Source organism: Diadema antillarum, unplaced genomic scaffold, assembly GCF_040938485.1.
Source record: "Diadema antillarum isolate AM-2024a unplaced genomic scaffold, OU_Dant_1.0 scf00000001, whole genome shotgun sequence".
Taxonomy (NCBI): domain Eukaryota; kingdom Metazoa; phylum Echinodermata; class Echinoidea; order Diadematoida; family Diadematidae; genus Diadema; species Diadema antillarum.
In genome coordinates, this window is record NW_027270890.1 from 5,461,184 (window position 1) to 5,605,362 (window position 144,179).

Sequence of the window (144,179 nt, forward strand, 5' to 3'; positions counted from 1 at the left end):
TGATATAACAAAATATCTGATATAAAGAAATTGTTTTGGTCTCAAGGATCTCGTTATACTGAGTTTCCACTGTATTGCCTCTCCACGGAGACAGGAAATAACAACATTTGATACTGTGAAGAGAAAGTGTATTCACGTATTAAGTCGACTCCATCCTGCTCCAAAACACTCTTTCGTTGACTCCTACTAATTGTGAAATTCAGACACACAATTACATGCTCATGATATTATTTGGCTTAGATTATGACGGAATGGTAATGAATAAGATAACGACACAAGGGTTGTATTTCAATCACACCCACATTCCTTGCTTATGATTCATATTTTGTTTGATGCATTGACTTCATAAATTTGTTGGAGGGTGAGAAAAAGCGATATGTTGCAACCTCGCAAACTACCCGCTGCGTCTGCCATTCCCATGCGGCTTGCCTAAAAACTAAACGGTGCTGATTTGGATCTTTTCATGTTCATAACGTCCGCCTAACAATATTATTTCTAAAGTCTCTTTGCAGCAGGTGAAAATGAAGATTATTGAAAATGAGCTATTAATTGCACGTTTTACATAATCTGGGTATACCTTTACGACACACACACACACAAACAAACAACAACAGTCCAATGGTTTCATACGGACTGTCTTCTTTTGCTTTGACACACACACACACACACACATACAAACACACACGCACACATTTAAACGTTAAGAATCGAAGTAATACCCGGTGGCGTATCATGCTGGTAAAGTTTAACATTCATTCGGTAACATCGCGTAAGATACTGACGGGGCTTGAAAGCGAGAAATATTGATCATTCTTTCGGGTTCATCCCACGAGACCGACACCAACGAGTCATACAGCCCACGAGTTCGATATTGAAAAAGGTCCATGAGTTTGACACTAGGCAAATAGGGCCGATGAGTTCAACACTATAGGTGAAATCAGCCCACAAGTTCGACATTACAACATGAGACTTCATGTGTCGGTCCCGCGGGCCTTGTTTGCTTAGTGTCGAACTCGTGGGTAGCACGACTCGTGGGCTGTATGATTCGTGGGCTGCATGTCTCGTGGGTGTCGGACTCGCGATGTGCACCCATTCTTTCTCCCTCACTCCTCCCTTTCGCACTCTTTCACACAAACACACCCACGGGCAAACATACACACCATTACTGCTACATTGTATTATAAATCATCATCACGGGTCTGTGTCCCTATCCTTAAGTTACGATATTGTGTTTCCTTTTTCTTGTGGCAAGAGCACTTAACTATGGAACGAAACAATTATAATGACAAACCCAACCTTAAGCATTTGCTAGCAAGCTATAAAATAAAACACAAACACAACATTCATCGCCAAAAAAAAAAAAAATCATAGAAATAAAAGCACAAGCTGGCAAAGTATGGAGAGCCACAAAAAAAAAAAAAAAATCCACAAAAGTGATGGTACTCTGTATCGTCTCTCATACATCAACGCCTCGGTTGCTGCAATTTTACCTTCAATAAACAAAGGAAATACAGTGTAAATCGTAAAATTTGCACCATGTGCTTTCCAGTCCCTTAACAGGTTAGCCGCAATTTTGCTCTTATTCCAACTGAAAATGATATTGCAGCATAACATACAAAAAAACCCAACATAATACAAAAACGGTATTAGTATGACGCCGTTACCAAAACGGACAAAGAACATCAAAAAGCAGCAATTCGTTTCTTACTACATCACCAAAATCCCTGTCGGACCTATAGCGGATGTGTCCAAGTGAGTGCACGTCATGAAACCGACACCCACGAGTCATACATTCCACGAGTCATACAATTCACCAGTCATACAGCCCATGAGTTATACAGCTCACGAGTCATACAGCCATTAGTTCGACATTCAGCTAACAAGACCCACGAGACCGACACATTAAGCCCCGTGTTGTACCTGTCGAACTCGTGGGCTGTTTTTACCTGGTGTCGAACTCATGGGCTTTATATTGCCTAGTGTCGAACTCACGGGCTGTATGACTCGTGAGCTGTATAACTCATGGACCTGTTTTCAATGTCGAACTCGTAGGCTGAATGACTCATGGGTGTCGGCCTAGTGGGATGACCCTGTTCAAGTGACCTTGGCATCGAAGGTAAGGTCTTTGCATGGCCTACATGGACATTTTTTTCTTTATTTCTATTCCTATGGAATACGATTTGGATATGTATTTAAAAGCAAATCCGAAATACCATCGCAAGAGTACCTATGCCAAAGTCTTCAAGTACTATAAACGTACAGATCAAGCTGTCATTTTACACACACACACACACACACACACTCACACACATACACACATATAATGCAACAACTGAGAAAAAGGTTTTGATTTATATCTAGAGCGGTATTCTGGACAAACACCGTCTTATTCAATTGAAGAATATTGTTGCACTAGTTGCCTTCATGACACGTCCAAGGAAGAAAGAATGATCTATACTTTGACCGTATCAACCTTGATCCATTTACTGGTGTCGAATAACAACGAAGTGTGTTGGCATTTCCTGGTAAATACATTTCTTTCCGTACAAGTTTTAGGCTTACATTTCCCCAACATACACCAGCAGTGCAATTTTTTTGTCGACAAATAACATAAATTCCTTTACGGTATACCCTGATGGTGATTTTGTTCCCAATATCCCGTTACGTGCAAACAGGTACGAAAGCTCAAGAATGGATCCTCTACAGACAACTCCGATTCTGAAATCAGAAACTTTGTTGTAAAACACAATATACTGAGTAAACATGTTAAAACATGCCTCGGTTCGATTATCTTGCAAACAAAGATTACGATAGATAGACAGAAAGATATAGATAGATATATAGATAGATAGATAGATAGATAGGTAGGTAGGTAGGCAGACAGACAGGCAGATAGATAGACAGAGAGGTATAGATAGATAGATAGATAGATAGATAGATAGGTAGGTAGGTAGGCAGACAGACAGGTAGATAGATAGACAGAGAGGTAGATAGATATGTAGATAGACAGACATACATATAGACAGATAGATAGATACACTGTAGATAGACGGACAGACGGACAGAGCGAGAGAGAGAGGGGGGAGATTAATTTGAATACATGTAGTATCTACTTCAGCACACTAATTCGTCGTTTTGCGAGTATTCGGCGGCACTAGAAACTACATTCTCTTTTCACCGCAGCTTCTTAATGAGGCCTCCTAATCTTCATTGAATGCATTAGCTCCTTGAAAGTAACATCTAATTGAATGACAAAACGCTGGTGCTGTTATCGGACTCTTTCCCCCACAGGTTGAAGCTGCACATGCTTGTCTGCATAATTTGATACAGAACCACAATTTACACTGGCACATTGAAACTGGTATGATCGAACACTCAAAGACGACGTACTTAAAATGTTGTAGCCATTCATTTGACAGTTAAGCTTTATTTACGTGAGTTTCGTACACAAATGTATCATCTTGAATTTCTGTTCAACGCAAACTGTATGAAATAGTGCGATTATCTTGCTCAATCTAGCTTTTTCTCTTCACATGAAACACTGAACTCATGAGTAGTAACGATGTTAGTACTAAAGCTAACAAAACTTCTCAAAAAATAGCGCACACGTAAAGTTTGACATTAACAATCAGCTTTGTTCAAATCTGGCGATGGGTTTCAAGTCTATCTATACACCAAGGATAACATCCAAAATAAAAGCAATGCCGGAATATTTAGATAGTCCATCACTTTTTTTTTTTTGAAAACATCAGCTTGCAAATCCCATCACACGTTCTACCACTTGGAACAATTGGCAGAAAAGGTTTATTAGTAAGTTTGGTCCCTTTGTTACAGGCAGCTTGACTCGTATGCAAGCTTTTTTTACTGTCAAGATTGTATCAACACGAACAACGCTATCAAACAGTATTTACAACAGTGTTTAACTATAACGTTTTGTCGCGCTGACCCGTCACGCTTTCGATACACGTCTCCTTTCCGTCGCGAACATTGCAGATACAATATTCGTCTGAATGAGGACAAGGGACACAATCTAGATATTAGAGCTAGAAATAAGACAAGGGATGATGAGTCTAAGTTCAATTCACATGAGGAAAGCAACGCTAATAATCCTTGCCCGAGGTGCATTTCACATAAGAAACAACCATAGTCCAACCACATGCAAGTGCCGTTCTCGTATTTGGTTTAAATTCACTCGGTGCATTTCATTGCCGGCTACGACATAACTTAAACTGTAACCAGCGGTAGATGACTCAACGTACATGTAACAAATATCTTGTTCTCATGGATGTTCTTTTAAAGGTACTTAGGATTGGTCTTCACGAATGTTTATAGATAATCGTTATGAAAGTTCACCTCATCAGCTAACAAAATGTCGAGAATGTTTGTGTTGTTTACAAGAGAATTTCTCTTCGATAATAATAACGATAATAATAGTAATACTTTAATATTAAGTATTATTACGTTAATGATATCATTGTCAAGGCAATAATACTATCGACACAGTGTCAGTATAGTACCGTTTTCCAATCCCTGGCACACAACGGACGTAGAATGAGGTCCGACGTAATAAATCTAATCATCTAATAAATCTAGTCATCTGTGATTGAGGCATAACCAGCTAGAACTAGGCAGTCGTCAATGTTTAGTCAGTATTTCGCCTTATTGCCCGCACAGCACAAGCGCAAAAGTACGATCTCGAAGTCAAGCCGTTCGTATTCACGGCGACAATAATTCATCAATATTTTAATCTGCGACTGTCAGTAGTTTCACAGGGGATCTTTGGCCATCGAGCAATAACGAAAATCGCGATTTTGTTAGCCCCAAACCTGCATTCAGTATCTGCTAAATGTCTGAATACATATCATTTGATATTGCTGAATGAAAAGTTAAACCCGTCTAAATTCTTGACATTCGCTTTTCATCTCGAAATTCATCGGGTCTTTTTCTTGAGTTACTTCCCTTGCAGCCATTTACAGTATGCTGATTCTTTATTTTGAGAAGTAAAACACAAAGAAAATATATTCTTCTAGAACCTCTATAACTTTGTTTCTTTTGATATTTCAAGATTCAGAGAAGTATTGGATCGGTTTCGATTTTATTTTTTAATGTGTAAGCTTTAATTTTCGAAATTTGAATTTGGGCTGGAAAAAGGGTCCTTCCCTATATTCCTATTTACAGAGGAGAATCGCTTTCTAATCCTGATTTGAATATCCCGGAAATCAATAGTTTCACTTCAATAAAGAGATCTCCAGGTGAAAATAACTTACATAAAGACGTAGCCAGAAACTAAAAGAAGAGAAGCCGAGAAGTCTGAATTTCAGATTTTTCTAATTACTTATCAAAACTCAAACACTAATAAAGATATTGTAGTCGCCTCGAATTTGTATCATTGCTTGTCATATCAAAACTTAAACAAATTGTTAAACCATCGAATGAGGCTATCTATTAAAATTTACTCAACATGACTTTAGCTTATAATCGAAACACGCGAAATGAAATCGGGTAATCTCATTTCCTCGTCTATAGTACCGGAGATTCTCGATTAAAGTAGAAAATACAATAAACACTAGAACACAGGTTATACGGCTAGCACAGTGTGCCATTTTGGTGTCTTCAATTCAGTGCGTGAAGAACGTTCAGGCTTCGACCGTATAATCGGAACAAGAACCCTTTTGAAAAGTCTTAACCCTAACTAGGCCGGGGGGGGGGGGGGGGGGCGCCAAGCCCCCCCCCCCCTCGACGTTCCGCGCGATCGCCGCGACGTTTCATGACTTTTTTCTTTCAGTCTCCCGCATCTTTTGACACCAAAATTGCGATGCCCGGGCGCGCAGTTCCGAAGTTGCGCATAAATATGTACGTGCACGTCAGACCAAAAATTGCTCAAAAACGTGAATTCGTGTACAATTTCAATGCAAACTGTGCTTACAGGCAAATTTCATAAAAGCATAATTATTTTGGGGTTTTATTGATTAAAATCAATTAATAAGATATTTTCTTGTTCGGAACAATGTCGCGGACAAATTTCATCGAAAAAAACGATGAAAAACAAAGAAATACATAAGCAATTCAAAAAAACAATAAAATACTTAAGAATTTTTTTCTGATGGCAATTTTTTTTCTTTTGCATTTGCTGAGACAGTAAAAAGAATATCTACACAAAAAATGTGCCTGTTTTGAGCTTTATTTAGTAATTTATACCAAATTTCATGCATCATTATGAATAAATTAGCATAATTTAGCATAAATGCCAATTTAAAAAAAAAATAACTTGATGGTACTTTAGATTACGTCATAGGCAATGTGTGTGCCAATTTTCGTCGCGATCGCGCGGTTGACAGCCGAGATCTGGAGGGGGGGGGGCCTTTGAGCCCCCCCCCCCCCCCCAAAAAAAAAAAAAAAAAAAAAAAAAAAAAGCCGGCTCTATCATCTACCTAAATAGCCCGGCCTAGTTAGGGTTAAAAAGAAAGTTGTGAATAGAGACGAGTTACATTCACTATGACATCCCTGCAACCCTCATGAATTATTTCCGTCAGACCAATTCCATTATCTCACATGGGCCTTTGAATATCAACATGGAGTCGCTCTTTGTCACTCTACTCTATACCAGAAGACCACTTCTTCACGGCTTTCAGACTAAATTTGAGTTAATCTTCGTTTTGAACATATCTCACAAAACCATGGACAGAAATCTGTAACATAGAACAACATACCATTCCGGTTCATCTCAAGAAAAACTGCCAGACTTGCTTTCCGCATGGCTGACACTACATGTAGATGTGGGAATTTTTCGAAAGGCGAAAAGACAAATGCTGATCAAAATCATATATGTATGGGATGCATTGCTAATGAAAACTGTGGCACGGTATGGTACTAGAAAAGAACAGTATAGGGAGAAGCATTGATCCGCTTGTAGACGTCAGGTCTTACTTGATAGGTCCGTGTACTATTATCGGCAAAGAGACCTGGGAATATCTACTCGTGCGTGACTATTTAGAGGGATGACATTCATCTCTTGTAGTCGTAAAACGTTCACGGCTGATTGAGCAAATGGGGGGCATTTTTTCCGCCTTGGGCGGCACTGATATTTTCACAATATTTATGAAACTATTCATTGAACGCATACATCTTTACTGAGCTCGCGTAGTGAATTGGGTCAAAGATTTCCGTTCTTCTCTGTCGACTGGGTCTTAGACTTCGCAACGAAAAACCGTACGATCCTAATGTCGGTGTCCTTTTTATATAGTGTTACCTTTGTGATTTGTTTGCACAGGATTAATGGATATCATCTTTTCTTCTCCATCATTATGGGACTTAAACAATTCACTATGAGGATCCACAAATGAAATGTTAAAGCTTCAAGTATAGAGATAGTGAGCCTCTGTTTATCTTTTTTTTTTTTTCGAGTGTTACAAAGAAACATCATTTAACAAGCCTAATACATCACGTGAAAATCTACAAGGCCTGGGCTGTCTGAATCAACCTCTTGACATTTGTACTCTACCAAGACAACCTCTGCAGAATATCTCGTGGAATTCGGCTAAGAATGCAGGCACAAGGAATCGTGGTTTTCGTTTTGTACATCAGTTTGTGGCGTACAGTTGTTTTCTGAGAATAGGTATAAGTCTTTCGTGGTTCGATTTCTTTTCGATCCTTCACGGATAAGCAGATCCATCAATCTGTTTTACAAGACATCGCAGTGCCTCGGTCTTGCCATCCTTATCATTGTCACTTGCTTGACCCACCTGCCGTTCACTGAACTCATTCGTCGAAAGACTGTCCGGCTATTTCCAATCCATTTGGAGTGCACATATCAATTCATTACGCTCGATCACAATCATAAGTGAGCAAGAATTGAGCTCCGGTACTTCCAAAGGTTCACCGTCTGCTAAGCTCCTGCGTGTGTTTGCGCGCGAGTGCGACGATGAAATTTCTTCCACTCCCATGTTCACTGGTAGGTCTAATAAACCAGGTGAGCGTAAAATTCCGTCGTGAGGCCGATTTTGTTCTCAAAACAATCAATCAAGTAAAGCGTCACCATCTTGGCCTCCACGGCCAAGCGGCTAACTAACAAATCAATAAAGAAAGCACGTTCCATCCAAATTGTCACTGGTGGTTGCCGACAGGTAGTGCTCAAACGTGTGAAGGTCTCCGACGTGTTTCCGTATCTTTCAGCCCTGCGTCATGCGCGCTCCATCCAAAATTCGCGAACGAACGAGGGACGCTTTCTTCAGTGAAGCCAACATTCAATGGCTGACGAGGTCAGAATTGGAAAGAATGGTGAAGCACTCTATCATAAACAAAATAGTGGAAATGACACTTACATTCTAGAAGAAAGCTAAAGTGAACATGTGATATTACTTTGTCATGGTTTTCCTGGAAGAAGTACGCTTTTTTTTTGATAAGCTGTTCTTTCAACAGTCTATTAGCTGTTTCCTGTCTGTGTGTTGTTAGTGATCTCAAGGTCCATCACGCCTGTCTTTTTGTTTGGTTTACAAACGAGATATCAACAAAAGGACACTTGAAAACCCGATGCACAAAACGGATGGAATAGAATCAGACATCGACACGAGCGAGCTCTCCGTTTAAGAATGAGGACCAACCTACGAGAAGCACTCCTAGTGTCCACTCTGTGTCGGCGACCCAGCCGTACGCAGATCATATTCCGGTGTAGAAACATTGCGCGTGATTTGGTAACAAAATGGTTTCAAGTTACACTCACTGCACTTGTCGCAACGTGCGGGTTCTACTGGCAAACACGGTTTCCTGATGAAGACCGATCATGGGAGATGACTACTTCTCCGTCAAATCGGTCTTTGTGCTTTGTATTTCAAACGATGAATTCCACACACATTTTCCCCTTAAATTCACTCACTATAATCACATATCTATACAAACACTTATACTAACAAGAAAACAGTCACTCCTACCACGTGGCACACGCACACACGCACACACATGCATAAAAACGCACACACGCACACACACACACACACACACACACACACACACACAAGTATTCAAGCAATACGTTCAATACTTTCCATCACATATTATACACCCACGCTTACACTCAGACAAACACAAACTCAATCAATTTTCAACACCAACTTAGTAAACACGACGCACGCACATTCACAGGAAAACGCTGGTCACCATCTTACATCCAATCACGCGCATTCACCCAAACGCAATATTCCCGGCCCAAATAGTTTACAGTTGTTACACAGCTGATTCTATGATGACATGACGACAGTACACGTGATCCTGTGACGAGTGACGAGTCTGCGTACAAGGTACCTCCTTCACTATCTGTCCACGTGATTTAGCTGACGAACGCGACAAGAATGACACTGTCTCACACCTTAAAGTGCATCTGATTAGTGTTCATACTATTCGACTTGTTGGTGAAAAGAGTGACACGAAGTGACATGGGTGCTACCATATTCGCTAACGGCCGAGATCCATTCTGCACGACGCTCCGACACAGTGTGCTGGTTCATCCAGAACTCGGAGGGCGCACACAAAACATGACGCCCTCTCTCGCATGTATCGTCGACGTCATAGTCTGGCCTTCCAAATACAGGCGAATTCGCATTTATATAAATTACTGGCTTGAGTCAAACCCCGCGGTGGTCCAATTCTTCCTGGAAGAGAGTGCGCCACCAGCGAGCAGAGCCGAAATGAATAACTTTCGATGGTCAAGCGATATTAATGTCACATCGTTCCACATACAAAAGAAGAAAACAAGGAGGATAACATGTCTCTTCAGAAAAACAAAGTCATCTAGACAATCATACACAAAGTCATGACGGCATGTTACAAAAAGAGTTTTGCACAATTATGACGTTTTTTAGGAGTTATGTTCCATTCACAAAAATAAACAGAAGGGCAAACACGAGGGTAATCCCTAATGAATAAAGCGTGTTATCCGAGGTACATGTCGCCACTACCTAACGAAAGAGTCGCTTCCATGACGACAGCCAGGATTTCTAGTCAAGGCTCCTTTCGACTCGCGGTCTCCATGAGGTTGCGGAACATTTTGGAATTTAAAAAGCGCGGGAAGGAGTCTCGTAGCATGAGAATGTAGATCTGTTGTTGGGCCTCGTCAAACGCGTGTATGGTCGGGTCCACCATGTTATTATTCACGATCTCTCTAGTGCTCGAGTCCAGACTGACCTGGGAAATGAAGAAAAAAATAAGAAAGGCGATAGCAATTTCATTTCACTTCGATCAGGAATCTGAGAGATTACACGGATCAGGCAAATGTTTAATTATGGTGTGAGCAACAGTAGGAAGATGAACATTCTTTCTCTGTGGCCCAGTTTATCTTCACAAAAACCTGATAAAGTCGCCGAGCAACGATATCCCGACTTTGGCATACTAGCAGAATTGACTGCATTCCAGCCACCCACTATAGAAATGGCAAGGGAGCATTCCACCAGGAAAGGGTTCTAAGAAATTCGACTGTAGATTTTACACGCAGTTAAACTGACGGGATCTCGGTCATTAAACACGACAGGTAAGTGCATAGCGTCTTTGATATAACAAGATTTATGAAACCATGAAGTTCTGAATTCTTCAACATTCCTATGATATGAGGGTGCAACCAATTACAAATTGATGCATGGTGATGATGTCAAAGCCAGTGATGTGCCAGTGAAAATGTATCTTGCTTTTTTGTTTTCAAGAGCATGATTTAATCTGCACAAAATAATCATATAATTCAATAAATGTTATTCTCACTGGCAACATACTTCGATGCTGTCTATGACGTCACCCGTATACTTTGGGAGTGGCATCTCATCAGGGTCCTGGTAGACATATTTACCTCTTTCGGTGATAGTATGGATATATAGTCCTCGTAGATGAGGCGTGCTTTTTCTTCCACTGCCGCCGTGTTGGTCTCCTTGTGAAGCTCTTCACAGGCGAGCCAAAATAGCAAGTTTTCCTCGCTGTACTCGGAGCGCAAGAACTCTCGGAATTTTCGTCTGCCTTCTGTACTCAACGAGGACCACACACAAACACAAAGGAAAACGCAGAAATGAATCAATTTCAAACACTTTGTATCTGATGTACATGGGATAAAGGTTCTATGTATTATAATTATAACCTATCATCATTTATTCATACATCTGCTACAGGACTGCTCGAAATGTGTAAACCCCTTTTAATAGATGTCGATACAGATATACATACACATTTACATACAAACATCCATGGATTTAGATCTTTTTAAAACACATTAAACTGCATGAAATATCTAATGTGCCATCTAATGCGCCATCCCTACATTCATTATCATTTGAGACTTACACATAATCATTATCACTGAAAAATATACGTCTAAACAGTTTAGCTGATGTCCTTTCACGACGTGTATTTATGTCACAAACTGCCTTGCACTGAAACAGACAGCTGCCCAAATGTTGAATATCAAACAGAATGATACCAGATAATGACGTCTGAAGATGACGCACCTGCTTTATTTGTTTCCTGTGAACCTTACATCTACTCATTGTGACTTCACTTTGATAAAATGCCGGACTGCAAGTCATTGTTTAAAGAATTCCAGCAAAGGTTATGAATGGTTCTCCGTCATAGAATCCCCATTATTTCCCCCTTTAGGCCACATTCACATCCTCTCCCAACCCACAATATGTATACTCAATCCTTCTGTACTTACTTCCACTGCTCATCAACGTGTCAAAAGACTGATGCCAAAGTCGAATTTCTTCCAGAGTTGGCCTTTTTTGGGGGTAAATGAGAAAACCATCAAAACAATATTATTTAGCTCTGTTTGTGATTACTAAGGATTATGTTTGCCATTTTTTTTTCTCAAATATTGTCCCTAATCATTGTTTTTTTTTCCACGACTGGAGCTGTACACAGGTCACACTAGCAAGCATTATCTGATACATTTTCTTTTAATTTTCCTTGTTTAATTCAATTTCAGTTTCAGTTTCTGTAATATTTTCTTTCACGAGTATAATGTAAACAAAAATGTTTCGGTAAACTTATATTTACTACGAAAAATCAAGTTTTAGAAACAAATTCAATATATGAGTTAGATACAAAATACAGTGCATTGCTGCACTTTCTCTTCCATGAACATGTTTCACGTCCTGCATAATGATGCTTGATTAGATGACAGTCCTTTCCTCGAGACAAACTGACTATAAAAATAATGTTTTCGAGGACCTAAATACCAATATACAAGAGGGGGAAAATGTAGGAAGGATTCATGAATGACCTTCCTTGATTTTTTCTAAAAAAAGAAAAAAAATACATAAGAAATACATAATGATAATAATAGCAATAATAATAATAATAATTAATAAATTTACAAAGAAAAATGAACAATACAACCATGCATTTCTATTGTAGTTGTCAATACAACACTATATTCAATATTTCTATATGTTTAATCATTCATTTAAGAAAAAAAAATCATCTGTCTTTATTAACTTTAATATTCATTTTAAAAATTTCAACAAAGATGTGAAGCGCTTCAGATGGTAAAAGGGAGAGCATTCTATAATTATGTCAGGTCCCTAGTGTCTTAAGGATTGTGTGAACCGACAAGCAGACAAGATTCTTTGGTTATTTGACTGAATGTTTTTATCAGCAAACATAATGAAATTTAGAATCGATGAGTCTATAATACCATTTGCAACAATTTTTATAATAGTAGGGGACCAAGTATTAGGCTTTCGGGACTCCACACTGGGTATTACACAGATTAATCATGACCTTGTGTACTCTGTGTTAATGCGCTTAGAAACGTCAGTTAGAATATTAAGCGCTATATATATAAGACTAGTGTTATTTATCATCATCATTATAATAATCATCATCATAATTATTATTATTACTACTACTACTACTATTATTATCGTTGTCTGTCAGAGGACTAAGTTTAAAACCACGAATAAGCTGGGCCTCATTTACCGTCAACATTCAATCTATAGAGAAGAATTTTATGATCAATGGTATCAAAGGCCTTACTTAAATCCATAGATATGGGCCCAAGCATTCTCTTTTTGTGAAAGTTATTTTGTAACTACTAGTTTATCTTTTAACGTTATCTATTACGACGGGAATGCCAGTAGAAAAATTTTTCGTAAAGCCAAATTGGGCTTAAGGGTGTTCTCAACTGTCAAAAAGGGAAGCTTATGTTAAAAAAAAAAAAAAAAAAACTTCACCCTTTTTTTTTTAAATCAGAGATTGATAATGAGAAAGGGAATAATTTGTTACCTGCGGGTTTTTTTTTTTTTGTATTTAGATGTGGGTATCACTTTTGCAATATTTAGCAAGTTTGGGCATATATATCATACAATAAATACAACATTGAACATAAAAATGCAATTGCATAAACTACCTGTTTCAGTAATTTCATACTAAATCCACCATATATGCAGTTGGCATCTCGGACTGAAATTATTTAACAATATACATAATTTACCTCTGTGTTGTGGCATTGAGAAATATTGTTTGTTTGTTTTGTCAACTATTTATATGATAATGAATTTTATTGTGCGGTTGGAGGTCTACTTTATTCATAATTTTTCCACAGTGAACTCGTATCGCTTTTACAGTCCTTGTAAATCATGCAGTATTTTCAATTTACGGTAATTTGTAAGCTAATTTTGACATTGTTTATACTTTATGTTTTGATATTTTCACACTGTTTATAAGTTCAATATTTTCAATTCAAAACATTCAGTTAACATACAACGACTTAGATAATTCATTACTAGTTTTAATTGAATTTAATATTCCTTGTGTTATTTGAGGGTCTTTTTCGATGTTTTTAGACGGCTTAGTTCTTAGCAAATGTATTTTGTTATCATTTTGTTTTAATCTTAATAGTTATAAACTCGTCATGTGCTCTGTGTACATCTTTTTCTACATAAACATCCAACAGCTGTTAATTTTAAATCATCATTAAAGGCTGTTACATTGCCAATACATCCTTTCCTAAACATCACTTCTTTTGGTTTGGTATCATTGATACTTTGAATGTTAGCATACATCATAATACAAAATATTACTTAAGTTTATTGCTAATTCCTTCATAAAGAACTTTATAAAATGTTTCTTTTTTATTTCTCCTCCCACTCCTCCCATCTTCCTACATGTACGTATCCTCGTTCATATTCTATTTCTAGAAGCTTGGCCTTACACCATGAAAATGCGTAATGACTGTAATGAAGCCCTGACTATAGGGGGCTTACATGAGAAAAAGTTTATAAGCGTTTTACTGAACTGAAATGTGTTCTGTAATTATTTTTCCCTTTCCCGTTGAATGTATCGTTACCACTAAAAGCTCTCTTTCTTGTTGCTACTGAATAATGGGTCATTTCTTCGAAAACAAACGACAACTAACATATTGGGGCTCTGTAAACGAAAATAGGACCTTTGAAAAGAGTCCTCGTCGAGGATATAGGTCTGGTTCATTTTTTTAATAGCAATTGTTCTACTTACATCTCGTTGGAATCCCCGTTGACAATTTCAAGTGGAGTGGATTTCTTTTCGTTTTGCCTACTGGAGTTATTTCTCATTGTCAGGCTGTGGAATACATGGAAAACAAGAAAGTTCGATGGTAGATTTCAAGACAAACATAAAATGAAGATATATAACACAATGAAGATCCTGCACATTATAGCACAATAAACATCTTGTCGCAGTTATGATAGAGTACATGCATTACTGTTAGAATAGCCACAAAAATGAATGCTGTGGATGACAAATGTATATGATTATGACACGTCTTAATATAATATCCAACCAATCCATCTTCCCATGTTGGACAGCAGTGACAAATGGAAGGAGGGTGAGGTCAGGAGCGATGCATGTTTTCTTGACACTCCGTATTTCGAATCGTAAGATCAGGAAGATAAAATGAAAATATCAACCTTGCCGTAGTCATTTTAGTCCGTCGGGGATCGAAATATAATTAGTATGTACTTATGAAAGCGATTGTATAAAGAAAGCATGACAAAGAGAAGTATTCATCAATTTTATTTGGTCCGCAGATTACTCCTAAATGGGGGGTCTTCATGAACATTCAAATTCAACAGGTTCACGTTCAAGTTCAAGATTATTTTGTATCCATTTCAACACAATCGATATTACGTACGTGTAATGTGAATAATAGATAGATGGGCCTATAGATCATAGATAGTTGGGGGGGGGGGAGGGGAGAGAGGAGAGAGACGGGAAGAGAGAGAAAGAGAAGTGATGATAACCACACTACACAAGGTCACATAACGAGGAATCATTTTTCCACACCGAATGTGCCATTGTAATTTCCGTCGCGTGTTTTAGCTAAACCAAATATAACAGAGTGTGCTCAGTGTGTAGGACGAAGGCAACTTCGGATGCCTAGATTTCCCATCGTGAATGAATGACTGGACGTTGTTTGAAGAAGCATAATCTGTTCCTATGAGATACAGCTCGAGGCGAATGGGTGGGAGTCGCGGTCTGTCGGGGCGTAGGCGGTACCGGTTTCCCACGTTCATTTGCTCTCATGCGTGTAACTTGTGCTTGTCATGTGCTGTTTTTCCACCTCACTGCAAGCTGCTTTAGGCATTGATACCAGAGGGCATTTATATCGCAACAATCTGAAACAGAAGGAGGTATGTCAGCATCAGGCAAACGATGGGAATTACTTTCTGTCCACATTATTCCAGAACGCTTCGATAGCTTGCATATAGACAATTGGGACTGGGAATCCCGATTCAATGTGCGCTCATGGATTGCGACTACCATCCTTGTTTAGGGGGCTTTGTGTGTGGAAGAGAGTCCAGTGTGTGAGATAGAGAGAGAGAGAGTGTGTGTGTGTGTGTGTCTGTCTGTCTGTCTGTCTGTCCGTGTGTCTGTGTGTCTGTCTCGCTTATGGCAAGTTTTCAAGTTCATGAACATGATCAAGGCGCTGCTAAACCTTTCAGTACGTGAAAGGGCTTAAGATCCTCACAAGTTTCAATTCTTAATGGGAAATATTGTTGTTTGTCGACGATATATATGTACCAGATTGACGAGCGGCGTTCCCGTCAGCAGGACTGGGAATGGGCGGGGTAGGCTGTCGAGACCTCACCCCTGAGACCCGGACCTGCCTTGAACTTACCACGAACAGCTGCAGCAGCAGCACCAGCAGAAACAGCAGGCCTTGGAGCCCTTGCCCCGGTCACTCTGCGGCTGCGATCCCGGCGAAGGCTGAGGGCTTCTCTCTCGCCCTCTCCGCTGCTCTCTCATCTCCACTACCAGCAACTTATACCTGCGAGCTGTCAATAAAGAACACATGATAAAATGCAGAGTGTCAGCTATTAGAAGTTAGCAGTGATGACAATAAGAGCACCAGCAACACTATTATTACCGTTACTTCGGTTGGTCTATAACACTGCTATATACAGTCACTGCCTTTCGCGAAGAGAAAATTTGCACACAAAAAAATATATTATATGAATGATATAATATAACCACGTATACATCATTCCACCACAAAAAAAAACAACATTGTAAATAAAATTGTTTTTTTCTCGAGACACGTCATGAATTGTCACACAGAGAGTGCGTATTTTGTGTTCTTTAGTGCCTGTATTATACTATTGTGCTTATCTTGAATGAAAAGTATGACGGATTTTACAGTAGGCCTACATATCACTGTACTAGCCTCTGAACTTAAATCCGATCTTTACATTGAAATTCACGATAGGTTTAACCGTGAAACGATTTACCTGTATTCCAAGGATTACCATTGAGTTGAAAAGTAGAATTCACATTTGACGATTTATTGATGTCATTACTTAAAATGTACGCTAAAACTGTCTCAGTGGACATAATGAAAATGTGTAAAACTTATTTATTAATGCTTCTGTTTTTGTTTTGTTTTTACTCCTTTCGGTGTTTTAATGTTCGAATTCATTCGAGAATATCACATAAATGACACAAAGTTTTCTTAACGTCACGCTTTCGTCAAACGATTCTTGGCAATGTTCAAGATAGTGGCGCGTTAACCATGGAAATCGGGGTTCGTTGGCTACCCGTAACTTTCAACCGATGAATTGAGTCATAACATTTCAAATTTGCATGTTTTATGTGAATTTTACCTGGATTGGATTTTGAGGCAGTGAATGGTTGGTACTGGCTGGGATCGCATTGAAGCTATACATAACTACATTTTGCTCTTTGTAACAATTTTGTTTAAACAGCCTAGCATACTGTTAGCACACATAAAATAAAGGTATCATGGCCTTTTGTTACTTACTGATAATTCTAAACATCTTAATGCATATTAACCATCATGACCATACTGCTTTCTAGCCGAAACTGTTAGCCGATTTTGCAGATTTCTGCTAAGATATTCAATTTGAACGTCGTGCTACTTCACGAACTTAGCAACCTTTTCATTTATGTATCGACAGATCAGCAAAAGAAAAAAAAAATCAAGAAGATACACAGCAAACTCACAAACACATTTTAAAAGAATAACAAACATCCTCTCATCTTCGTAGATTCCATCCAGCCATATGATTGTGATACTGTTGCAAGGACAAAAAGACTTTCCAATAGTTTCTGCTTCCAATTTTTTTTCTATCAGAAATATCATTTCCAACGTGTGAACGATGATGATGACATTTTGATGATAATGATGAGGATCACATTTTGATGATAATGATGACGGTGACATTTTGATGATAATAATGATGATCACGTTTTGATGATAATGATGATGATCACATTTTGTTTCACCTTTCTTGTGTGGTGACTTGAGGAGCCCTTATATACAACAATGAATTCCAACCACTTCGGCACTTTTTTTTTCTCCCAGACGGCCACCCTGGAGGCTGTCCTGAAAACGCCAACCCAGTGATGTGAGACATGGAAGGTACAAAGACCTCTGGGCAGCCTACGCAGATGCATTACGGAGTGTAAGAGATGGTCGCGGCTTTTGTATACTATCCACTGAAGAACGTCCCGCTTTCAAGTTAACATTCGCCAACTAGCTTTGAAGTTTGTGTGCTGTAGCACAACAAATTTTGCAAATGAGTTTTTGTTTTTGTGTTGTTGTCGGGTTTTTTTTAAAGAGGAACATCTTAATTTGTAGAACTAGTAGCAACATCGTCAATGCTGTCAAGATTAACGCCCAAGCTGTCATAATGATAAGTTCAGTTCGGTTCAGTTGTTAATCATAAGAAAACGTACATCATCACAATTATTTACACAGGGGAGATGAATTGAACATACAGCAGGACAAAACATAGGAGTTGTTATAGAAACCTTTCACACATTTCATGTTTTAAGGATCACAGCAATAGTTGCGCCTGTGATATACATGTCGCGGGATGACGCATAAAAGGCTAACATAGAGATAAAATGAGAAAGAGACTTTGAGAATACGGAGGGTCACCATGGTCAAAGACAATGAAAAGAGGGCGAAGAAGCATTATTTTAAGAAAATATGAAATATGCAATTCCATTCTGACTTCACACGCTTACAATGAGAAGCAGATGAGAGTCAACATACGAATTGCGACCAAAAAGAAAATTATAATTCTCCACTTTCTGTACATTATACTGGCTATACAGAATTTATGAAGTCTGCGATAAGCCTCTTGGTATTCCAAGAAAATAATCATAGTAAAATCGTTCGCAGCAAACCCCGAAGCTATGTATGGATAGGTGCACTCCGCCCTAGGCTGTATCCTACTCACAAAACATCATGCCAGCAGCCGTAATTTGATGTTTCGTAGGCAGGTATGCATAGAGCTGCCTCACAGAGGCATCTATGGGGCAATTTAATAATCATTAAACGTTGGCGCGCCAGATCTCGTGATGTTACGTTCATTACGGGTACCGTAAATTAATTGGAATAGATTCCGTCGGACAGCTCGAACCCAAACTGGTCATGGACCCTCTCACAATGATTCCCCGCTCGATACACTGGATTTGCGAATGAAAAGAATATTCATTAGAGCTCATTCATCATGGGGGAGAAAATGGCATGAGGTGAACGGGAGGCCAGCTGCGCTGATTCAAACACGGACACGTTGATGTTTGTTCGATTGATCGTTCGTCTGTCTGTTTGTTTTCCGAGGTAAATTACGGTCCTGGGGATGTACAGCTTGGAAAAACCCGCCATTACGAAACGACACATAATATACATATTGTCAGCGCTATAAACACTATTTTCTCACTAATAATACAATCGAAAAAGACCCTTCTTTTTTTTATGTCAACATCAATATCGCACTTTTATTAAGGAGCTATGAAGAAGAAGAAAAAGTAGATGAATTTATGAATATAGTTTTTGGTGTATTCATAAATTGATAGTATTACGTAATCATAAAGGTGTTGATTATAGAGAACGTATGGTTTGAGACATATATTATGTTTCTATCAGAGTTACGGAAAAGAATTGCGGTGAACAAATTACGTTCTGGCAGACCTTTGTTTAATCTTCCAAATGATTTATTGGATTATGTTTTATGTTTTCGTATATTCTTCTTCTTCTTCTTCTTCTTCTTCTTCTTCTTCGTCTTCTTAAGATTGTTATTATCAATATCATTATTATTATTCTTATTCTTATTATTATTATTATTATTATTATCATTATTATCATTATTATTATTGTTATTATTATCATTATTATCATTATTATTATTGTTATTATCATCATTATCATAATCATTATCATTGTTATTATTATCACTATAATCATCATTATTATCAATATCATTATTATTATTATTATCATTATTGTTATCATTATTATTATAGAGAAAAGGGTGTGACATGCCCTCTGCTTGCAAGTGATAAAAACCGATACAGGAAAGGGCAACGTCCTTATTGTTTCCGTTGAAAGGTTTTACTTTAAGGTCCCCACATTCAACGCCTTATGATCTCTATCTCTGGATCTGAGGTTTAGTATAACATTTACATTCATTACGAAGTCTCCCGTATCAACCTGTTCTTAACAATGACATGATATTACTTGAATCTAGAATCTAGCTTGCATCTTGGTGGCTGCTTTGCATATCGGCCAGCCTAAAAGTGAATTTTCAGGGAATGCATAATGTGTAAGTATGAAATTGCTTAACCAACCTGTCATAATTATATTCACGCCGTTTGCAAAGAGGGGGTTTCAGGACACTCCGTGTCTTGTTATACGTTTTAAGTCGAAATTGAGTTCAACGACCATGTGATATACATAACGACTACTGACTTCAAAATTTTGCATTATGGTCCCTTCTTTACTAATGGTATCCGTTCGAGTGTTAAACACTGTTCTCCTATAAGATTGCGTTACATTTTTACCCAAGCGCTCCTAGCTGTAGCTACGTATGTACTCTCGAGTCAAGAGGGTGATGGTTGTAAAATGACCCAATAAAGGATGAACACGTCAGTCAGCAGGATTCGAACCCATGACCCCCTTATTCAAGAGTCCGGAGCATGATCCTCTGTACTATGACAGTGCTAGTTTCCAAAATGCCAACGTGTGAAGCAGATATTCTGGTGGTTATTCTAGTTGCCCTTTCTTAGACTGTAAAGGGCAGCAGTCATCTTGGGCCTGGCATTGCAACCACACTCTAAATGCCATTATTACCTCTCGGCATACAAAACACAGCACACTTCTTTTTCATCACTGTTCAACCTAGAGTAATACGGCAAGCATCACAACCCAGCAACGTCTACCTACTGCAGTTGACTATGCCTTACTAAGTGAGCTTCTTGCTTTAATCCAGCGAGTGTCGTCAGATGTTTTGATTGGTATTGCAGTAAAAAATATTTTAAATCTATTTCAAATTTGTTTTTGTACGGTAGAGGCTAATTTGTACTCGGAAAAGTTGATTTTAAGAATATACACCCGTGTTAAGATTCCTGGATTAAATCTGAGCCTTGTCGCAGCAAAAGATCCAGGTAGCATTTCGTAAGGCGGTTTCAACGATGCGGATCGGACTGGTGTTTTAAGTGAAGAAATATGTCCGACTCTGAGGATGGATGGTCGCACAGTGCACCCAGTATATTACGTGTGTACTCTGTTGCTTTATCTTTTAACAGAGTAATGTGACTTTATCAGTCCTTAAGCAAGATGCTTAATTCACAAAGCTGGACAACCTCAAATGGATGACATACAATATGATAAGTCAAAGTGGGGCAAGATGGCGGCGGGTTCATCCTCAGCATGGCGGCCGCGTCTCACGTTACAGCAACCGATGTGTACTTAGTGTTAGGTTCACATAGAACGGGCTATGGTGTGCACCTTACCAAGAAGCGCTGTAGATTTGCACAGTGCGCTCGCCGCGGCACTGTGTGTAGCTGTGTGTGATGCTCCTAATGTGGGGTGAATGAGACTAGTTGTGTGTGGGGGAATGCACGGCGCTATTGTGTTTATTGCCCGATCATGGTAGGACATGAAGCCAACTCGCGGCGCCACTTTCGTATGTATAGCCTTACGTGGCAGGTTGTAGCAGGAAAAATCTCATTTTCTGTCAACCAAGTGTGTAGAAATTTAGAAGTCATGCGCCCTGCCGTTTCACAATCAATATGATCCTTCGGTGATGGAATCCTACTATATTGTCAAAGAACAATGCAAAGATAAATAATAACACAGATATTATACCTGTACTGTTATTAATCTTAGCAATCATCACCCAGTTCTATTACGGCGAACAAACTATTAACGTTCGTCATGACCCAATTAATTCGCTTTTGTATTCAGGTCTTTGATTCATATAGCTGTATAAAATTATCCTAAGATGGTATTAACATCAAGTCCTTAACTTGCGAAGCAGAAGAATGCAAAGTTCTTCACTTTCTATCCTTCTATAGAGAACGAGTGTTACTAGTATTCTTTCATGCGTAGTAAAGTAATTACAAATCTAAACATTACGTTTATTTGTTTATTTGTTGCTGTGTTTAAGTATATGAGTAAAATGTCAAAAACACTTTTAGAGTTGTTTCTTCATTCTTTTCAGCTGCTTCTAGGGTTCATAATGTGGCAATATAAGTGACGATGAATTGTCACAAATTCATATTTTCGTCAAAGATTACTGATACCCTGCAATGATGAAGATTTCATTCTAGAAATCAACGCTATCATTCAATGAATTGAATAATGTCTATTACCACTCGAATTTTGTATGCTTCTGATTTTGTTTGGTTTGTATCTGGACAAAGAATGGTTTGTATTTCCAAATAATATAAGCTACAGTGCCTCTCCTCAACCTGTACTTTTCTTTAAAAAGGTTTGTTTGTTCGTTTGTTTATTTGAACGGAATAGTTAATGTTCATGGGAATTTTTAAAACAAGACGAAAGTATCGTAAAAATCAACAACTTACTTCACTATTAAAAGCAAAAGATCATTTTATGTATGAAACACACAATCCATCAGGCAACGTATACATAACCCTCTTTAACATTATCATTGTCACCATTTTATTTTAGGCAGTCATTCATTTTATTTTACAATCATTCATTCTATTTTACAGTCATTAAACCATGAATGCTGCATTATATTTAACACTGATAACTATAGTGATGATGATGGTACATAATTAATATACACACACGGAAGAGTGGGAAAACATGGGGGACCCTGTCAAATTTCGAGAGTCCATTGATGTTGCGCAATACATGAATATGACCTTATGACATATATACATATATATCTATACATATATATATATATATGATATATTCATAACTCCAGGTTTAGGGAGACATTGTGAAGAAAAGTAATGTCTCTCTGAAGCCGCATGATGTGTATATATATGAAGAGTTTGTTTGCAAAAACCGATAAGTCCAAAAATTTACCAAATGGAGATATTTGCGATAAAAGGTCAAGAAAAATAGAGAGAATAATAAGAAAATTTTTGCTTCTTTTAACCATAACTTCAAAAATGTACCTCTATATGTAGTGACCAACATATCATTTAAAAGGTGTTATTTAGTACTTTATGACAGACTCCGTACTGTAAAATCTTCAAAAATGGACTTATCGGTTTTTGCGAACAAACACTTCATATATTAATATATATATATACATATATATATATATATATATATATATATATATATATATAGAGAGAGAGAGAGAGAGAGAGAGAGAGAGAAAGAGAATGAGAGAGAGAGAGAGAGAGATATCTTATAGGCCTACCTATGCATTTTTTTTGAGCGTGCGCATAATAAAGCCTGTGATTCTGTCTGTGAATTTATGTGTAGGCCTTAATTCATTTATGCGCATACACATAATAATGTGCTTTTATAAGAATTGTTGTTAATGAGGCAAAAATAGTAGGCCTACATAACTGTATATCTCGTTACAACTAAAAATAGAAAACAAATGAAAGCATGAATCTTATTTTTGGCAATCACGCTGCCACCCCCACTACCCCTCCCGCCACTTCATAGATACTGTAAAATCAGGAAATCTTAAAACTTTTAAGAATGTGGGGATTCTCTACTGTGTCACGAGAAGGTAAGGATTCCCCCCCCCCCCCAAGAAAAAGGAGTACAAAGTCTTGCTTGATTTTAGTTCTGATTAGATCAAAACCTGACCATGCTCGTGCACCAAAATACACGGACATAAATATAGAATATATACGAATATACCTAAAGTGAGAGAAGAAAATGAAAAAAAAAAAAGATAGAGAGGGAGGTACCTACTTTCCAGGAATATCAATACGCTTCTACTTGCTCTCTTACAATTATGCTGCTCAGGGACTATTTGATGGCACTAATTGCATGGCAAAATCGGTCGCCAGCTCGCAATGCATGCGTCTACCCCATGCCTGATTTAGACTCATCCGGGGTCCTGGTTATTTCTGCCCGATAATGAACAATGGCCGGCCTTGTTCCCGTCCGCTTATATCCATGCCAGATGGGTGGAGTAGAGGAGTAATTGTGCTATCTCAGGCGAGGAGGTTTGGACGAGGAACCCACATGCTGCACACTCAACGGCTAACGACGAGTGCCTTCTCAGATATGCGCTCATGTTCTACAGTGTTTCACGCTCGACTTGCAATCTTGCATGCAGCAAGAAGTATTCTGCCTTCATTTTTCAGTGACTTTCTTGACTCGAACAAAGCAAACAATAGCAACAAATTCAGGAAAGAATAAGGCTACCTAAGGAAAAGTTACTTCAACGGCATTGACGTCATTCGCTGATATCTCCAAAACAAGAAGCTCATAATTCTTTTCATACAGCCTCATCCGGCAAACAGTGATGAAATCGGGCGTGAAAGAGTCAAGGTTTTAAATGCAGTTTACCGGTGAAGGAACCTTTCGCAATACCGCTAACAAATATCTGCAATAAATATCACTTCAATTGCTGCGCAGGGAAATGAAAAAAAAAATCGAAGTATGGAAAATTTCATTTTCAGCTATATTCCATAGTTTTCACAGCCTACAACAGCTACAATGCGAGATATAATCTATTCAGGTTTCTGCAGGAATGCCTTGCATCGATCGTCGCTGTGGACGTTCTTACCTTATTTTACCCGAGGAATATTTACTATTGTTGTATCATAGAGTGTTATTTTCCAGCAAATATTATGTAGGTAGCCCCCAAAATGTCTTCTGCGTTTAAATAGGCATGGAAGTTGATATCTTGGTACCAACTGGCTGATTTCCGTACGTATAGCAATCAATCAGGCATAATATTACAATGGCCAGATGTCAGACCGAGAGAGGTCACTATCACAAGGCCACGACAAGCGATTACTCAACTCAATTTCGATAAAAGTGTGCTTCCCAGGGTAAGGTGTGACTTGCAAAGGACGACATTGACATCTAATGAAGATAAGTCAAGTTGACAGATTTCTTGGGCATTTTCATCATTTCATTGTATTTTATTTCTGTGGGGGATACTTCGCAATGAAGACCATCCTATTGAAGACTATCATAGCGGATCTATGCACATTAAGATCATTTATCCATAGAGTTTACAAACTTGACAGGGGCCCTGAGCATCCTCTTTTGGGGGTAAGAGTGGGGGGGGGGGGTCAACAAGTCTCAGCATGAACAAAGACACTAAGAACAATATCCAGTAAGAACCTTTGTTACTCACTTTTAATAAACGCAGCCGATACTAACGGCCGAGGCGCACGTCATTTTAACTCTGGACACATCTGCACATAGTGCACCAAGAAGTAGGTATATGGTTTCAACATAATAAACACAATCGTCATAAGCACACACCGACACGCACATACATACACACATGGATATAATATGATATCTATATAATACGTTATAATTATTTGTGTACTTGTATACGATACGTATGTACAACATAACATTATATATCATGATTATCTATCATACACATATCTAATTATATACAATACGTTTATATCTTTCCCATATATCTCACGTGTGTGTGTGTGTGCGTGTGTGTGTGTGTGTGTGTGTGTGTGTGTGTGCTTGTGTGTGTGTTTAGAATGTATTTTCATCTTAACAGGACAATTAATCGGTATAGCTGTACATTCCAAGATTGTGGATATGAATAAATTTTGTGGTGAAGCAGACATCTTATGGATATCAATCTAGTCGCGGAGGTGTCGGAACACTTGTACGGTTTCATTGTAACTATATTCCAGCTGTGGAGTCCCGGCTTGGCGTTAGTGCGCCGTGTCGATACATTACCAGTCACTTCCCTTGCCTCCATTTGCAGGATGGGGACATTTTACTTCCTCTATCCTTGACAAATCAATCGTATTTCACCTCATTATCTCAGACAAGTTCATAGAGTTCTATTCAGCCATTTGATTCTGTCTACTATCAAATTTCATACAGCAACGTCTTATTACTGGAGCTCTGAAAATTGAAAGGTAAGGGTGCGACGCAGCAAATACACACTGTTGCGCATACTATTCAGTGCATGTGGTTATGTTTAGAACAATATGGTATTAGAAGAAGCATTCGAAGACAATGCAAAGCCACAGTAGATGTGCAGCTGTTAATGGGTGGAACCATCTAAAGAGTAATGCACTGTGTGAAGCCTAGACATTCAGATAAAGATTCCTCGGCAAAGCTGTCCAATGGTGACTTTCACTGATTGTCAAAGGGCATTCCTATCGTTTACACCAGTTTATGTACATCGTTATGTTGTTGGGTTTTTTTTATTCTGTGCAAATCGGCATTCAAAGTACACCAAAGGTTAAGTCGCATCCACTGCCTGCGATCAAGGACGCAGTTTCATTCATTCCTTAGCCTGTTAGCTGTCAAAAATAAAATTATACAATCATGATAATGTGCTGCGAGCTTTAAGAAAAAAAAAATCTTTGCACGATGAGAAATAACCAAGCTATCAATGGCATTGTAGATTGCAGACATTTATTGCTGCCAGGAAAGTGCCTTGAAGAATGCCAGCAAGCTCTCTCCCTCTCTCACTCATTTCAGTGTAACTCGCCTGAGCATCATTGTTTAGGGAGTATAGGCCTACTGGAGAAAAATCATGCAACTCTCATGAACACACACAAAAAAGCAGATAAGCGGTCTTCAGCTCCCTATCTCTGCTCTGTTTTAAATACGAGATGCAGCACATGGACGCAGTAAAACTAAAGTAGGCGATCGGCGAAAGATGCGCGCTCACACACACTGATGTGAATATCCTGTATTGCTATTACTGTATGTATATTATATAATATAGTATGATATGGGCAATTCCGTAAATGTGACAACCTCAGGGTGAAATTTCAAAACTCATAAGCTAAACCTAAATTGCATCTCATTTGAAAGCTGAGACAATGAATTGTCCAAATTTGTGACTTTCAATTAGGTTTGACCAAGGTCAAGGTCATCATGCCTCAGTTTATTGAGACATTTCAGACAATTGTATTTTTTTAAACACAAGGTATACCTGACATTTTGTCTGTATTTCCAGAACTGACTTCATGGAATTGTTTCTTTCTTTATGGTAAAAGTAGTTTATATCCAGCTCTTGTAAATGCAATATTTTATTTTTGATTTAATTTTTCTTTTAATGACTGATTGCCACTTAATTGCATTACACATATGGTCGTGTACGTCCGTCACAAAAAAACTAGTTTTTTTAAGATTTCAGAAAAACAAAGTATTCAACTGATGTTATAATGTCAATCCTAAATAAGCTTTAGGGTATCTACATACTCGTCACAAAATGTTGTTTTCACTCCTGCTAATTAAGTTATTAATGAGCGGTTGGACGTACACTTTTTTTTTGTACGTCCAACCGCACCTAATTTGTACGTCCATCACGGTGTCATATAGTTCTCATTTCCCCATTTCAATTTGCCTCAGCATCTTGTATAATTGTTCTCCTTTGTTGACAATGACTGGAGAGATGGTCAAAATTGTTACAGGACAGATTAATTAGTTCATTAGTCACTAATTACAATGGAACTGGAATTTAGCTGTCTAAACTTTCTTCATTCATAAAAGTTTGGGCTTTAGTGAAAAAAGGAAGAGTTTTTTTTTCAGGTAATAAATAAACACTGGAGACTGGGTGTTGGTAGATTACTAAGGCGAATCCTTCCCTTGAGAAGTCATGGAATTTGGGGCAAACAATGCTGATGTAAAGGTCAATGTCATGCACCCAGCAGGGGGATTCTGGAGATGGCCAGAGCCACCATATCAGATATTCTACCTCAAAAAAGATGTTGTCCAAAAAATAGCAGCACCTGTAGTTGCTGAAAATAGGAGTCAATTCAGTTTCACATTCTAGGCATATTTCCAATTACAGGAGGAAGTCAAATATATAATGTAACACTTTGCTTGATGATGGCTAATTCAACCACTTTATTTATTTTGATTTTGCAAGGGGAAAATAACATTTATATACATATGTAAGTAAAAGGCAAATTATCTCAACTCCTCAAATGTTCCAACATTGGACCATGTATGAATCCATTCAACTTCTTATAGTTTGGTGTTTCCTCCCCAGACTTTGCAAAGTTCTTCACAGACATTTCAATTGTTGGTAAATTAACAGACTGTTTTATGCATTCATTCAGTCGTGATTATCCATCAATTATTAGTAATCATACAAAGTCAATATACAGTTCCATTCATGTAAAAGAAAACTGCTCTTAAGGAAAGTACTACAATCATGCATGGCTGTAATTCCAAAATTTAAGAAACAAGGTACATGTATGTTTTGCTTAAACTGTGTTTATTTTTTCTGAAACATTGTTTTAATTGCTATCATATAAAATGCTCTTTTTGTTTGTCATACATGTGATAATGTGCATGAACTTTACTTCTGTATAATAACCCGCCACTGGATACTTACTGGTTCTAACTGTAGTTTAAGACTTTTTAGTAGTATTTCAACTTTCTGTAGTTTCCAGGTTTAAGCCTGATATCATACTCGTGTTACCTCGTATATTGTGCTTACTTACTGTATACATCAATCCTACTATAGTTTTTCATGTGTATGATTACATACATATACACATCATGACTTAGTTTTAATATCTTTGTTTAGAATTAAAACTATTTTATATGAAAGTACAGTGTATTAATCTTAAAGGGATCGCACAGTTTTGGTTGAGACCCAATTTCAGGTTTCTAACATTTTTTGGTGAGATAATGAGAAACCTCTTATGAAATATGAAAAAGCATGTAATTCTATGAGGAATTCAACGTTTATTTGATGAAAATTGGTTTTGAAATGACTGAGATATCACAAAAAGAGCCATTCTAATAAAGTGTGGGACCCACATTTTATCACAATCGCTTTGTTTTACTTTGTTTTTGGATGTTTCTGTCATTTCAAACCCGATTTTCATCAAATAAACTTTCAATTCCTCTTAAAATGGTGTGCTCTGTACTATATCATAAGTGTTTCTTGGTATCTCGAAAAAAGTTAAAAGCCCAATTCTCATCTCCACCAGTACTGTACTATCCCTTTAAGTCACACTGTCAGTCCTTTTTAGGTATAGATGTACATTTACCTATTCTTTTTAATTTTCTTTTGCAACCACTTGTTCAGTGTTTGATGTCAGGTCAACTCTCATGTAGTACGTACATGATGTGGTCAAAAATATATATATATCCATATATCATGATAACTTGTTTGTCTTAACCCCCCAACCCCCCCCCCCCCATATAGATATTGCCTTAAAATGAGTTACTATATGAGGAGTATTGTCAAAATTTTTACTCTGGCTTAGTTTACTTTGGTATGTTAAGGACATATTGAGCGATGGCTCCCAAAATCTATAGCAATACAAAAAAATGTATGATAAGATGGAAAAACAAGGAAATACAAAGAAAAAATAACCTTGGCTTGTATATTTCTTCTTGATAAATGCCAGCTCATATTAAAGAGAGTGATAGTTAATTGTGGTTACAAATATGATAAAAATGCTCAATTTCCATATGTATAATACATGTACGTCCATCACGGACAAATTGTACGTCCAATCGTGTACGTCCGTCACGATAATAAAACGTAGAATATCTCCATATGAATGAATAAACAAAGCTAGATTTTGGTACCTTACTATCATTTGACATCTCCTTCTTACAGTCATACTTGAGTTTGAAGAAAAAATCTGAATAAATCACAGAAATTTTCATTTGAAATCAAGAGATTGGAAAACAGCGTCCATTTTTGTACGTCCAACCAGAGGGTCTTTTTCCACTTTTTGAAGGTCACAGGAAGGGTGTTGCCCCAAAATTTTATGTGAATGTTTTCTTTTCATAGAGGTACATCTTTTGGTAGGAAAAAAACTTGTCTTAATAATATTTGTTTTTTTGTCAAATGCCATTAAAGGCTGTGAAATGTACGTCCGTATTTACGGAATTGCCCATATATTGTATATATACACCGTCACATTATATACAACAGTCCACTTGAATTGGCCAATTATCGAAAAAAAAAATATGCTGGTATTCTAACCTGCATAACTCTTCGAACACTGCGCTCTTTTGTAGCCCTACAAGTCTTTCCAATGTCCGTTGATATCTCATCTTCCTTCTTTGTTCTAGAGTTTGTCTGTTTTGGTATTTTTGTTTTTGTTCGAAATATCACCAGGTTGACATTTTTTTTTTTTTGAGGACATAATTCCTTCATCAGTCCACTCGATACAAAATTGTACACAGAGCGTTATCACCGTTTTCCTCGACGGACTGCGTGTGAACGATTTATATATGCAAATGAAAAAAAATGCTATTTCCAAGCTCGAAGGCCTCTTTGACCCATCGCTTATTGGAACGGTGTTATACACAAGATTTGTGCATTATTGTATCTCGGAAGCACAGTGTCAATCGTTCACATTTCCAGGAATGCAATGATTAGTGTGTAAGGCAATTTGTACAGTAATAACAAGAATCGGCCATCATATCATAAACGCTGCGATATTACGCACAATAATAAAGGTTGTTTTGTGAGCCAACATTGGGTGTTGACATGATGTTTACTCCAGTATACTCATCTCTCTATAATATAGCGATGTTTGGGTAATCTAAGGCGTGAGAAACAGAGTGTCTCCTACACAGCACTGGAATGGAAGAGTTTACATCCATTCCAGTACACCAACTCGGTTGTACGCCTGCATGGTTAATACCTCTAGCTAACAACTGGCGAACAAGGTATATCTTTCGAATGATTTCTGGGATGTTTGTATGACTATGCGCTTCACTGGACTTGCACTTTGCTCTTGTCGAGGAAGCGAAAGGCGTATCTTTAACTCGCATGGGTTGTGACTTTCTAGCATACGGGACCTCAATTTTATATCCTATCCTAAGGACAAAGTGTTTAGCCTCATACCAGAGGGGACGGCTCGATACCATAACATACATTTTAGTTACCTTTTGGTCGCAAGATAGACTAGTTATTGGCAGAGATTATGCCTCATCGTCCATTACCCGATGTTATTCAGATTATCATTTTCAACATCATTATTGCGGCTTATTGGCCGGCGTTTCCAATGAGAACATCGTCCAACGTTTCACCCGCCTGAAATCCAAATGACAAGGTCGATTTTTTGTTTGTTTCATGTTCATATTATTCGTTAGGGAATGTACAGATTCGATAGTCATTAACACTGCAGGTCTATAGCAGTATACTCCCTCTGCAATTCACATCTTCACGGACAATAACTTTCGTCTCTGGGAGCGGCATTGGTTAATCTCTTCCCAGAAACGTCTTAAAGAGGAAATTATGTGCCTGGTCGTATACATTTTCTTCGGGGCCAGCAATGAAGGATACTAGGAATACAGAGAGAGTGAGCGAAAAAGAGAGAGAAAGAGAGAGAGAGGGAGGGAGGGAGAAACACTCGGCAGTGGTTGATGGAGTCGGAAGCAGGTCAACAGAATCTGTATGTATTTTTTCTTGGATTTCTTCAAAGGATCTTTTAAATCAAGCGGGCATTTTTAGGCCAAGACTTACACAAGAACAGTGTTTGCGGATGCCCTATATACCACCGATGAAAAGTGACTCAACAAAAATCAAAAGATAGGCCTAGTTGTGTGTCTAGTAATTCATTTTTGTTTAACTTTAGTTTATATTGATGTTTCTGGTGAGAGCCAGAATCATAACCGACGTGTGGCATGCAACGTGCGTGCGTGTTGAATGGCCGCCTGTGTGAATGTCTTTAACACGAGGCGCACGCCGTGACGAAAAACTCTTTTCCTGCCTGCGTGAGGCTGCGAGTTTAATTAATAAAATCTGGTGGCGGACCGGTATTCACCAATCGCCGTGATATCACTGGGAGACGGCTTCGGTAAACCACCCTTCATTTACGTCTTATCTAGGTCATAAGGTCACATGGAAAGCACTCCGCGAGAAGCCTTAATTAATTTTGTGAGGTGCATACGTTTTACGGCCGAGGTAAATTAGGCCGTCTCTGCAGAACACTACCGACCTTCACTTGATGACCGCATTAATCTTGAAAAATTCTCAACATATCTCCATGAGCTCCGTCACATAATTTAAGTATGACAAACATGCTACCTATGAAAACAACGAATTATTCCGTAACGAGTTCTGAAGAGTGCGTAACTACACAAGATTCTTAATCCTATAATTGAAATCTATGTATTAGTTCATTGATAGTGATATTATAGTATCATTATGTTATACCGATTTAACTTCATGTGTATCCAATTCATTTCCATTCTTCCATTCTTTTACTTCATTCTGTACTTTGACATGATATTGAATTATAACAAAAGCAACAATGAAATGAAAAGCATAAGAAATTAGGCCTACATCTAATTGTGATAGCAATACATTAATATGCATGACTAGTATGACAATACCAGTAAGTGGTATCCATAACTCTCATCACATGGATTAATCTATTTCACGCTGTATTGACATGATCTCAGAAAGGGAAAAATCCACCTCTTAAAGTTTTCAAGACCACCTTCTGCTTTTGGCTTGGCATGGCTCTATGTTTGTTTGTTTGTTTGCTTGCTTCCTCCCCCCCCCCCCAAAAAAAAAAAATGTCAAAGGTGTCATGATATTGTTCTGCATCTGAATATGACAAGGATATAATTTGCTTCAAAAGCACACTAAGAGCAATTTGGTTATTGACTTGAATTTTTCTTTACTTTTCACTGCTCCCACCGATCGTTGTTGTTCCGCAAAATAAAAAAGTGTTAAAAATGCTAAAGAAATTACATAATCAATAAAATGAAAATATTAGGGAACATAGTCTATGAACATAGTCTATCATGATCATGTGTCAGCAGACATACTGGGTGCTGTTCGTTATTCCGAAGGTTCGCTATTCCAAAGGTTCGTTATTCCGCAGGTTCGTTAATCCGAAACACACAAATTCCCTATACCTAGAGGTTCGTTAATCCGAAAACGAAAAAGGGTTCGTTAATCCGAACATTTGTGGCGTTATTCCGAAGGTTCGTTATTCCGTAGATTTGTTAATCCGAAAATGAAATTCGGAATAGCGAACCTTCGGAATAACGAATCTTCGGACTGAAGAGCCTTCGGAATAACGAGCTGTAACCGACATACTAGGGAGCAGCAATGCAATGCGCATAATATCATGTGAAACACGCCGAACAGTACGTTTCTGATTTGCTATTCAAAGATCTCTGAAAACACAGTCGCACATAGCCACAAAAATAATATATAGGGCCTACAGAGCGCAATATATGCAACTATACACTGTAAAAACATGGGTGTTAGATTTAACACCACGGGTGTTAAATCTAACACCGATCAAACTTCAATAAAGGACCACACCCACAGGTGTTAAAAATGCACTGTGATGGTGTTGAAAAGTGTTCACCTGACACTTCGTGGTGTTAATTTGACACTGTACCTGGTGTTATTTTGACACTGTACTGGTGTTAATTCAAAAATGACACCACATGGTGTTGATTTGATATTTGCTGGTGTTAATATCAATGGTTTAACACCCGTCCAGCTTCAATAAGGGACCACACCAGCTGGTGTTACTTTGGTGTAAATTTATTTTCACATTTTTTCAAAAATCTAGTATTTTAATGTAAAATTCTTGATCGTCTCGTTTAAATTAAAAATCAACAAGAAGTGTAGTTACTAAGAAACTCTTCAAAAAACAGTTTAAAATTTGGAAATGACACCCGTTGGTGTTAATTTAACACCATAAATGAGCACCGAAAATTTAACACCAGCTCGGTGTTCACTATTTAACACCGGACTTTTTGCAGTATACCTTCCTGTATGAAATACTCTGAACACTTTATACAAATATTCCTTACCCTATTACACTATCGCACTATTCTGATTGTAGAAAGATGTATTGCTATAATAATATATTGACACTGGACTTCCTTGAGTTGCTGTTTGTGGGAATTTCAGATCATGGATTAATCAAGATTGGTACAAATATCAGGCCTAACACGTTCTTTGTGTCACAAGAATTGTCTTCATCTCCTCAAACCATGGTAAATAATCTCTTTCAGACGTAAACAAATCGTTGTTTTAAGCAAAGGGAATACAGTCTACTGAAAGCCGTGCTTCCCCACCGGAAGTGGCGGCATTGAACCTGGCGTTTCCGACGGAAACATCATTAAATCTCCTCCGGCAACAATTCTATGGATGCACCTGGGGAGAAAAGAAAAAAAAACTAAACAAACTAACGTCTCTTTTCTCAGTGACTGTATATCCTTATGAGCTCGTACGTGTCCTCCAAGTACAAGGAAATTGTAGAGGAGAAGAGTGCGAGATTGGAGCGCCTTTCCGAGAAACCAGCATCGTGAGATAAGTCTGCTATTCGATAGCTTCTGGCCACGTTCTGCGTGAATATCTTCTGACCGCAATGCGGCCAGAGCCACCGAGGTAACATTATCAAGTGCAAGTGCAGAGGTAAGAGGGGTTTCCTTTGATGAATATTCAACCACTATAGCAAAGTAGCCCGTGTCAGTAGTGTGATACGGAGTGAGCATTAGCGCGGTATTTCTTCACAAAGTCTCTGAGCTTGTCCTCAATTATTCATCAATTTCCACACCTGGTAAAATTCCCTACGGTAATGATTCCAATGTAAGGCAACTGGATCCAGTCTCAAAACGAGGTTTGTCAAACACTGCCAAAATATTCTTATGATATAAAGACATCCGGGTTCCAAGGACCACTGAGGTGAACCTCTTGAGTCTTAAGCATTAATGTTGTCCTTCAGATGTGTTCAGTTAACTCCACTTTTTCAAAACTGCAAACTGTAACAGTTGTGCTCTTGAAGATTTACACAAAGTATGGTAGGACTTCAAAGAGGGGGAAACAGATGTGTGATTTCCCCGAAAACGTATGTGAATTTCACAATATATAGATGTAAATTCGAATTCACTTCGGAGTATGCATGACCGTATAACAATCGGATGAGTCCACTTTATCAACACTCCCCCTTCCATCTTGACTATTACCCACTGTGGAATCGTCTTATGGCAAATTCTATTGGATCAGTGACATAACTTCGGTAAATCGATATTGTCTTATACTGATTATGTTAGAATAATACCTAAATGCCAAACTTTGATCTCTATATATAGGTTTAAAAAAAAAATCTGTGGTAACGAGAGTATGCAATATCAAAGTTCTTGGACTCCACTGTACAATAAAAAGTGAAAATTTACGCATGAGTGAACACAATCCGTTTTTCTCTTCCGAGGGACAAAAAGATTGCAACAATGAACAAGTTGTCAATCATGGCGAAGGCTATTGCATTTAACAATGAAGAACAAAAGACAAATTCAACACGATAAGAACACGAATTAGTTTGGAAGAATAAACCTGAGTTTTTTACAATGTCTTTGTTGTCCCCAAAGATTCAGAAAGGCAAACGATAATTGAGGAAACTGTCAAATCCGAATTCAAATTACATTAGAGAAGAAGCAACATAAACATAAAACTATAGAAATTCGAAACATTATTTCAAATCAGGGAAGCTAGATATTAAATGTGGTTCTCGAATTTGTCTCAAGAATTCTAAAATTCCGAAATTAAGAGAAATGAATAAAGAAATTCGAATCATTTTATCAACTTAGTGGTTTACTCCTCTTGTCATTTTAAGTCTGAGTTGACAGAAATTTCTTATTTTTCCGCTTCAGTTTCCAATTTTGTTTTCTTTGAGGATATATAGAGTTACAAGCGAACAACAAATATATATATATATATATATATATATATATATATATATATATATTTGCTACTTCATTCACGTCTCTCATTGTGTTAAATTGGTCTTTTGTTATCATTGCTATCTTGGAGGGCATTTGCAAATGAATGAAAAAATGCGAAATTCTGCAATTTTTACTTTTTTTTTTGCCCTGGACTCCTCTAGGACAAAAAAAAAAACAAACAAAAAAACGAACGTGTTCACTCATGCGTAAATTATCGCTTTCCATGAAAAAAAAAATACCAGGATGATAGCCAATCAAATTGCCTGTAATATGATACATAATTTCACATGGATTTTTATCAAAGTCTGCTATGAAAAATGTGAATTGGAAAAAGTTCGTCTTCTTTCTTTTTTCTTTGCTGAGCGTAGGCCTATCTATAGCTAATCAATTGTTTTCCGCGTATAAAAAGTATGTCCTAACCCAAGGTGCATGTACTGCATCCTTGGGACTGAGGAAACGACAAATCAACAAAAATTATGTCAAAGATTTGACAATGAGCAAACAATGACATAATCTGAGGAATCCCTACCTGCAAGACTGGAAACTAATAAGCCATTACATCAAACAGTCTTAAATCCGGACGTACTACCATTACCTGAGGAAAATATTTTGTTTTTAAACAAAAAAGGCATAATAAGGTGTGTGTTTTTTTTACACTTAAGTGCGTGTCGGTGAGGTTCCTATGAAAAAAAAAAATCGAGTCATTACGATGATTATTTTATGATAAATTTGACCTCAAATACGGAAAGTTACTGGAACCCAGTAAACTACTGCGTTGAGTAAATGGAACTCTCGTGAAGCTGAAAATGTACACGTAGCTTTGAGACTGAATTCAAGTGTTGTGATCAACCGTAAAATCAATGCAATCTTATTTTGTTGTTTTTATAGTTGTTTATATCTATGTCTCCTCACTCAAGTTCGAATCGACCCTCTCTGCTTTTTTTTTTCTTTTGAAACATGTTTCTTTTTTAAGTCCTTGCTGTAAGATGTAGAGGCTAATGAGTGCTATGGGTGGTTTCGCTTTGTGTTTTGTTTGTTTGTTTGTTTTTTAAGCTGATTTCTATGTGAAATTCTAATTGAGGACATATGAGACACGACTTCAGTACCAGGATTATCATACTTGATTCAGCCATGATAGAGCTTCTCTCAGTTCTTTCGCCTTCATAATTTTCTTAGAAATATCAGATTAATTGTCTTATATGTTCGGTATCAACACAGATAATCTTAACCAAAGCCATAAATGCTTTCTGAAGCTCTGTACATGGATACCATACACAAACTACGTAATCATCGCTTTTTCTGGGTTGGTCACTGTATTCATTTTGTTTTTCTTGTCTACTTTTTGTTTGTTTGTTTTTCCCTTCATTTATCATCAACAGCTCAGATTGAGTGTTTCTCCCATATGATGCTTTTCCTGATTTTGTCTGTACACTTCAACTCAGGCACGTGTAGTGAACTCGACTCCCTAAACTACAAAATTTGGGATCAGTTCCTTCCAGCTCTAATGGGCAAGAAAAACAAGATAAAAATATCCGTGTGGTACTTCGTTAATTTCAAAAGATGAAACACTGCTAAAAATGTGCAATTTTCTCCCTGTAAAATCATATCATCATTCCTTCAAGGTTCTTAATTATCAGTTTCTTTTATTTCTCAACAAATGAAATCATTATGATAGTCAACAACATTCTCGTCAAAATATTCAAAATTAATTTAACAAGGATTAATCCCGTCACAAACGGTTCAGTGAATCACCATTCACCTATTACGATTAAAGTTAAGAGATTGTTCCAGACCTTTTGAAACTGATTGTAAATACATATTCAGAGCATGCACATTGTAACTTCCATCTGTCTTTTTTTTTCCACGTCAATGCAAAAAGCCTTAAAAAATAAATTTCAAAAACCTGATCTGCTTCTAAGTCCGTTTGAGTGTTATCACAGTGTTTGAAACCATAACATGTATAACATCGCGATGATCATTGTTTTGTTTTATCAAATTATGTCAAAGATTTGACATTGACCAGACAATGACATTATTTGAGATTCCCTGCATGCCTGGAGAGACAGGAAACTAATCAGTCCTTACATCAAAAAGTCTCAAATCCGGACGTATTACCATCTTCTGATGATATTTTTTCCCTATAAACACAGGCATAATGCTTTTTAACCTTATTGAGTCATTAAGTTTCGTGTGAATCTCGGGTTTTGCGCTAATTATGTCATTTAATACGATGATTTAACTTCAGACCTTAAGACTAGTCATGTTTATTCAACACTAAACGGAGCTCGTTTGAAGCTAGAAATGTACATGCAGCCTTAAGATTGAATTTGAATGTTGTGATCAATCTTGAATACGTCCTTATATTGTAAGTATTCTGTATATGGCTTCTTACCTATGGCTTTTGGTATGTTCAGTTTTTTATACTCAAAGCAAATTCATAAAAAGATTTTCCTCTATGTGAAGAAATCAAAAATAGTTGGGTTTTTTTTACGTTTGCTTCGACTTTTATAAAGAAAAAAAAAAACAAGGATAACAAAGACAACAAAACCGAGTACTCGCTGAATGTTCTGTGTATGTATTGTGTTATGATTTTAATGTGAAATTCTCATTATGGACACGACTTGAATGCCAAGCATATTATTTACGATTCGGCCGTTGATTGGAAATAAACTATGATTGAATTGAATTGAATTGAATTGAATTGTCATAGAGTTTATCACAATTCTTTCCACTAAAGTGATTTCTGAGAAATTCCAGATTTGTGCATTCCGAACACCGTTTATGCTTGGTATCAACGCAGATGATTTTGAGCATTAAATATAGGAAGGCTTATTAAATCCGTGTACATGACTGTATGGTATACAAACTACTTACATTGCAAGGTGGGTCGGGTAATGCATTCATTATGTTTTTCTTGTCTATGAATTGTTTGTTTATTTTTCATCTGAGAAGATGGCTGGATAGCCCATATTCAGCTATATGCTAAGCTGGTCTTCAATGGGGTCCAGTTGGATGTGAGAAGGGACCACTTCGTCGGCTTAAATACCCTGCTCTTTGCGATGAATAAATGAAGCGGATCTTTTACGTGCATGCGTCGTGACTCTCCCACACACGAGACTTCCATTTTATGTCCTTTCCAGTGGCGGATCTAGATAGAGGCACACCGGGCGCGCGCCCCCTCTTTATTTATTGTTTTAAAAAAAAAAGAAAAAAAAAAAGAAAAAATGACATGAAACCCGGAAGTAGCACAACAGATATTGTTTGCGCCCCACCCCCCTGCCGCCATTATGGAATTCCTGGATCCGCCCCTACTATCCGAGTAATATTGTATGTCTTCCCATCATTTATCATCAACGTCTCAGATTGAGCGTTTCTCCGATTTGATTATTGTCCTGATTTTGTCTGTACACCTTACCTTACGCATGTATAGAGTCACCTCTCTCTATTATACCCTGCAAAATTTGAGATCAATTCCCTCCACTTCGGAAGGGCTAAAAAGAGATTATCTAATGTGATACTTCGTTAAAGGCATAATTTACCATTTGCAGATGAAACAAAACCCCAGCATTATTGCCTTAAAATAGTTCTAAAATGTGAGTTACGGAAAGAAACAACCACTGTAAAAATTTGAATCCGTATGATCGATGTTAAGTTTATAAATACACAAAATGTGAACGATAATTATAAATAAAAATGTTTCCAGACTAAACCGTCTACAGTTATGGTTTAATGAGAAAAATACTGATATCTCCTTATATTTTCGGCTTTATTGCAAAACTTTTTTTATGGTAGGATGTTTTGTGATACAACAGACCTACACATGTGCATCAAATGAAATACACTGTATCTTGAACATTTTTTAAAATCACCCACTCCCAAAGGTGAACAGGACCTTTAACTTAACATTAAAAAGAAACTCTGTTTAAATTCAAATCATTTCCCTGTAAAGTCCTACGTTAATTCTGTTTTGTTTTAACCAGTTTCTTTATTTCTCTATTCATACAAATTAAATGACTATGACAAGTCAACGAAAAAAAAATCGTCTAAACACTCAAAATAAGATCAATGAAGATTAATCCCTTCTCTATCAATTCAGTAAATCACCATTCACCTGACTATGATAAAAGAAAAACAAAAATGCGAAAGATCTTTTGAAAGTGATTACAAATAGCCCACACACTCAGCGAGTATTTCCGTGCCACACATGCACACTGTAATGTTTAAAATCTATTTTTTTTTATATCAGGTGCAAACAAAAGGTAAAACAACAACAACCATGTTCAATTTCAAAAACTTCTTGCTTCTCTAGAATTCAGTTTAAGTGTTATGGCAGTCTCTGCAACCTTGTTTTCTTCAAAAAGGAACCGCAACATGACATGTATAACATTGTTAAAAATGATTGTTTTGTTCACATTTGTAGATCTCCACATGAAGTTGTTGGCGTAGTTGTTTTGCAAGTATAAGATGAATACCAATATGGTTATACGAAATTATCTATCATGCATATGATGAATATGAAATGCCTTTATTACAGTTAATCAAAATTTTGATTCTTCTTCTGACTATACTTTAAGACTGAATATTAGATTCAGAAATATTGGAAGGGGAAATGGGCGATTTTCTCAATGATTTGTGGAAATACGGAAGTCCTGGGAAAATGAATAACTTTTGGATATGATTAATTCTTCTGATTTTTTTTTCCTTTGCTGTCGAAACCAACTCATATGTCACCAAACAGTGCTTCTTTTATCAATAACGTTTATATATATATATATATATATATATATATATAAACATCAATCACACTTAAATTTATATAATAACTTATGATGATCTCTCTTATCACTTTCCAATAATTGACATATCAAAAGGTAGACAATAATATTGTCTACCTTATCATAATTACAAATTCTTTAAAGAAATAATGCGAAAGGAAAAGAATTATTGATGAAGAAAATTGACATTGTTTAAAAATAAATTAACCTTTTTTGATTGGACAGATGTTAAAAATGTACAGGTATGACATTTACAGTAGGTGTTTTGAAAAACGTAATATTTCATATGTTTCTAATTAAGATTATTCATGATAAGAACAATGAATGTAAGAGAGATTTTGGATCTCTACAGGCAACTGCATGCTTAAAGCTAAAAAAAAAAAACGTATTAAAGAGCAAAGTGTATCACAAGAGTCGAAAACATCCTCATAAATGCAAAACACATATCTACTTATAATAATTACAAAAACAAAGTTACAAAATAATATTCGCTGCTCTAATAGTGAAATAAGTTCTTCAGAACACAAGGTGATTCAGGAAAAGACAAAAATTGAGGTATATCAACAACATTTTAAGGGGAAAAAAGGAAAACGCGCTAAGCGAAAACAAAAACACGCGTTATGAAATTACACACATGTTGATAAAAAAAGGGATATTGTAAACCAGTTTAACTCTGATTACATCAATGTTGGCAAAAAAAAAAAACTGTCAAATCAATTTCGACCCCATCTCACTCATTTCAAGAGTTTATTCAATGATAAACGCTGAATCTCCTACAGTGAAATGATAGAAATATCCAATATAGTATGCAATATAACGTATAAGATTATTGCATTTTGGTATATTTTTATTCTATACTTTAGTAATTTGTAAATGATAGATGGTATTCAATTGTTCCAAAATACTTAAATTCACCTATTTTGCTGATGGCACTGTTGTACTAAATTCACATGAAAATGTAAGTACACATATCCTTTTTTTTTTTTAATTTACTGACTTACAGTTGCTGAATGATTGGTTTAAATGTAACAATGTAACAATACATATCGAATCACGTTCCAAGAGAAAGAAAAATCTTGAAACTTTAATACGATCTGAAATAGAACATTCAAATATTGAAACCTCAAACTGTTAATTTTATCATGGCTTTGTGCCGATGTGGACTGTTCAATGACCCCCGTTTTTCTTGGCCAGTGAAAGCTTGAATGTAACTCTTTTTTTTTTACAAATATAAAAACAGACGCTGAGATAGAAGTATAATGTTTGGGAATTATAAAAATGTTTAACAATAACATTTCTTATGCCTTTGTGGATTACAAATGGAACCGGGTAACACCAGCAGTGTTACACTTCAGAGAGTGAGTGACCGCTGTCATCGGGTGCCGCCTTCCGGCAATCGTTTAGCCTCTTTACGATCCTTTCCTTATTCAAGATTTATCACGACTCGAAGGGATTTTCCCTCTGCTCGGGACTGGTGAGGTAGAAAAAAAAAGAGAAGAAGAAGAAGATGAAGATGAAGAAAAACAGCACCTAAGATTTATACGACACAGGAAATATCATCGGTTTGTGAAAATGACGCCTGCAATTACAGTGAATTAGTCCAACTTTCTCTTCCTTTCTGGTAGCATAATTGAAGTCAATGAATGTGAAACCTTCTCTGGAATTCCATTTTTTACTTGTCGAATCTGAAGCCAGATTTTTGACGTCTCGGCACGAAGAAGACCCATTTCGCGTAAATTCATAGTGGCAGGGATTTCCAGATCGTAATTTTGAAAGCAACCTAAGAACATACCATCTTGGCATATCCAAGAGGCCTCATAAACTAGCCTGTCATTTTTTTGTTGGCTGATTTTTTTTTCTTCGCGTTAACAGACTAGTGCCTGCACAAAGGAATTAACAGTTACCCTTGCGGTAGCAATGTAGACTTTCTGTTAAAGAACACCGCTGAGAAATAATGAATTTCAACTCGTATAATCATATCTAAAGGTAACAAGATACTCAACGCGGTCCATGTACGTTCAAAGGTGCAACTTTGCATCTTTTAAAGGCATCGTTTACCATTTGCAGAAGAAACAAAAACCCAGATTTAGTGCTTCAAAATAGTTCTAAAATGTGAGTAAGAGATGGAAACAACCAATATAAAAATTTTGAATCAGTATATTATTAATGTTAAAGGTATTGTTAAATATTCAAAATGTAAATAATAGCTATAAGAATGTTTCTAGACTAAACCGTCTACTGTTATGGTTTAGTGAGAAAAATAGTGATACCTCCTTATATTTTAGGCTTTATTGCGAAATTTTATATGGTAGGATGTTTTGTGATACAACTGACCTACACAATATATGCATCAAATGTGATATCTTGGACTTTTTTAAATCACTGCTCCCAATGGTAAACAGTACCTTTAAAGGGCTCACTGGTTTGAATGGTGCAAAATTGCACCCGTAAAGGTGCTAAATCATGTACCTTAAGGTGCAAGGTTGAACATATTTTTCTTTAAGTGTGTGATAAAGAGGGAAGTGGCTTCTAGGAGAGATATAGATGGTTCAACATTCACTCCCAATGCATTTCAAAAGGCACTACGTTCTGAAATACAGAGCAAACATGGTATTTAGAGAGATCACACCCAGTGAAAAGTGTCTCTGAATTCAATTAACTTAGTTACAAATCTAGAATCACCCGACATACTGCACAAAACTTTTTGGAGTCATTGAGATGTGTTCATCCTTACTCTCCTGACTATTCTCACTTCGATTAAGTGAAGTTTCATTGATTACAGCACGATGTTGCTAGTCTAACGCCCAGTGAAGAATATTGTGCTCAAAAGCGGTAATAAAATCCAGGAACGACGATCTAGACAGATTCCTATGAATTTCATTATACACTTGTCAATAGACCTCAAATCCTCATATTTACATATAATCATCCGCAAAGCATTGAACAACTGACTGAATTTCAATATAGTTTCCGGTCCTGTGTATCTGATTGAATTAGAAGGCTTTTCATAAATTTTCTTACTCAAAAGTTCCCTTTTCAGATGACATGTTATACTGTACCAAGGAGAAAGGGGAGCTAAAATCAAGAAAAATAAGATATGAAGACATTCCTTTCATTTTATTGAAGTTCAAAGCCATTGCACGTTTCTCCCCACTAAAAAGCAAAATAATCTTTAACAAACAGCTTTTATGTTCATTCATGTTCATTCATGTTATAGAACATATAATGATAAACTTAAAGAGTTCCATGAGTTTCACATCGTCTCATGAAGCAGTAAGATTGTCGTATATTGATGTAAATTAGACGAGGTTGTATGGTCATGAACTTTAATGGGAAGAAGTGAAATTCATTGTACAAAACGGAGTCACACAGTTGTATGTAATGATGACTGGTTAAGGGACTGTGGGGGTCAGAGACCTCAAAGGATTAGATTTTGAATCAAAACATGATTTTGCAATGGATAGGCTGCAAGGCACGTACTGACATTGTATATGACACAAATCTGCACGCATGTGCATGTACAACCTATCACTGCTTCGTTGAAACAAAACTTAACTAAATTTTCGATAATTATTGATTAAACCCTGATTCTAATGAAACTTTTATAGCGTTTTGACATTCAAACCGTTTTGCGAGAAAACCTTGCATTTATTCCATGCAATGGCTGTTTTGCAATCCAAAACATAACGTATAAAGCCTCACATCCAGTGTATCCTTATTAATGTAATCATAGCTTGAAGACCCGTCACTGTCGGAGAAACACTTCACGTCGATATTGCAGCATCTAGTCCCACGTGTGCGTAGCCGTGTACGCACAGTCCACCATATCACATGCTCGTTATGACTGTATGTTAATGTAGATTTGTGAATGAGAAAGGCAAGACTACTGATTGCTTGATATTTTTTTCAGTTTGTTCTTAAAAGTGAAGGTCAAGTTGTTCCGACATAATTTCCAGGAAATGAGTGCTGAATCACCTTTGCCATGAGAGCGCTTACGAACTGCGAACATACACGGACCCACCAAAGAGTGTTTCTTATGTACAATTTCTCTTCTTAAATGTATTCACAAACCGCATGGTCTTCTGTTCAATCTCCCACTTCACATTTCCTGCTGGTTTACCGTCATTTCCGACAACTCATACAGAAGCATTCATTCAAGAAGCGTCAGGAAGTTCAAACAAGCTCCTATAAACATGTATGCATGACAAGAACATGCAACGTCTATGGATACAGGAGCTATAGTGATACAATGTTCTCTTCTTTACGAGCTTAGAGATGCTCATTTACTTTTTTACCTTTTTCTCTTGGGGAGAAGGGGACCAAGTAACGCAAGGTGCCACATAAGCGCTTGCCCAATTGCCCGGGGCAAGTGAATATCAACGTCGAGCGAGTGTTTTAGAACAATGAGGAAAAAATACTTGCCCGAATTGAAGCCACCCCCTTCAAACCAACGAAGCCATGCATGCAGCCATACAGATGCCCAAAGATAATGGCTGTTCAGAGATGTAACGCACTTCAATTTTATTTCAACAATTTTCCAAGACTTACATGAAGAACATCAACACTCCATCCGCCAGCGTACGGGTTTAAGCGGGTGAATCAACGTTTGCTGTTTATTCAAATGATTGTGTTTTATCAAGCTCTAGACTTACAAGTTATTTTCTGTATCATTCTTTGTTATATATTTAGACTACTGGGGCAAGTGTTCTTCAACAATTTTGAAATCTGCTTTCCCAAACGAGCAAACCTGGTTTTAAAAAAGAAAGTTTAACGATAATCGTGGAAATGTGTCATAATTATATACCCCTTTTATAATAATTATCATAACGCAATCAATTCACCTACACTACAAATTTAGAAATATGGCGCTAAAAGAATATCTTATATAGCGAAGGTGATATGGCAAGATTAAGGGAAGATTCCGCAGGGATTTCGAGCTAAGATGGCCGTTTGGAAGTCAGTGACTGTCAGAAGGTTTCGAAAGCAAACCCCCTGCATACATGCAGAAAACTTGCAAATGTGACAGCAACCAATCTTGCAACACACGAAACTGCAACTCGTCTGAAAAGGCATACAGTATCATCGAAACTTGGAGTTGTTGACTGTCTAATTGCGAAGCTCCAATAAAGAGTATTGGTTGTTTTGACCTGTGATGCAGGTGCTTTAATTAATTCCAATATTGACTTCAAAAAGGCAGTACAATACATGTATTTATAAAGGCTTGTGCTTGGTGTGTAAAAGGTAAACCTGTTCAAATTTTAGATCGTGAAGTTTGATTTCCAAGATTGGAGTTCCAGTATCGGTAATATGTCTACATAGGCCCTACTTCAAATCTCGTTTTTGTATTTCAAATCCACTACAATGCACTCATCCCATGCTATGCTGCAGATATAATTTAATGGCAATATAGCTTCACATGAAACATTTTCGATTATTGAAAGGACGAAAATTCAAAGAATACTTTCAAGATCACGCTTTTAGAGTTTGCTTGTGGATATGGCAAAAAAAAAATATATAAATACACTATAACTAATTAATGGAAGTTCTAATTCATCCAGCTAACATTTGAAGTCAATTTCCCGTCATCAGAAACTGATGAAGCGTCCAGGATAGGTCAGGACATGGAACCGTTCCCAGAATTAAACAATAAACGCAGTGATTTATTTTTGTTTTTTGCTTTATACACACTAACGTCATCAAACTCTACATCAAACTAGAAATGTCGCTATTGCGACTGGTGTGCCTCCGCCATATAATGCATGGTTCTCCTAGTAGGTCTACAGTACAGTACAATGTCTTTTGACAATGTGTGATGACAGTTTCACATAACTGGCAAAGTATTGAAATGACAGGTTTGTCACAAATGTGTTGAATGTTCACTTTCCTTGAACTAGGTTTGCTATTATTGTCTTAGAGTGCAGGTACATGTATTTGGGGATTTGAGGATTTCTAATTGACTTTTGAGCTTAGTTTATGCATTGAATAATTTTCAAGGCATGAAGAAAAAGTGTATCTTCAGTATTAAATAGATTTTTTTTTTTTTCCATTTTAGCCTCCGGCAACCTTCGGACGGAAGCATAAAAAGCATAGACATTTTCATTTCTGGGACCACTTGAAAAGTGCACGGTCGTGGACTTCATTTTTATTTTGTTTACAGTTGGTGTAAATTTCAGTGTGTGGTGTAACTTGAGTGGATCTTAATAGTATTATGACATTTATCATTTTTGGGGGGAGGGGGAGTGGGTGTGGACCAAGTGTTGTTAACAGACAGAGTAGGCCTACTTGGGATAGCTTATGTCCATACCCAGGCATCCCATCCTGGTGCCTGATGTCTGTTTCAGCATGCATACTTTGTTTGTACGATGCATATATCCAGTGTGCGACGTAAATAAGACTTTGTTTCTTTGTCCTTCTTAGTCTTATCTTAAAGGGATGGTACAGTATTGGTGGAGATGAGAATCGGGCTTTCAACTTTTTGTGAGATACCAAGAAAACACTTATGAAATAGTATAGAGCATACCATTTTAAGAGGAATTCAAACTTTACTTGATGAAAATCGGGTTTAGAATGACTGTACGTCCAAAAACAAAGTAAAACAAAGCGATCATAATAAAATGTGGGTCCCACACTTTATTAGAATCGCTCTGTTTTGGATATCTCAGCCATATCAAAACCAATTTTCATCAAATAAACGTTAAATTCCTCATGGAATTACATGCTCTTTCATATTTCATAAGAGTTTTCTCATTATCTCACAAAGAAATGTTAGAAACCTGAAATTAGGTCTCAACCAAAACTATACAATCCCTTTAATTGTGAGGGGTTGTCCATTTCAAGCTTAATCGCTTACGATGGTGGCCTCCTGCATTCAATTATCTGTGTTATTTACTGAAAAATATTATACATCCTATTGCACGTTTCTGTATGCATACTGCTCAATACGATTGCTTTCGTTTATCTAATTGTGAAATGTTAAATTATCATTTTAAATCACTGTAGGCCCTACTTATTTGAATATTCTTTGTCTTGGTGCTTTTGAAATTTGTATTCAATTCGTATTTGAATTAATGCGGAAATAATTCAAAACAATATGCAAATCAAATCTTATCCTTAAAATGGAAGACACTAATGATGATTTTTAACGATAATTAATAATAACAATAATAATTATTATAATAACAATAACAATAATAATAATTTACAAATTTGATGATTGATTTGGTAATTGCAATTTGGTGATCGTAATGATAATGGTCTCTGCGTCAATTTAGATATGGACATTCCTATTAAATAGGAATTTGATTGATGTGTACGTGGCAAGACAGATGAGCTAAATAGCTTATTAAGGTCATGCAAATAATGTGCGTATTCCCCAGAGGAAAGCCGCGAATGATACATCAGTTTCGGGGGGGGGGGGGGGATCTCCAATGTAATAATACAACGATTTACTCTATAATCCACGTAATTATTACAGCACACTAATAGCTTCATAAAACACTTGTCAAGATAACTGTTTTGATATTGCTTGACGCAAAGATTATTGAAATAAATGAAGAACAGCGTGTAAAATATATTTTGTCTTTATAACTATATCATATGCAACGAATTATCAAGCTCTATTGTTCATATTGCTCAAATCACAGGGGGATGAAAGTACCTCATTTCAACGTATTAGGTTATGTGAACGCATATGTATGTATACATTATGCATATAACCTGAGGGAGTAAGTTGATTAAAGGGGGGCAGGTATACGTTGACAGTGAATATAATATACCAATAGCACGATGATGGAATTAAATCTCGATACGTATTGAAAATGGAAAAATCTGTGTTGTGAATATACTTACCTTTTCATAATTTGACGGGAGTGTTGCTCCAACAATAATGTACACTATGTATTTATTTGTATTGTTACTTTACAAAAATTCGACAGTTCCAAGTCAAAGTCGAAGATTGATGGTACACTTTAGGCCCCTTTAGTATAAGTAGATAAACAAATAAATCCATTATGAACTGATTTATCAATTAAAGCGCACAAATCCTCCTGAAAAAAAAAAAATGTAGCATTATACATATGCATGTTATATCACAAACACAAAGACACACATCGTCTCATATCGTTCACAATTCGTAATCACGGTACCATCACTGTACACAATCAGAAAATTTCAATTAAGCTGCAGGCGACGCATGTCATTATTTACTCAAATCATGTATCGCAGTATTTTGTCTCTCTTTAATTAAATTCATTTTCGGGCCCCCAAACCTGTTCTGCACTGCAATGGTCTTGGCAAACATTCTCTCTACAGCTGTGGTCCGTCAGTGAGTGCCCGACTACAAGCAATAAATATGGGAAGTCGTACCAAAACATTATCGGAAGGAGAATGATCATTTCTCGCAATATACCTATAGATCTATCCATTAAGATGAGTTTCTGTCATGACGGAGACAAAACTAAGAGAAAAACCGAGATGAACTGCAGCAGAACATCGTATCAACGTAACACCAAAAGAGTTACCTGGAGGATAATGTCATATATTTGGAATTTTCAGGGGGCAAAACACAAATGCGTACCCCTTGAGAAGATCTCGGATGATTAAATCACGATAGAAGGTGACTGCGTTGAGGTATACAGTCATGCACAGTGTATGCACACGTATGAGTGAGTACTACACGAATTGCGCTGCGGCAGGGATACACACGATCCGAAAAAAGAGAGGATATAATAATAATAATAACAGCTGATACGCGACCGCTGCATCTACTAGGAAGATGGTAGATGATGAAGACATTCTGAAAAGGTCGGATAAAGGGGAACTCACCCAAAGGCCAGCTAGAATGACTGCAGCGTGATCCCTCTACCGTCGACATACAGACTCAATCATAGGATGAAAATGTAGACGGAGGACCCCCTTAATAAATCCCGGAAAGAAACGTTCCCCCAAAAGCCCAGCAGAGATGGTAGTCCAGACCGGGTCTGCAACGCCGTTTGTGTACGGTGCAGCTGCCGATGCCGATGTGTATTCAACGCACGAAGAGGGAATAATCTTACAGTGCACGCATAACGCGGGAATGTATGCTGGCAGTGGTGACACTGTGAGGAAGAGCCCTCCCTATATTTTTATACGCGCTTGTACTGCTTGTGCGTTGCTTAGTGTGCCTCCACCGTCTCTTGCCTATGCGCCCCTGCGGTTGGCCGTGTATCTATGCCAGGCCCAGCGATGGCAATTATGTTAATGAGCCTGCGCGCGGTAACACTGGAGAGAAGGAGTCGGAGCAAGGAGAAGAGGATGCAGCGCCATAGAAAGCAGAGGCAGCGATGGAATGGCCTTATTGGAAAGCGTCGCCAAGGCAACGGAGACTGTTCTCTATCTTCCCGCAGTCTCAAACGAGCACTAGTCTGGAGACTTACAGACCTCTCTCTGAAAAAAAAAAATAACTGCAGCTTGCTGAAGTTTAGATTGCATGTCTTTATATGTAACAGCTCTGTAATTCGCATCAATACATTTATGCCTAATTATGACAACATAACTAAAACGAAAAATGTTATTGGTGTACATGCCATCGCCATTGACAGTGAAATCAACATTTTATTCATGTATTGATAAATCAAACTTCAGAGTTAACCCCCCCCCCCCCCCCCCCCCCCCGCTTGATGTATAATATAAACTTCGGATTTGGCCGGTCCCTTTAGATTTACAATAGGTGATCAGCTAAGGGTGAAAGGGTATTTCCCATGATGCAATGTGTGAAACGCCTCGTGGAATCCCACATGTTCCACCTCTTTATGGAATCAATTATGTTGCATATTATCATATGGATGAAAATTGTTGAGTGCTGGCCCGGCCCACAGCACAGTCATACACCAGTCCAATGGACATTATAAACAACTACACAAACCCAACAGAAAAACGAAGAGCAATCAAGAATTAAAAACAGTAAAATTAAATACCACAGATATTAAACACGGAAATAAACTACAAAAACATGCATGGTAAACACTGACCAAAATGCGGTGGTAAAGAAATCAAAGAAAAGACGGGGGAAACTAAGGACACGTGTGTCATAGAGACGCAAAAACACAATGATGTATGAGAAACACAGAACCTAACATCTAGTATTCTGTACAAGCTTGCACTTTTTTCGTGGATGGGAGGGGGAGGCTGGAACAGGGGACGTTTAAAGTTAAAGACGGTATGCCCATAGAGAGCACACGGACATCATGGGAGTTGGAAAAAAAAACCCGTGATATTTATTATGTTATGTTTGTTCACCCACCGTCTTAGAACGAAGACATATTTTCATCACGACGGCCGGCGTGGCTGGAGAATGGAGTTTATCACGAAAGATGTTGAATGACATTCACTGAATACAATCATATCAATCGATCTTTACCGTATCTACCTGGCGAATGTGGCTTGTTAACAACGACTTGTAATGGAAGAAAAAGAGTTGAGCCAATCAATTCTTTGTTGGTTATGTTGATGAGCAGATCGAAATCACACAGTTAATAACATTTCATTGAAATTGAACATGATGAGCAGAAGAGTGGAAACGAGAATAACGCGACAGCAGGTATCACCTATATGTTATGCAAATAAGCCGAAGTTATATGTTGTCACCATGCAAGTTTTCCATTGACCGGTCACACATACAATCACGTCTTCATGGTAGAAGTACCCTTTGAATTGCTTGACGAAAAAATAAGAAATCATATAATTAATCATAGCATCAAATGATCGTAAAACAGTATTTACTGAGTTTAATGACTTTATTGGACCAGAGAGTTGTAGGTTCCAAATCATTAGAGAACCAATGATATAATTTTATGGCGATATTCTCTCGCACATGTGCCAAATGGAAAGTTTCGCGGTACTGAAATCATCACCTGTCCTTGTTTACTTATTTATTTGTTAACTTAAACATGGTATATCTGTCATTGTCATATTCGATTTTGACTAATCCCATGCAGTTCATTTTCTCTACTTTTACTTATTTACAAAGTAAGGTCTACTTCAGTAAAGAATGCCATTTTCACTTCACATACAATCTCGCAATTATCAAAAATCGGTAACAATCTCTTGAGATGGATGATTTCTTGCGAAAGTGGTTTTGAAAGATTTGAAAATTGAGTTACGTCAGTGATATTCAAATACTAAAGACATGACGCATTATAAAGTCTGTAATAGGCTTCCAAGAAAGTCATCGTCGCTATAGAACGAGAAACATAACATGCCCATTCCCAAAGAACATAACAAAACTACATTTATTCCAACATAGACATGGTTAACAACATAACACACCATCGCAGGACTAACAACACCTAGTTAGCCAAATTGTTGTTGAGTGATAATTCTGGTATTTTAAAGTTTCCCAATAAAATCTAGGAATGAATGACCTCTGACATGTATAAGTATATGGCCTATCGGCTTCAAAGTAGGCGTCTGGGTGAGGTATAGATGGTCCTTCTTAACAATTATTTAAAAAAAAAACTTTCCGGTACATTTTATAAAATCTCTCAACAGATACTAGATAGACAAAACCTCCACACAATAAAATTTCTGGTATGAGATAGACGTTCTTTAAGAATACGTCATGGAAAGGGCAAGATAACATTCGTGCAGCGGGTAGAATGACAAAACAACGGTATTGACCTATAGTCACATGATACAAATGACCTCACTGGTTGGGGTCATGAAGACAGCATGGTCTCGCGTACTCTACCATTGTAAATGACAGCTATACGTCACAATTGATCCTGCGACACTTATTTCTCATATGAAATATCTGCACGCTAAGGGCATATGAAAGGAAATACCCACAAACTTAGCCCTAACCCTAATTCTGTCCTTGGAGAAAATAAGACCGAAGCCGGAGCAACTGTCGCGTGAGCAAATGTCGTGTCACCACAGCCATGAGAGAGGTTCATATCCCTCGTGTAACGCTAAAAAAAGCGACCGGCAAACAGTCTTTTGCCCCATTAATACAATAATGCTTATTGCTAGAGTCTTCTCACAGATAACATCATGCAACACTAACAGGCATCCCCAGCCCATCTTATCTCTACTTCAATTAGAAGACTAAAGCCATGTAGACAGATTACGCTATATTTTTATTTGAAGAAAATTAATCATTGAATCAGATTTCATCAAAATAAGCCCAAACTTGATGAGAGTGTAACTCTTAAAAGTCACATGTTTTATTTAAACATGAGTATCGGTCATTGCCGTCACCGTATAACGTTATGACTCGCCAAAGAGATTAATGTTATCTCTTTACATTTCTCTCTCTGTAGGCCCTATACATGCTTTTTAATTTGCTTTCACGACATTGAACCTTCTGCGAGTCCAATAACATGAAAAATGGGTCTAAACACATTTTGCTAACACGGTCACTTTGAAATTCAAAATTGGGCCTGATTACATGGTTAAAGAAAAGTTGAACCATCTTTTTTTTTTACTTTTTTAATTTACCACCCCAATTTAGCAAATCACCTAAAAATTTACTTGATTCAGTATATTTCAGAAAAAAACCCTGTACTAAATAGTTTAATCGAAGTATATAATATTCTTCGCATTTAATTCATCGCAAACAAAGATGAATGTAGGAAAAATATGTATATTCACTCGCAAGTATTGGTCTGTACACGGGATGGCATTATTGCCTTAAACTCAAATATAATATATTATATTGAGTAAATGCAGAAATATCAGAAGAGCACTTCAGAGAAGTTTGATGAAAGACGGACAATCTATTCAACAATTTTAAAAGATTTGGTACAGCTATCGCTGGATGGGAAGGCTAAATACAGCAATTCGTGGTATCACGCATTTTATGGACGACAAAAACATGAAGACCAACAGAAATATAATTCAACATTCATTCGTTTTTTGAGCATAATAAAAGAGCATGCACGTATAGTGATCGCTTTCAGAAGGCAGGGGGAACATTACCTTCTGCATAAGTATGTTATTAACAAGTGAAAGGAATGTGTACTTTTCATGAAATTATTATGAATGTGTGGATATTCTTTGCATTTTCTTTAAATCGTTGTCTATGACGTCATGTGTGATTCATTCATCTGTTGATTTCCGAGGTGAAACTATAGATATCCCTGACATTATTTTGAATGGACTGTCCAATTTCCTCAAATTTTACTCCTTTACATTCTCCTTTAAGTGATTCACTAAAATGCAACACTTAACTCCATTGCTGCTTCTTAAAAGCTCACTTATTTTCTCAGTTTCTTGGACATGAGTTATACAACCATTTTATGAATTGTTGGCGAAACTGTTTTCTAATTTCATATAATCTATTTTTCAAAATAACTTACAAATAAATTTGGCTTGTAGATATTATTTACATGACACATTTTCTTTTACTAACTTTCGTCATTCATATGGTATTACTAGCAGTGAATATCTCTTTCGCATCAATTCGTATAAAGGCAGTTTGAATAATATGTCACCACTGACTGTTAAGGGAGCACTTTCCTTTTCCATAATCTATTATCTTTATTATGATAACGATAATACATTTTGTATATGATATTTTCTATAGCGCATTTCTTAGTAAGCTGATCAATGCACTTTACATCCAAATTCTAAGTCAAAGGGAAAATAAAAACTTCTCAAATTCTTTTTAAATATTGAAACTGATGGTGATAGACGAAGTTTCCTTGGCAAGGTATTCCATGCCTTTGGCCCACAAAATAAGAAACCATACTCACCAACATTTAAACCAAATGTCGACATGATCTTATTTTGAAATGAGTAAAATGTGACATATATTATATTTCAAAACTTGTTGCACTACTTGATCTCTGTTACTTGTGTATCATTCCTTTGTTGTTGATGTTGTTGTTTTCAACGTAATCATGTAAACGAGTTCATCGAGTGTGAGGAACTGAAAGAAATCTTTGCTATTAGATTTTAAAAAATTTAATGAAAGTTACATAACTTTCTTCAAAAGTGAATAAACTTAATTCTCTCAACGTGTTATGGACTTTGCGTTTGAGTTATATTAGCATTCAGATTTTGTTTTCATAAAACGAGTGACTACATGCACCCAGCACAGTAAAAAAAAAAAAAAAACCTCAACAAAGGTGCAAAAATATGATAATGACAGACGTATTAAAAGCTGTTATTCCCCCACGGCTATTATTACCCAGACAGAGGAATGTAACTTTCATACTGTTTGTAGCAAAAATGTATAATGATGATATCAGTTTGATTTGATACGGTTCATGTAAATGCTCTCAAAATTACAATGGCAACTAGTAAATCAAGGAGTTCATCGTATACCAGAGTTTTGTATATTTGTACAAAATAATTAACGGGATGAGCCAGCGTATCTCAGACAATTAGTTGCTTTAACATACATACCTTTTCATATACGTTATGCCATTAATTGTTCCTTGTTTATAAATACACCCAAAACGGATTACTTTAAGAACTCTTTTCATTATCAAGCTCTAAACATGTGGAGCAATTTGCCAATTAGAAATTTCATTCGACATGCGCAGTCATTGTTTGTTTTCAAGAAAAATTGTGCAATGTACTTAGCATGATTGACAGGCTGTGAACGATAGAGGTATGGTAAATATATTAAATTGAACTGATTTGTGTGTATAATTTGTGTTACATATCAATAAGTCCATTATGAATTTCGTTATTTTTTCCTTCAGTATTACGGACTGATAATGAAGTCCGAAGTACACCAAGTTGCAATTGTAATGATGTTTGATTTTTTTTCGTATTTGAGTATCTGAGGTCGATTTGTAGTATAGGTTATTTCATTGTTTGTATTTTGTTTCGATGTCATGACTTTTTATCTGTATAGGCCTACATAATAATGTGAGCAGGGCTCTTTGGCAGAACGATTAACCAACTGAAAGGACTACCCTCCTAAATGAATATTGAAATAAATAAATACAATATACTCCTTGAACAAACGACACACAACAAATTATAAATGAATGAAATAGATATGGATCATGTTGTTTTTGTTTATGTCGTCATTGAATTGCCAAGTGCCGAAAAGTTATATACGATGAATCAACAGACCAATACTTTCTCTTTTCATCAGTAAATACCAAGACAAGTTATTATCTGAGAACATTCTGAATTATTCTTTCAATCAGGTCGAAGCAATGTTTTTCAAATACCAGAGTTTGTGTTGTGACGATTTTCCACTGTGATTTGAATGTTACTTGTAGTTTCAGTACGTTATGCCGAAAAAAAGAAAACTGCAGGCAAGCGTTCAGGGCAAAAGTAGATTTACTCTGCTTCAAATTTGTTTTGTAGTATTTCCTCCATTTTTTTCCCAAGCTGTAAAGGTCGACTTTGTTATAATTTATAAACGATATGGTAAAGGGGCGTTTTCACGGAGAATTATGTAAATTCCGTGAATTCAGTAAGATATACTGATATGTGTATTGAATGTTTCAGGAAAATGGCATATTTCACTTACAAGAATTCAAATTTTAAAAATGAAAAAAAAAAAAAAAGGCAGCCGACCATTTCAAACAAGAATTCTCTTAAATAAAGACGTAGACTATAAGATGTACAGAACGTTGTAAGGCTTTAAGGAGCCAGGAAGAAAAAACAGTTTTTATTTTTTTCCTTGTTTTTTTTTATTTTGTTGCTTGTTTGTCTGTTTGTTTGGTAGTGTTAAGAGTAATCTCTCTACTGGAAAACAACAAAACTCAAATGAGATAAATTTATTTGGCACAAAACGAGGGTGCATCGGCACTCATCGAAGGGAGGTTAATCATGAGTCAAGGGTCGATAATGAGAGCCGTCGCCTGGAAGGAGATAAGTCTGATGTCGCAACCAATTATAAGATTCTAATTAAAGAGATAATTTATATGCACACCAAAATTTTGATACCTACTGAATTTAATTCAGCTTATTAATGATAAATTATAGGTTCTTATTGATTCGCTGCTCAAAGAAAGAAGAAATCAACCGTTGACATTACCCAATTGTATACCATTCATGAGAGAAAGTTTATGTCTATAATGTTTGCATAATGTGTGTGGTTTGTTTGTACATGATTGTGTTTGCGGATACGGTGTACGTGCAGACCTAGGCTACAGTTTGTTATTCAAAGGTTCCTCATTCCGTAAATGATCTAAAGATAAGGTTCGTTATTTCGAATATGAAATAACATTCGTTATTTCGAAGGGTCGAGTGAAATAAGGTTTGTTATTCCGAAGGGTGGTAAATAAATTAAGACAAAAATGAAATAAGTTTCCTTGTACTGAAGCGTCGTTAATCCGAAAACGAAATAAGGCTCGTAATTCTGACGGTTGTTATGAAGTATATGCATGCGTCTTACAATTTCGGATTAACGAGATCAGATAAACTATGATCGATAATAATCCTTATGATGTAAGACCTAAATCATTGAAATTATACACTCATGGCAACTGGAATATGCTATTTAAAGGAACGTCGGCAGATAAATGTGTTTCCAGTTCATTTCAGTTGTATTTAGTTCAGTTCAATTCCGTAATGTCAACATTTTTCTATGACAGTCATGAATTACCGGCACATGATATTTGAATAAATGTAGGCCCTTGTTATACGTAAATATACTTCATTTAATATTCAAATAATTAAACACAATGAAATCACAGAAGTCAACAATACACAGATTTCCAATTCGAGAGACAAATAATATGATTATATATATCAAGTGTCTGCCAACTTAAGGGGTTGATAGTGATGGCAGCCTCAGAAAAAAAAAAACACACACACACACACACAAATAGGAAACATACACGCAAATGGGCGATTTGCCATTTAAACTTGTCTTGCACTGATATCTCAAAGATATTGTTGAACGACGTGAAAGGTATATAGGGGTACAAAGTTGTAATTTTACTGTGCATATTCATCATTACTGAAGATCAGTGAAAATGTGTTGCATTGCGTATGCATTTACATGTTGCTTGAGCGGTCCCCGGGAGTGACTTCTGCATGGACGTAAGTAAGATTATGAGTGTATGCATGTGTTAATTTTGAATGAATGTGTTTGTGTACATGTATTTGTGTGTGTGTGTATCATAGCTATGAAATTGAAATGGCCTTTGTTGTTTTGTTATCGAATACATGCTTGAAGTGTATCTTTAAAAATCTGTGAATGAACGAATGAGTATTTTAAAGAGTCATTTATTAGATCAAATTTTGAAACAAAAATCGTGTTGCGTTACAATAAATGTGGATGATATTCTGAGAAGATATATTTGTTGAAGGATACCTGAAAGGAATTTAAGGAGGAGCATTGCTTTAAATCATGTAAATTGAGAGGTAAGGCGTTCAAAATATCCTGTCAGCGGTTCTTGTTTGAGCTAAAATGAGTTGAGGATTATTTAGTTGATGATAAGTTGAATGTCAAGCTGGAAATGTGGGTACATATCTTATTTAGATTTTTAAAAATAGTCATGAAATAGGGAAGGGGTTGATTATGCATGTTTGTTAACTAGTATGGATATCTTGTATTCTTAATGTACTTAGTAGATGACTAATAAGGGTTCTAGATGGGACGAATAATTGGCGTTGGTGCTTACGATTCGCTCATTTTTTTTTTTTGGAAAGAATTAATAAGTTTATATTTGTTATGTTGCTATTTTCTCAAACAATGTTGCAATATTGGATATGAGATAAACTAATGAATCGTATAAGATTAGGAGAGATCTTTCAGTTAGGAGACCTTTAAATCTGTTTTTTAAAAAAAATCGCTGTTTCTATGGATTCAATATTTCGTTCCAGTTTAGATTGTAATCAGTGCAAAGTCCAAGAAACTTTGTGCAATATAGGTATAAGTGTATGACCAACATATTCCCGGGTGTTCGTTTACACTGTTCTAATAAGAATACAATTTCCCTTTTTAAATACCTGTATTTCATTTAAATGATAACCCATTACATTTACACCATTTGGAAACTCTAACTCACAATTAAGTCGAGTAGTAAGAATTTCTAAATTTTGATACGAATGAAAAATATTTGTGGGATCTATCGTCAGCACAAACAAAAACAAGTTTAGGAGTGTAGAAGAATTTTGAGCCCTGATGGTGGGACACGATCTAATTTTTGTGAGCTGTGAGATTGAAAAGTAGGCAGTTATCTGGTTATGCAGGTATAATAGTCTATGCAAACCAAGATAATTAGTGTCCTCATAATTATACCATTTAATCTAAATTATCGTGCTGACTAAAGAGCGATCTGATAAGCTTAACAAGCTTGCTTTTAAGCATATAGGTTCCGTCTTATTTCTTTGGCATTAACTATTGTTATACACTAATAAATTCAAACTTTCAAATATTGACAATCCTGTTCTACATTACATTTGCAATAATCTACCGTGTATCCTAGCTGGATACCATGTATCATTAATTTTCACCTCGTTATCAGAGATGTATTTTTTATTGAAATATTTGAAAATGAATTGAAATTGAAATTGAAATAATCTTAATTCATGTATAGGTTTTCCCAGCCAACATCATTATTTTGTCATTGAGTTTCATGTAAAAAAAAAACATGAATTTTGTTCATACTTGCCCAGGCATCGAAATACTGTCATTCAAAAGTGTTTTCTTCATTCACATTGACAAAGTCGGCGACCGATTTTGCATTTACGCATTAAAAATCATTGAACGTGCATAATTTATTTTTGGCGATTGCTGTTAAACTTCGCCTCCACCTGTCGCCAGGTCTTTAAAGTATTCAAATTCGCATATGGGCAAATAAATTCATAAAAGAACCATTCAAATAAATAGATTTAATAACTTTTTTTTAAAGTATAATTACTTTAGAAGGATAGACCTTGCAATGAGTATTTGAAATGATGCTAAACGGGAGAACCATTCTCGACTAGCACTTGCGCTAACTATCGGATACCCCTTTAACAACATTATCTTCTGTCTGTTTTTTGTTAATTGTTCAGAACCTTTGTCTATGCATATAATATGTCTATATTACATATTCATTTTTGTTGTCTTTTCAGTGATAAATATATTATCATGAAATTAAATCAAATTACACCACATGTATTCTTATGTAAGATATATCAAGTATGTAAACATATATGCATGCATATACAACTGTAAGTACCTTGTATAATGTCATTGTATTCTCATAAAAGATTTTCATGTTAATCTTATCTTATGTAATTTCATGTTATCATGTTATCATATTCACATGTATGTACAAATATGTTGTTAATAAACGCAACTCAACTCGACTCGACTCAAGTTAGAACTATACGATGTCCAATAACAAGTACAGAAATTGCACTGCGTTTTTAATTGAATGTTAATAACGTCTATACGTCCGGATCACACATAATAATGCAAATACTTATGTAAATTTTCGTGAAGATTACTAATCTGTTTGATAATCATGATTAAAGCAAATATGTCAAATGATGGTTATAAACACTAATCTTATGATCGTAAAGATGTAAATTAGAGGTAAACAAAGTCATGTGTTGAGGTGACGAAATGAAAATTTTATACTGCAGTTTGATTAACATGTTTAGCAAAAAAAATGTTGATGTTCAAATAAACAAAAGTAATGCTGATCATTATGATGATATCTAAGATAAAACATAATGGTCACATTCAATGATTATCTGAACATAATCAGTCTTGCTTACTATAGTATACTTGCGCGCTATTGCCGGTTCATTCTTACCAACAGTTTTCTTAAACTATTGACTATTTTTGACAGTGTTTATTATGTTATTGTTTGGTAAATAAATTTCATTTCATTTCATTTCATTTCATTTCATTTCATTTCATTTCATTATAATAATACCAATAGATTACCCTATGTTGTTATGAACAAAAATGAAATGGGTGTTTGATTTTACTTAAGTTTCTCTTATCTATAATGCCCAAATTAAGATGCATTCATGAAATTGCCAACACACAATTCAATCAATAATCCCAACCGCAACAGCTGCTTGTTGGATGCTGAACCAGGATGCAGATCATTTCATGTGCCAATGGAGGTGACAAAAGTGACAAGATTATGCAATATGTGTACAGTAAAAGCGTGGTGTCTGCGTAATGTAAGTCTATATAGTATGTATTTATCAGTAACAAGTGGAAAGAATGTTAACTTTTCATTATTGTCTTAATTCGATTTGTATATCTTTTCTATCTGTGCCACATTGTATGAGAGGTTCATTCCTCTTTGTAACAGCAATACTCTGGCCTACACGTCATGGTATATCAAGCAATATAGTATGCAGATAAGGCTTACCGTATAGTGTTAACTACTAGTATACTATAGTATTTAACTATAAGAATAAGCGGAACGGACTAGCTCGTAAAAGAGTGGTAATCGAACTCTTTTGGGGTGTCAGGGAAATCCGCCATTATATCGGATCTCGACCTCTCTAACCGGAAAGTGTGGCCGCTGTCCGTAATCCGAGACCCAATAGGATACACGTAGCGGCCAAAATCATTGATTATATGCTCCGTCATCAACAATAACATCCGGTTACTCGATCTTTACTAACCGGCAAATACAGATGTATTGTTTTTCATGCTTCATGAACGAAAAGAACGAGGATAAGTTGATGCATAATGAAGGAGAGCGAGAGACACACAGAGAGAGAGAGAGAGAGAGAGAGAGAGATAAGAACGTATTATCCTCGTCAATCTGAATGACAGATCCTTAAAATTTCATGTAGTGCAAACAGAATGGGTCAAGCTATTCAGATTGCAACCCTATAATTCAGAACAAAGCAAAACAAAACAAAGATAAAAACACATAAAAGAAAAATAATTGGTTAGTAGTAATTATGTAATATAATTTTGCAACTTATATTATAGTGCCAGGGTTAAGTTTTGGTAATCATGATATTTCACTTTGTTGTGTAATTATGATATTGGGTACAGCCGTAAAAATATATTTCATCGTAGATTTTGCATTGTGAGCGATATCTAGCGCAGTTTTGGATGGAAGGCACGACTTGAAAGTCACGAAGATTGATTATTCCTCCGATGTCGGCAATATAATAAATCATTCCTTCTTTGTATGCTTTGACACCTTTATACGCAATATGTATGAAATTCAATAAATAAAGCGTTGAATCTACGGGATTTCGGTTATTTCAAGATTTTTCATTCTTTCGGTATTATTCATTTTCTTTATTTCGTGTTATAGTGTAATAGGTTCACTTTCAGTGAAACGATAGGATACTAGAGACGATTCCATTGTACGATTATCATATTAAAAAAACATGAAAGGTAAAATTTGAAAAGCCATGTCACAGGGTGAATGTCAAAGGTAGAAACAGCAAAGTTAAGAAAAAAATGTGAAGTACTAAAAGTAATATTGTCAACTTGTTGCACTTACCATCAGACAAAAAAAGTGTGTGCGTGTGATATAAAATTATATAGGGGGCCTATGTTTATATTTATATGTTTAGGCCCTATACAAAGATAATATAATATAGAGAGATCGAGAGAAAGATCGATAAATAACGCTAACTCTGTTTTGAAAGACATGAGCTCAAATGAATGGCACAGTATATGTAATAATCAAAATGTTAGTGAACAATAATTTCTAAGGGTTTATAGGTTACGTGTAATCGACAAAGGTCCTACTACAAATCCATTGCAAATGTGCATTAATGTTCCTAACCCTTGAATATTGTGCTAGAGTTGAATCGTGTGTAATGATGATTATTGTAAAGTGTGTGCGTTTTTTAAAACTTTTTATAACATTAATGTATTCAACGGATTTCAAATGATTCAAATAGAATTCACTAGCTGAAAGAGAAGAGAGAGGAAGAAAGAATTGAAGAGTTTGTTTGCAAAAACCGATAAGTCCATTTTTGAAGATTTTGAAGTACGGTCTCTGTCATAAAGTACAAAATAATACCTTTTAGATGATATATTGGTCACTACATATAAAGGTATATTTTTGAAGTTATGGTCAAAAGAAGCAACAATTTTCTCATTATTCTCTTTATTTTTCTTGACCTTTAATCGCAAATATATCTCCATTTGACAAATATGGACTCATCGGTTTTTGCAAACAAACTCTTCAAATATTGCAGCCTAAATGCATGTTTGATTTTCCTGAAGACAAATAGTAAAATACTCCAAAGGATGTCTTGTTCATTAAAGGAAACCAAAATCAAAAGAACAATGTGGATTGAGTGAAAGCAGCAACATTAGTAGAATACATTAGTGAAAGTTTGAGGAAAATCGCATAAAAAGGCGATGCAAAAGTCATGACAATAATTTTTAAAGTTTTGTTGTTGGAACCACTGGATCAGGAGACTACAAGAGAGTGTGATGTCATTTTATTTTTTGGATAACAATATAAAGAAAAAAAAAGAGAATTCCCCCATTAAAAAAAAAAAAAAAAATCATTTTCATGAAAATTACACATTCCATCAATTTGATACTGACATAATGTTAAGGGAAGTAATAATTCCCCCTGCTTTCTGAAAGCGGTTAGTCAAGTGCTCATTCATTATGCTAGAAAAGTGAAATGATGTTGAATTGTCCTTATAAATTCATTTCCTTTAATAAATATTGTTGTCCACACAAGTTAGGCTGAAAGCGAGGTCCGAGAGAGATTAAACAACCCACTAAATATAAGCCTGTGTTGATGCACTGTCGAATTCGGATGAGAGTCTGACTTTGATGGCGCTGTAGCTGAAGCTCATACAGTCAATCCCACAATGCACCATCGCTCTCCACTTCCTTTTCAACTTTGATTGTTTTCCTGGGGTACACATGTGAGTGAAGCGTCCCAGAAATCCTACTTTTTGTCGGCATTTAGAGATCCATCTTCTTATTATGTCTGTAAAAATGAAAAGCTCATACATTAATGTTATTACTTATTTCTTTATTTTACAGCGAGGACGTCCGTGAACCATGTCTGACGCGGAAGGGTGAGTGTAATTTATTACATTTTACATGGGATTAAATGTGCCGTACAGTATTCAGGCTGCCTCGACTCTGGCAGCGTAAACTGGGTGTGTGTGTGTGTGTGCGTCGTGACGAGTGAGACCATGACCTGGGGGGTGTTTCACAAAGATTTAAGTTTGACTTAACTCATGCGTAAATCCCCAAACCCTGCGTAAATCCCTAAGTCCTGCGTAAATTTACGCAGGACTTTGAATCCTGTTTCACAAAGCTTAAGTCATGCGTAAATCCCACCAAGTCCTGCGTAACTCTACGCATGGCCCGAAGCCATGCGTAGAGTCAGACTTAAATTCCAAAATGGGAATTTCAAAAGCATAATCAACTCCTAATATTCATTAATTTCTTCCACTTTATCTTATCCTGAGTGAGATGGCAGTATTTTTAACAAACTAGAGAATCACTAGTTTCGTAGATGGTCTACTCCTACACTATTCACTGAACAATGGTCCAAATTAAAAATAGTCATAAAAATAGATCCCTACCTACAAATGTACTGATATAGTTTGAACTGTTAAGTTAAACCAAAATTTTAGCTCATAAAGAGCTATGTAATCTACATGTATCTGGACTTTGGAAATCAATTATATTTCTACCAATCCTTTCTTGCCTGTGTTATCTTCTTAGCTGCTTACCCATGAATATTAATGCATGCCTATCCATTATAAATATATCATGCATTCACAACAAATTAGAAAAACCTAACAAATTAGTTAGACCTATACTTGTTACAATTGTAGAAATATTATACCTCTTGTGTACAGGACGGGGCTGTGTCTATCTACACTAACTGGTTAGACCGATAAATTTGTCTCTTGTTCGGTAGCCTAATTGTATCTGTACAGTCTGTAATACGGTCGACTGCATTTGCGACCGTATAAATACAGTTAACAAGAGGCTACCCGACAAGAGGCAGATTTATTGGTCTACCTCTACACATGACTGCCAATGAAATTAGCCAAGTTTCCATTTCTACGGTACGAGTTACATCTTAATGAATGTTTTTTTTTTTTTTTTTTCCTGGAAGCAAAAAAAAAAAAAAAGACATAACAACCCCCCCCCCCCCAGCATTTTGTGTCAGTTAGAGGAAACGGTTAGCCAATAGACAGTCACCTCTGCCTCGCATCAAAGGCTACAGTAACGTATACACGGAAAACGTTTGAGAGGTCTAGTAGTTTCTATGCCTAATCTTGATTGATGCAGTTCTGAAACACATTCCAAAATCCAAAAATGCATAAATTCATCAATTACTTCCCAATTCAACTCAGGGCCCAGCAATTGGACTTTAAAATTCGACCAATTGATAGCCATTAGCCATGATTTATTATGGTTCTAACTAACCTTATACATGCAGTCTAGGGCAATCATGCACTTTGTTTTCTTCAAAATCATGAAGATGTGGCACTGTGCCCCTATCTTGATTAATAACACAGTGCACAGACTCTACACTAACTTAACTGTTAGGCATAGCCAGCCTCATAGTCATACTAATACTAGAACTGTTAAGAGTTTATATGTAGACATAACTATACACAGCCCAGTTATTCGCACAGCGTATTAACAGCGTCTGGTCGGGCTAATGTAGACATTGTCTAATGACATGATATTAGTAATGAGCAGACTCTACAAATTACAATACAAGTACCGGTACAACACACACAGAGTTCATAATATTCAGTCCCTTCCTAACCATGCTAACCTTCGATGAATCATCTCTTGCTCAAATTACATAATTTCAAGGACCTACCTACGAATGACTAACAGATTAAGCTACACTCACTTCTGTAGTTACGACCAACCCTACAAATGTAGCTAGTTGGAAAAGAAAACTTCTCTTCGTGTGCAACAAGAGGCTAGCCAGAGTCCTCTTCTACCAAGGTCCACAGTTACCAATTGTGCAATGTGAATGGCTTACGCTGTACAGAATGCAGAGATCATATCAGTGCCAGCTAGCTGCTGCGAGCTGCGCGAGCCACCCCATTCATCCTAACTTTCACACAGCCCAATATAAACATGTGGGACTGGATTAAAGAGGCCTCATGCACAAAACATCTCTTACATCAAAATAATCATCAAACGAGCGGCTATTTATGTACAAAAGAGAAATGATATGAGTCAGTAAATGAGCACTATGAATAACGAATGATACAGTAATGTCATATGAATCGTAGTTGCAGAAAATCAAAGCAATTTCCCTTCCAGAAATTACTCAAAAATCATCAGCAGACAACAAATGGCTAATTTGCATATTTTTGGCTCGTACATTATTATTCAAATCGAATAAGTCAGTCTTAGCCTAAGATTGACTTTGTGAAACAGACTTAAAAAGTCGCACTTAGACTAAGATTGACTAGCGCTAAGTCTGACTTACTAAGTGCGACCTTTGTGAAACAGGCCCCAGATTATGTGTCAGAAATGGAACTCACATGCGTAGACCTCGACCGCTACATGAGACAGTGGGGAAGAAGCAAAAATCTTGTGCAATAGTAGAAAAGTAGCATTAACATGAACGATGTTTCGACGAGGATGAGAACAGATATAGATCTACACAGACTTGTGTACGGTCGATGTACAAATTGTACTTCTATTTTTTTTTTACTAACATTAGACTTCTCACGTCATGTTGCTGTTGCAATGAGGGAAATCTCAATAACATCAATAACAAATAGGCCTATTAAACGTTAGAGTAAAACCCCCACCAATTTTCGGCCAGCCTCCAAAATCTGGATACTTGCCACTTATCACACGCCAGCAAATTCTAATGAGTTAATACCGTCACAACACAGGCATTATCACATCGTTTCACATACTGGCACACTCGTTCACTAACACTAACGCCCAACGGTTAACAAGTTACAGGAGAGTGCCTGAGTCACCTCTAAAAATTGGAAAAAAATCTTTCTAAAATCCCAAATTTTGCCGTCAAAAATGCAGAATCGGAGCAACTTTTCCAAAGCACGCGTGAATTGGGTCCCTTTTAAAGAATCAGGGTTGCCGAAAAAGCGTTAAAATTTGAAAAATTACGCCGTTCTGTTGCGAGATTTTTCGCTTATGGCAAGCTCAGAGTGTGATGGTATCCTCAAAGACACAAAAGAAAAACAAAATATCCGTACATGCCGAGATGCACATTAAAATATCCCCCGTTGAAAGCTGTGAAATGGTAGCTGGGCCGCTGATTGGCTGATCGCCCGGCCGTCCGCTTCCCTGCACAGCGCAGTGTGCGAGATTCACTGGACCCATATTCTACTCCATGGATCAGTGTGGTGCGATGCAGTGAATAAATGTACAAGACAAAGGGCTGAATGCAAGTGCTGAGTCACCAAAATTCGGACACGGCCGGGCGCCGCAATGTCCCCGATGCAGCCTTGTGCTAACAAGGTATGGCGCGCACTCATTTTTCATGTCAGCGTGTGTCCGAATTTTGGAGAGGCTGTCCGAATATTGGGGAATTGACAAGGTGATGATATTTGGGGATTTAGTGAAATTTTATGATGTATTTGACAAAATCAATATTAGGAAGAAGTAGGTTGATATATTCAACATACACTGTTATGAATATAATTTTGTAGAGTATTATGTGAGTTGAGAAAATATTGCAGAAAAGATTACAGTAAGTGTCAGAAAATTTGTGGTTTTACCTACAGTAGGCCTACTGGCCCAATCGGTGAAGGGCTTCTCACACACTAATTAATTAGGGGTGCCTTTATCTAAAAATTTTCTGAGTTGAACAGCCCAAGGCAGCTGTGCAGTGACAACATCTGAATCGCGATTGTATGATGCCGATGGTTAGATAATCGCGGCACCCCGAGAATCGCGTTTCAAACCATGTTCGCTAACACCATTCCAAATGCATTTTGAAACGTGATTCTCACTCTCAAGTTAGATGAATGCAGCCCAACTGTTGGGTCTACCAACACTACAACAGACCAGTCTGGTCGCAGGCGCGGGGCAGCCCAGAAATGCTGTGTGGTGTCTTCAAGAAGACACTTTGAAACAGCGTCTGTATCCAACAAACGTACGCTATGTATGAAAACATTGCGGTAAAATAGAATCTTTTAAACACTCGTTACTACTTACAAGTGTTAGAAAATCTCTAATGGTTCTATGTTTCGCTTGAAATGGCATGCTGCTTTGCAAGCTCTGTATGGTATCCATCAGTGGCAACACAAACAATGAGCACAGTGCGAATATTAAGTTCATTACATGCTGAAAGGGTCGATCATTTGATCTACAGGGCTGTAGAGTCTAGATCTAAATGTAGATATCACAGCAACTTTTTCTGTGTTGTCTTTGAGAAGCTAAAATTAGTTTTTCCCTTTTCCTCAGCCAAGTTTTGCGGTAGTGCCTGTAGCTTTTATCCTAAAGCCGTTGAGCTGTGTTTTTTTTTTTTAATGTGTATGTGCTGCCCCTTCTTATATCTTTTCTCTTTCTTTTCGATCTTTTCGCCTTTCATTTTCAGATAGTTCTATTCCTAAGCTAAATTTACTTTTTTTTTTCCTGATTAGACTCTAATCATTTCTTTGTGAGTTTCCTCTTGTATAACTTTCCCAATATTCTATTCCTAAGCTAAATTTACTTTTTTTTTTCCTGATTAGACTCTAATCATTTCTTTGTGAGTTTCCTCTTGTATAACTTTCTCAATATTCTATTCAGTCTTAGATAATCTACTCTTACTTTCTAACTAGAATTTCTTTCCTTCATCATAGGTTATCTTTCCCACCATCTACCTTTCTTTTCTCTCCAATACCTTTTCTTATATTTCATTCTGATTTGTCCTTTTCTATATTTCATTGTTGATTTGCATTTTGTAAATTCCTTCCTTCCCATTCATTTCAGCTTTCATCCAGTTTCGATTCATCTCTCATTCTATTACTCTACCTAGAGTTTTCTAGTGCTTTTTTGTTTCTTTATTTTTTCTTTGCTTTTCTCTCCTCTACTTCATAATGCAAGTTTTTCTTCTTTCTGCCCTTTGATTATCTTTGGTTTTTATTTTCAGTGTACAGTCTGTACTTTCTAATTGTTGGTAAAACTTTTGTTTAATTTTTCAAGTTTTAACTTTTTACTATCTTTTCATCCATGGCCTTTTCCTGTTTCTATCTTTTCTCTGTAATTCCTTCACCTTGTCTTATAACCACATTTTCACAATCTTCTTTAATACACACACACACACACATGCACACACACACACACACACACACTCACACACAACACGAACAACAACCCCAAAACCTTGATTAATTGCTACCACGACTCTGAGCTGAGGGAATGGTGGGGGGAAAAAACAAACTTTTAAGAATGATACCGTTAACAGAGGAATTTGCTCTCATCACCATGAAATCGCTACATTCAGGTCAATCACACTCACTGCTGTGCCCTGAACATGTTTTCCGTGCAGAGCAGTGAGATTCTGTGCAACACAGTTATCGCAGAGTAAACTGGCTACAATGTACATACAGAATGGACAAGCGTGAAAGTGTCTGAACGACGAAAATTCCACAAGACAACTCTAGCTTGCATTTGTGGCTTGTGAATTGTGTAGCGACTGTCTGTAGTCCTACAGTACATACACTGGATAGTTGTGTGGCAAGCTACACTATAGATTGTATACTACTGTAGTACTGCAACTGTTGATGTTTACCCTTCTGTTGGAATGAAATGCTAATAAAACAGGCAATTATATATCACAGTTTTATTTACAGTATTTTGTTATTATGTGGTTTGCCTTTGTTAGAGTACAATGTACGTATGTACATTTTTGTGTGATGGTGACACTTGACTGCTGCCCTATGATGAAATGAAGGTTCCCTCTCCTGACACATTAGGGTGAGGAGAATACCCTCAAACATCGAACCCAATTACTTCATTACTGAGGGCTCAGAAAACAAATTAATGCCCATATTTTGTAGCTAAAATAAAACACCAGGCATATTAGTTGCAAAATAGTATGAGTTGCTCTATTCTTGTAAAAGATCCCCCCCCCCCCCCCCCGGCTTTTTCTTTTTTTTTTCTTTTTTTTTGGGGGGGGGGGGATGATTTCAAATGTAAATTACTCGTTTTGTTTTTAATCTATATACAGTACACATTGTTTATAGACTACAATTATCCCTGTTGTCAATTTCAGGTAGCATCGTTAAATGTGTTGCTTTCATGACATTCTCTCCCTTTTCCCCTACAGAGATGATGCCCCTGCAGCGCCCTCTGTGGCCGTTGGTGGTGCAATGGATGTCAACACTGCCCTCCAGGAAGTGCTGAAGACTGCCCTCATCCATGACGGTCTGGCCCGTGGACTGCACGAGGCGACCAAGGCCCTGGACAAGCGCCAGGCCCACCTGTGTGTCCTCTCCAACAACTGCGACGAACCGGCTTACAAGAACCTTGTCGAGGCCCTCTGTGTAGAGCATAACATCAACATCTTGAAGGTACAACTACATTCAGACTCTGACTTGACCTTCTCTTGTACTAGTATACAGCTGGAGGTATAGTGCAGGAGCATGACTCCCTGAATACAATCTGTTGCCTTCCTACACACTGATGGTAATTCTGACATCCCAATGCTGTCCACGTCTGACAGTGATCAACCATGAGGTTATTTGGTGGTGCAAGTAAAGAAATAACTCTGTGGAGAGCAGTTTGGAGAGTGGTTTCGTATTTTATTTGAAGCTGAAACTTATCTACATTTCTAATCCTTACTTCATAGAAGATGAGTACTGGTAATTCCAAGGAGCAATAAAACATTGATTTCATCATGTGTGACGTGAAAATTTGGCTGGCATGTGAGATAGGGTTTTGAGTGCTTCTAAGAAGATGAAAGTTACTATAAGAAAAGTGTAATGTAAGATCAGTTATTACATTCTTTTTGATGGTAAACGTGGTTGCATGACCCATATTAAATTTGACTCTTGCACGACATCTCATTTGACACAGCAGTGAGCCTGGTATTCCACAGACTTCTTTAGTAAGACAGGATTACAGCAAGCAGCAAGGAAATACCACTGTGATTTCATGATTTTGATTTTGGTGCACCTTTTGACATTGTTAGATCCTGATTTTCCTTTTGATACATTTTCTTTCTTTTTGTTGAGATTAATTTTGTGTTCCGTGAATGTATCTGCCCAGTGAGGATAGTAAGGTTCCCTCTCCTGACCTTTTGGATGAGGAGGAAACCCTCAAACATCGAACCCAAACATTTAAACTTCTGAGGGCAGCTGCATTTTGATACAGACAGTGAAAAAGAGGGCATTTCCTTGTCAAAGTATGAAACACAAACTGCATTGATTAGAATTTTAGGAGAGTTGTGTCCACCATCCTGTTCTGAATTCTGCAGCCAGGCACAGATTTAGAAATGTATCTCCTCATATCAGGGATGAAAACAAAACAATATAAAAAGAATGGGACCTAGGAGATTACCTTGGTATATTAGGTATCTGGCTGTATCTGAACTCGTTTAACAAGCTTCCACTGTATAGCACAATCTTCTAGTGGTGTATATAAGGAGTGGTGCAAGTGTGTGACACTATACTTCTCAGAAATCTCACAAGTTGCTGACAAAAGTAGGATATAACTGGTGAGAGATTGCATATTTTTCAGCCAATGATGACAAAAGTGAGCAAAATTTATTCCGCTCTCACAGGTTGACGACAACAAGAAGCTTGGGGAGTGGTCAGGACTCTGCAAGATTGACAAGGAAGGGAAGGCCCGTAAAGTAGTGGCCTGCAGCTGTGTGGTTGTCAAGGTATGTGTATATTTGAAGAGTTTGTTCGCAAAAACCGATTAGTTCATATTTGCCAAATGGAGATATTTGTGATTAAAGGTCAAGAAAAATAAAGAGAATAATAAGAAAATTTTTGCTTCTTTTGACCATAACTTCAAAAATGTACCTTTATATGTAGTGACCAATATATCATTTTAAAGGTATTATTTTGTACTTTATGACAGAGACTGTACTTCAAAATCTTCAAAAATGGACTTATTGGTTTTTGCGAACAAACTCTTCATTTCATCCTTACCTCTGCCAAAGAAAAAGGTTATGTTTTCATTGACATTTGTTTCTTTGTTAGTTTGTTTGTTTGTGTGCAAAATAACTCAAAAATTTCTGGATGGATTTGGATGAATTTAATGCAGAAAAAGTTTATTATGACACACGGAACAGAGGATTGAATTTTGGTAGTGATCCAGGAATTTTTATGGATTGAATAATTTTTTTTAATTTTTCATGGGAAATTGTTGAGAAATTACAGGCATGTGTTGGTGGAAACAAAGAGGAAAAAATCTCTTTGGGTGGAAATAAGTTGCTGGCCGGCTTGGAGGAGGTCTGCACTTTCCGACTACAGCGAGTTTTTTTATACCCCCGCCAAACGAAGTTTGAAGGGGGTATATAGGAATCAGCGGACGGTCGGGCGGTCGGTCGGGCGGTCGGGTGGTCGGGCGGGCGGTCGGTCCGTTGCAAATCTTGCGTCGCGAACTACTTCCTCAGTTTTCAACCGATTCCCATAAAACTTGGCACAGATGTGTGCCTTGGGTTGTAGATGTGCAAGACGTATTTTTTGACAGTACCCAAAAGTACGTTGCCATGGTAACGGCATATTATGGGCAAAAATGGGTACAAATCTTGCGTCGCGAACTCCTCCCACAATTTTTGATCAATTTTTATGAAATTAGGTTCATCTGAATATGTTAATGTGCAAGACACATATTTCCGCAGTGGCAAAAAGTGCGTTGCCATGGTAACGGCATGTTATTGGTAAAATATAGGGCAAAATGCTTCATGGCAAAACTGCTTCATCAGTGTTCTTCCAATTCTCATGGAATCCATATTGAATGTTTGTCTTAGGATATAGGTCAGCATGACACATTTCTTGACAGTGACAAAAAGTATGTTGCCATGGTAACAGCTCACATATTATGAGCCAAAATGATTCAAAATTTTGTGTTGCAAACTACTTCCTCAGTTTTTGCCCAATTTCCATGAAACTTGGTACAGATGTGTGCCTTTGGTTGTAGATGTGCAAGACGCATTTTTCAACAGTACCCGAAAGTACGTTGCCATGGTAACGGCATATTAATGGCAGAAGATCAAGGAAAGATCTTGCGGATTTAACTATTTCCTCAGTTTTTTGACCAAAGCTTATGAAATGTGGCACACACCTTGATCTTGGTGGGAAGATTTGGAAGACATATTTTTCGGACGTGTCGGAAGCTGCGTTGCCATGGTAACGGCATATAAATGGCAGAAGATCAAGGAAAGATCTTGCGGATTGAACTTCTTCCTCTGTATTCGACTGAAGCTCATGAAATGTGGCACACACATTGGTCTTGGTGGGAAGATGTGCAAGACATATTTTTTGGACATGTCGGAAGCTGCGTTGCCATGGTAACGGCATATTAATGGTGGAAGATCAAGGAAAGATCTTGTGGATTGAACTACTTCCTCAGTTTTTGACAAAAGCTTATGAAATGTGGCACACACAATAGTCTTGGTGGGAAGATGTGCAAGACATTTTTCGGACGTGTCGGAAGCTGCGTTGCCATGGTAACGGCATTTAAATGGCAGAAGATCAAGGAAAGATCATTCCTTGGGTAAGACTGTCGTCACGGGGCGGGGGTATTAATCACCTTAAGTGATATTTCTAGTTTTTTATGCCTCCGCCAACGAAGTGGCCGGAGGCATTATGTTTTCGGGCCGTCCGTCCGTCCGTCCCGTTTTGTTTTTGCCGATATCTCAAGAACCGTGTGGTGGTTTTACATCAAACTTGGTATGAGGGTATATCCTGATTACATGTGTACAGGATGTCTCATATCAGGGTATGAATTTAAAACAAAGAAATACAAAAATTTGACCCACAGGAGCACCTTGTGATAAGTTTTTATCATCCGACCTCTATATAACAAGGTTTGACTCTGTTAGGTTTAACAGGCAGTGCATATCAATAAAATCTTCAAGTTTTGGTCAGTCACTAGGCAGTTGCCTCTCACCACTTAACTTGCCCAATGCAGGACTACGGAAGGGAAACACCAGCCCTGGACGTGATCAAGGATTACTTTAGCAAGTAAATGTCACCTGGCCCGGGCACTACCGTTGGCTGTGAACACCGAAGCACTCCCTGAATGGCATTTCTGACCGCGAACATCAAAGGGCAGGAGGGAGTACTCTGAACATGCGTGTGTTGGGGGACTCCCTCCAAAGATGAACATCCTTTGTACCATTTTATTGGCTCTGGGGTAACCATCATCAATAAAAGCAACATCCAACAAGCGTAGTCACTGTTGTCAGTTTGTGTTTTATTTTTTCATGTACAAATTGTATTTTCATAGTTTGATTTTGTTTGCATCTACAGTCAATCTTGCTGAAGTTGACCTCACATAAGTCAAATAATGGCCTAAGTCGAAGGTTCTTTCATGTCCTCTTTGTATATTCCATTGATTTTAATCCCTCATACAATTGTAGGTCACATTTTCTCTCAGTTGAAGCTATTTCTTAAGTCCAAATTATACAACGCTGCACATTGGCACAGGTCCGATGGTCCCTGACCAGTAAAAATCACTGTCAGACCAGTTATTTTTTCCAGGAGTTGACCAGTAAGGAATGGACAAACTGGGTACCTTTTGGTCTGACAGCTAGGTTGGACCAAAAAAATTGTGTTAACTTAGTGTGCAGCTGTGCCAAATAGATTTGACTTTAATAGGCGAGGTTGATTGTATCGTGCTGTGTATCGATCTGACAGTTTAGACGCCTTGGCAGAAGTTTGGTGCATTTTTGTGTGTTTGTGATTGTGAGTGATTGTGCATGTGTTTGTGCTAGTGTTTGTGCCAGTTGAGTTTTGCGTCATTATTTACAAATGATGGTGTTGGTTCTTCTGGTCTCTCATTCGGCGTATGTAAAATTTTGCGGGAAGAGAAAAACATTGCTTGATCGACACTAATCATGGAAGCAACTTATCCACAAACAAGTTACTAATTGGGCAACACCAACACCATCAGCAGCAACATATGAGACCTTTGACAACGTTAGTGAATCCATACATAATGTTTTTTGTTGTGTGACATATACAATTGTACCACAAAGCCATAGAATTTTACTTTTCTTTTATGGACAAACACACACAAACATGTACAAACAATGTAATTGCGTAGCACAGAAAATTGCTATGTATAAAAGATGGGAAAATCCCTAAATCTTGTTTTTGAACAGCGGAGAAGAACTAGACCTCTCCCTTTGTGGTAGCTTTACTGACATTACACTCTGAACTACTCCAACACAACTCCTGTGACACAAAGGAAAATCACAAGGTCTTCTTCATTCGTCCCAAGAATACTTTGGCAGATGTCTAGGAGAAATACCAAAATCAGTTAATACCCAAAGTTCTACTTGGCTACCAGCATAACCCACTTGACATGAGTGGCAAGCCTACCAACATTTGTCGTGCACGAGTTGACTGTGATGAAATAGAACTCCGAAGCTGGCTGCAGTATTATTTGTGGTCCCTCGTAGTCTTTGCAGTTGCTTCATGCACACACACACACACACACACACACTCACAACAACTACAGCAGCAGCAGCAGCGGCAACAACAACAACAACAAATAAACGAAACGCAGGCTACAGAAGGAAAGTGGAATTCAACTAAAGGCAGGATCCGATATTTGAGTCAGGAGTGCCTTTGGTGAGTGTGCTAAAGGTGAGCGAGTTCTGAAGTGAAACACTTTGAAACTTGTTTGAACACGTTGCTCCGTGGCACATCAATGTGAGCCATTAAAACCCTTGTAGAAAACAGAAAATGTCAGTGCTGAATGTATGTGAGGCACGCATGTTTTGAATAAAAGTAAAAATCTAGTCATTCCCAGACCTCATAAAGAGAGTCCTGCCAAGGGCATGCACCCCGTGAAAATGCAACTGAAGAATGGATACAAGAGATTTCAACATACTGGACACTTGATTCTTGCAAGCAATGTGCATGTCAATTAACTGGTATGAAAATTGTTCCCGTGTGCCAAGCATTCCTACTATGAATTGTAAAATAATTATCGCAAGATATTACCTGTTGCTCCATGGGTAAATGGGGGCTAAGCTTTTGTACATCAACTTTGATACTAGACTGCTGCGTGGTAACATCAATTGAAAGCACTGCAAAAGCACATACAATCCCTTTGTACAATGTTTTTCACCCGACTTAAAATCATTAATCTTGGTTTCTAACAAAGTTGTACGTGCACCCCCTCCCTCCCTGTGTAGTTATATTCTCCATACTTCAAGATGAAAGTCTTTAGGTTCCCTACACGTTAATGTACCGGCTATCAACGACTTAAGAAAGACAGATTGTATAGAAGGTTTCTATTTTTGATTGACTGGAGCAGCGGAGCAGCGGTTTGCTAAACCAATCAATCGGGGGGGGGGGGGGGGGGGGGTATGAGGTTATACTGTTCTCACAAGAAGCCAGTTCTTAGTTCCACTTTGCGCATGAGCAGAAACACGGTCATTCGGACCAACAGGCATGTTGGTTTTTAAGTTCACTGGGATAAGCATCTGTAATGAATATTCATGAATTACTTATAAATGCTGCTTGCCAGCACACCCACCTGACAGCAAAAGTGGTATTTGGCAATATCAATAGAAAGAGATTGTCAATACATTTGTAGCCCAGATGGCTACTAGCACATATAATAAAGAATAGAATAGAAGAAGATAGAAAGTTAAAGAAAACAGAAGCATGACAATTGTTTTCCAAGTCACCTGTGACGTCAATATGAATCAGTCTTTTCCCCTTCATGGAGTTTATGAAACCCTTTATTTTGCTTCTAGCTAGACTTCCTTTTTTTTTGTCAATTCTCCCCTCCCAAGAAAAGTTATTGGTCCTAGGAATTTATGAGTTTGACATTGGCTACTTTCTCCAGCTAGTGGTCAGTTTTTTGCATTCTCCATCCCCAAAGCCCCAATCCAAATTACGGGATTTTTGCCCTCTGATCCCTAAACATGAATGACCCTCGCTGGGCTAGAAGGTTGTTCTCCAGCCAGAACTTCTCCTTTATTTTGATGTACTTTAGTGGAGTAGGTCAGACAGGAATTCCAAAGACAAATTCAGGGACAACAACCCAGAAAAATGATGACGATCACGTTGGACGTCATAAGGACACTAACATTCATTTGTTTTATGATTCTATTATCCAAGAAACAATAAAGTCTTGACCAGTGGTTACAGAGAAGAAGGAAATAAAGAGACCAAAAGACAGTGGGCGAGTTAATCAGAAACTGAGATGAATCAGAGAAAACGGAGTTTCACAGAAACGAATGGGAGGAGCTAATGGAAGATCTGACCAATAAGAAATTAATTTCCAGTGAAGATCACACCCCAAAATAAGATTTAGCCAATGAAATACTTTTAGGGAAAGAATACCAATAGTAAATTTGTTATAAAAGACCAAGTTTGAGCAAATAGAAGAGAAGTTAGAATTGGAAGCACGATGGGAGCGGCTTCACACTATTTAGTGAAGCACAGGCTGCAGAGTATTCTGGAACTTTGAAGAACTTTGAATAGTTGGAGACCACAGAGATGGAGTTAGGAGATCCCCTTTCCTTGTACATCATGCTCCCCCCCCCCCCCCCATATTAATCAACTAAACTCTACCAACGCTGCGAACGTGACGAGGATCTTGGTTGAACTGCCCAAGAGTTAACGAGTTACGCGAGTAACTGGTGGACAACGACAAGTTGAGAAACTTTATACCACGACAAGACAGAACTTTGGTTTACACCAATCTTGGGTGTAATGAACTCCAAATAGTCGACTGGTACGTGTCATCAGAGATGTTGAAGCGTCCTGTCCGGTTGCCACAACGTGGACGGCAATGGTGATGAATCGTTTAAGGAAGCAGTGAAAGCAGACCGGTTAACAGACGCCCCAGCCCTTGGACGAGCTCGATCGACATGCAGGCGAGAACCTCGCCCCGCGACCATGCCGACGTCGAGATAAGTGGCCACACCCATTAACATCATTATATCCCTACTAACAAAACCCCTCCCCTTCCCTTAAGAAGTGTTAAAGAAGTAAAGGTCTCCACAGGTGTAGAAGAGTAGAGTGATATTAAATAATGATGTGTTCAATTGAAAGTAATTGGTGTTTTTAATCAAGTATCTATGTTTCAGACCTACGAGAAGGCAGGTCGGTGAATAAATATGCTGTGAGCAGCACTGACATTATCCATATAAATTTTATCCCTTCTCCCGCATTTTATATTCACTGTTGTTGTGAAGCAATAATTAGTCTCTTTCTGACGTTTGGAAATTTGTTGATGATTGGTGTCTATGTGATAAGCTAACCCCCGACCAGTACAGAGAGAAGCTAACAGACCAGACCAAAATTTATCCGCCTCTGTACAACATTGGTCGGCCCCTTGAGACGAAAAGGGGTGTGGGGGTTGCACGGAACTCACGACCTTCGCGTTATCAGCACGATGCTCTAGTACTTTTATGAAGGTGTAGGATTTGGTTAGCATTTGTTAGAAATATATGCTAAATACATGCACCTCTCAACTGGTACTATATGTAGGTTAAGTAACTGGTACTATGTAGGTTAAGTTCTTGTAGCGAATATTTGTTTTTGTTGTGATGGTGGTTATCGTTGTTAATTTTCATCCATATGTTTTGATTTTGTCCTTATTCGTTCTGGCAATTAATGATATGGCAATCAATGTTCAGGAGGGGGAAGAATGAGTAGATCCTGTAGAGATTCGAGTAAAAATGATGCAATGCCGATATAAACTGTGATTTTAAAGATCACCGTTTTGTTCTTTTCTTTGAGATGCTAACACTCAAAACTTTGAAATTTGACCGTTTGGTTTCGGTATGCACGTTACTGGAATGTGCAAACATTTGGAAGGCATGACAGCAATTTGTTCACGAAATGATGATTAGTGTGCGTGTAGTTGTGCGTGCGTGGAATATCGAAGTAGTGGAACCAGAGAGAGATGATTTTCCTGATTTGAGTCACAAGCTCCGACCCCGTGCCCAGTGTCCCCTTTTCAGGTGGTGAGCAAGTAGGGACCGCCTCTATTAATGAGGAGGACTGTCTCCCCAGGACGGTCAAAAAGGTGTCCGCTTCTACCTGGTGTTGTTGAAAGTGATGTTGAAGGAAGAGAAGTTTCCAGTCCCCAGTGCCCCCCCCCCCCCCCCCCTTTCCGCGGGTGAGAATTTGCATTGAGACCGCCTCAATAGATGAGGAGGACTGTCTCCCCAGGACGGTCAAAAAGGTGTCCGCATTCACCTGGCAGGCTTGTGTATTATTGAAGTCAAGTTGTGCAGCCAGTTGTAGAAAGTGAAACAGGGTTGTTTATCTTTCTAGTTTGGTTGACTGTGTTGATCCTGGTGAAGGTTGTGTTCTTTTTGTTTCCACTGACCGAGATTTTGATGTGAGTTAGTATGTTTGTGTCCATCGTTGTGCTGTCATGTTTTCCAAAAGCAAAACCAGCAATTTACAAAACTGTTCGGGTGTATAAGGCATCAGTATCGTTTTGGAAAATGAAGCCAAAAGATAGAATGGCCGAATTTCAAGAGAAGGGTTATGACTATTATAAAGTCAATAATTATGCCCGGGGCATAGATGGTGTGATTCCATGGGACTCCCGGAGTGTGTTTGATAGTAGTGAATTCATTTTGCTCGACAAAGTTATATTTTAAGTCATGCATGTGTCAGATAGTGATTTTTTTTTTGTGACTGACAAAGGGAGGTCAGGATTTTTAAATGTGCATCTCAAAAGTGGATGAGATGTTTATGTACAGTTGATGTACATGAATGCGGATCAAACGATCTGTGAATTAGGGCATTAGAAGATAATGCTCACAACTAATGAACTTTGCTATTACTTTATCAGTTTTGCGTCATCTAACCATGACCATGTCGATTTGAATTGTTGTGTATGTGCTTTGATTTATTAGAGTTGAAAAGTCTGGATAGGATGTATTTAACAGTCTGATTATTTTGTGTTGTATGTTTCATGGCAGCAAGGCCATGGTGAATGGCTATTGCCAAAGAAAAAGCAACATACAATAGGCTTATGAGAGAAATAAGGACTATCGAGTTTAGAAGATTGTTAGGCTCTCCGAACCTGCCTTATACTTTACAGATGAGGAATAACTACCCATCTTGCGTATTTCTTGAACTAGTGCCATGTAATGATGGACACTCTGATGTTATCATTAATTCGCATATGATGTGTTTCTGTTATGGGGAAGAGCTACCCCAGGACGAGTATTGTGATATAATTATGTTTGAATTGTTTAGTGTGATGCCAATGGCATTACATTAAGTTTAAGAATTTGTGAAAGAGTTATTATTACATTTTGATTTTGTCGAGGACGATTCTCATGATGTCGGGAGTGCAGATTAAGCAAGCCCTGCATTTAAATATGTGTTGATGTTTTACATGTTATTAGTTTCCTAAGTTTTTGAAGTCTTACGTAGATTGGAGAGGTGCACAGACTTATCATTTGTTGAAAGCTAAATACTTTGCTATGAGTCTGATTATGTTATTCATGTCTAATGAAGGTAGTGACATGTTATCTTGATATTGACCATTGGGAGTATTGTATGTGTATCCTTAGCTTTGATGAGTATTAAGATCGGTCAAAGCCAGGTTGGCAAAGTGATTGGTATGCTTGCTTGTAAATAGGATGTAAATACGACACACGTTCTACCCAATTTCGAGGACGAAATTTTTCGGAGGTGGGGTAGATGTAGCCCAGATGGCTACTAGCACATATAATAAAGAATAGAATAGAAGAAGATAGAAAGTTAAAGAAAACAGAAGCATGACAATTGTTTTCCAAGTCACCTGTGACGTCAATATGAATCAGTCTTTTCCCCTTCATGGAGTTTATGAAACCCTTTATTTTGCTTCTAGCTAGACTTCCTTTTTTTTTGTCAATTCTCCCCTCCCAAGAAAAGTTATTGGTCCTAGGAATTTATGAGTTTGACATTGGCTACTTTCTCCAGCTAGTGGTCAGTTTTTTGCATTCTCCATCCCCAAAGCCCCAATCCAAATTACGGGATTTTTGCCCTCTGATCCCTAAACATGAATGACCCTCGCTGGGCTAGAAGGTTGTTCTCCAGCCAGAACTTCTCCTTTATTTTGATGTACTTTAGTGGAGTAGGTCAGACAGGAATTCCAAAGACAAATTCAGGGACAACAACCCAGAAAAATGATGACGATCACGTTGGACGTCATAAGGACACTAACATTCATTTGTTTTATGATTCTATTATCCAAGAAACAATAAAGTCTTGACCAGTGGTTACAGAGAAGAAGGAAATAAAGAGACCAAAAGACAGTGGGCGAGTTAATCAGAAACTGAGATGAATCAGAGAAAACGGAGTTTCACAGAAACGAATGGGAGGAGCTAATGGAAGATCTGACCAATAAGAAATTAATTTCCAGTGAAGATCACACCCCAAAATAAGATTTAGCCAATGAAATACTTTTAGGGAAAGAATACCAATAGTAAATTTGTTATAAAAGACCAAGTTTGAGCAAATAGAAGAGAAGTTAGAATTGGAAGCACGATGGGAGCGGCTTCACACTATTTAGTGAAGCACAGGCTGCAGAGTATTCTGGAACTTTGAAGAACTTTGAATAGTTGGAGACCACAGAGATGGAGTTAGGAGATCCCCTTTCCTTGTACATCATGCTCCCCCCCCCCCCCATATTAATCAACTAAACTCTACCAACGCTGCGAACGTGACGAGGATCTTGGTTGAACTGCCCAAGAGTTAACGAGTTACGCGAGTAACTGGTGGACAACGACAAGTTGAGAAACTTTATACCACGACAAGACAGAACTTTGGTTTACACCAATCTTGGGTGTAATGAACTCCAAATAGTCGACTGGTACGTGTCATCAGAGATGTTGAAGCGTCCTGTCCGGTTGCCACAACGTGGACGGCAATGGTGATGAATCGTTTAAGGAAGCAGTGAAAGCAGACCGGTTAACAGACGCCCCAGCCCTTGGACGAGCTCGATCGACATGCAGGCGAGAACCTCGCCCCGCGACCATGCCGACGTCGAGATAAGTGGCCACACCCATTAACATCATTATATCCCTACTAACAAAACCCCTCCCCTTCCCTTAAGAAGTGTTAAAGAAGTAAAGGTCTCCACAGGTGTAGAAGAGTAGAGTGATATTAAATAATGATGTGTTCAATTGAAAGTAATTGGTGTTTTTAATCAAGTATCTATGTTTCAGACCTACGAGAAGGCAGGTCGGTGAATAAATATGCTGTGAGCAGCACTGACATTATCCATATAAATTTTATCCCTTCTCCCGCATTTTATATTCACTGTTGTTGTGAAGCAATAATTAGTCTCTTTCTGACGTTTGGAAATTTGTTGATGATTGGTGTCTATGTGATAAGCTAACCCCCGACCAGTACAGAGAGAAGCTAACAGACCAGACCAAAATTTATCCGCCTCTGTACAACATTGGTCGGCCCCTTGAGACGAAAAGGGGTGTGGGGGTTGCACATTCAATGCAAAATAATGAAATGGAGGCTTTCCCCATTGTAAATTGATGGATTGTTCTGCTCATCTGGTCTGCGCAACTCTATTTTTGTTTGAACAGGATTGACGAGTCCCATAAATTGTTATGTAAAGCTTATGCATTATGTCGCTCTGAAAACGAGTGAAGTGCCTCTAACCGACCAAGAAAAGAGAAAGGTCATTCGTACCAATGCGCCCATGAGCTTACCCCAAACTGGCTTATTCTAAAGTACTTTTTGTCTGAACAGGGAATAAGCCTCTTCAGGAATGAAAATGTATGCATACGACAGAAATTATTTTACTCTCATGATCTCAAAATACTCCAGAACAACTCGTTATCCTGTTCTTATCCTTTCTCTCCTTTGAAGTCCAAATTGTTTAAGCGGCACATTGGCACTGGTCTGACAGTCCCTGACCAGTAAAAATCACTGTCGGACCAGTTATTTTTTCAGGAGTTGACCAGTAAAGAATGGACAAACTGGGTATCTTTAGGTCCGACAGATAGGTTGGACCAGTAGAAAAAAATGGGTTAGTGTGCAGCTGTGGCAAATAGATTAGACTTTATAGGCGAGGTTGACTGTATCATGCTGTGTATCAATCTGACAATTTAAAGGACAAGTTCACCTTCATAGACATGTGGGTTGAGTGAATGCAGCAATATTAGTAGAACACATCAGTGAGAGTTTGAGCAAAATCGGACAATCCGTTAAAAAGTTATGAATTTTTGAAGTTTCTGCTCAGTCACGGCTGGATGAAAAGACTACTACAGTTTGTGATGTCACATGAGTACAACGATATAAAGAAAGAATAAAGAAAATTCAACATATTTCCATTTTTCTCGCATAGCAAAAGAACACTCGACTTCTCTCTTTCAGAAGGCAGGGGGAATAATATTACCCTTAACATACGTCAGTAGCAAGTCGAAGAAATGTGCACTTTATTAAAAAAGTAAAGTTTTGTGAAATTCTCTTTTTATTTTCCTTATATAGTTGTACGCATGTGACATCATACACTGTAGTAGTCTTCTCTTCCAGCAGTAACTGCGCAGATACTTAAAATATTCGTAACTTTTGAACGGATTGTCCGATATTCCTCAAACTTTCACTGATGTGTTCTACTAATATTGCTGCATTCTCTCAATCCTTATGTCGAAGGTGGACTTGTCCTTTGACATATGTTACTCTTGTTCAGGCGCACGTGTTGCTTCTAGACAAATGTTTTGTGCATGTTTGTGTGTTTGTGGTTGTGTGAGTGATAGCGAGTGACTGTGCATGTGTTTGAGCTATTGTTTGTGCTAGTGTTTGAACCAGTTTTACGTTATTTTTGAAGGAACCTGTATTTAGAAATGGTGGTGTTGATTCTTCTGGTCTGTCATTCGGCGTATATAAAATTTTGCGGGAAGAGGAAAACATTGCTTCATCAACTCTAAATATGGAAGCAAATTATCCACAAACAAGTTTATTGGGCAACACCAACATCATCAGCACGACATATGAGACCTTTGACAACTTTAGTGTATCCATATACATGTTTTTTTGTTGTGCTACACGTACCACAAAGCCATAGAATTTAAGTTTTTCTTCATGGTCAAACACACACAAACATGTAATTGCGTAACACGTAATTGAGTAAAACAGAAAATTTCTATAAATACAGATGGGAAAATCCCTGAATCTTGTTTTCAACAACGGGGAATAGCTTGACCTTTCGCTTTGTGGTAGCTTTACTGACATACACGCTTGATTACTCCAACACAACTCCTGTGACACAAAGGAGAATCACAAGGTCGTCTTCATTAACCTGTCGAAGACGAGTCCTGAGAATAATTTGGCAGATGTCTATGAGAAATACCAAAATTAGTTTGTCCTCAATGGGTTAATACCCAAAGTTCTACTCAGCTACCAGCATAACCCACTTGACAAGAGTGCTCAGCCTACCAATATTTGTCGTGCACGAGTTGACTGTTATGAAATAGAAATCCGAAGCTGGCTGCAGTATTATTTGTGGTCCCTCGTAGTCTTTGCAGGGTTGCTTTATGCACACACACACACACACGCACGCACGCACGCACACACACACACACACACACACACACTCACAACAACTACAGCAGCAGCAGCTTGTAGAAAACAGAAAATGTCAGTGCTGAATGTATGTGAGACACGCATGTTTAAAAATAAAAATCTAGTCATTCCCAGACCTCATAAAGAGAGTCCTGCAAGGGACATGCACTCCGTGACAATGCAACTGACGAATGGATACGAGAGTAAACCAATGTAATGCATACATGTGTATTCCTGTAGATATGGTTACAGCTCGTTATTCCGAAGGCTCTCCAGTCCGAAGATTCTTTTTCCGAAGGTTCGTTATTCCGAATTTCATTTTCGGATTAACAAATCTTCGGAATAACAGACCTTTGGAATAACACCACAAATGTTCGGATTAACAAACCCATTTTCATTTTCAGATTAACGAACCTCTAGGTATAGGGAATTTGTGTGTTTCGGATTAACGAACCTTTGGAATAGCGAACCTTGGGAATAACGAACAGCACCCGTAGATATACATGTATGTTTTATAGACTTTGTGAAAACATACAGGGTGAATCAAAAAGTTCTCACTTTGGAAAATTGCTATTCAATTTCACGGGAAAGTTGAGTTGATTTTCATAATGTCACAGCATGTAGTACAAAATACAGCTTCATGTATAGATTTGTTGAAGTTTTTGTGGTCCTTCAGCACAGAAACCAATGCATTGTATTCTGAAAAAAAAAAAAAACAACAGCAACAAATTACATGACACAATGACACATAGGAGGCTCACATAATTCAGAAATTATGTAGCAATGTGTTATTCCATTACAATACCCTTGGCTTTAACAAGCTCACCTGTGTAGAATTCATGCATGCCGTCTTCTTCTGTTCTGCTTCCTTGAGCCCTACTCGTGCATTCTTATTGTGAGGCTGCCATGTCATCATCCTTGTTCATTGTGATTGGTTCTAAATTTTGAAAACATTCTTATTCCTCATCCCAATCACTAAAAATTTTGAAACTCTGTACCCAGTATACATAACCAATTTAAAGTTGTTTAAATGTTTATCTGAAAATCACCCGGAGGTAAGTCTCCTTTAAAAACAGCTATGAACGAAAGGTTATCATACATTTTGACAAGAGTGTTTATCCTGAATCGTTCAGTATCGTTTCTGTGTGGTGTGTGTTCATGCTTGGATGAGCAGGGGTCATAATTTGCCAAAAATGCGAAAATTGAATCGGTGCAAGAGTATAAAGTGAGAAAATGGATTGAATGTATTAAATGAGATGCATTGCATATGATTTTTTCAGCATACAAACATACACACTCACCTCACCATGAAGAGAGTGCAAAAATCAACTTGACCAAAGCATGGTACCCACTACTGTAATGCTCATGTGGTGTTTGACCGGGATTTCGGTATTAATGTGTTATGTGATGTAAGTGTGTAGTGTGTGTGTGTGTGAGCCTTGTGTGTGTTTGAACGTGTGACTGCTTTTGGAGGGAAAAAAAAAAGCATATTATGCAGTGCATCTTATTCGATACGGTCCATTAAACTCTCAGTTTATATTTTGCACAAGTCCATCACTCACATTCAATGCCTCCTCATCCACTCGTTTACACATCAGACACAAAAAAGACATCACATAATATGGGATAAAACAGTCTTTCAAAATATATAGATACATATTGTACATGTACCTTTTTGTTGATGGGAATGGCAATTTTCTAACACTCTTGTAATGTAAACTTTTACAATATACACAGTGTATATTATATATATATATATATCGTCGCTGGGGTGACAAGACCTTGTATCTGCAATTTTGGTGAAAATGACTTTTTTTGATTAATGGGCAAATAATGGGTTCAGTGATGTCCTGTCCAAATCCAAACTGTCTTACTCCAAAAATGAAGCCACCACGGCATGTCAAAGGAAAGCCTATCCCATTTGCCACAGTGCTTTGGCCATCATGTTTTTTTGCTCTCCTGAACATTTGACATTTTGTAGATACGAGGTCTTGTCGCCCCAGCGGCGATATATACATATACACCATATACAGTTGGACATCTCAACCGACCCACCTTCTATTAGGATTGCTTTGTTTTACTTTGTTTTTGGATATCTCGGCCATTTTCAAAACTGACTTTCATAAAAAAAAAACTTTTTTTTTTAATAAAAAAGAAATTATTATGCCTTTTACCATTTCATAAAGTGGTTTCTAAGTAACTCGCAAAAAGTTAAAAAGCCGAATCCTCATCTTAACTATATGTAAACGTGAAAATTTTCGCGTCTTTTGCACTACTTCAAGCTAGCGTGAACTTTGTAAACCGTGAAAATATCTTCACAATTTTCTCTGCATGTTTTGAACGGGATGACAACTGCGCAGCGCAAATTCAAAAACCCACAAATTCAAAAACCCACAAATTCAATGAATGTTTTGGAGCCACTTAGAGCGAAAATATCTAAGTTGCTCAATCGTGCGAAAATGTTGATATTTACAGTACTATACCATCCCTTTAAGACCGTACACATACAATGTATTTATTTGATTTTGAAAAGTTTTACAGTTTCCTCCATCTTCCCAAATCATCAAAGAATGTAGTTGCAAGCAAATACTGTATTCTTTTTTTTTTCTTGCTTTGTCTTTATTTTTACATGAACTCAAATGCTTGACTTTCTGAAACACAAACCAGAGTTACTAGGCAAAACATACCATAATTCTCAGAAGGGTTCAAAATTCATCTTCCACAATTGGAATTTGCTTGAAATGCACGAAAAGGGTCTACCAAGAAACTTGCCTGACTGACTGTGACATCATTTGACAGGATAATGAGTTGTTCTTGAGTATTTTGAGATCATGAGAGTAAAATAATTTCTGTCGTATGCATACATTTCATTCCTGAAGAGGCTTCCCCGTTCAGACAATAAGTACTTTAGAATAAGCCAGTTCGGAGTTAGCTCATGGGCACATTGGTACCAATGACCTTTCTCTTTTCTCAGTCGGTTAGGGGCACTTCACTCGTTTTCAGAGCGACGTAACGAATAAGCTTTACATAACAATTATGGGACTCATCAATCCAGTTCAAACAGAAATAGAGTTGTGTAGACCAGATGAGCAGAACGATCCGTCAATTTACACTTGGGAAAGCTTCCATTTCATTATTTTGCATTGAATGTATTGACAATCTCTTTGTATTGATATTGCCAAATACCACTTTTGCTGTCAGGTGGATGTGCTGGCAAGCAGCATTTATAAGTGCACGTAATTCATGAATAATCATTACATTACAGATGCCTATCCCAGTGAACTTAAAAACCAACATGCCTGTTGGTCCGAATGACCTTGTTTCTGCTCATGCGCAAAGTGGAACTACACTGTAAGAACTGGCTTATTGTGAGAACAGTATAACCTCATACCCCCCCCCCCCCCCCCCCCCCCCCCCCCCCCCCCCCCCCCCCCCCCCCGATTGGTTTAGCACATTTACTACACCGCTGCTGCGGTCAATCAAAAATAGAAACCTTCTATACAATCTGTCTTTTTTAAGTGGTTGATAGTCGGTACATTAACATGTAGGGAACCTAAAGACTTCCATGTTAAGTATGGAGAATATAACTACACAGGGAGGGAGGGAGGGGGTGCTCGTACAACTTTATTAGAAAGCAAGATCAATGATTTTAAGTCGGGTGAAATACATTGTATGTGCTTTTGCAGTGCTTTCGAATGATGTTACCACTCGGCAGTCTAGTATTAAAGTTGATGTACAAAAGCTTAGCCCCCATTTACTCATGGAGCAACAGGCAATATCTTGCCATATCTATTTTACAATTCACAGCAGGAATGCTTGGTGCACAGGAACAATTTTCATACCAGTTTAATATGATTGACATGCACATTGCTTGCAAGAATTGGGTGTGCAGTACACTAAAATCTGTCAATCTTTCACTATTATTTCACTGGCACAAAAAAACAATAAAAAACCTTCATGCACCTACATAAAAAGATGTAGCAATAGCCCAAATCAATGCAGTCTGGTTTAATAACGAGGTTTATCTGTACAGTACTATCTAAGCCTGCAGCCTGCTCTTTCAACAGATGGTGAAGAACTTCTCAATTTTCTCTGTTCTCACAATTGCGACTGAGTTTCCAGTTGGGCCAACAGTCAATGTGTAACTTCCCGGTACTCCTCTATAAGGGAGGGATTTTTGTTTTGTTTGCCCCCTGGCGTTCTTGCCTTTGACCCTTTTGTCTTCCAGATGGCACTGGTCGAGACAAATCCACACTTCTCGTCAAAACAGATAGAATTCAGTTCTTGGTTCTTCCTGGATTGGGTCAGAACATCCGGTCTGAATCTTTTCACTCCTGTATCCGGCAAGAGTTCGACGCGAGCATCCGTCGGGACAAATTCCATCTCATCATCCCAGCATTTGACCACGATGACGCACAGGTTTGGACCGAGCCTGGCAAGGAATCATCTTGTCCACGTCAGACAGGGGCTTCACTGGTGCTATCGCTTCTTCTTGCTGAGGTTACCAGCCGACCTGCGGAGTTTCCTCCTCTCCTTGTGATGCTCGGCAGCTTCCTCCTGCTGCCTCCTCTGTTTTTCATCCTATGGAGAGAAAAGCAGCAAAACAAATAAACATCTTTGGCATGGTTAAAACGGTGGCATGACATTTGCTCCTGGGGCAGTTGCTCCTGTCTCATATACTTCTCCAATGACTTACGTAGGGTCAGGGATAGGGTTGTGATATTCAAGTTTTTCAAAGTTTTAGTTTGATGTAAGAATTAGGTTAAGGTTTAGGGTTATGTTTGTGGGTAGAATTTATGTTTGGCTTTAGTTGGCTGATATTTCACTGGAGCAATTGTCGCAGGAGCAAATGTCATGAAACAAGTTAAAATGAGGACCTTGCAGAATCTAAGCAATGCACCTTCATCAAATGAGCATCTTTCTTTGCATTCACCTTTGTCTCCTCCAGTGGAAAAGCACACAGGAAGATCTGTCATTTTTGTTTACTTCACCTTTCTGTTGTGCATGTTCCAAACCCTATCATCTAACCTCCCCCTACATTGCATCTCCTTTACAAACTTGAGTAAACAATAACAAATATCACATAATTAACTGGTTGTTTGTAAAAATATGCCAAACTAATTCCCTGAACCTGGCACAAAATGATGCCTATAGAAGGCAAACAAACATTCTATGAATGCATACCTTTATAATATGATTCCAAAAGCAGTTTTAGAAAAAGATAAGAAGACAGTAAGAGTGACAAGTACGAGTGTTGTGCCGATACAACTGCTCTCATATGATACTGGTATTAAGTGAAAAGTCTGTTTTTGCACCTTTTTGACACTGAAGCTGACTTGTTGGTTGCCAAGCGATGTTGATGACCTGCTGAATGATTCCGTTTCTCGCTCAACACGCTCTGCCAAGCTTGCCCTGAAATGGGAAGGAACAGACATGACTGGTTCAATATACAATATGTAGAACAAGTGATCAAAAATTTGAGAACATCCGACAGCAAAGCAGTTACAAGTTATGATGCTGTCTACAGATTGATACAGTGCACTCCTGTTAAAACAAACACGGTTATAACGAAATTCAGGTTACAATGAAGTAAAAATTCCAGCGGCAATATTATCCACTCTATGTTTTTTATTTTGTTCGGTTAAAACGAAATTTTGGTAAACGAAAGAAAACTGCAGACACTGAGGACTATGTTATAACGGGAGTCCACTGTACACCAAATGAAAAAGTGGCAAAACAATCCATGTAGAACAATTTGTAGGAGTACTGGGCCCTGTTTTATCAAAAGATCGATTTTAAATTTCTTTAACACATAGGGTGCCATAGACTTATGATAAAAACCAACTTTATAATCAATCTCAAATCTTCATAAAACAAGGCCCTGGCGATATGTAGCTACTTTATCCTTCACACTACATTGTACACTTGATATCTGATATTAGATATTTATCTATTTCTGCAATTTCATGACAAACGTAATACATTTTTCTTTTGCACAATCATAGGATTTTTGAAGAAGAATTAATAAACTCAATGAATGCAACATATTGACAATTATTTGATACGAATTACACTGTACGTTAATAATACATAAAAATAAATCAAAGGTACAATCTAAGGGGAGCAATTGCAGAAAAAGGCTATATCCTATAAGCTTATGCTTGAGAGGGGAAACAGCCCTAGTACATGCACTTTATCCTAGGACTGTACAGGTGAGCTATTTGTTTCCACTCCAGCTATACTGACTATGAGAATCGATATTATGCAAATGAATCAAAAGAAACCAGAAAATAGCATAAGTGCCCATTCAGTCAAGGACCCTTCTCCAACTGTCACCACAAAAATAAAAATAAATACCGTCAAACTTGCTTAAGTCAACCTCGCATGAGTCAAATTATCACCTAAGTCGAAGGTCTCTTCAAGGCCTCTTCTCTTTATATAATATTGATTTCAATCCCTTATTCGAATTTTCTCTTAGTTGAAGCTATTTCTTCAGTCCAAATACAGTCGACCTTGCCGATTAAAGTCAAATCTATTTGGACTGAAGAAATACCTTTGACTTTGAGAAAATTCAACTTGTGAGAGGTTAAAGGGACTGTACAGTTCTGGTCGAGGTGAGGATTTAGCTTGTAACGTTTTGCGAGATATTCAGAAACCACTCTTTGAGATGTCAAAGAGCATGCAATTCTAAGGGGTATCAAAAGTTTATTTGATGAAAATCGGTTTTGAAATAGCTGAGATATCCAAAAACAAGGTAAAACAAAGAGATCCTAATAAAAGATGTGGCCTGTCACCTATTATTATGATTTTTTTTTTTGATATCTCACCCATTTGAAAACCGATTTTCATCAAATAAACGTTAAATCCTTCTTAAAATTACATGCTCATTCATTTTTCATAAGAGGTTTCTCATTATCTCACTTAGGAATGTTATAAACCTGAATCCTCACCTCAACCAGTACTGTACAGTCCCTTTAAAATCAACAGAATATAAAAGAGAAGAGGCCTCGAAAAGACCTTCGACTTTATTAGCATGGTTGACTGTAGATTCGACTTACGCAAGGTTGACTGTACATCACAGTTGCATAACAATTCTTCACAACTCCACTCGGCCACAGTAGTGATCCCCAAGGCATACTCACTTCTTTATCCTCTTCAGTGACCCTTCACTCCTGGCGGATGCCATGCGGAACTCCTCGCCGGCCTTGATCTCGTAGAATTTGGGCGTGGTCAACGGTGCCCCGCCCTTCTCCCTCTCCCTCCTCCTCTTCAGTTTCTGCTCCTGGCGCAGGGCAAAGTGTTCTCTCCTCAGCTCCTCCTGCCACGACCGGTCGTCCTCGTCGGAGCTGCTGTTCTCCTCGCTGCTGGCCCTGCCTTCCAGCTCTTCCTCCTCCTACACGTGGGCAGGACAGTTGAGCACAAGTAAAGTCAAATGAGTTGGTTTCGTTTTCGTTTCCTTCTTTTCTTTCCCCCAAATAAAAATGAAAACTTGTGAGAACAAAACAAGTTCAAGATTTTAAACTTATATGTGAAACATTAGCATAAATCACAACATAACATAGCATGATACTACACTGCTTGGTAGTATTGCATCTTGCGTTTTCATATTAGGGATTCAAAGCTGGAACACTGCATGACCATTGATATAGCCTGTCCCTATATTTGTTTTTTGTTTTTTTAAGAACTTCTGCCATTACATAAACGTCAGTGTAGGGTCTGGAAAGCAAGTGTTCAGAAAGACCATTGAGTAAACCGTAGTGACAATCATATGTCATATGTTTTATTGGGGAGCATCAAGGAGCTAGTTGGCTGAGACATACATCTCCGTAGCAATGTGTTTCAAAAGCCATTAGAGGGTTCATGAATGAGCAATCACTTATCATACAGTCCTGGACTCGCACCTGCGCATTGAGCTCCTCAAATTGATCCATCATGGAGGACTTCTCCTTCTCCTTCCGCTTGGCCTGCTTGTTGACCAGGGGCTGGGTCAGGCGGAATTCCTCACTAGTTTCGTCCACCTGGAAGTCAGGGTTCTTGAAGAGGGCCGAGAATCGGTCGTCTGACAGGATCGCGGCAGCTCCCTTTGGGCGGGGGGAAAAAGAACAAAATTGTTCATGGTACACATAGGAGATGAATGGCATATCAATTGGCAGAGGGGAAGGGGTTTAAGAGGATATACACGTATGCACACTCTGCTTAACCCTGGCTTGCTGTAACAGGGACTTTGGACAGTGTGTACAGTGCTATGGAGTTTTCTGAGCCATTCAGCCCTCACATCACACAAAGGGGTAATATTGCTCCATGTTACACTGGGCTGTATTACCTCTCCCAAGGTTGTCAACATAGTAATACAGAAATGATTGTTTATGATAGCACAACTTAATGACTCACAGACTGCAGATAAACATGAAGACATATCGTCGCTGGGGTGACAAGACCTCATATCTACAAAATGCCAAATGTTCAGAAGACCAAAAAACAAAACAAAACAAAAAAACCTAGCAGCCAAAGGACTATATCACATGGGATCGCCTTTCCTTTGACATGACATTGTGCCTTCATTTTTGTTGTGAAAGACAGCTAGGATTTGGACTGGACATCACTTAACTGATTATGTAACCATTAATATAGAAAAAAATCATTTCCACCAACATTTCAGATACGAAGGCTTGTCGCTGATATATAAACAATAAGGGTGAATGGATCAGGAATTTCTGTCACGATTTGTGTAATACAGAAGACCTAGTTCGTTTATCTCTCGCTGCTCCCAATAAACAGAATTATAAGTATGCATGCTACACCTGAACATTATCATAAAGAGGTCGCATATCATAACTACAAAAATGTAAATACTTTTCTAACAAGACAATTTTGCAAGCCGCAACTCTTAATATATTTCTTTGTTTCTGTATCTTGATATAGTGAGAACCTTGACATAACGAGGTATTGCCATGGATTTTTTTTTTTAAATATGTGACTCTGCATCACAAAACCAACAAAAGTTGCCAGACATGGATTTTTAGTTAAAGGCAGATTCTGAAAGAGCAGACTACATGTATAAGCTTTAAAATGATGTACGATTCAATTCAAATGGACTCTCCTAACCTATCTAAATATTTGAAAGAAAGGACACACTCTGGAAAAGTGTGAACTGAGAAAAGAGGCTCTGAAGTACAGTGTCTATTCAAGTGCTTAATCTTTACCAAACCGCGCTATCTGTGCAATGAATGGGACAAAAAACAGGATGTAAACCATCGAAGCATCTACAATGAAGGAATTATTAGATTAGGCTGAAATTAAGCATGCTCTCTCAACACATTCAGCCCATGATTAATGCCAACTTTCAAGGCAGTAGCAATATCCCTTCAAAAGTTATGAGACTTGAAAGTGAAGAGTGTACAAAGGATTTCCAAGAAATGAAAAGGAGCCTCTAGGACATACCTGATCTCACTATACTTTATCGAAAAAAAATGTTGTTGAAAACCTGCTAAAAACACACTTTCCCATTCATTTCATGATTCCAAACTTACGAGTAATGTAGAAGAACAGCTCTTTCAGAAAATATGAAAAACTGAAGATTGACTTGGCTGACCCCTTCTACCTATTTTGAGTCCTCACGTAAAATCAAGGCGTGCGACTTTTTGTTGGTTTTGTGATGCACGGTCACATATGTCCTCATTATAACAGGGTTTCTCTGTATCACACATGCATAAAGCTTTGAGTTTGGATGTATCATATCGTCGCTGGGGTGACAAGACCTCGTATCTAAAAAATGTCAAATTTTCAGGAGAGCCAAAAACAATGGCAGCCAAAGCGCTATAGTGAATGGGATAGCCTTTCATTTGACATGCCGTGGTGGCTTCATTTTTGGAGTAAGACAGTTGGGATTTGGCCTGGACATCACTTAACCCATTATTTGACCATTAATCTAAAAACGTAATTTTCACAAAAAATGTCAGATACAAGGTCTTGTCACCCCAGCGACGATATACATGTAATTACTATGAGGATGAGGAAGGAGAATGGTCAACTTTGGATACCACCATTATCTTCCCTTCGTTGGCTTACCTCCAGGAATAATCACAGATATTGACAGACTTTTCTATCCTGTCTAGCCACCTACATACTGCTCAAAATATCAAAATGGAATCTCTGCAAATCACACTCATTTTTTTTTTTCTACTTGACAGAAGTAATTTTGTTGTTGCTTTTCTACTTGTCATGGGGAATCGTTTTGTGTTCCAGAGTAATCCAGCATACACTGATACAGTGGACTCCCATTATAACAAAGTCCTCGGGGCCGGCGTTTTCTTCCGTTAAATCAAAGTTTTGTTTTGACTGAACAGATACACAATAAAAATAGTGTACTGTAGACTGGATAATGCTGCAGCCTGAATTTTTACTTTGTTGTAACCGGAATTTCGTTATAACCGTGTTTGTTATAATGGGAGAGCACTGTAAAAAGGGCAGTTATTTAGCTTGTCTTCATCTTCTTTAAATGATTATGTAGTGTGATGCCCCAAGCAAGGAAAAGAAAGCAGGAGATGGTCACACAATGTAGAGATAGACAGAAAAACACCAAAGAAACAAACAACCCACAATACAAACACACACACACATACATGTATGAATACCCACCTCTTTTTTGGCCTTCTTCGCTTTCAAGGATGTCTGTTCGTCCTGCAGTTTTTCTGCCAATGCAGCATTGACTGATGGGAGTTTCTGTGAGGAGAGAAATGTGAAACATCTTCATTTTTTTCTTGAAGGACTTTCCAGCCCTATCATAGAAAAAAATAATAAAATGACGGACTGCGACACCTACATGTACAATACGTATGCAATAAATATGGATAAAATACAACTGTAAGAGTTGAATGAAATTGACACAAAATGTGACCCGCTTCAACAAAAAGGTCCTAAAGTCGCGCACGGTCGAAGCCGTGAAAATCGTGTTTGAAGTCAGAGCATTAGAATTGGTCAAAACTTACGATTTTCTGATGTTGATATATTACTGGAGTCTAACATGTCTTCTATCATCTGTCAAAATTTTGAAGCAAAATGATCAAAGGAAAGACCAAAAAATAGCGTTTTTCTGAGCCATGTTTTTTGGCGTTTCAACGAAGCATAAACTGGTTCGAAAATTTGGATTGAGCGCCACAGATAGGTTCCGCCCCTAACAACGACCAGAGTGATCTCATTGGTCAGTTTGCTGCTTGCTGCTAACCGAAGCGTGAAGCTCGCACACTGCCCAGTCGACTGGTGCGTGCGGGCGGGGTGCGCTATGCTCAGCCGCTTCTCACATCCTGGTCACTGATTGGTTGGTGAGGAGACCGCCGACGCTGATGTGCTTGAATGAACTCTTCGGGGGTTGCTAGGGCTTACATTATACCTTCTATTGTCCAGAGGTGAAAACTGACTAGCGTGTCCCTTGATGGGATTGCGATTGCGTCGAAAGGAAGACTTTTAGGGCGCTTTTCTCGAAACAGTGATTTTCCAGACGTCTCGACATGCTCTCTTTTAAACATCGATATCTCCGCAGCCGATTATTTTTATAAAATGTGTTATATATCAATTTAAAGCAGAAAGATTTGGGGATTATATCATGCAATTTTCAAATAATCGACCTCGCCCGACTTTAGGATCATTTTGTTGTAGCGGGTCACAAATGAATATCACACATTCAACTAAAAAGAATCTCAATGTGCGATCTCCATTACATACTGATTGACTGTCTGAAATTATTTCACATAAACTACATAGGACAAACAACACTTCAGAAAAAAAAAGTAGAATCTGAAGGAATAGTTATGATTACTAATGTCACGCAGAATCTTCAAAAAACACCAATGATGCAAACTTGCCCACATTTTGAGACAAACGACCACATTTGAAAGAAGCCTTGATGCATGCATTATATACATCCTCCAACTGAACCTTGATGGAATGAACGAAAGTTGCAGAACTGCTTGAAACTCACCTTGACTTGGACACGGCCAGTTCGCTGCTCCTCGATTTTCTTCTTGATCTTGCTCTTCCTGTAGTCCTCGTATGCAAAGGGATCAGCAATCGCCTTGGCCTTCTTGTACAGCCTGATGTCCATGAAGTAGCCGTGCATGTAGGCCCTCAACAGACTGGTTCCAATTAGATGGCCAAGACCTGTGTTTTGTGCAACGAAAATGTAAAAAAAAAACCAGGAAAAATGAACACTGTTAAAATTCTCAAGAAATGAGTTACAGTACCAAGATGCATGTGAAAATTTCTGTGTACACTCAAATAAATATTTTTCTTCTGCCATATTCTTCGACCAAAAAGTACAATTCTTTTTTATTTGAATTAATTTACACATGAAACCTGAAGCCATTTTTTCATGCATTTTATGATGATTAAAGTGATCAGTATGAATATTAGTCGCCATCACAATAGGTTGCATGTTAACCTTAACCCCCATCTCAAGACAGACACCCCCCTCCAAATAATCTCAGGTATAAGCTGTCATTGCGATCCTTGGGAGATTTTTTTTTTTTTTTTTTTCAAAAAGAAACCTCACAACTCATCACAAGCCCCTCCCCCACCCAAAAAAAAGAGAAAAATATCATGAAATAAATTCAAAATGTGACCTCCGAACTTATCACAAACACCTCCCCCCTCTAATAAATAAATACATAAATAAATAAATAAATAAATAAACAATACTGACATAAATTTATCAGGGGTCCAAAGAGAAAACAGAGAGAAAGATAAAGAAAAAACAAAACAAAACACCCCTTTTGAAGTATATCTATAGGTGAAAAGGAGAATACATCCCTTTTATTACAAATTGCGGTCCAGACTTCATGCTCGTTAAGCATCCTTTCATTGGATATTTAGGGAACATGCATGCCGTCTCTCTCTGACTGGAAGAAAATGCCGTAGCATTGGACACACTGACCAATATATCTGGTAGAGAAAGGGTTAATGGATTACCATGCACACTTCATGACATGTGATTCCTTCTTTATGGTTTAAACTTTTGATTGCTCATCTTGAAAAACACATTTCCATATCAATTTTGAAATTCTTCAGACAAAGCAAACTCAAACTTTGACATAGCTGAAATACAAAACAACCTGTAACTCTGCGACAGGCACTATTTTCCTTCGTGCATGTACTGCATGTATGTCCGTGCATCATGACGGTATCGCCATGACAACAAGGCATTTACCTAAACTCTCCAGCTCTGCCTTGGTGACAAACTTGTAGTCGTCGTACACAGCCGCTGTGGGGCTCTCCTCCAGCTCCTCGGTCAAGCTGTCGAGGAAGGAGCACCATTTCGGGGCCGGACCGAGTCCCTGGGGAGGACACATCAGAGTGACAGTTGGCATGGTAAACTAAGGCCCCAGTCACATAATTATATAAGTTTTACACGGATTGTCAAGGATCTACATGGTGATCCAGGGAGATCCGGGGAGATCCGGGATAGTTTCGACCTTGATGAAGTGTCGACGAGCGTTGATACGACTGCACACACGGTATCAACACGGCAGCTACACGGATAAGGTTGGAAGAGCGTGGCGTCTACTCGGACAAACACGGCATCAACACGGATCAGCATGGCAGCTACACGGCAGCCACACGGACCATCCCCGATTGCTCTGCCAACAAGGCAATCCCCGGATGACGCCAGATGTTTTTGACCTCCAAAAGTTGCCGTGTTGCCAATGGCCTCCCGGATGTCCCCGGATCTACACGGACATACACGGATGTTCAAGGATGTCCAAGGCATCAACACGGATCTCTCCCCGGAACACCCTAGATCAGATCCAGGGTGGTCCGGGGTGATCTGGGATGTCTATGTGACTGGGGCATTACAGATATACACCCAAACACATGCAACATCTTTATGTGCCACATTCGTACGCCTGACTAAGTCGACGGCATGCCAAGTTTGCATATTTTGTTCACACGCACAAACCCACCCAAACCGATCGATATAATCACTGAATGCCACAGTACTGTGAAAGCATTTCTCGTGATTCCATTCTTGCCACATGTAGCTTGCATTTTTCGTAGCGAATGACTATCAAGGTGTGTTCTCAGCTAGATTTGAGAGTAAATTCTAACTTTCGGTCACTGTTTTGTGTGCAAATGTCATGCCTCTACAATAATACACCTACCGGTCGTTTGAAAGAAAAACAGTCATAGGTGTGTCATCCAATTTACTGTGTATGTCAAGCAAAGTTTGCCATTTTCTGTACAACTTTGCTTATTACATGTCATGGGTATTAAGTAAACAAATATTTATAAAAGTTACATAGATTTGATTAACAGAATGTTTTTAACTCTTTATGTGCCACGTTCGCACGTCCGACTCAGTGGATGGCATGCCAACTTCGCATATTCCGCTCAAACGCACAAACCCGCCAAAACCGACCGCTAAATACGCCAAATGCCACACTACGATGAAAGTGTTTCTCGCGATTCCGTTCCTCTCGTCCATACCTTGCATTTTATGTGGTGATTGACTAGCAAGCAGTGTATCCTACTGGATTTCAGTGCAAATTATAAGTTTCTGTCACTGCTTTGTGTGCGAAAGTCATACATGTACATACAGTAATGTTAGGTACTGGGCATTTGAAAGAAAAGCAATTATAGAGTTGTCATAGAATTCACATCAATGCAAAGCTTGACATTTTCTCTGCAACTCTGTTCACTTCGTCTACAATCTAACAGAAATCTGTAAAAGTTATATAGATTTGAAAAACAGAATATTTTCTCTACGCGTGACTACGTTGGTGTCTTAGAATAATGTGGCACACGGGGAGTTTCCACCATGGCACATAAAGAGTTAACAAGATGTTTTCCGAAAGCATGACTATGTTGCTGTCTTAGGTTAACCCGTTGAGGATGAGTCCCGAGTATACTCGGGCAGGTGTCTATGGAAAGTGCATGTTGTAGCAAAATCAAGCCGTCCTCAACGGGTTAAAGATGGGCCTTTCCTTTTTCATTCCTTCCCAAATCGCACAGAACATGATATACTCCACCAGAATGACAAGACTATTGTAAAGCTATAACATTTCTGTGATATTTGAAGGTTGTTAGCCATTAAAATTCAAATAATGCACCAAATGCTCACCGTAACATATTCTTTGTACGAGGCACAGCTGCATATACTAATCCTCCTGTGGTTGTAATATGATACTTACACTTCGAACAAAAGATAGGCATGTTAAAGCTGTCAGAAAGGAAGAATTCACTAGCTTCTTTTACTTTGTTATCGATGGCAAATAACAACACACCACTTACATGGTACATAAGTGCATCACACAGGTCTGTAAAACTAGACTAGTAGTTTAGATTTGTAATTTTTTCGTAGTACGAAAAAATTATTCGAATCTTAACAGTCAACTTATCTCAACAAATAAAGATCCTCTTGAGTTCAAAATTTACAGGAGGTTTCCAAATAGTGTTTTCTTCAATACCTAAGTGTTCTCACCAAATTTTCAAAAATTTGCATGCAAAAGGGATGATATATCTTTAATGTGGCACACAGGTGGTTAACACCATGGCACATAGAGAGTTAAAGTCAGGGATTTTCCACAGAGCAATGAGAAAGATACTTTGGTACTAACCACACGCAGCTTGACAGGCTCAAGTGATTCCAAAACCAGAGAGGCCTTGTACCGATATTGTATTATTAACCTGAACATGAACTGATTTTGCTATGACACACATTTCCCATAGACAACTACTGTACCCGATCATACTCGGGACTAGTCTCCAAATTAAAAGGAAATGAGAGAAATTCCAAACTCACGAAGTCCTAGAAACCCTGACACAATAAAATGAACAAGATGAAAACCAACATCATTGGGTATTTATGAAACACTCAACAGTGCAGAATTCAGGGGAAAAAAACTACATCTACATAAGATAGCAGTCATACATGCCAAATTTTAGGTCAATTGCTCAAAAAAGGAGAGAGAAGTTTGAGCCACAAGTTTTGCAAACTTACAAGTACGTCACAGAAGCCACAGCAAGGCAGCAGCGATTGGCTATAATGGCGCACTAGGATCGAAATTTACTGACAAAAACAGGGTGATTTGAATTATGAGAAGGCCGACAACAGATTTGAGGGGAACACCATAATTGAGGAAGCCTTACTATGACTGAACGGAATAAAACTAAACTCAAAGGTATCGCTGAAAAACACGATTATCTCTCAAAGAAAGGGAAAGGGCGATGAGCAGTCACGGAGACTTCATTTGTTGGATAGGTTGATGCCATTAACCCATTGAGGACGGATTGATTTTGCAACATCACGCATTTCCCATAGACATATGCCCGCGTATACTCAGGACTCGTCCTCAGCGGATTAAGTTATGCGATTATGGCCATGTCCTGCAGTGTGATATTAAAGATCAACTATAGGGGAGCAGGTCTGCCCACCTGTGATGGTCAGGAGAAAGATCTTGCTGGTAGCACAGAATGATGGTACTCATGAACAGTAGAGTGCAGTATTTGTGACCGTGCATTACAAAAAAAAAAAAAAATTGCACCCCCATATTTTATGTGAGGGCTAAGAATAGGTGAATGGGTCCACCTAGTCAGTGTGAAGTTTTTTATATCTTATGCAAGACCAGTTCAGTCTTCTTGTACACTATTTTTAACCCACTGAGGATGAGTCCTGAGTATACTTGGGCAAGTGTCTATGGGAGTAGTAAGTAAAAAGTAGTATTAAAAAAAAGAACTAAAATCAGCCCATTTTCAACAGGATAAGCTTGGAATCACAAAACAAATGGGAAATTGCATTTTTTCTATTTCTTTCCAAGGGACTCTTTCAAAAAATATCATGACAAGGTAGGTCATACAGGACTTTTTCATTTCTTAACTAGAAATGTCGCTATGACGACTGGTTTGCCTCAGCCATAATGCATGGTCCTCCCAATAGGTCTATACTACAATGTCTTGGTGATGACAGCTTCACATAGTTGGCAAAATATTAAAATGACAGGTTTGTCACAAACGTGTTGAATGTTTGCTTTCCTTGAACTAGGTTTAGTTGGATGAGTGCCTATATTAAGAGTTCAGGAATTTGGGGATTTGAGGATTTTTACTTGGATCAGCAGGGATGTGTTGGAATTGTTTCTGTGATGAGTAGGTTTTTCAGCGGAGTCATGGGCTTTCAAATGGATGAATTGTGATAGGGGTAAATGGGTGGTGATTTATTCTGCATGGGTTGGTAAGTTGTTGGGGGGGGGGGGGCTTTGTAAAACAGTAAAACTGTTCTGAAGATGCCATGATTTTATTACCATATGATTATTATCATCACCTTCAACACTTTTTTTTTTCTTTTTTTAGTCATTGACATTGACTGGTCATTACTATCATCACCTCATCTTGGGATTTTTCAGTTTTTGGATTTATGATGCCATAGCTAGTGATGTTTGATATAATGTTATTTATGAACTGTCATATACTTATACTTCCCTTTCCTTTCCTTTCTTTTTCTTTCTTTCTTCTCTCTACCGCTAATCCTCCCTTTATATATATTTTTTCCCTTGCAAGTTCACGTACAACCACAATGATTAAATTTGTTACATTCATTTTATCTCAGAATTTGTGAAGTGGTTATGTGCAATATTGGTGGATTTAGAAAGAAAGAAATTTATATGATATGATGATATAATCACTGATATTGTTTTTGTATACGCTAATCTGTTTGTTGTGTTGTATTTTAGAGGGCGAGTTGGTTTTGGTTTCAGTTTATCGCGGGCTGACATGGGGGGGGGGGAGTGAGATTGGGATTGTAGCAACAGGGAAGGTTTCTGGAGTTTTTAACATCATGCCAATGGAGTCGGTTTTTATGCCACGTTTTTATAAGATTATTCTTTTCAGTTTAACTTTGCATACATGTTCGGTTTAATATTTATCTATCTGTCAAGTACTATTCCGTGTTGTTCTCTCTCTATGTATATATTGTATTTGTTATGCCTTGTCATTTATATGTAAAAATCCCGCAATGAATTTCCTGTAATGTTTTTTATTGGACGAATAAAAATGAATTGAATTGAATTGAATTGACCCTTTTATAAGTTTATGCAACGCTGCACACTGGCACTGGTCCAGCAGTCCAGGGCCAGTAAAAATCACTGTCAGACCAATAACTTTTGCTGGAATGGACAAGTACAAAAAAAAAGAGAAAAATTGTGAACAGTGTGTCCATCTATCTATCTATCTACCTACAAAAACTTGTCTGTTAATATCTATCTATTTGTATACCATAAATAACGGTGTATTAACTGCATCGATGCATTAACCGCATTCCATTTTTTCTGACATCCAGGGAGAAAAAGAAAAGCGAGTCTGCGGACAAACGCAGGTACAATACTGTACATATACTTCCATGAACATCCTAGAACTATCACACAACGTGATTAATACCCCCATTTAGCACTGAGGGAGTCAGCTTTAATAACTAGCAATTGCTTTGTATGCTTTTTATTGAATAAAAAAATGTTACTATACATCATATGACAATGTATTGTTCAACACTGAATAAATGTATACTTTGCTCACTGATAGTCACATACACACTATGTGTGTGTGGGGGTATAATAAAAAGAATAAGAAGAGAAGCATCATAGGGTAATTATGAAACACACAACGCAGGATTCAGGTGGGGAAAAAAACAAGAGACCCGGGGGTCTCGCGCTCACCTGAGTATGCAAGTTCACCTTCCATGCATTTCAGCAGACTCTTACCTGAGAACATTGGAAACTTGTGGTGGGGTTAGCTTTGAGAGCTGGGGGCATGGTGTCCATTTGCATATTCCATCACACTGGTAAAAATACCTGCCAAGTACATTCTGATCCTGCCATGAACAAACTTGAAACAACAGTCATCAATATACTGACTCATCATATTAACTTAGCTCAATCACTTCTGGTTCTAGAGAAAATCTTTAAAGATTCCTTTAATACTGGGGGTTGGCTGGGCCCTCCTGGGGGCCCCAGGGTGGGGCATGGTGCCCATATGATGGGAATGAGATTCTATCCCCCTAGGGATGCTACCTGCCAAGTTTGGTGAAAATTCATCATGGAATTTTCAACAACAACAAAAAAGATGAAAATGTACAATTTGGGCCCCATTAGGACCCCTCCCCACCCCTCCCCTGGGTCCCAAGGGGGCACCCCTGATTCTGCCATGAACAAACTTGAAACTACAGTCATCAATGTACCAACTCATAGTATAACTATCAAAGCTCTATCACTTCTGGATCTAGAGAAGAAGATTTTTTAAGATTCCTTAATTTTAGGGGGTTTGGGCCCTTCTGGGGGGCCCCCCAGGTGGGGCATGGTGCCCATTTTATCAAATTGAGATCCTAACCCCCTAAGGATGCTACCTGCCAAGTTTATTGAAAATCGGTCCTGGGGTTTTCAAGAAGAAGATGAAAATGTAAAAAGTTTACGCATGACGCACGACGCACGACAGACACCGGACAAAGAGCGATCGCAATAGCGAACTTGAGCCTTTGGCTCAGGTGAGCTAAAAAGCACAAACAATTTTACAAGTACATAAGAAGCCATATTAAAGCAGCAGTGATTGGCTGTAATGGCCCTATGACAAAAATTTACTGACAAAAACAGGGCGATTTGGATTATGAGCAAGCTGTCAACAGATTTGGGGAGAACATCATAATTGAGGAAGCCTTACTATGACTGAAAGGAATAAACAGAAAAACACGATAATATCTCAAGGTCGATGAACAGTCACAGAGACGTAATACTGTATTCATTAGAGGGGTTGATACCATTCGGTTGTGTGATTTTGGTTGTGCATTGCAGTGTGATAAGTTCGACTAAAGAGGAGTGGGTTTGCCTTCCTGTGATGGTCAGGAGAAAGATCTTGTTGGTAGCACAGACCACAGAATGATGCCACTGAATAGCAGAGTGCAGTATTTGTGACCATGCATTACAAAACCAACAAAAATTTGCACCCCCCTATTTTATGTGAGGACTCAAAATAGGAGAATGAGTCAACCTAGTCAATCTGAAGTCTAATACATCTTCTGCATGAGCAGTTCTTCTTGTACACTAGTTTTAACCCGCTGAGGAGGAGTCCTGAGTATACTCAGGCAAGTGTCTATGGGAAATGAGTGCTGTAGTAAAATCAACCCATCCTCAATGGTTTCAAAGTTTGGGATCACAAAATACAACTGGGAAATTACATTTTTTCCAATATTCTTTCTAAGGGACTTTTTCGTAGAATATCGTGATAAGGTAAGTCTTACAGGACCTTTTTCATTTTTTAACTAGAAATGTCGCTATGGCGACTGGTATGCCTCCGCCATAATGCCCGGTTCTCCTAATAGGTCTACAGTACAAGGTCTCGACAATGTGTGATGACAGCTTTACATAATTGGTAAAATATTTTTACGTATAAAATGTATGATACATATGTAACTAAATGTGTTGAATGTTCGCTTTCCTTGAACAAGGTATAATGGGATGAGTGCCTATATTAAAAGTTCAGGTATTTGGGGATTTGAGGATTTTTAATTGACCCTTTTATAAGTTTATGCAACGCTGCACACTGGCACTGGTCCAGCAGTCCAGGACCAGTATAAATCACTGTCACACCAATAACTTTTGTGAGAATGGACAAGTACAAAATAGAAAAACTGTGAACTGTGAAGAAACTGTGTGCCTATCTATCTATCAATCTATCTACCTATTTGTATACTGTAAATAACTGCGTATTAACTGCATCGATGCGTTAACCGCACTCCCTTTTTTCTGACATCCAGGAAGAAAGAGAAATGCCAGTCTGCGGACAAATGCAGGTTGTACATGTACTCTCATGAATATACAAGTAGCATGCAACGGGTGGGGATACTGGTTGAATTGAGTGAAATGTTTGGGGGAGAAAATGTGTTCATTTTTGTGCCATAAAAATAGGAAATATGCAGTAGAATGCCTAACAAAAAGGAAATTATTTTGAAAATTGAACACAACATTGTCTGCACACTCTAAACTCTTGATGTGCCATGGTGGAAACCCTGTGTGTGCCACATTATTGTAAGACACCAACGCAGTTATGCTTTGAGAAAACATTTTGTTTTTCAAATCTATGTAACTTTTACACATGTCAGTTAAAAACCTGGATGTATAGTGAGCAAAGCTGTAGAGAAAATGCCAAGCCTTGCTTTAACGTAAATTGTATGACAAATCTAGGATTGTTTTAGCTACAATAGCTACATTGTACTACACTGTCAATACATGATTTTTGCATACAAAACAGTGACAGAATTTGCGAGCAATTCCAGTAGGGAACGCTGCTTGCTGGTCAATTATTACATAAAATGCAAGCTATATGTGAGAGGAACGATATCGCGACAAAAGCTTTTATTGTACTGTGGCATTTGGCAATCTATAGATCGGACTGGGTGGGTTTGAGAGTTTGAGCAGAAAATGCGTCGGGCGTGCAAACGTGGCACATAAAGAGTTAAGCAGACATTAAGTAGGTGTTTGCTGGAATGGTGTATAAACCACATCCTGAATTTTGATCCATTTCAGCAGGGAAAAAAATGTGGTTAATACACCATTATTTACTGTAAAAGCACAGCGATTAGTATTTTGTGCTAAGATCCTCCCTTACTGGAATGAAGTATGTGAGCAGCTTGGGTGCTTCGCATGCCATCAGCAGGAGACCGGAATCCCGAACAAGGCACACGTCATTAAGATCACTCTCCCCTTCAACGGTGACGAAGGGCCTGCCCTGTAAAACAAATGTAAGACCAGTACATTTGTGAATACTGGGCACGAAAGATTCGTTTTGTACAGTGTACACTGTCAAAAGTTTTGGCCTGCTTTTTGACACACAGAAACATTCCAAATACATTTCATATTCACAAGTCAAGGATTGCTGTTGATGCAAATTGAGTGTAAGTTCAATATTTGCTACCCTCCACTTTGTATCACGATTTCATCTAATTAATGAGTATCAATAATAAACATGAAGTGTCCTTACAGAGATCGATTGCATCATCTCCGGGAAGATGTTGGCACCTCAAATGTAGAGAAATTTCTACTGGACATAATACCAGGTCCTTGGCTACTTAAACGCATATTGAATGCTTTCCAATCATGTGTAATGATGAATTATATGCCACAACTTCTCTGAGACGCATTGAATACAAAGGAAATAGTGTCACAGAATGGCCGCCATATGGACACAGTGACATCAGTTTTTATCTTAAATCCTCTGCATATGTGACCCACTAAAACAAAAGGATCCGAAAGTTGCTGACGTCTGAGCCGAGAAAATCAAGTTTGAAGTCAGGTCGTCAAAATTGATCAAAACGATCAGATTTCTGTTTTTTGCGTAATTTCGTAGTCTAATTTATCATCTATCATCTGCTAAAATTTTGAAGCTATTCAAAGGAAAGTGTGTGTGTGTGTGTGTGTGTGTGTGTATGTGTGTGTGTGATAACAGACATGTTGGTTTTTGAATTCACTATATATGCATCAGTGATGTAATAATTATCCATATACACTGTCATCTGCTACGGTTGTATGTGATGCTTATACACGGTGCTTGCCTATTTGACATTAATAAAATTGTTCATTAGAGCTTAGTATTCTGCAATGGTGATGGAAAAAAGTTTGTTCATGCATTCAATGCAAAACAATGAAATGGATGTCTCCCTAAGTGTTAATGGATAGGCCATTCTTGTCACCTGGCCTATGTAATTTTATTTTTTTCTAGGACATAAATTTCATCAGGTAAGCTTATGCATTATGTCGCTTTGAAAACGAGTGAAGTGCCCAACCAAGTGGGAGAAAAGAAATTTCATTTGAGAGATGCACACATGAGCTAAACTACACATGGGCTTATTTGGGTTTAATAAGTAAAACCCAGCCACACCCACACTAGATTCGCTCCAGATCTTGGCCGCCCTGCTGTCCGAGGAAACAACCATCTCCGCCCGGGGACTGAAGCTAATACCCTTGATCGGGAGACCGTTGCGGTGGTCCTTTATGAGACATGGCTTGTTGGAGCGGATGTCATACACCAGAACCTTGAAAAAAAAGCATCATAGTTCACACATAAACAAAGATATGATAATCATTGCATACGAGAGGTATTGGTCAATGCAGATGCAGTGCAAATTCTATTCAGTGGTTGAAATACATTTGTATGTCAAGTGTATCTTAAATTTTGACATCTAACTACCATTGTATCAGAAATGAAGGCCAATATTTCATGAAGATTTCTGGCTACTTTCAAAAGAGAGAATTTCAGGAAGAAAATGGTCATAGTTACAGTTTTAATTGCTGCATCTATCATACAATCCTATTTTTCATATTTGCAACGATATTTATCCACATTTCAGGTGTGTATTCATACACTCATTCCGGAAGAAAATGGTCATGGTTAGAGTTTTAATTGCTGCATCTATCATACAATCCTATTTTTCTTACGTGACCACATCACAAAACGAACACAAAGTTGCAGCCCTTGATTTTGCGTGAGGACCTCAAAAGGGTGAAACAGGTCAACCACGTCAATCTTGAGTTTTCCATACTTTCTGAAAAAGCTATTCTTCGTCTACATTATTCATAAGTTTGGGGTCATATAACGAACAGGAAAGAGCGTTTTCAACAGTTTTTCTACAACCCCTTTTTTTTTAAGAGTAGTGCGATTAGGTACGTCTTCAGAGGTCCATTTTGATTTCTTTAAAATCCTTTACACACCTTTCAGTTTAAACTCTAATAAGTTTTGAATAGATAGTGCTACAACCTTGAAAGTTGGCATTTATTACGGACAGAATGTGTTAATTGAGCATGCTCAATTTCAGCCTAATCTGATAATCCCTTCATTGTCGTTGCTTTGGTGGTTTACATCCTGTGTTTTGTCCCTTTCATTGCACAGCTAGCAGGGCTTGGTAAAGTTTAATGAATAGACCCTGTACTTCAGAGCCTCTTTTCTCAGTACACACTTTCCAGAGTGTGTGCTTTCTTTCCAATATCTAGACAGGTTAGCCGTTAGGAGAGTCCATTTGAATTGAGTTACACATCATTTTAAAGCTCAGAATCTGCTCTTTCATTATCTGCCCTTAACTAAAAATCTATGTCTGACGACTTTTTGTTGGTTCTGTGATGCAGGATCACATATTTGCGATGACATTTATCCGCATTTCAGGTATGTATTTACAGTGTATATACTTTCTAAAGTGGTAACATGACAACCACAGAATTCTCCTTTGAAGTAAGGCTGGCTTGCATGAATTTGCTATTCTGATTGAAAAGGGGAACATTTACCAATTCTGGAAGAGATGTGTACATATAGTATTTCTAGTGTCTACGTAAAATAAAATGAAAAAAAAAAAACCCAAAGAAAAACAAGTTTCTTTATATGTCTGCAGAGAAATGCTATTGCTCAAGCAATTTCTCTATGCAACCAAAGTAGTGAATATGATTTAGCTACATTGTATCATGGCTGCTACAGCATTCTATGCAAAACTCTGGGCAAAATGTGCTGAGAGGAATGTACATCTTGAAGGCTGTAAAATATCCACTCCTATAGCCCCATATATTAAATCCCCACAAGTATAATAAATCACACTACAAACACACGATTGGAATCTTTCAGTCCAATTGCCTCCACATTACAACTTAACCCTAAAGGGGCTGGGCTTTTTTGGCAATGCTCAGACCGGGGGGTGGATTCCGCCCCCCCCCCCCCCCCCCCCCCCCATCGGTGGTGCGATCGCAATGAAATTTTGCATGCGTGAGACCCGCGTCATAATCTACAACATTGTGTCACTAGATTTTTTGAAACAATCAATTTCTAATTTTAATCAATTAATTATGTAAATTAAGCTCAAGATGACAAAATTCCAAAACTCATTTCAATTCTTATGTATTTTATTGTTTTCAGAATTTCTTATGTATTTCTGTGTTTTTCAACTTTTGTTTTTTCTTTGTTTTTTCATTGGAAATTGTCACTGACCACTTTCCTACCATAATTAGCACAAAATTAATCAATAAAAGTGATTAACTGTAAAAATAATCAGGTTTTTATGACTTTCATGACAGAGCACTGTTTTCCATAGGAAATGTACACAAAATCACAAAACTGTGCCCATTTTGGGGCGACATTCCGTTACAAAAATGGGCGTGGCTTCGCAAAAGTATGCGCGGACGTTGCAAATTTGGTCTCAAAAGTTGCGCGAGACTTGAACGAAGAGAGTCAAGAAGCCTCGCGACGAGGCCTTCTCACGTTACAGAATTATAGCGCGAAACGTCGAGGGGGGGCGGATTTCCCCCCCCCCCCCCCCCACTGGCCCCTTTAGGGTTAATAGAATACTGAAAAATCCTGAAAAGTTGAGATTGCCTCCCATATTAGATGAGAATTTTAAAATTTTCTCTGATGTCATACCTGGCCAGAGGATGTTCCAGCTGCCATCTTCAATCCTCCATTGAAGGCTAGTGACGTCACAGCTGGGACCCCTTTCACCCTAATATGGAAAAATTGTGTGAAATGCATGGGAGCAACATATGTGAATGCACAATATTGTTAAGAATGGCAATTCTATAACAACACTTTTAAGGCACCTACCAACTGTTATTTTGTAATTTTACAGATTTGTAAAAAACAAAAACAAAAAGACTAAACCCCTGACAATAATGGTTCATGGGCATGACTGCTTTTGTGTTTGTGCGTGTGCAATACTGATGTATGATGCATCATAACACTAAACATTTTGGACATCATAAAGTTTAATGATAGAAATGAAATTTCATAATTCTATGATCTAAAGATTAAGATATTATTATTCCTTAAATATATTCTCTAATTCTCTGAATAAAATATCAAACATTGGCTTTTTATGGCAGGATCTGAGTTTCTACAGAATTCGGTGAGAACATACAGTGTAGTATTGTCTCGGAGAATTAAATTCATTGCAACTCATGCTATTACTTGTACAGTGGAAACTCGATATAACGAGATGGTCGGGACCGAGTCATTTTCCTCGTTATAGCCGATATCTCGTTATATCAGTAGGCATAAAAGAAGGCATAAAATAAAGACATTAATTTGCACATGTGGGACTACCCATCATATTTCAATCAATACTGATAACTTGATATTGTGTGTGAGGGAATTACTCACCTTTATGGGTAAGAAGATGTTTTTCGCCAAGGAAATCCAATATCAAGAATGTGTTTCTTATTAATTGTAGATGTTTGAATATGTAAATTTATATAGAGCCTAGCTTGCGATTGTATCAAGATCGTCTGTGGATTGGTATGTGGTTATCATATGGGTGTGTGTTGTGTGGAAAGCTTGAATATTACTATGGTCTACACAATGCTGTGTGTGTACGTGACACATTCTATATGTACATTATGACTGCGTGTGTGTGAAGATGGGGAATTCCCTAAGTAGAAGGCCAATCACAGCATCAGATTGCCTCACACCTGCTAAACGTCATGATGATGTCATGTATACATATGGCCGTCCCACCACATTTTCTGCATGTATTAGTGTGCGTGCACACACACATTTCACACGTACAACATGCAGTGCTAGCTGGAGTGCACTGAAGAAAATGATTATGTGTGTACAAGACAGTTTTTGGCGCATCAAGCTTTACAATCTCGGAAGATGATAGCACAGGCGAAGTAAGCTTTACCGAAGGCATTTTGCTTTACCTCGCTATAGCAGGTTTGATTTACTATGTTTTTCTTTGTTTGGAAGTCACAAAATTTATCTCGTTATAGCAGTTATTTCGTTATAGCCGATCTCGCTATAAGAGTAGCATTTTACATAGACTTGTGTGGAAGGAAATTTGGGACCGAGAGAATTTCCTCGTTATAACCGATATCTCGTTATAGCAGTGTTCGTTACACCGAGTTTCCCCTGTATTTAAAGAAAAAAAAAACCCACCTTAGAAATGTGCTAGAATCCATAAAACAAAGAAACACAAATCTATTCCAAGAAACGTCCTTTTGGTCAATCCCAAAACCATGAATTCTTCTCACACATGATAGTGACATAAAGGTAACCTAGCAAATGTTTGTGTTAAGTGTGGGTCCTCCATAGTCTCAACCACGAGAAGATATTTGTAGATGAACATACTGTGTATCTGATGTGATGCTGCTGAGGGCACAGTCCAACACCCCAGCTCTCCGCCTCGCCCTTGGGTCCCAGCACTCCACTCTGCCCTCAATTGTCCCCACTGCCAGTAGCTGGTGCATCGGGTTGACCTTGCAAGCATTCAGCGCTCTGTGGAAGAGGCACCACCAACAGCAACCATAACTAGAAAAACACTCGGAGAGCACAGACCTCCGCTGCCAAGCCAGCAACTCATTTCCATCCTTACATGCAAACACTATCCCAAAATAAAACTCTGTTGTTTACATCATTGCACGGCGCCTTGCCCGAGCAAAGCGCGCACTTAAAGTGCGCATAATTTTATCAAAACCTCCAGTATGAACCCCGAGTTTGTTGACCTCATATGCTAAAAGATGAAAAATACTTCAAAAATCCATAAAAACTACCGCATCATAATCAAAATTGAAAGAGGTATTCCTTGTGTCAATATCGACTTTTCCTGCAAGTTTAATTTTAATCTGACACAACTTTTTGAGTTATTTTGCAAACAGACAAACCAGAGCCTATGACCTCCTTCCTTGGCGGAGGAAATTACTTCCGCCAAGGAGGTACAATCTTGATATCATGCATTTGTTTGTTACCGACTGTTAAGAAGCAATATCGCTCAAGGGGTGAAGAACTACCGACAGGTTCACAGTTCCTAGAATGTTACTGAGTAAAACAACTTCAAAGTATAGGCAAAATCAAGCTAAATTCTGCAACGAATATCAGTTGTTTTTTTTAATATACGTGTATTGTGCCTTATTGCCCAAGAAAGTCTTGTCCTCTGAAATGTTATTTTACTCACAATGAATCAGTGACGAATGGCGCAAGAAATCTCCCCTGCTCCAGGTTGATTCTGTAGATTTCTGGACTGAAGAGGAATGAATGAGAAAAAGAAATCATGAGCCACAATAATTTTGTGGTACATGTTGTACATCTGTACATGAAGCTTGTATCTGCTGAAGAACTTTGTTTTAACCCATTGAGGATGAGTCCCGAGTATACTCGGGCAGGTGTCTACGGGAAATGCGTGTTGCAGCAAAATCAAACCGTCCTCAACAGGTTAAGACGGAAACACTGCCGGGATATGCAAACTGGAATGTAAAGTATGATTTATTTTGAGCATTGTGAAGCACCCTCTATGTAAGAGAAAAAGCGGTATGGGGAAAGCATTAAAACTCTGTACCAATGATGCTATCACTGAAGTCATTCTTATGAACTAAAATTATTTTACTTTTCAGTCACAGTTCTGCAACAGAAATATTTATGAAAAAGTGCTGTAAGTTTGTAGAATTGACATGAAGTGTAGATAGTACCTGTCATTCTTAGTCTTTCCATCCACATCAATACTTGAATCCAAATCTTTGTACTTCACAAAGTGCTATGTGCCAGTTCATACTTTGGACGAGTACCATTGCAGCATACGGACAACATTAATTCATACTGTGCTTTATTTGCTGATCAGTGCAACTCCTGCAATGCTTCCTACACTGATCTGTACATGTAAAACTGTCCAAGAGTAGAAAAAAACTTTTTCTTAAATCCTATTACTTGGCCAAAATAACCCTTAGGTGGGACTGTCACATGTCTTGATAGACAAGCATGTTCTTAAACTTACATTAAGATCAGATTTGTGTGAAAGTCACCTTAACCCATTGAGGACAGACTGATTTTGTTACAACACGCATTTCCCATCATAGACACCTGCCCGAGTATACTCGGGACTTGTCCTCAACAGGTTAATGAAGAGAATAAATCTCAGCAAACTATCACGGTGTATAATGCAATCAAGACAGCCCAAGATCTCACCTCATACCGACGAGGAACAAGTCACAGGAGGGGGAATGGTAGGCAAGGTCGCGGCCAAACTTTGGTATCCTCATCCGGTGGTAGCGGCCGTACTTGGCATGGAACTCCACATAGCGATCACACTGCAGGAACACCAGCTGGAAAGAAAAAGCAGCTTCTCATTATATGCAGATGATTTGTCAATTAGTATTTTCTATAGTGGCAAGAGCGAAATGAGTTACTGCAAACCTTGTGAGCACACAGAGCTACAAATGAATGTACTCAGCATGTATCTGTACAAAAGAATAATTTCAAGTTTGACATAGAATGTACTAGAATAACACTAAGAGATGACACTGACTACTGGTATAAAAAAGAAGAAGAAGAGACTACTGTAAAAGTGGGGGGACTGGGCGCCCCCCCCCTCTTAATTTCCAAAGCGAAAAAATATAGCTACAAACGGCAGTTTTTGGACTGTAAAATGTCAAAATTTTCAAGCTCACTCGCTTCGCTTGCACGCATTTAATCGCTATGCCATTCTCCTGATGCTGCTGCCAGTAATTACCAGCAGTTGCGCCCGGTGTGCCCCCCCCCCCTTAATTTCCAAAGCGAAAAAGTATAGCTACAAACGGCAGTTTTGGGACTGTGAAATGTCAAAATTTTCAAGCTCGCTCGCATTTAATCGTTATGCCATTCTAATGTTACTGCCAGTAACTGCCAGCAGCAGTTGCTCCCGTGCGTCCCGTCCCCCCCCCCCTTAATTTTCAAAGCGAAAAAATATAGCTACAAACGGCAGTTTTTGGACTGTGAAATGTCAAAATTTTCAAGCTCGCTCGCACGCATGTAATCGCTATGCCATTCACCTAATGTTGCTGCCAATAATCACCAGCAGTTGTGCCCGGTGCGCCCCCCCTTAATTTCCAAAGCGAAAAAGTATATTACAAAACGGCAGTTTGGGGACTGTGAAATGTCAAAATTTTCAAGCTCGCTCGCATTTAATCGTTATGCCATTCTGATGTTACTGCCAGTAACTGCCAGCATCAGTTGCGCCCAGTGTGCCCCCCCCCCCTTAATTTTCAAAGCGAAAAGTAAAACTGAAGTAGTAACTTGTAACACTAGCTACACAAACATCAAAAGTTTGATGTTTATGCTTAATATTAAGTATGAGTATTTGTCTTGCATACAATACAGTCAAACATGCCTTTATAGCGGCCATCTGTCTATACACGTAGCAGCCACCTGGTGTATGCGGCCACTGAAAAATCTCCCCAAGAGAAAAGCCCTGTTAATGACCCTGTGTATAGCGGACACCTGTCTAATGTGGCCAGCGGCAACAAATTTTGTTTCCTGCGGTAGATTTTAACCTGTTTATAGCGGCCACAGACCCACATGGAGCCGTAGCCTAGCCGACAATGGAACATGTTTTTCTACTTTGTAGCCATGGCAGTCATTCATGAGCAACATTCAGTGATCGACACCACTGCATTCATCACTCATTCAGTCATAATAATGCACTAAAGCTTTCTTCATGACTGTACACATGCTATATATGCAGTGAGCTTTTCAATGCTAGTTTCTTTTTATATCCAAAATACATTGTTTTGTTACTTCTTTTTTTCTCTCTTTCTGAAGAAAATGACTTGTCTTTTAGCAGATAAAAACACGATGACAAAACAAAACAACTGCCGAAACAGAGCAAATATTTAAATACAGACGTGGCAATTTGTTACCTGTGCAACTGCTACTTTTCACATTATTATGGCTGTGTAAGAGAATAATACTCATGTCTCATGCTTACCTTTGAGTAATCTTCTGAGAGTATGTGGAACTTCACAACTGTTGGGGAATAAACAAATAAAAATATGGACAAAAAGGTCGACCCATGTCTGTAGCAAGCATGATGATGTTCAAGTTCCGTAACTCACTTCCTCATTATACTGGTATGTGTCCTATCCCTGTTCTGATTTTTTTTTTTTTAATTCATTGGCATAGTGTATTATGCCAATCCCTGGCAATACACTTGTGTATATCTAGGCTATACAATAGTTTATTGTGTGTGTAGGTAAGGCGAGATACGTGTACATGTTTAGACAGAAATAATACTATTTAATCTACATATGTACCCAAGGGAAATAACATGGAATATTTTGAATATTTAAATTCATTTCAGATCAAAATTTGAGGGAAGTGACTTACTCCCATGCCGCTTTTGAAGTGACTTATTACAGAATATGATTTCATGATACATATTTATGGAAGCATTCTTACCTTCTGAATCGAAGCACCTTTCAAACTTCATGGACAAGTGGTTGACGTCATAGCAGCGAACCCTGGGTTTGTAGATTCCTGGAATATAGAATGAACAGCCAACAAAACATAATTATCATGATCTTTAACATTACCATCTTCAAAAAGAATACCAGACAAAAATGCAGAAAAAAATAAACAGGCCCATAACTGTCATTATGATCGTCATCACCATCACCAGCACCAACATCATCATTACTGCGTAATCATCCATCCTTCATCAACAAAACAGGACCATTACAGCATCACTAAAATTTTAAACAAAATAACCATCATCACTCTTAGTAACATCATAATCCTACTTTTCCCCCATCTCCTCCTACGAACAAGTGTCTCTATCAAAATTACCACCAACATTATCATCATTATCACTGTCATCATCATTAATCATCCCTTATATCACCTCTACCATCCATAGCATCATCAAATCAGAAAGTAAAATACTGTGCACCTGTAGCCAGAATATATTGCCCATCCGGTGAGACTTGCACACACCCACTCACTGTGGGCATCTCAAAGTCCTGTAGCAGTTGAATTCGTTTCTGGATGTCTGTGAGCAAAGAAAAGAAGACATGCAATACTGATCCCTTTTAACAGCAGAACTTGGTTTAACAATTAAAGGGATCGTATAGCTTTGGTTGAGACCTAATTTCACATTTCTAAAATTTTTTGGTGAGATAATGAGAAACCTCTTATGAAATATGAAAGAGCATGTAATTCTATAAGGAAATCAACGTTTATTTGAAGAAAATTGGGTTTTGAAATGGCTGAGATATCAAAAAACAAGCGATTCTAATAAAGTGTGGGACCCACACTTTATTACGATCGCTTTGTTTTATTTTGTTTTTGGATGTTTCAGTCATTCCAAACCCGATTTTCATCAAATAAACTTTGAATTCCTCTTAAAACTGTATGCTCTGTACTATATCATAAGTGCTTTCTTGGTATCTCGCAAGAAGTTAAAAGCCCAATTCTCATCTCCGCCAATACTGTACTATCCCTTTAATCATCCATGAACCATGGCACTCCCTCACTTCTTGCCAAACTTTTCTCCATGCGTTTGGCCAACAGTGACAACAACATGCCTGCTATCACCAAACTTTGTGACAATACAGGTTTAGAAAAGTCCACTCCAATGAAACATGGCAGCAGTTCCACACAAAAGTGATTATGACCTCAACATTATCATAAGCACCGAGGCCATCACAAAAACTGATATGAGACTGCTATGACACAACTCATACAGAGAAATCATAAATCTACAAAGACTGTAACACACAATGTTCAGCCCATCTTTTTGCATAATATAAAATACACAGACACATGAACATGTACTTGAACACACAAAATGAATGGGAGATATTGTATAATTTGCAGAACTTCTCCTAATACTACTGAATCATAAAGGTATTTTATGTTGTACCAAATAAGTAAAAACCAAACAAACAAACAAAGACACACACAAACAAACATACCCACAAACAAACAAACAAATTAACATGCCTTTCTTACATGAGGGTAAATTGTAGCTGTAATGTATAGGGGCTTTGAAAACATTGACAACAAAGCAAACAAAATATCATTAAATATTACAAACCACTCACCAAAGTCTGACTTTGAAAGAGCTCTCTTTTTCCTGTCTGACAGCCACTGAAGAGAACAATTGAGAACAAAATGGTGTTGGTACTGTTAATAGTTTTCAATTAATTTGATAATAGGCAGACTATACTAAATTTAGCATTAAAATAGCAATGTGAACATACCCCATTCCAAGATCCCTAACTACAATATGAAACAAACAAGCTTACGCCAATTCTTAATGCAACTGTGCCGTGAGGCATTGGTTTTGCGGACATTGTCATGATGCACTATGATATCCATTTGATATGACTGGCCTGAGACTTTACGTCCAGATTTTGGACAATAAAAGTGTGAGGCTCTGCCAAAAGAAAGACTGACATGTACAATATGTAAAGCATATAAATTAACCCAATAATTAAATGTAAAATTAAGTGTGACATACTTTACACAATTTACACACACACACAAAGAAAACCTATGTCTGTTTTTACCTAAAAGTACCATCATGTACGTACCTATACCACTACCAGCTCTATAAAGTCTAAGGGACAAAGATAAGCTATAAGATAAGTGTGACAACTTGTGTGAGAATACTTATGTTTGACACTCAAAATTCCCTTCAGCCATTTTTACAAAATGTGCAAATGTTTGCTGTTAATATGGTTCCTTCTTTCAGTGTAATCTATTAAGTGTATGGAGACTTCTGAATTCAATATCGAAGTGACCGCCTCGGGTTAAGTTTTAATTAACTTTGCTTTAATTTAAGGCAGTGTACTGTATACAACCACACGCATGTGTCTTTACCATCCAGCCACACGAGTGTGGTTGTAGCCATGGCCCTAATTGCTGGATACAGCCACACTCGAGTGTAATGTACATATCTCCACACACACGAAGAAGCTTTTTATTGCGTAGTGGGAATGTGTGTGTGGCCGGCAACATCAACACGCGATCATGCACCACCACAAAGCGATGAACATGAACCTGCCTCCTTGATTAATCGCATTTAATATCATCACACCACCTAGACAAATTTACTTTTTTCATTTTTAACTTTATTCTCATTTTCTTGATTTGATGAGGTGAATTAAAGTTACAATTGATTTTGATACATCGTGTCGTTATTGAGTTGAGACTTCGCCTTCGTTCGTTTGGGTACTCACAAATTGCGCATCCACGATCCAGCGTACACAGGCAGCTGGCGCGAGGGTGCGGGTCCCTGCTGGGGCGGGCGGGCGGCACAACTGCGCTGGCTAGGCTGCAACTGCGCTGAGCGATCGCTAGCACACCACTTTTCACTTTTCCCTAATTAAATTACTCCCGACCTGTCTGCCAAATCACTGCACACGTAAATTACCCCATCCTAGTTCAGTGGCCAGAATGAGCGGTAAAAGGGATTAAATTCAACTTTATTTCTACGTCTACCAGTGAGGTATGAGGTGGGTTTTCCAACTCCCGGCTCCCTGCTTCTACAGCCCAATTGCAATCAACACAACACCGTACCACAAATACAAACACAGAAATCAACCTATGGGACTATACACCTTGCAAAACGTAAGATTGTACAACCAACACACGCCGACTTACCTCTGGCATACTTTTCCCAGAGCTCAGGTTATAGACCTTTACGTTATTTGCTGAAGAGACTTGCATCTTCAGTAGCTTATGTTGTGTCACTAATGCACACCAGAGCGAGGAAGTGATCACTCTTTCTCCTTTGTCTTATAGACCCTAACGTTAGAGCTCACGTTAGTGTCTGACGGTAAATTGTCTAGAAATAAATGCACGTGTGAAGGTATGGTGTTTGTGCAGTACCAATAAAAAATGGAAATTGTGGACTCCCATATCATGGGATTACGCTTAGAATTTTGTTGAAGTCACGAGAAAAGGCATGATGAGAGAAACCATTTTCCTGTGTCATTCAATCCTGGAACACCCTAGCTTCAGCTGAAATGTGACGAAAACCAAACTTAAACAGAAAAACTGACCAGAATTAATATTATTGATTAGTGGAAAATTGAGCAAAGAAAATGGGATCCCGATGGAATCCCATTTTCTTTGCTCAATTTTCCACAACGAAAACCAAACGTATCTAATTATTCTGTTGTTACCAATCTTTGACACAATCTGTACTCTGTGTGCAGGGGCCGATCCAGGAATTCTGTAAAGGGGAGGCGCCTTTACAAACTTATGGGGGGGGGGGGGTGGCTCACGCACTCCCCCGTTTTTTCCTTTTTATTTCATTTGTTTTAAAGGGGCTGTACAGTACTGGTTGATGTGGGGTTTCATGTTTTTTACATTCCTAAGTGAGATAATGAGAAACTTCTTATGAAATATGAGAGAGCATGTAATTTTAAGAAGGATTCAATATTTATTTGATGAAAATTGGTTTTCAAATGGCTGAGATATCCAAAAAAAAAAGTGATGATAATAAAAAACTACAGGCTGCGCTTTTATTAGGATCTCTTTGTTTTACCTTGTTTTGGAATAACTCAGCCATATCAAAACCGATTTTCATCAAATAAACTTTTGATACCCCTTAGAAGTGCATGCTCTTTGACATCTCATAGAGTGGTTTCTGAATATCTCGCAAAACTTTAAAAGCTAAATCCTCACCTCGACCAGAACTGTACACACCCTTTAACAAAAAATAAATTGCGCGCCTCCCCCCCCCCCCCCCCCGCCCGGATCCGCCACTAGTGTGCGAGGACAGCATTGGAGCCTGACCTGTTATATCATATTATGTTCAAATTGTATAGTAACGACACAGATTTCTATCATTTATACTCAAACACAATCATTTAAAGTCTTTAAATCCACTGCAATGTATACATGGCATGGGTCATTCATAATTTGTGTCAAGTAGGCCTACTTACCTGGTCATGTATCCCTGTATAATGTATATTGCCATTATATGGCCAAATAAATGATGATGATGATGATGATGATGATAATGATGATAATAATAATAATGATGATGATGATGATAATATGATAATACTACTACTACTGATGATGATAATAATAATAAATATTATTATTATTATCATTATTATTATTATTATTATTAATATTATCATTTTTACTATTACTATCATCATCATGATCATGATCATCATTATCATTAATTGTTTGCATATGAATCAATGGTTTGTTTCTTTGTTTCTGAGGTATACGATGTCCACCTACCAGCCAAAATCCGCTATGTGATTCATTCATTGTTTGTATTGTTTTTAAATATGGCTTGTTGGCAAAAGATGTACTCCGCGTCCGAGCAGACGATGTTCAAGTTCAAGTTCAAGTTCAAGTTCAAGTTTCTATTTATTTCTGAATTCATATTCCTCATATTCATGAAGTTACAAAAATGTTAATGGCACAAATTCTTGTGCCTTCTCAATAATGAACAAACAAAAGAATGTACATAAAAAATATACACAGGAATTATAATGATAACTGATGGAAATTGCGGTTCAAGTTATACAAAGATAAGTATGACGGGACCTACATAAAAGTAAGCTTCTTTGGCTGTTGGTAAGCCATGAATAATCAGTTTTTGTGAGTAAGAAACGGAGAACGAAAACTACCTAGAGGTTCAGACCAGATCAATCAATAATACCAAATAAAGAAAATGAATGAATGTGTAACCATGGTGAGAGTTGTGACGGAGTCTTCCCATTTCTCCGTGTTATGTGCGATTTATTCTTAAAAGCTCTTACAAATATACGTGTACGATTGCGGGACCTATGTTTATCATGTCCAAATATAATGGAAACTCTTTAATATACTTTGATATTCTCTTTACTATAATAAACATATACAGGGATCTAATCACATTTCACTAAAATCTTACTGTTACTGTTATACGTTATAAACAGAAGCAAAACACAGGTACAAACGAATCTGTTCCTATGTCATTGCGATTGCATTTATGACTAAAATTAAGGGCCAAAATTTAATGTCACTTATCTGTGCCCCAATAGAGTTGAAAGGTTAGAAAGCATTGAAGGTGGAAGCATGATGTTTAAGGCAGTGTTTCCATTGGCAAGCATATTACCGTAATTGTGAACATGTTTTGCCGAACAATATATTATGAAAATATAAATGAAACAAACTCCCCTTTAAAACTAAATCTAATTTTTGACATTCTTATCTTTCTTCTTCTTCTTCTTCTTCTTCTTCTTCTTCTTCTTCTTCTTCTTCTTCTTCTAATTCTTCTTCTTCTTCTTCTTCTTCTTCTTCTTCTTCTCCTTCTTCTTCTTCTTCTTCTTCTTCTAATTCTTCTTCTTCTTCTTCTTCTTCTTCTTCTTCTTCTTCTTCTTCTTCTTCTTCTTCTTCTTCATCTTCTTCTACTTCTTCTCCTTCTTCTTCTTCTGCTTCTTCTTCAAAAAAGTGCACTTACCAAGCAATCAAGCCTCGTTACGTTTTCTTTTAAACATGACTGATAGAATAGATGTACTAATTCGATAAAAAGGTGACAGTACAGTTCGCGATAGACTTTCTACCCAAATATCAAACAGCCAGATTTCGTTGATATCATGTTTATGGCCTTCGGTAGTGAAAAGGGCCTGATGTAGAATTGTTGAATGTCTGGCCCTTTCGTTACAACTACAGACCAATACATTTTTGAGTGACAAAATCATGTATTTCAGTCGATAAATTTTAATGATTTTCGATTTTCCCTAAAGGAGGTGTTTTTCTGCATTACAAATACAAAACCTATCAACTTTGGACATTTGGCACCCAGTACTTCGCTTCGTTGGCATGGAGACACTTTTCTTTGAAGGACGGGCGGCGGAGAACCCGCTGATAGTAATCTGAGACTAGAGGGTGCTTTCCAAGGAATAGTCTCTCTGCCAGACCCACAAAGGTGAGACGATGGAGGAGAATAGAAAGATACAGGTCAGCCGTGGTGAATCGCTCGCCGCACAACCAGTACTCCTTGTCTCCTAGCAACGGACAAAATGATAATATTATGATATTTTGTCACTTAAAGCAGTATCAATGCCTGAAAGGACCATCGAGGTCAATACTTTTTTTCTAAACATACGTCAAGATGTCATGGACATGAACAGATGGGAGCCATTGTGTAAGTTATCATTTGCAGTTATGTAACCTTATGCTAGCTGCTGCTGCTAAATTACTTGATTTTTTTTTTCTGAGAAGAGCAAAAAAGACTTTAACATCCTAATCTCGATGCACGACAAAGACGTTGGAGACAAAAATTCTCAAACTTTCTTTCACCCCGATCAAATCAAGCGATTAACCCACTACTCGATGAAACATGAAATCAAACCAGATAAGAAATAATGATGGGTTTGAGGGGTATCTTACCAACTTCTGCTTTCTGCGTCCCCAGTTGTCTCTCGACCTCAGCTAGAGCTGCGTCGCAATCTTTGATGGACTTAACAAGCACCTCTTCGTTGCACATGGCGTCTACCCCTTGGCTGTACCTTGCTACGATGGCGTTGGCGGCATCGGCCACGTCAGGGGTGTCCGCCGCGATTGTTTGGAGTCGAGCGATGGTTTTCTTGGCACCCTCTGTGGGCAATATACGATAAGCATTTATACTTAGTGGAGCGGCATAGCTTGAAAAATTAGAGGAATTGTGCATTTTATGATAAAAGCACCAAATTTCGCACATATGTTGACAATTACATTTGAAATAAATTCAGATATTGGGCCATCGAAAATAGCGCCCTCAACGGCCATGGCAGCCATTTTTCAAAATGGCCGCCATAAATGACCTTTTTTCGTTAAAATTTACAAATTTCAGAAGGGAAAATCAATAAGATTTTGCAAACGAGTGGGAAATAAGATTCAAAATAAATTTAGATATTGGGCCACCGCAAACTACGCCCTCAACGGTCATGGCAGCCATTTTTCAAAATGGCCGCCATAAATGCCATTTTTCGCAAAAAATTACAAAGTTCAGAAGGGAAAATCAGTAAGATTTGCAAACGAGTGGAAAATAACATTCAAAATAAATTTAGATATTGGGCCATTGAAAATAGCGCCCTCAACGGCCATAGCAGCCATTTTTCAAAATGGCCGCCATAAATGCCATTTTTTAGTAAAAAATTACACATTTCAGAAGGGAAAATCAATAAGATTTTGCAATCGTGTCGGACATAGCATTGAAAAAAGTTCAGATATTGGGCCATCGCAGATTGCGCCCTCAACGGCCATGGCAGGGATTTTTCAAAAAGGCCGCCATAAGTGCCAGTTTTCGTAAAATTTTACAAATTTCAGAAGGGAAAAGCAACAAGAGTTTGCAAACGAGTGGGAAATAACATTCAAAATAAATTTAGATATCAGGCTATCGCAAACTGCGCCCTCAACGGCCATGGCAGCAATTTTTCAGAATGGCCGCCATAAGTGCCAGTTTTCATAAATTTTACACATTTCAGGAGGGAAAATCAATAAGATTTTGCAAACGAGTGGGATATAACATTTGGAATAAATTTAGATATTGGGCCATCGCAAATTGCGCCCCCTAACGGTCATGGCAGCCATTTTTTCATAAATGGTCGCCATAGCCTAAATGCAATTTTTCGCATAAAATTAAAGATTTCAGAAGGGAAAATCAACAAGATTTTGCAAACGAGTGGAAAATAAAATTCAAAATATATTTAGATGTTGGGCCATCGCAAATTGCCTCCTCAGCGCCAATGGCAGCCATGTTTAAAATTGGCTGCCATAAATAGCACCTTTTTCTCCGAATTTACTAATTCCAGAAGGAAAAGTCAGTGAGATCTTGCACTCAATTTAAAAAATTCGTTTGAAATATATCTTGCGCTTATGTATTACATTATTGTAAATAGCGCCCTCAATGGCCATTGCAGCCATTTTCAAAATGGCCACCATGGATTCAATTATCTTTTATTTCCTGATTTTACAATAGGAAAAGTCAATAAGATTTTGCACACAATTTGAAAATTATGTTTGAAATAAATATTTGTATTAGATTATTATAATACTGCCCTCAACGGCCATGGCCGCCATATGCCAAAATGGCTGCCATTGTCATAATCATTTTGTTTTAAAAAATGGTAATTTCAGAAAGAAAAGTCAACAAATGTGTACAAAAATTGAAAATCATGTTTAAAATCAAACAATATATTGCATTAACTCTAGAAATTGTTCCTTCGCAAATTTTCAAGAAGAAAAAGAAAATGCTTATAACGGTAATTGCAACCATTTTCAAAAATGGCTGTCATAGATGCCATTTTTCTTTAATGAAGATGTCCTCATGCCGGAAGTTGACAATACATACAAAAAAGTTTAGACATTGAGCCATCATAAACTGTGTTCTCGATGGCTATTGCAGGTATTTGTCAAAATGGCTACAATACACACTTCCTTTTTTTGTCTTGAAAATTTGCTTTAACTTCAGAAGGAGAAGACAGTAGAATACTCACAGAGACATTACATAATCAGAAATATGGTGTTACGGAAAGGAACATTTAAAATAAACAAGGCAAATGCTTAGCAATTGCATCTCACCAATAATGAATGCATATTTTACGTGGCAAACATAAAACATTTCCGAAAAAAAAAGTATTATGAATATCCAGGGATAATGGCGCCATGTATTAACTTTGACAGTAACACCATATCATTGAATATATGGGATATATGACGTGTATTTATTCTAAAATGTGACTTCCTAGATATTCTTAAAACAGATACGAAAAAAATGACCTTTCATTTTACTAAAAAAGTTAATTTACTTGCTACGCTTCCATAAAACACATACCTTTGATATCCATACTGTTAGCCGTCACACACGAAATACTGCAATTAGGACTAAACTGAAAACATGAATTTAGAACTAACCCATCAATGAAACCTTTTTTAAAATCTAAATTTCTTTGAACACCAGATTGCATCAGATATAATGGCTGTTTAGCAGTAATAATAATAATAATAATAATAATAATATGGTCTTATTTACCCAGGGTAGCCTCTTCAGTGTTGCCACTGTTCTACCACTGTTCTAGCAGTATTCTATTGCTTTCTCCTTCTGGAATAAGCAAATAAAAATAAGGAGTGTGTGGAAGCCATTTTGCCAAAGAGCTGCCATAGCCGTTGGGGACGATGTTTAAATGGTAGCTCAATATCTTCATTTCAAGTTTAAATTCAAATTCAAACTTGAATTTATTTGAATGTCTTTTGTCAATTTGCACAAGAAATTATATTGTCTTCTTGTGGCATTATCACATCTTTAAGAAATAAATAGCATCTATAGTGGCCATTTGGAAAATGGCTGCCATGGTCGTTGATGGTGCCATTTGTAATGACCTCATATATTATTTTCCTTTCAATATGATTTCCAACATAAAAGGTATGTACAAATTTCATTGATTTTCTCTCTGAAATTAGCAAATCTTTCCAGAAAAGAAAAGAAAAAAGAAAGAAGCAGACATCCATGGCGGTCACCATGGCCCTTGAGGGCGCCTTCTAAGAAGACTTAACACTTAAATTTATTTCTTGAGCATAATTTTCAACTTGTTTGCAAAGTCTTATTGACTTTTCCTTCTGACATCAGCAAATTTTTGCAAAAAACAAAACAAAACAAGGGGGCATCCATGGCAGCTGTTTTAAAACTTGGCTGCTATGGCTGTTGAGGGTGCACTTTTGGATGACCTATTATCAAATTCAGTTTGAATGTAATTTCCCACCTTTGTGAAAAAAAAAAAACCCATTCATGGTGGCCATATTGAAAAATGGCTGGAATGGCCATTGAGGGGGCAATTTGCAATGGCCCAAAAAGTTTACTTTTTAATGTACTTTCCCACCTGTTTGCAAAATCTTGTTGGCTTTCCCTTCTGATTTTAGTAAATCTTTTCGAAAATATAGTATTTATGGCGGCCATTTTGAAAAATGGCTGTCATGACCGTTGAGGGCGCAATTTCCGATGACCCAATATCGACATTTATTTTAAATGTCATTTCCCATTTATAACCAAAGTTTCACTGACTTTTCCTTTTGAAATTAGCATCTTTTAATGAAAAAGTGGCACTTATGGTGCCCATTTGAAAAAAAAAAATGGCTGCCATAGCCATTAAGAGAGCAATCTTCAATTTCCCAATATCTGGATTTATTTTGGATGCAATTTCCCGCTTGTTTACAAAAAAAAGACCATTGGGTTTCGTTTCTGAAATTTACATCTTTTTTAAAACAAAAAATGGCATTTGTGGCAGCCATTTTGATAAAAAACGGCTACCATGGCCGTTGAGGGCGCAATTTCCGATGGCCTGATATCTAGATTCATTTTGAATGTAATTGACATTTATGGGAAAAATCTTATTAACTTTTCCCTTCTGAAATTTGCAAAATCATCGAAGAAGTGGCACATTAGACAGCCATTTTGAAAAATGGCTGTCATGGACGTTGAGGGCGTAATTAACAATGACCAAATATTTAGATTCATTTTGAAAGTAATTTCCCACTTGTTTGCAAAATCTTACTGGCTTTCCCTTCTGAAGTTAGCAAATATTTTGAAGAAATGGCATTTATGGCGGCCATTTTGAAAAATGGCTGCCATTGCCGTTGAGGGCGCTATTTCCGATGGTCCGATATCTAGATTTATTTTGAATGTTATTTCCCGTTTGTAACCAAACTCTTATTGACTTTTCTCTCCTAAAATTAGCAAATTTTACGAAAACATGGCGTTTATGGCAGCCATTTTGAAAAATGGCTGCCACGGACGTTGAGGGCGCTATTTACGATGGCCCAATATCTAAATTTGATCTGAACCTTATTGTCAACCTGTGTACGAAATTTGGTGCTTTTATCACAAAATGCACAATTGTTCGGCTATGCCGCTCCACTAACTTAGCAAAAATAAAACGGACAAAACAAAAACAAATCTGCACTCAATTAGAGGGCACACCAACGATACTTTGATCAATGCTGTATTACCATTAATTTACTATTGTTACTATACTACTAATTATCATGACGATGATGATGATAATAGTAATAACAATAATAATGATAATAATAATGATGATGATGATGATAATAATGATAATAATAATAATAACGACAATAATGATGAAAGTTGTTATAATGAAAATGATGATAATAACAACAATGTACCTAATCAGTGTAAATGATAACAACTATACGAAGAATAACAACAGCAATATCTGTGAACGAAACAACATTATGGCGAACTTTGGGGGGAAATCACAACGACAAAAGCAAATTAGAGACAAAACTCATAGTACATGTATTAGCTGAAAAGGAGGAAGCATACTTAACATGAACAAGTTGAAAATTCGATTGATGACAAAAATGGCAAAAAGTTAGAGATAGCATATATTTATTTATTTATTTATTTATTTATTTATTTATTTATTTAGTCATATTTATACAGGGTGGCCCTATCAGTAGTCAATGCACTGTTCTCCCTAGAGGCCCTGTGTCACAAACTCATTCATAAAAGTCAAACGAAACAGACAAATAACACACAGACATATATACAACAGAGATTACAGAAAATGGATCTAACAAAATCTACATAATTATATCAGATAACAAATAACCCAGGTTATGAGGCGAAATGTTTCAAATAATTACAGCAAAATGTAGCTTTTGAAGGAGAACTGCGTATAATTGCAGGAAGTGCATTCCAAAGCATAGCTCCAGAGAAAGAAAAAGCCCTTTTCCCACTCTCAGAGGTGACTCTGGGCAAAACAAGACCATGGGTGCCCGCCCTTCTTGTCCTGTACCGATGTGTACTACTGCACAGCGTGAAGCGATCAATCAAATAGTATGGAGCAGAACCATTAATTACATCAATTATAAGAGCTTAGCCCGATGGAACCGCCAACGTTCCTCCATGGGAATCCAATGCAAAGTTTTGAACATTTGAGAAGAGGGTGTTAAAGGATTTGCTTTCAGTATTATCCTTGCCATTTGTTTATGTTGTTTGATCAGTATCGACCTGTTGCGCTGATTGCAATTCGTCCAGGCATTACAGCAATAGTCAAAGTAAGGTAAGACCAATGCATTACCAAGCAATTTAGCGCTGTCAAGAGTTAGATATTTTCTAACTCGTCTGAGTAATGCTAATCTGGTTGCTATCTTTTTTGAGGTATATTTGATTTGCTCTTGCCAGCTAAGATGCTGGTCCATCCACACCCCTAAATACTTCACACTTTGGACCTGTTTGATAATTACATCATTCACCTTAAAGACCATATTGAGATTGGACTGAACAAACTTCTGTTGTGTGCCAACAACAAGTACCTGTGTTTTATCTACATTGAGTGTGAGGTGATTCTCATCTAACCAAGACTTCACTTTCTTGAGTTCTCGGTTTAAAACCATTTCTGTTCTTTCAGGATTTGGATCACTGAACATCATAACAGTATCATCTGCATACATCATTATATCACACTCATCAACTACTCTTGGCAGGTCATTCATGAAAATAGTAAACAACAGAGGTCCTAATATGGACCCCTGTGGTACTCCAACCTTTGTTTCATGAATGGCAGATTTCTGTTTTTGAACAACAGTATACTGAGTTCGCTCATTTAAGTAGGAAGTAAACCACTTAAGAGCTGTTCCCTCAATACCGTACATTTGTAACTTCCTAAGTGATATCGCATGATCTACTGTGTCAAATGCCTTCCTTATATCAAGGAAGACAAGACCAGTAAAACTTCCTCTATCCATATTCCTCAATAAGAGGTCAGTAACAAAAGTCAAAACAGTATGAGTGGAATGGCCCTTTCTGAAACCCGACTGATGGGGGGTAAGTAGACCATTGTCAACAAAGTAATCATGGAGTTGGTTGTGTACACTTTTTTCAAGTATCTGGACAATAACAGGTAGTACTGAAATTGGTCGATAATTGTCAATGTTAGTCTTGTCTCCTCCTTTGTGAATTGGGGTTACTTTTGCCCGTTTCCAACAAGGGGGGATAACACCTGCTCGAATGGAACAATTAAAAATCTCTGTAACTGATTGTGCTATGACAGGTGCTGCCAACCTGAGCAAATGACTGCTAAAACCATCTAGACCAGAGGATTTGGCTGCTTCAATGGATTTTAGTTCCTTTTCAACAAATTCTTTATCAATGTCAGTCAAAGTTAATGTGTTCATAGCATGCCCTCTATCTGACAATAAAACAGGTGACTGATTTTGCAAATGGAACTTTGAAACAAGTTCTCTCCCAATTGATACAAAATACTTGTTGAACATAGTTGCAATTTTGAGGGGATCACATTCTACTTCATCACCAAGTGACAGACTAAATGGGGTGAACCTCACACTGGTGGGCGCTATTTCTTTCAAAATTTTCCACAATCGCCTTGGATTGTTTTTATTTGAAACTATTTGAGTTTTATTCATATGATATATTGTATGCTGGATATTGATACAATCTATTAGTAACAGTATAAGCAAGTTCACAGATACCAGCGATTGGCAATGGTCTGTGTGAATCAAACTTTTTAAAGCATGGATTACTCTCTTGACTAGAAGAGCAGTTGAAAGTAGCCAAGCAGAAAGTGGTAATTTACATGTAGGGACTAAGTATTTAATGTATGAGGTCTGTTCATTATTTTGGTTTAAAAGAAAGTACAGTCATCTACATTTTGACCTATAGTTCACGCACATTGATGTTTATAACATACTTATTTCATGAAGATCCATTTTTTCGAATACTTTAGTCACAAGTCAATTCAAGGAGGTTTGCAAGGACCCTACATAGCACACGCGCAGACTGGAACCAATAACTGTTTTTTTTTTTCTGTTCAGATTCATTTATTTTCCGTTCCACATCCAACAAAAAGTACAACAAAACACATATTATTCATTTTATGTCCATTACATTATTTAATCAGTTTGAAAAAAAAAACATAACACAAAATGAATCATAGACTATATGATAAGATACGAATCATAAAACAAAACAAAATAATTAAGAACATCAATGCATACTTTCAAGGGTTGGCCGAATAGGATGAAAAAAAAAAGAAAAAGAGTGATCCACTAAAAAGCATGACTTGAAGTGCGTGGATCACTCAATCACTTAATGGTGATCTTGGTGATATTAGGAGTGGACTTAAATTGACAGAAAATTCTATCAAAGTTCACTGGCGCCACCACGTCATACATACCATTAAAACTTTCATTGTTGATAGCAGTCGGTGCCTGGGAATTTGTTGTGTATTGCCTCAAGCACATGGGCCCGAAAGTCAGGGACGGGATGTTGAAGGAGTCGAGAAGTTTGACAAAGCGGAGCACCTCTGCTGCTTTCTGAGGATTGTCTTCAGTGTTCAACTTCGGCTCTTCAGGTCAATTTTCAGAAACCATTGCAGAAAGAAAAAGAAAAATGAACACAACAGTGAACTCCCGTTATAACGAGCACGGTTGTAAAGAAATGCATGATACAAAGAAGTAAAAATTCAGGTCAAGAGATTATCACCTATATACATTCAGGCCCTATTATGTCGCGTGTATGTACTTTACTGTTCGGCTATATTGAAATTTCATTATAACGAGAGAAAACCCATCTGTCTCGATGACTTCTTTATAACGGGAGTGTACTGTACTTATCAAAGTTGCTCACAGCTGAAATGAGAGACCTGCATTATAATACTTTCCATTACACTCCAAAAAAAAAAAAAAAACCCGAGTCAGAACTGAACCGGAACTGGGTCCGTTGGGGTCATACACCGTTCTGGGTCAGAAATGACTTGGAATTTGGTCATGAAGACCCCGACTGGGGTCACCCTGACCCAACTCATGACTCTGAATGGGTCATATCTGACCCCATTCCATGTCATTTCTGACCCGGAACGGTGTGTGACCCCAACGGACCCAGTTCCGGGTCAGTTCTGGCTCGAATGTTTTAAGAGTGCACATACTAATTAACCAGCTCTTACAGAATGGTGGTGACTTATATAGTGGAGCTTCTATTTACTCAATATGGTACGCAGGCCTACATGCGCAAGAATGGAAATTAAGGGGGGGGGGGATGTGGCGAGAGTTTTGAAGAACGGAGTTCGCATATTCTTGAATACTATGTCTCCAAGCTTGGGGAAACTCCCGGCTTGAAAAAATTGAATGGAATCGTCTTATTAAATGTGCGGAACAATCTCTAATTTAGTCGGAACGCAAAACAATCAAGAAACTGTCATCCTGAGGTCAACTCGAAGAAACCACCAGATCCGAAGATTTATTTCATATTAGAATTCGCGAGTAAAGGTTACAACAATTCTAGCAGAGTTTTCCATAATCCATAATTCAATCTCTCATTCACAAACACACACACATATATATATATATATATTTTTTTTTTTTGTATAGATAGTGTTTGGATCTTAACAGAAAACATGCAGTTCAATCCCCTAAGGCCATATGCATTCTGACAACTTAGGTTTAACTGGGTGAATTAATAAATAAGCCCATGAAACAGTAATTACATACTCAAATATTAGATACATAGAAATGAATATAGACATACATACATGTAGATAACGAATATATGATCCAACAAAGTTATCATTATTTACTGTCTGAAGGAAGTGTGTCGACATATGCGATGATGTCTCTTGAGTCCCGGAAGTAAGTCCCCTTGTGTTCCATTGTGGGGACTTGACCTTTCGGGTTGACACGAAGAAATTCCGGGTCATGTTGATCCCCAAACAAGGTGAGAACATGGTCCTTGTACTCGATTCCTCTTTCCGCCAATGCAAGCCTGCACTGTATTAAAAAAAAAAGAAATACGCAACAGTAAGAAACTTTTCTTGTGCTGTTCTATGAATAAACGATATAAAATCTAATGTACATACGTAAACGTTTAAAACATATCTACAACGGCCGCTCAAAAACAAACAAACAAACAAACCGGCACGAAATGCCGTTATTGACAAATGAGAGTATAGGTTGTAGGCAGGGTCGACGCGCTAGCCACCCTCATAGCTATTTTCTATGTTCCATGATAATGATATGATGACCACAATATTATTAGCTAGGCCTACATGTGCAACTAGATGTACTTCATATTATTTCGAACTGTGTTTTTCTTCTCGGAGCGTTTAAAAGAGTACGAGGAATGAAACTCCCAGTTAGATTTAAATTCAACATTAAAGAATTCCGCATGTCAATTTCGTTATCCTTTCGCACTTTCCCTCCAAACGAGAACCAGCTCTTTAATAGCCCAGAGAAATTTCAGCTACTTTTGTTAGATGCAATGGTCCTTAAAGCTTTAATAAACCCGGCGCAACAATGGGTGGTCGTTGTGGACAGTAAGCCATACAGTCGTTCAGCGGGGAAATAGTTATGTAGTCACTATACATACGTTCGTAACTACAGGTTTGACTCTGTATGACATTATAGATACTATTATACTAGTGTATCACATATCTATATTCTAGCACTGCATAATAGTAAATTGACAGGTGATAATGGCATTACATTGTGGCAGAGCAAGAGGCAATGTTAGAGAGAGAGAGAGAGAGAGAGAGAGAAAGAGAGTGAGAGAGGGGTTGGTGATAAACCAGGGAAAAAGAGTAACTAATATTTTTGATATAGTATGATTATACTTACTCTTTGTGAGCAGCTTGAGTGCTCGGCATGATAAAGCACTGGAATTGACGACATGTTGGTTTCTTGTTCCGCGGCGTCTGACTTTTGTACACGAATTATTGCTTACCTTAGGCCTATGCGACTCTCCTTTTTTCCGTATGGACTTTGATCGGGGGATAATAACTGCACAGTGAACTCTCCCAATATTACAGTATTGTACTGATGTGTCCATTATGTGTCCTGTGCACGGCCCCCGAATAGTAGATCAACAAGATATCATTATACGGGTCATCGTTTATTCAAAACCGATTTGCTGTATTATTCAGGCAATGGACGTGACGGAGAGTCCTCCACTTAATAACGAAAAATCATGCAACTCACACGAGAGAGAAAGAGAGGGGGAGGGAAGGAGGAGAGAAGACAGGAGAAGAAGAGAGTAGAGATAAGGAGGGGGACAGGCGTGTTCAGAGTAGAAAAGTTAGAGAGAACAATTCTGAACGATAATGGGAAACTAATACTGTGCAGAGGGCGTGGGATGAAAGAAGGAAAAAGAAGAAGTGAGAAAAGCACTGTTTTCAAGGAACTCTTTCCGCTTGATACTTGATACCCATTCCATGTGAATTCTAAAATCCCCATAAACTTATTACACAGGTTACCAATGTTCCCTTATGGGAACAGTTTAACACATTTTACCAGCTGGGAATAAACTCCAAGCATTATGAGGGGATGCGGCAATATCAGCAAAACACAAAAACGAAGTTTGAGTATATCATTTAGACAATCCGTTCAAAGGCTATAAATTTTTAGATTTACCAATGATTCCACAAAATTTCAGTTTTCATGAAGAATGCACATTCGCTACACATACAAAAATATGCAAGCAAATGCGTTTTTAGTGGACCTCTCAGATCTCTTTTTCTCCTCTAAACATAGCTTTGTGTTTTGCCGGTATGGTTTCCATATCTCTATTTTGTTAACTATCGTTAATCTTTCGCATATTCTAATGTAGGACCTATATATGCTTATGATATGATTCCTGATATATTTTGTGTTATGTTTTGTTGGAAGAAAAATGAGAATGAAAATAAATGATTTGAAAAAAACATGTATCGAAAAAAATTATGATGAATTTTGTCTACAATACATAATATCGCTCGCAAACACACGTACACAGCACAATCTCACACAAACACAGTTCAGTTCAGTTCCGTTTATTTCTGCATTCCATTTTCATCACAATGTATAACAAAATTTGACGTTATGTCATAAATCACATGAATTGTTCCAATGCATTAATCCAGATTATGAGGTACGACGGTATAAAGAACACGTATAGGGAAAAATAAACAATAATGTGAAATTGAATGTAAATTGTACGATAAGGAACAGTTCAACTTGGGTGTATTATACAGTATGATAAAATACAATCAGCTGACAATGATTATAAAGTCATTCACAATATATAGTGAACAGTAATACAGAAGGTACATAATGCTGCGAGAGGTGCGTTGTGCTGTGATGGTGTTTGTCTATAGAAATGATGTGTTCAGTACACTACACAATGCTGTATAATGTAGCTCATAATAGTGGGTATAAGACAATGATATCACCATCTTTAACTCGTAATTTAGAATTAATGAAAATAAAACTTGTGACATAAATCTCTTGAAATTTCGGGAGAACATTAAGATGTTAGGATATCTTTTAATTCTCTTTAAAGATATTCAGTGATAAACACTGTTTTAAGTCTAGAAGCAGCGTATTCCAGATCAAAATAATATCTAGTCCATGATGTTTCAATGATTTTAGAGCTTTAATGATTCTAAGGTTTTCAAAATAATTGATGATGAGATGATTGATGAGTTTGGTAGGAATCTACTGCAGAGTTTGCAGTGAAAAAAATCAAACAAATTAGGAAGGCGATATATTATGTGTATTTTTGCGTAAAATGACAGTCTGAAAAGTATGTATATCATTGACTCTAATTATTTTCAGCTGATGAAATGAAGCATCGGAGGGGCAGTAAAGGTGCAATTTTATTGTAATGACAGTGAATGACTTTGTTGTAACTCGTACTTTTGCCATTTTAGTGTTGTGAGATCCACAAATGCACAGTTTCCGAATAACGTCTTTCCTGAAAGATTTCAGTTCGTTTTTTTTCTTCTTAAATTTCCCAGTATCAAAGGTTGACCATTGTGTGTGTGTGTGTGTGTGTTTTCTCTTTTTTTTTTTACAATCCAATAACAAAAATTGAACACATGGAACAGTACAGTATTCCATGTCATTACCTTTGCTGTGTTTATGTCGCTTATCATTGCAGCAGGGAAAAAAAGAAATATGTGAAATGGCGACAAAATATAGGAGAATAAAAACAATTAGTTTCCTTGATCGTCACATTATCTCTTTATTTTTTCCCTTCTACTCGGTTTACTTGATTGATGTGCAGAAAGGTAGAATATTTATTCTATTGACACCAGTGTACATGATCCCTTGTTTTAAATTCACCTATAGGTTTACGAAGTAATTGATGCATGTGAGGAAATATAATTTTCACACTTTTCATTTTGCACATTGAGGATCTAAATATTATTGCCTTAATTCTTATCATAAATTGTTATGGCATCTCTTTGAAGCAATATATAGGAGAAACATACACAAATAATCATTATCTCTAGTTAAAACTATTCTATTGATCAATAATGTAACACCTGTCATTGGGGTCATGCTTTTCTGTTCTACTTTTTTCATCTATTTCTTTTCTGTTCTATATATTTCTGCATGACAGCGACTTAGTGTTTGAATTTGTCTGAGTGTTTGCCTATAGGGCTAGTAAAGTTTTTATTCATAGTTCGTGTAATTCATTTCGTAAATTTACTTTCATGTACAAAGTAGAAGATCAATGATACAATATGTATAATATGTTTTACTATATGTTTGGGCTGGGGAATGCATCCTACAAGCATTGCTTCTTCAGCATTTCTCCCAATCTCCTGCATTTTCTAAATTTCTGAATGTTCTTTGTGCTTTTTCTTTATCACCCTATCATTTTCATATCCATTAATTTCACTAGTCATATTTTGTAATGTTGACATATATAATCATGTACTTATATTCTATGTGAAAAAACTGTCTTTGCAAGTTCTGTTTGAGATGGAAAATATATATGAATGTATGTATAAAAATATGAATGAATGTTAATAATCATCTATCATTTGACATAATAGAGCACATTGATAACGTATTGATATTACGAGATTATGATATTTACACCTGAGTAAAAAGGGGCGGTAAATATGACATAAAGCTGAAAATAGTATGATAAGTCTCTAAAACACATTTTTTACTACAATATACGCCTCAGTGAAGATTCTTCCTTGTAGCATGTCTGTTACATCAGCTGCAGTGAATGCATACATGCTTCAGAGGAAAATGGAAAAATGTATAATAAAAAAACACCACCATTGCCTAAGAACGCAAATTAACTAGAAATGTCGCTACGGCGACTGGTGTATGCCTCCGCCATAATGCATGGTTCTCCTAATAGGTCTATAGTACAATGTCTTGACAATGTGTGACGACAGTTTCACACAATTGGCAAAATATTAAAATGACAGGTTTGCCACAAATGTGCTGAATGTTCACTTTCCTATAGAACTAGGTTCAATTGGATGAATGATTAAAACGTCAGAGTGCAGGTATTTGGGAAAACTGATGATTTTTACTTGACTTTTGGCCCTTTTATAAGTTTATGCATTGAGTAATTTTCAAGGTATTGAGAAAAAGTATAATTTCAGTATCAAATGGTAAAATGGTATTATCTAAACCTGACCTTTGACCTTTGACCTCACAGTTCCAAAGAGAATCACTAGGTAGAACATGCATAAATATGTAAGTTTCATGCATGATAATACCTTGAGTTACCTTTGAGATATGGAGGAAGAAGTGCAATTTAGTACTTTCACTTGACCTTTGACCTTTTGACCTTTGACCTTTTGGCAAGAAACTTCCAACACGGAGGCATAAAAAAACGCAAATAGGTATAGAAGAACAGGCAATGGAAAGCAGCTCAGTCTGCTAATGCTGGTCCTTCCACAATGCAAATTTTGATACAGATTTCTTCATTAACAATTTTGAAACGTATAATGAATGTAAAAAGTGTAAAAAAGAATGTAAGTGATCTTACAGCGTGTAAATATAGAATCAACGTCACTTGCTTAAAAATATATCCGCAACGATATGTGAAAAAAAAAATTCATGAGTTCAGATCTTTCAGATCATGATGCAATCTATATTTTGATATCAGATTGTGTTCAACAGACACGTGTTGATAGGGTGGCTCGTTCTAAGATCATCAGGAGAGAAGATTATTTGAAGAATTTTATGACAAAACCAACAAAATCATTTCTTGTTTAGTTGAGATAGCTGCGTTTAGAGCTGATAAAAAGCTGCTAAGAAAAGAACTAACAAAAAAAAACCAGAATTTTTTATTCATGTACTTTAAGAATATTCGTCGCTATATTAAAATGTACCATGTGAAGTAACACTGAAACGGTTTTAGAATATCATATAATGATGGACTTACTTGGAAATGTTAAAGAATGGTGCTTATGAAATTTAACGATGAAAGTTCATCTATTGGTAGTGTTAGTGAAGCTGCCAAACGTCTCGTCTTCGCGCACAGTGCTATATTCGTCACAACCTATGCATCTACATAGTGGTGTACCATTCCTCAGCATGCACCTCACCTTTGATGCTTATAAATCTCCTGTCATAGCATTTCTGGGGTAATTTCTTTGTTTTCGTCGCTTTTGAGAGCATCATGGTACAACGAGATATCGGTTATAATGAGGAAATTTTCCCGGTCCCAAATTTCCTACACACAAGTCTATGTAAAATGCTACTCTTATAGCGAGATCGGCTATAACGAAATAACTGCTATAACGAGATAAATTTTGTGACTTCCAAACAAAGAAAAACAAAGCCAATCAAACCTGCTATAGCGAGGTGAAGCAAAATGTCTTCGGTAAAGCTTTACTTCGCCTGTGCTATCATCTTCCGAGATTGTAAAGCTTGATGCGCCGAAAACTGTCTTGTACACACATAATTATTTTCTTCAGTGCACTCCAGCTAGCACTGCATATTGTACGTGTAAGTGTGTGTGTGTGGGCGTACACTGATACATGCAGAAAATGTGGTGGGACGGCCATATGTATACATGACATCATCATGACGTTTAGCAGGTGTGAGGCAATCTGATGCTGTGATTGGCTTTCTACGTAGGGAATTCCCCATCTTCACACACACGCAGTCATATTCCTGTACATACCATAATGTAGATTACCATCATGGGTCTGTTATACAATTGCACTGTCGAGAGCAGCTAATCTATTGCAATATTACAACGAATGCCACGCTTCGTTCACTGTGCCGCAGTGCTCTCTGAAACTCTGCCTCGACGTAAAGCGCTGGTAGTAATTCGCCAATAGAGGCCGCTTGCCTAGGAAGAGTCTCTCCGCCTGACCAATTAAGACGAGCCGATGTAGAAGAACAATAAGATGGATGTCTGGAAGTGTAATGTGGTCTGCACACAGCCAGTACTCTTTCTCTCCTGGGTGTAATTGCATAGGAAGAACAGAAAATTCAAACATGAAAGGGAAGAAGAATTAAGATTAATGCAGCCACGTAGATAGACGACATGGAATAAACGGAGATGATGTAGATTTGGTTGAGATGGGGTTTTAAACAAGTTTGGATTTTTGCTGTAATATAATGAGAAGCCTCTTATAAAATATGAAGGAGCATAAAATTCCGAGCAAATTTGCCAAAAGGAATCCAAAGTTTGTTGATAAAAATTAGTTTTGAAATAGTTTAGATATCCAAAAACAGAGAGGTAATGATAATAACACATGATAATAATGATAATGATGATGATGATGATGATGATGATAATAGTAATAATAATAATAATAATAACAATAATAATTGTAACAATACATGTACATGTACCTATTGTGTCACGTGACATACGTCAGTTTCCTCAACTAATTAATTTTCTGTTACCCTTGCTGTAATATTGTGAGTTGACTATATTGTATTAAATGTATCTGGCATTTATTTATAGTCTGTATTGTCTAGATTCTTGTGTTTAGTTTTGCAAGATTTTGAAAGAAAAAAAAAACAAATTAAAGACAAAAGTAGAGCAGTGTTGAGATTAAGACAACCTGATGTTTTCTTCTGCTCTTCTAACACAGTCTCGATCTCGGCAAATCCTTTATCCCACAGATCGAGCTGCTTCAGGAGCACCGCCTCCTTTTTCGACGGCGGGAGCGGTGGAGGCATCCGGTCCATGAAAGCCTGGGCGACCTCTGCTAGGTCCGGGTGCTCGTCTTTCAGTCGCAGGAGTTTTTGTTTCCTTCCTTCACCAATTTCTGATAAGAAGAATCGAAGAAGTGAAGGCAGAGATAACGCACATTTATTTATATTCCAAGATATATCATTCCATCAATGTGCGAAAAATATGAAACCAAATCCGACGACATGTTCATGACGTATCCTTAAAAGTTTACTTGGACCTAAAATACACTCTGGGGCCCGTCCTCTAAATCATAGATTATAGGTCTGTAACTCTAGAAAAGGTCTTGAAAATGAATTCCGGTTTAAAATGAATTCAGGTTTCGAAACTTTCCGTGAGATAATGGAGCAACCTTTTTTGAAATATGAAAGGGCATATGATTATAAGAGAAGTCCAAGAATTCAAAATTTATTTCATGAAATGACTGAGATATCCAAAATGAAGCAATCATTATAATAAAAGGTGGGACTCACATTTTATTAGGATCGCTTTGTTTTACTTTGTTTTTGGATATCTTAGTCATTTCAAAACCGATTTATGTCAAATAAACTCTGAATTCCTCTTATTGTATGCATTTAATATTTTGTATGTATAGTTTCATAATCATCTCCCAAAAAGTTAAAGGGTGTGTACAGTTCTGGTCGAGGTGTAGATTTAGCTTTTAACATTTTGCGAGATATTCAGAAACCACTTCATGAGATGTCAAAGAGCATGCAGTTCTAAGGGGTATCAAAAGTTTATTCGATGAAAATCGGTTTTGAAATGGCTGAGATATCCAAAAACAAGGTGAAACAAAGAGATCCTAATAAAGTTGTGGCATGTCGCCTTTTGTTATTAGCACTTTTTGGGATATCTCAGCCATTTGAAAACCAATTTTCATCAAATAAACGTTGAATCCTTCTTAAAATCATGCTTTTTCATATTTCATAAGAGGCTTTTCATCATCTCACTTAGTAGGTTCCTACTGTACAGTCCCTTTAAAAGCTGAATCCGCATCTCTCCAAACTATACCATTTTAATGAACAATGGGGAGACTAACCATGGAGACCATCAAGTCAATTTTCATGTAATAATGTCTTGCCTTAGAATATCAGAGCAAAGTGATGATAGGAATAATGGTGATTATGGTACAAGTAACGCCAATAATTATGATAAAGAGATTAGATATTAAACATTCATCGATTACTTTCAAGAACACGAAGCCTCGTTTCCTCAGAGAGAACAGGGTTTTGGGCGAGATGGGGCACCGTCATGGCAAGCATTCGTGGAACGATAACATGAAGGGAGTTGACAAGGTCCAGGATCCGATCGAATCGTGCCCTGAGATCTGTACTCTCATTAGGAATCAACTTCGGCTCTACACGAAGATGGAAGAAGAAGAAGAAGAAGAAGAAGAAGAAGAAGAAGAAGAAGAAGAAGAAGAAGAAGAACAACAACAAGAAGAAGAAGAAGAAGAAGAAGAAGAAGAAAAAGAAGGAGGAGAAGAAGAAGAAGAAGAATGGAATAAAATGTCTGCCCACGATTGAAAACCAGTTGAATGTGGGATATGGTGGAGACACGAATCTGTTGATAATTATCTTAACTTACAAGCTTCCGAGTTCAAACAGAATAATGATAACAGAACACCCCTCTTTTCTTTATGGACTCTGGTGTAAGATTTTCAACTTATTTGATATAGATATGTTCAGTTAAACATTTGAGATGTATATATATATATATATATATATATGTATATATATGTATATATATATATATATATATATATATATATGTATGTATATACATATATATATGTATATTTATGTATATATATATGTATATACATATATATATATATATATATATATTCAAACATACATGTTTTTATGATATTAACAATTGATATTCATTACTGGTTATGAAGTACACGAAATTAAAAACATAAAATCACATAAAAATGTAATGCTACGGATACAATTCCTTGAATTAAAGTCCTATGTACCACGAAAATATGTTTTGAATTAATAGTACATACAGTACTTAGAGGTTGTCATGCAATACAAAATACAAAATAGAAAAAAGAGAAAAGAATATACATGAAGAGAAGAAGCAATATTGTAACCATGGTAACGGGAACAAGGAAAAAAATAACATTACAGCACAGGAAGAGGAGAACGAGGAACGAGGAGAAAATAGGAAGAGGAGTAGAGATAAAAGAAAGAGACGTTTTTTGAACGCGCCACTCCTTCGCCAGGACAAGTGAAAGAGCAAACATTATTTCACAAGTAATCTACTATGTAGAGAAAACAAATACTTCTTTTTTAGTTTATATCTAAATGTAAAAAAAACAACAACAACGTAAAAGAATTATTTGAGATGTTATATATCCAGGCTATTCCAAAATCTAGGTCCATTATAAACAAAATGTGATTAATTGCGTATGTACAGTTCTCACCATAGGGTGGGGATAATTCATTAGATTGTGCTGTGGGATAACTGTGTATTGCGACTATTTCGACGAAATAAATTGTAAAATATTTCAGTAAAATATTACACTTATTATAGAATATGAAGATACCAAGCTGGAATAAATAGAAATGTGTGTGCTTTTTTTCTTTTTTTTTAAGATTTATGTTCAGAAAAAATTGCATCGGTATTCAAATCCATGAATATTTTCTTCGATATGTTTGCAATGCAACTGATTGACAAATTGGCCGACATCGACGTAAATAAGTATCGCATTGATCATTGTTAAAGTAGCAAACCCTAACCCTGACCTGACAAAAGAAATCATGAGCGTACATACTCGAGCAGGATTCGAACCTACAACCTCCTGATCTCCTGACAGGCATCATCTCCACTAGACCACCGAGTTTCCGCCCGACAGCAAGTGTTGGTTCTAATCCATACATTATTTTTTTATATTTTTATATTTGTATTTTTTTCAATTTCGAATTTTAAAGTCACAATGAACTCATGATGATGAACTATGGGAAATCACGTGTATTTATTTGTGTTTGTAGGTGCAGCTGCACCTTTAGTAAACTTTTGTATTATTGTTTGCATTTGTATAAGTGGTTCATGAGACTACACCTTCTTGTACAAATTACCCTATTTTGCAATTGATTTGTATTATTTGGATACGGAAACAAATGAAATGAAATGGATAACCATGGTCAACTTCACCAAAAAAAAAAAAAAAAATAGTAATAGAATATAGCTTTTGATCACAGAAAGCAAGTAGGCCAAGTTATAATACGCCTTACTCTCTGATGGAAGCTTGTCGATGAATTTGATGATGTCACTGGAGTCCCGGATGTACTTTCCACCATGCTCCAGGGTTGGCGTGCTACCATTGGGATTGACCACCCGTAGGTAGTGTGGGTCGTACTGGTCTCCTGTTACTATATTCATAAGCCTGCTTCGGTACTCAATCCCCTTCTCAGCGAATGACAGACAGACCTAGCAAGGAGAGATAGAGGAGGGGAATTAAAGAGGGAGGTGTATGTCTTAGGAGAGGGGGAGGGGGGGGGGGGGGGGGGGGGGGGGAGAACAGCGCTTGGCACGAGCAAATGACGAGACGTCCCACTATACCCAACCACTTTGCCCCGGATAATTTCACTTGACTTTTCTCCGTACCACAAGCTAATACCTGATCAAAGGGTATACGTAATTCACAAAGTGTTCTAATCATAATATCTTATTTTCAACCTCCGAAAAGTAATGGTGATGTATTCATTATCAAGTCGGCAATATACATGTCTGTAACCATGTAATATTTTGATGTTTGAAATCATGGTAGGGTATAAGGTCATTGTATCTTGGAAGTATGATACGGGAACGGAATCAAACGAGATAATAATCTTGATAAGATTACCTTTCCGTGTCGAGGTATTGTCTGTTTTAATGTAAAGGTATTATTTCAGAATAATCATATTTGCATAATTTCATAAAATTACACAGTCACATGAGTCATGTATTGCACTGTGCGCTATTAAACATACATGTATTATATATCATGGTACATCTAGGCTTGTGGGCAATTATTTTAATAATAACAATGTTCTCTTGCAACTGACTTGACTTGAATTTGATTGATCTCTTGGTAGATCCTGATGAAGGTCACGACTAAAGGGATAAGTAGAGAGCGACGTCCGCCTCATATTTGATTTCTTCCTTATAACAAGCAACACAATGAGACAACGTTTCGGTCAGGATTGATAATTATCTCGCATTTAATTATGGAAAGATATAGAAATATATAGTCTGTGCTATCATAAGCTCTCTGGCGTAGTGATCCGCGGTGCTCACCGGCGACCACTCAAAAAAGATATGTATATATATATATATATATATATATATATATATATACAAATATTCATAGATAATTGAATAACAACATCAGGGTATTTCAGCTCTTGCTCCGCCTGTGCGACATCACTGTGAAGGTCTACTAAATAGTGGGGACTATAGGACTGGCGTAGCCAGGATTTAGGGGGAGCGGTTAGATGCAAGGGAGCGAAGCGAGCGAGAGGGGAGGGTGTGGGAGGGGGTTTCCCCCTCGCACAGTGAGAACTTTTTGCATATTGATGTTGTAGATGATGCAAATTGATGCATTTTTTGCATGTTTTATCGACTTGAAATAGAGTCCCACATGTTTAAGGTAGCAGTACATTTTATGTAGATTATTATTGAACAATTTTGCCTATAAAAAGGTATTATTTAAATAAACTTTTTGTATTAATTCTTATACTGGAGATCATGAACGCGACCGAGCCCGAATATTCATAGATAATTGAATGACAACATCAGGGTATTTAGCTCTTGCTCCGCCTGTGCACCATCACTGTGAAGGCCTACTAAATAGCGGGGCCTATCACTGGCGTAGCCAGGATTTGATCTTAGGGGGAAGATGTTAGATGCGAGGGAGCGAAGCGAGCGAAGGGGGGGGGGGGGTGGAACGAGGGTGTCCCCCTCCCCCCTCCCACGGTAAAACTTTTTGCACTTTGATGTTGTACATGGTGCAATTTGATGCATGTTTTTTCGTGTTTTGTCGACTTGAAATGAACGCGACCGAGCCCGAGCGAGCGGAGCAAGCGAGGGAGGGGGAGGGGTGGTGGAGGGGGAGGGTGTGGGACGAGGGTGTTCCCCCTCCCACGGTAGAACTTTTTGCGTTTTGATGTTGTACATGGTGCAATTTGATGCATGTTTTTTGCGCGTTTTGTCGACTTGAAACAGTCCCACTTGTTTTAGGTAGCAATATATTTTGATGTCGATGATTATTATACAATTTCGGTATAATAAACTTCTTGCATTATTCTAACACTGAATATCATGAACGCGACAGAGCAATACATTCTAATGTCGACTATTTTAAAACAATTTGACTATAAAATGGTATCATTTGAAATAACTTTTTGTATTAATTCTTACACTTCATAAATATATCATGAACGCGACCGGATCCGAGCGAGCGGAGCGAGCTAGGGAGGGGAGGGAGGGGAGGGGAGGGGAGGGGGAGGGGGAGGGTGTGGGTGTGGCAGCT

At 37.6% G+C, this 144,179-nt stretch overlaps 4 protein-coding genes across 4 annotated transcripts; 1 reads left to right on the plus strand and 3 right to left on the minus strand.

Moving 5' to 3' along the window:
• Window positions 1-9,061: 9,061 nt before the first annotated feature.
• LOC139719165 (regulator of G-protein signaling rgs-2-like) lies at window positions 9,062-49,346 on the minus strand. Its single transcript, XM_071630632.1, has 6 exons — window positions 49,210-49,346; window positions 16,127-16,283; window positions 14,485-14,568; window positions 11,684-11,745; window positions 10,829-10,995; window positions 9,062-10,176 (listed from the first exon to the last, which is right to left on the minus strand). Exons 1-6 carry the CDS (start codon window positions 49,256-49,258, stop codon window positions 9,994-9,996), a joined length of 702 nt encoding a protein of 233 aa, XP_071486733.1. The 5' UTR covers window positions 49,259-49,346; the 3' UTR covers window positions 9,062-9,993.
• Window positions 49,347-63,124: 13,778 nt separating this feature from the next.
• On the plus strand, window positions 63,125-73,602 carry LOC139719057 (small ribosomal subunit protein eS12-like). Its single transcript, XM_071630528.1, has 5 exons — window positions 63,125-63,159; window positions 63,281-63,315; window positions 69,522-69,765; window positions 70,977-71,078; window positions 73,340-73,602. The coding sequence occupies exons 2-5, from the start codon at window positions 63,299-63,301 to the stop codon at window positions 73,394-73,396; spliced, it is 420 nt and encodes a 139-aa protein (XP_071486629.1). The 5' UTR covers window positions 63,125-63,159; window positions 63,281-63,298; the 3' UTR covers window positions 73,397-73,602.
• Window positions 73,603-88,410: 14,808 nt separating this feature from the next.
• On the minus strand, window positions 88,411-118,451 carry LOC139725381 (nucleolar protein 10-like). The gene is made up of 18 exons (XM_071636494.1): window positions 118,339-118,451; window positions 116,775-116,820; window positions 115,622-115,720; window positions 115,132-115,209; window positions 114,662-114,699; window positions 112,885-113,021; window positions 111,881-111,946; window positions 111,058-111,204; window positions 109,354-109,432; window positions 106,841-106,990; window positions 105,568-105,687; window positions 97,133-97,259; window positions 95,909-96,087; window positions 94,570-94,653; window positions 91,833-92,012; window positions 91,074-91,321; window positions 89,247-89,343; window positions 88,411-88,512 (listed from the first exon to the last, which is right to left on the minus strand). The coding sequence occupies exons 1-18, from the start codon at window positions 118,402-118,404 to the stop codon at window positions 88,411-88,413; spliced, it is 2,043 nt and encodes a 680-aa protein (XP_071492595.1). The 5' UTR covers window positions 118,405-118,451.
• A 3,019-nt stretch (window positions 118,452-121,470) lies between these two features.
• LOC139725486 (ganglioside-induced differentiation-associated protein 1-like) lies at window positions 121,471-132,411 on the minus strand. The gene is made up of 5 exons (XM_071636596.1): window positions 132,325-132,411; window positions 131,289-131,478; window positions 129,891-130,061; window positions 122,083-122,289; window positions 121,471-121,697 (listed from the first exon to the last, which is right to left on the minus strand). Exons 1-5 carry the CDS (start codon window positions 132,376-132,378, stop codon window positions 121,471-121,473), a joined length of 849 nt encoding a protein of 282 aa, XP_071492697.1. The 5' UTR covers window positions 132,379-132,411.
• Window positions 132,412-144,179: the final 11,768 nt, after the last annotated feature.

Bases quoted from the DNA above. Each gene is read 5' to 3' on its own strand.
- LOC139719165 (XM_071630632.1), bottom strand. From the start codon at position 49,258: ATGTCGACGGTAGAGGGATCACGCTGCAGTCATTCTAGCTGGCCTTTG. The intron at 14,569-16,126 runs GTAAGTTCAAGG...TGTATTCCACAG, and splicing joins TGCTGCTGCAGCTGTTCGTG to CCTGACAATGAGAAATAACT. The intron at 10,177-10,828 runs GTAAATATGTCT...TTCATTTCCCAG, and splicing joins CCATACTATCACCGAAAGAG to GTCAGTCTGGACTCGAGCAC.
- LOC139719057 (XM_071630528.1), top strand. The intron at 69,766-70,976 runs GTACAACTACAT...CCGCTCTCACAG, and splicing joins ATAACATCAACATCTTGAAG to GTTGACGACAACAAGAAGCT. The intron at 71,079-73,339 runs GTATGTGTATAT...TGCCCAATGCAG, and splicing joins GCAGCTGTGTGGTTGTCAAG to GACTACGGAAGGGAAACACC.
- LOC139725381 (XM_071636494.1), bottom strand. From the start codon at position 118,404: ATGCAAGTCTCTTCAGCAAATAACGTAAAGGTCTATAACCTGAGCTCT. The intron at 114,700-115,131 runs GTAAGAATGCTT...ATTCCCCAACAG, and splicing joins AAGGTGCTTCGATTCAGAAG to TTGTGAAGTTCCACATACTC. The intron at 92,013-94,569 runs GTGGGTATTCAT...CCCCGCCCAAAG, and splicing joins CGAAGAAGGCCAAAAAAGAG to GGAGCTGCCGCGATCCTGTC.
- LOC139725486 (XM_071636596.1), bottom strand. From the start codon at position 132,378: ATGTCGTCAATTCCAGTGCTTTATCATGCCGAGCACTCAAGCTGCTCA. The intron at 131,479-132,324 runs GTAAGTATAATC...TTTTTAATACAG, and splicing joins ACTCAAGCTGCTCACAAAGA to TGCAGGCTTGCATTGGCGGA. The intron at 122,290-129,890 runs GTATGTATGACG...TATTGCCCACAG, and splicing joins CAACAATGAAAGTTTTAATG to AGGGTGCCAAGAAAACCATC.